Source organism: Leopardus geoffroyi, chromosome A3 (genome assembly GCF_018350155.1).
Source record: "Leopardus geoffroyi isolate Oge1 chromosome A3, O.geoffroyi_Oge1_pat1.0, whole genome shotgun sequence".
Lineage (NCBI taxonomy): Eukaryota > Metazoa > Chordata > Mammalia > Carnivora > Felidae > Leopardus > Leopardus geoffroyi.
In genome coordinates, this window is record NC_059336.1 from 56,601 (window position 1) to 198,661 (window position 142,061).

General features: G+C 53.1%; 2 protein-coding genes across 11 annotated transcripts; both read right to left on the minus strand.

The window, feature by feature from the left end:
• Positions 1 to 7,058: 7,058 nt before the first annotated feature.
• PCMTD2 (protein-L-isoaspartate (D-aspartate) O-methyltransferase domain containing 2) lies at positions 7,059 to 29,220 on the minus strand. Of its 4 annotated transcripts, none has more exons than XM_045443832.1 (7): positions 29,068 to 29,211; positions 24,568 to 24,656; positions 24,064 to 24,394; positions 20,045 to 20,147; positions 18,852 to 19,023; positions 13,106 to 13,229; positions 7,059 to 9,917 (listed from the first exon to the last, which is right to left on the minus strand). In XM_045443832.1, the coding sequence occupies exons 3-7, from the start codon at positions 24,368 to 24,370 to the stop codon at positions 9,538 to 9,540; spliced, it is 1,086 nt and encodes a 361-aa protein (XP_045299788.1). In that variant the 5' UTR covers positions 24,371 to 24,394; positions 24,568 to 24,656; positions 29,068 to 29,211; the 3' UTR covers positions 7,059 to 9,537. The 4 variants fall into 4 exon arrangements, 3 of the variants coding, with proteins under 3 accessions (XP_045299788.1, XP_045299787.1, XP_045299789.1); XR_006702973.1 differs by lacking the exon at positions 24,568 to 24,656 and adding an exon at positions 11,871 to 11,960 and having other exon boundaries at positions 9,806 to 9,917; positions 29,068 to 29,220; XM_045443831.1 differs by lacking the exon at positions 24,568 to 24,656 and having other exon boundaries at positions 29,068 to 29,220.
• Positions 29,221 to 39,633: 10,413 nt separating this feature from the next.
• On the minus strand, positions 39,634 to 110,091 carry MYT1 (myelin transcription factor 1). 7 transcript variants are annotated; one of them, XM_045443835.1, is made up of 23 exons: positions 110,018 to 110,091; positions 87,744 to 87,844; positions 79,238 to 79,292; positions 78,218 to 78,248; positions 71,957 to 72,019; positions 71,049 to 71,296; positions 68,805 to 69,737; positions 66,951 to 67,085; positions 66,318 to 66,408; positions 65,170 to 65,283; positions 62,093 to 62,307; positions 60,528 to 60,652; positions 59,731 to 60,000; positions 56,695 to 56,849; positions 55,602 to 55,664; positions 55,422 to 55,490; positions 50,623 to 50,685; positions 50,179 to 50,262; positions 46,032 to 46,253; positions 44,886 to 44,977; positions 44,147 to 44,250; positions 41,925 to 42,068; positions 39,634 to 41,566 (listed from the first exon to the last, which is right to left on the minus strand). In XM_045443835.1, exons 1-23 carry the CDS (start codon positions 110,040 to 110,042, stop codon positions 41,426 to 41,428), a joined length of 3,543 nt encoding a protein of 1,180 aa, XP_045299791.1. In that variant the 5' UTR covers positions 110,043 to 110,091; the 3' UTR covers positions 39,634 to 41,425. The 7 variants fall into 7 exon arrangements, with proteins under 7 accessions (XP_045299791.1, XP_045299790.1, XP_045299792.1 ...); XM_045443834.1 differs by having other exon boundaries at positions 60,528 to 60,715; positions 110,018 to 110,090; XM_045443836.1 differs by lacking the exon at positions 110,018 to 110,091 and adding an exon at positions 105,833 to 106,249 and having other exon boundaries at positions 60,528 to 60,715.
• Between the last annotated feature and the right edge of the window lie 31,970 nt (positions 110,092 to 142,061).

Below are 142,061 nucleotides of genomic sequence, written 5' to 3' on the forward strand. Positions count from 1 at the left end.
GAGGTGAGTGAGGTCCCATGGGCTGCCCTGGATGGGAAAGCCACCTGTCCCAGCCCCTTCAGGGAATAAGCTACACTGAGGCTCTGACCCCAAAGGGTCCCACCTAATAGATGTGAGGGAAGAATGAATTTGGGGCACATGACTGGCACAGAATTATTAAGCAAGGAACACAGAATATTGTCATGACATTTCTACAGCCAGGATGAAGTTGCACATGGGGATACTGAGCCAAAACCTAACCCTGGCCCACATCATCAGGAGGCCCCTGAGCCCAAATTCTAAGCCTGACATGCACCCTAACACTCAGCCCACTGGGCAGATCACTGCACTGCTGGTGGTTCAACCACTGCCACCTCCCTCAACCTAACCCTAACCCTAGTCGCAGCTTTGGCTTTAAGGCGGCCCACCTCTTAGGTCTGAGGAATAAACGATAGAGGGGACCATGTCCAGGGCAGAGGTATTAAGCTACCAACACAGAATTTCACTATGGTATTTCCATGGCCAATATGGAGCTGTAGATGGGGATCCTGAACGAAAACTGACCCTGGCGCAAACCAAAAGCTGTCCCCTGAGATTCAAGCCTAGGCCTGACCCACACCCGAACACATGCCCTCAAGTCAGCCCCCTGGATCATTGAACTGGCACCTGCCAAGACATAACCCTAACCCTAGCCATTGCCTGGGCTAAGGGGGGATTCCACCTCCTAGGTCTGAGATAAGAATGGATGTGGGGACCATGACCTGAACAGAATTATTCGGCGAAGAACACAGAAGTTTGACATGCCATTTTCATGGCTGGGATGGAGCTGCAGATGGGGATACCGAGCCAAAACCTAACCTTGGCCCAAACGATAGGTTTCCCCCTGAGCCCAAAGCCAAAGACTGACCCACACCCTAACACGTGCCCTCAACTCAGCTGTCTGAGGAGATCACTGAATGAGTGGTGGTTGGGCCCCTACTTCCTCTTGGGACCTAACCCTAACATTAGTCATGGCCTGGCCCCAAGGAGGTTCCACCTCCTAGGTCTGAGAAAAGAACTGATTTGGGGCCCATGACTGGCACAGCATCATTCAGCAAGGAACCCAGGAGTTTGCTATGAAATTTCCAGAGTCAGAATGGAGCTGCAGAAGGGGATCCTATGCCAAAACCTTATCCTGAACACACAAATAACTGATCCCTGATCCCAAACCCTAAGCCTGTCCCATACCCTAACAGGGACCCTCACCTCAACCCCCCAAGGAGATCACTAAACTGGTGTCAGTTCTGCCCCTGCCACCTCTCAGGACCTAACCCTACCCATAACCAAGGCTCTTGCCCTAAGGGGGCCCACCTTTTAGGTCTGAGGAAAGAGCAGATTTGGGGCCAATGACTGGAACAAAATATTGCAGTGAAGAATGCAGAATTTCACAGTAACATTTTCAAGGCCAGGATGGAGCTTAGATGGGGATGTGGAGCCAAAACCTAACCCAGGCCCACTCAGTCATCTGGTTCCTGAACCCAGTCCTAATCCTGACCCAAACCCTAACAGGTGCCCTCAACTCAGCCCTCCAGGGAGATCACTGCAGTGCTGTTGGTTGAGCCCCTGGTGGTCAGACTCTGAGGTCCTGGGACCTAACCCTAACACTAATCATGGCTCTGGACTTAAAGGGGCCCACCTCCTCGGTCACAGAAAAGAATGAACTTGGGGCCTATTATCCAAGAGGAATCCAGGCATTCACCATGACAATTCCAGGGTCAGAATGGAGCTGCACTAGGGGATTCTGTGCCAAAACCTGAACCTGGAATACACATACCATCAGCCATTCCCAGATCACAAACCCTAAGCCTGTCCAACACCCTAACTCACGCCCTCAACTTAGCCCTCCGTGGAGACCACTGAACTGGTGTCGGTTCTGCCCCTGCCACCTCCCAGGACCTCACCCTAACCCTAGCCATGGCTTGGCCCTAAAGGGGTTCCACCTCCTAGGTCTGAGGAAAGAACAGATTTAGGGACCATGACCAGCACAGAATATTTCAGAGACGAACCCAGAATTTTGCTATATCTCCAAGGCTGGGATGGAGGTGCAGGAGGGGATCCTGAGCCCAAACCTAACCCTGGTCCACCCCATCACCTGGCTCCTAAATGCAACCCCTAAGCCTGATGCACACCCTAACAACTGAACTCCACTCAACCCTCTGGGCAGATCACTGCACTGGCCGGCATTTTGGCCACTGCCACCCTGCTCGATTGATCCCTGATCCTAGCCATGGCTCTAGCTTGAAGAGGGCCCACTGCTTAGGTCTGAAGAATAAATGACATAGGGGCTCATGTCCAGTACAGAATTATTCAGCAACAAACCCAGAATTGCACCGTGACATTTCCACAGCCCGTATCCCCTAGAGCAGGTCCTCAGGAAACCCAGCTTCTGTCAGCATGGACAAGTCCCCACATTCTCCCCTCCCGAAACCCGCCCACCCACCCCGCAGCGGGTCCTGAGGAGGAGGAACACCAGTCTGCGCAGGGGGAAAGGTGGCCGGCTGGCGGCGCATGCGCCACTCAGGTCAGGGAGCTGAGCTCTGGCGCCCCCTGCAGGCAGTGAAGGCCGTGCAGGATTCACTGGGCTACCTCTAGTCTAGGTGAATCCGTTAACTTTTGGAAACTCAAACCGAAACGGAGCCCAATATCCCCCAACTTCTCCAGGAATACTTAAAGAACAACTAATTGGAAACAAAACACAATGAAACGAAACGAGGTGAAATGAAATGAAGAAATGAAATGAAATGAAATGAAATGAAATGAAATGAAATGAAATGAAATGAAATGAAATGAAACGAAACGAAACGAAACAAGACAAGGTGAAATGAAATATAAACACAAACTTCGCAACTTACACCATATTTCACTCAAAATTGCAGATCCATTTAAAGTGCAAAACTGTCAAGGCAGGTCGCTCAGTCATTTGAGTGTCCAACTTTGGCTCAGGTCATGATCTGGCAGTTCGTGACTTCCAGACCCACATGTGGCTCGCTGCTGTAGCCTGTCAGCACAGACCCCGCTTCAGATCTTCTGTCCCTCTCTCTCTCTCTGACCCTCCCCTGCTTGCGCTCTCTCAGAAATAAATATTTTTTAGAAGTGCAAAGCTATCAAAATATCAAAAAGAAAACATAAAACAAAACCTACATGACCTTGGGGTTTTAAGACACCAAAACCAATCCACAAAAGAAAAAAAACTGGTAATGTGAACTTTATAAAATTAAAACTTTTACTCCATGAAAGACCTTGTTCAGAGACCCAAAAGGCAAGCCTACAAACTGCAAGAAATATTTGCAAAACACACATCTGATAACAGATTTGTATTCAAAATACATTAAGAACTTTCAGAAAACTCTCAGAAGTCAACAATCAGAAAACACACAACCTAAATGAAAATGGGTAAGGATCTGAAGAGACACCTGGCCAAAGAAAATAGACGGATAGTAAATAAGCATACAAAAGTATCTCCACATCATCCACGTATCATTAGGAAATTCCAAATTGCTACACACCTATTAAAACTGATAAACTCCAAAAAAATTTTGACAATGCCAATTGTTAGAGAGTGCAGAATGAGAAGAACCCTCCTTCATTTGGGGAATGCATGTGCAGCCACTTTGGAAGTGAAAACTAGTAACAGGAAACCTCACTAAACTGAAGTCTAGGAAGGCTTGGCAGGAGAGACTCTCACACCTACCACTCTACATCAATTGCAGACCCAACAGGGCCCTTTTACTATCCTAGCAGGAGGAAGAAAGGTTTCCTCCTCCCCAGACAACAGCTCAGCCAATGACAGACTGTCACAGGTCAGCCAATGAGAAGCCACCACCCATCAAGCCCCCAGTTTACTCCAGTGAACTTTCTGTTTAGGACAGTGCCTCCCAACTTCCTCGGTTTCCTCTATAGAAGACTAATGCTCCTCTGCTTTGTTCCGTGTGCTTGCTTATGGTTTTGCCTAAGCTTGCTTGTCTTGGATTGAAATTCTCAACTATTCCCAGATAAACCCATTTTTGCTGGTAAAATAATTGGCGATTTCATTTTTAAGTTTAACAGAAAATAGTTTGGCATTTTCCCCAAAGTTAAACAAGTCTTGCCTTAAGAATCAACCATCATCACACTTCAGGTACTCACACAACTGCTTTGAAAAACTATTTCCAAACAAAAACTCACATGCAGCTATGCACAGCAGCTCTATTCGTAATGGCAAAAGTCTTCAAGAAATCAGGATGTCCTTCAAAACATGAATCCATAAGCAAACAGGTGCATCCATGTGAAGGAAGCAGAATATGCCACCATGCCCAAGATAAGTCTCTTGGGCACAAGTATTATTTGGGGCTAATTGATTTTAACAGACAGAAGACAGAGGAGAATCCCTGAAAACCGAATAAAAGTTGTCCTTTGGTGAGAAAAATTTACATTTACAAAGGAACCCTCCATTTGTAACAAAGTCTCTGGACTTAAACCTGATTAACAACCTTACCCCTCATATACTCTTGCTTGGTCTGATAGCCTCCCTTAATCGGCCTTCCGACTACTGAAACATTCCAAGTGATTACTTCAGCCATTTGGGGAAGTTAATCAGTTTTCCTGAGTATGCCCCACGTACACAGGATGTATACACGCAATTACACTTCTGTTTTTCTCCTGTTAATATTTTATCACAAGAAGTAGTCTCAGCCAAGAACCTAGAAAAGTAAAGAAAAATTATTTTTAGTCACCTATACATGCAATGCACTACTACTCAGCAGTAGAAACGAATGATCCATCACCCCTTACAAAGACATGGATGAATCTTACACACGTTTTGCGAAGTAAAAGAGTCCAGTCTGAAGAGGCTACGGACTGTATGGCCCCGTTTATAGGACATTCTGGAAACGGCAAAACTACAGAGATGATAAACAGATCATGCAGTTAGAGTTCAAGGTATTCCGTATATTTTAGTGATAGGTATGTGCCACTACGCATTTGGCAAAACTCACAGATGTTTCCAGCCCAAAGACTACATCATGATTATTCCAACTGAATTATTTAGGATGTGGGATTGTCACAAGATATAATACAGAATGTGATACATAATCTAACTGTACTAGAAATGTATGAAGAAACTCACTGTAGGTGCCGGGGCAGAAAGTGCTAACCTAAGCAGCTTTGGAAATGAATGAAATGTGTACTGAAAGCACATAAACAGTGGACTCTATAAAATTCTTCCCCATGATACATAAAAACTATCAACATAGGGGCCCCTGGGTGGCTCAGTCGGTTAAGCCTCCGACTTCGGCTCAGGTCACGATCTCACAGCTTGTGGGTTCAAGCCCTGCGTCGGGCTCTGTGCTGACAGCTCAGAGCCTGGAGCCTGCTTTAGATCCTGTGGCTCCCTCTCTCTCTGCCTCTCCCCGGCTCACACTCTATCCCTGTCTCTTTCAAAAATAAATAAACGTTAAAAATTTTTTTTTAACTGGGGCACCTGGGTGGCTCAGTTCGTTGAGCGTCCGACTTCGGCTCCGGTCATTACCTAGCGGTTTGTGAGTTCGAGTCCCCCATCAGCCTCCATGCTGACAGCTCAGAGCCTGGAGCCTGCTTCATATTCTGTGTTTCCCACTCTCTCTGTCCCTCCCCTGCTCACACACTGTCAATCTCTCAAAAATAAACAGACATTAAACATTTTTTTCTTAAAGTGCATTGGAGATGCCAACAGAAACCATCTCCTAGCCTTGTCCTCACTGCCCCAAATTGTCCCGAAGCTGCAGGAGCATCCTGCAGCCCATCATCCCCATCGAGATGTGGGTCTGACTCTGAGGCCAGGATACATTATGATCTCCTTCAGGTCAGAGAGCCAGGTTAGGGTGCCCCCTGCTGTCCGCTGGGCTGTGGCACAGGAACACCCGACTCACAGTTTAGCCCCTCGTGGCACATCCAGTTAATCTCTGAAATTCAGTGCCACGATTTGGAAATTCCAACTGAGATAGAGCCCATCATTCCGGTACCTTGACTGGGAAAAGAGGTGTTTTTTTTGTTTTGTTTTTTTTCTTTAAGTAAAGGTCAATTATAAAAAAAAAAAATTCCATCTATCTCTTACATCAGTGCTATGATCTGAATGTTTGTTTCCCCCCAAATTCATCTGTTGGAATCCTAATGCCTGATGTGATGATGTTAGAACAGGATGCCCTTGGGAGATGCCCTCCTACAAAGAGGAGAAGTGTGCCACTACAAACAGGGCCCTCACCTGACCATGCTGGTACCCTCATCTCAGACTTCCAGCCTCAACAACTGTAAGGCATCGGTTTCTACTGGTTATAAGCCACCAAAAATACCAAAATATGGTTCCATTTTAGCAGTCCAGATGGACTACAACGGTCAGCAGCCAGTCTGATCCTGAATACTAACCCCTAACCTTGTCCCTGAACGCTGGGCCCTTACTTCTGATCTCCGGCCCTCACCCTGACCCTAGACCCTGACACTAGGCCCCAACTCTAGCGCATGGCCCTGGCACCCCAACCCCAAACCTTAACTCTAAACCCGAAATTCTCACCATCACCCTAACCCTCACCCCTTGCTGCCATGGAAGATATGTGACCATTAACCCAATTATCTTTTAACATTTTCACAAAATAGGAAAACTGTGCCAAGAAACTAACCACCAACATGCTTCAGACACATACTCTCTCATGGAGTCGTAGCTGTCACTTTTCTGTTTTCACCATCCAAACTAGGTGTGTGTGTTGTTTTTTTTTTTTTTTTTTTTGAGAGAGAGAGAGAGAGAGAGAGAGAGAGAGAGAGAGAGAGAGAGAGAGAGAGCTGGAGAGGGGCACAGACAGAGGGAGACAGAATGCGAAGCAGGCTCCAGGCTCTGAGCCGTCGGCATAAAGCCCGACGCGGGGCTCGAACTGACAGACCATGAGATCATGAACTGAGCCGAAGTCGGACACCCAACCGACTGAGCCACGCAGGCGCCCCTAAGTGTGCTTCATTTAAAATCACGTCTTCCCCAAGTGTACTACCATGGTACAGAATGAAGCCATAACACAACAGTGAAAGAAAACACATGATTCTAATAAAGAAAAGGTTTATTTTTAAAGATTTTTGGAAAACATGTAGTCAAGAATTTCAATCCCACACGGGAAACACAAGCCATGCCAAGAAGGCTGAAGTGCCTGAACGAGGTTTATTGATAGCCTTTGTATTTACCCAATGTGCATCTACTCATTAAAATCTTGGTTTCAAACTTCTGGCATTAATTCCCTGAAAGGTCCAGACTGGCAAAAGCATTCTTACATACACAGTTGATTTTTACACTGCATCCTTGATATTAATAAATTTGACATTTGCTGTGTACGTGTCTGTGGCTTCACTACTTTCAAGACACAAATCACACACAGAAATACATACTCCTCAGAACATAAAAGTCCACAGCTGTCCAGAAAGTGGTTCACAATACAGAGGTTACAGGCCACACAGACGATACATAATCCATCTGTTGGGGAACAGACAGCAGCGCATCATCCTGGACTCTGGGGAGGGGCACTTCGGCCCGGGAAAACCCATTTACAATTCTTCTCTACGTGTATAAGATAAACACCACACTATTTCACATATATTACATCTATATATATTTTTGTAACCAAATTCTGGTTTAAGTATCGCAAACAGACAACATGTAAATACGAACACAAATGTTAGCAAAGGTCTAACCTATGTAGGGAAGAACATGTCTTATGCACGGTGAAGAGGCTTTACAGTCTAGCGTGAAGGCAAATGTGATTTAAAAAATAAATAAAACCCATGTACAATTATAGGAAAAGAACTTAGTCAAGCCACCCAGTGTGACAGATTTCACAAATATGTATTTGACCTTATGCTCCGAATGTCCATGGATCGCAGAGATCAGTACACTCCGGTCAGCGTGACGTCGGCACAGACGTGCGCACCACTAAGTGATCTCAAGTCCTCACGTAAACGTAAACTGGGCGCTTCTGAGACAGTGATGCCCAGCCTTCCGTTAGAAGCCAGGTTGAGAACAACTGTGAAGTAACTGTCTTTATAAAAAATGACATTTCCACATCTAGGGCAACAGACATATTTTCCCAGCTCTGCATGCACACAGTATCCTGTAGAAAATGATTAAATTACTTGAAAAAGAAGAGAAGTTTAAGAATAAATAAATAAATAAATAAATAAGCAGAACTCGGTTCAGCTGGTGAAACCACAAAGACACACTCAAGCTCAGCAACACCGGATAAAATCAGTCATAAAATCTGGATGATTGATCCCACAGCAGCACTCTGAGTTTGGGTCTACTGTTAACATTTGATACCACTGTTTTCTTCTTTGGGCACAAAAAGCAAGTTTGAAAAGAACCAATGTTTTGGAACTTGGTAAACACAGAAACCTGTCAACACAAAGGGCCTAGAGAAGGTAGAATCCACAAGTCCCTGGGGGTTAGACCGTTATTCTAATGCAATGGAACTACTAAAATACATACATTTGTTATTAAGAAAAATTAGAAAACTAACACATCTTCTTCTCCAGAATTATAAAAGATAAAAATCTATTAATCATTACTTTAATGTGATTACAGAAAAGTAGCCAACTGAAGGAAAAAAGAAAAAACAGCACAGGTTGTTGTGACATTGTCTCCAATGTATTTCCTGCAGTCTTAATACTTCCCACCTGTTTTGAGGACCGAGCACATCCATGCCCTAGACACCCATTAACATACTCCAGGTTGCGTCAACAGTCATCCCCACCGTTGGAGTAAAAGTAAGGCAGCTCACTGCGCACAACGCTCGCTTCATTCTTGCGTATTTTCTTTCAGGGATTATCTGACACTGGTTCTTCTAAAGGTAAGAAAAGGCGTCAGGAACACATTCCTTGAATTATTTTGGAATCCCAGAAAGACATCTGGCAGTTTGATACTTGTATTTCTCCTCCCCCATCACAAATTTCTCTCTTTTAAAATTACAATGGACAACCCACATACAATCTAATTACATTTATTTAAAATAAGGGAGAGCTTTTCAATAACGCTCCCCCCATCCAGAGACCTAAAAGGGCTAGGGGAGCTCAGCGCCAGTAATTACGAGGCTGACACCATAAAGTGCTAACTTGGACACAGGTGTGTCACACCCAGAAAAGATTTACACACTTGCAAACTTGCACTTTCACTTTTCCTAAGCAACACAGGTTCCTTTCAACTTCAGTCTTAGTAGGTTATCTTGAGTGGGAGCCGGTCACCAAAGCGGTCTCTGCAGGCAGACGTCAGCGTTTCATCAGAACCAAAAGCAAACACCCTTCTCAAGAGATGCTCTCCCTTCTGAGAAAACCTTCTCCTATGCACTTTATGTTTGTCAGATTATGTTTACTGAAATGATACCACTGAATGGAGATTCTACAGGAAAACCAAGAACGAACTAAAGACAGGAAGGTCGAGAGGAGAGCACTGTCCTTCCCCACAGCACGTGCCCGGGCGACCCCTCGGGGACAGCAGGCACAGCATCAGCTCTGCCTCGGGGCCCCGTTCCCACAGACTTACTTCTCCCTGTAATAGAGCAAGTAGTACTTCAGGGGGTCTGGCAGAGGGAGGCTCAGGACCTTCTCCCGCAGGAAGTTCACCGGTGGGGCTGGCTTGGCTTCGGGCGGGGGGGCTCTGTCCTCCTCCCGCGGCTCCTCTTCCAAGTCCTCGCAGCTGTTGTCGTCAGAGGGGCTGGAAATCCGACTGGCAAAAACCTCTTTGTCCAAAAAGACGATCGTTTCCATTCGACGGCGGCGCACTCTCCTTCGCTTCACCCCCGGAGTGCTCTTTAGTCCGTTTCCGCTGCTGCTCACCGTTTCCTGACGAATGACCTTTTTAATGGTGCCCCGGATGGCGATGCGAGCCAGGTCCTGGAGGCTTCGCACGGCCAGCGGCGCTGCGGAGCAAAGGAGGAGACAGTGTCAACCTTGTCTGAGAGTGACCTGGACAGCACAGAGCCCTAACCCTGGGAAGTCTTCACGTCACTGCCATTCACTGGCGTATCCACAGAACAGGCACGAGAGAGCGTTCCTGGCGAAGTCAATTAGTTAGTGCTCTAGTGCGCCTGCATGTGGTCCTTCTCGAAAGATATTTTCAAATACATCGACCCTGAACTTACATAAGCAAGATCGAGATTGTTTGGCTATTCAGTCAGAAGCAAGGGAAAACTCTGGGCTACGGCGTTTTGCTTCTTGGACAGCCAGGTTCATTATTCTATTTACGTATTCATTCGTGGGTTCTAGCTCACCCAGTGGAAACACAGAGGATGTAGGGCTCCAGAATTCTTTTGTCTATCTTAATATTTTCACAGTACTTTACAAATTGAGTATTAGTTCCTCTTTTTTGATTTAAGCAGAGAAGAGCAAATCCAAATGTTTTTAGTAAGTACAAAAACTCCAAAGCATACTGAGGAAAAACAGAATCTGGTGATTAACGCAGGCTCAATTTAAGGCTCAATTTAACGCAGGCAGTACGCACATGGCAACAGAAGAGCTTTTTTCTCAAAGGGAGAGGAATGAGGGGCTGTGTGTTTAAGTACATTATACTGAAAGGCAGCGTCACTTTTCTCCCTCCAGTACCTAGCTTCTGCCAAAAGAGATGGCCACCTACAATCCAGGGGGGCTCTTAGACTGTCTGTAACATTTATCACCCAAATCAGAGAGGCCTGCACACAATCCCGTGCGAGGCTCACTGTTCCACAGGAGCCCTGGAAAGTGCTCTTGCTGGAGGCTCTCAGCACCTTCTCCCCTTTGTCCACACCAGGCTTCCTCTCCTGCTCAACTGTCCCCTCTCTCGCCCGGGACAGGCTGCAGCACTTGCCCCACTCCGCGACACCGAAATCACGACTTTCCGTTCAGCGCGTCCTGCCTTTCCTTCCCTTCCCTTCCCTCTTCACCGGCTGTTGCCACTCAGTCTGCTGAACGGACTCCTTCACAGGTCACCAGACCTCCAGGACTCACATTCCGGCTTCCCTGGCTCCCCCCGAGGCGCCCACTTGCAGGGAACTAACTAGGCCCAAGCCTCTCCTGTGAGCTCCCTCCTCCACCCAGGCCAGTGGTGTTCCCTCACGTGCTGATTCCCACCACTTCCCCCTCTCTGTGTGCCTATAGATCTCTGTTTCGGCATCCATTCTGTGGCTTCGAGTAACAAAGACTGGGCAACGGTTCCTAGGGCTCTGCTCCAGTCCTGACTGGGGTCCCAAGCCTCCCACAGACCCACATCTCCAACAGATGCCGGACACCTCAGGCTCCACATCCTTCCTCAGAAAGGCCCTGTGTGCCTGCCCCCGAGTCCCTTCCACTCTAGAGGCCACTGTCTCCATCGACACAACTTTAGGAGTCCAGAAAACTCCAGCCCAGCAAGAAGCAGTTACAAACAACTGGACTGTTCGCTTCAGGAACCCTAAACATCACATGCTTATCCATCATCCAGCATTTGCTCTAAAGCGCTAGCCTCAAAGCTGGCATCTCAGGGTGCCCTCCATGTTGTCACAACTTTTTTTTTGAATTTTTTTAGTGTTTACTTATTTTGTGAGAGAGAGACAGACAGAATATGAGCAGGGGAGGGGCAGAGAGAGACACAGAATCCCAAGCAGGCTCCAGGCTCCGAGGTGTCAGCACAGAGCCCGACGCGGGGCTCGAACTCACGAACCGTCAGATCATGACTTGCGCCAAAGTCAAACACTTAGCCGACTGAGCCACCCAGGCGCCCCCGTGTCACCACAACTCTTACCCAGATCGGATCAAGCCCTCACACCAAGAGACTTGTCTTCAACACCCCGCCCCTGCCCCCCCCACCCCCCCCCACCCCCCCCGCCCAGGTCCCATAGATACTCCAACTATGCCCTCACCTCTGGTGCTACTCAGGTAGCATTCTGGAAGGGAGTGCTCCGGCCAACTGCGAGCAATGTTAGCTTATCCTGGTGGGATTTTCAGAGAGCCTGCATGTGACAAAATCACCCTGCAGCCGGCCACAAGGGTAATCAAGAAGGCAGATGCCCCACATCTTTTAGTTCTACTATCTGGTGGCTCTCCACAGCCTACATGATAAACTCAGGTCTAACCTACGTACTGGGCTGGCGTCTCCTGTACACCCTCACTCAGACCACACCGGGGAACGGGCATGTGGAAAGTCCACATCAGCCTCTGCTCATGCTTTTTCTCCCTTTCTTCTCTCTTCAGAGAATTCATTTTCACCCAGAAAGACCAAGCACAAAGAAAGGTCCCATCCTCTGCCTGGCCCCTCTCAGGCACTGTCTATATTCTACTGTTGTTTGTTACATTTCAAGGACCACATCTATGGCATGTGACCTCCACTTAGCAGAGACAAAGGCGGAGCATTACTATTCGATAAACAATTCCTCACAAATAAAAAATAAAAAATAAAATCCTGCAAGGAATTTGCCAACATATGTATTACCTTTGGGTGGTAAGATCATGGTTACTATTTTTCCTTTTTGTACATTTTCTGAATCTTCTAAATGATCAGAATGCAGAAACCATGCTGAAGAGTTTTATTTTAAATAAAGTCATTTGCAATTCTCACTGCTATGTAAATTTGTTTAAACTAGAAAACAGTATTTGGATGAATGCCAGCCCTGATGTTTGCTCCTTCTGGGTCTACCTCCTGAAGGAGTTGCAGGCACAGGCCTAGCCAAGTCAATGCTCCTCAGCAAGCTTCCCACCACACACCAGCCAGCCGGCTGAGACGTGTGCCCATGAGGTGACCCCAAGGAGAACAAGGTCCCACGACTCAGCAAGAGCCCTCTGGCTCGACGGTACTGGGAACACACTCTCTCTGGAAGAACTTTCCACGTAGCAGAATTAACTCCCTTTTGTGGGAGTCTTCTGCTTCCAATGGCATGACCAGAAATAACTCCTGTGGATTTAAAAGAAGGCCAAAATAACCTAAAATTGGCTAAAAACAGATCATGATTTTTACAATACGTAAAAAACCATTTGTAAAACTGTAAGGCTTCAGAATCCTCTTTAATATTAAAAGGCTCCTTAAAATTTTTCTTCCTCTTCAAATTCTAACGAGATTTTTTAAAAGATCTGAAAGGTAAGTGAAGATCTTTGTACTTACGTAACTGGACAAGTCTTGATTTTCCTGTCTCTGAATGACAGGGCTGGATCAGAGGAGCAAAAGAAACAGCCAGAATCTTTTTGGTTTCCCAAGCAGAAGGACCAGTTCGTGTTATCTTAGTCAACTATCCCAAAGAGAAAATGAGAATATTCAAAAGATTTGGCTACTGTTAGTTTATATTTAATCATTCCTACACGTGAACTAAAAAAACACAGATACGCTAACAATGAAAGAACCTGACATCAGGGGCCCCTAATGTGATGTGGCAGGAAGTACACAGTACTTATTAAAATCTTTGCAAATATGTTTCGCCTGAATATGTTCAAAGCTTCTAAACCGAATTTCTGTTTACAAGAAATACATACGTTAGAGAAAAGAAGTCAAAGGATAACAAGAAGAGACAATCAGATGAGATGACTTCCCAGGGCTGTCTGCAAGAGTCCCTGTTGGGGGCAAAAGTAGGGCGGAGGGGGGGTGGGGAACATCCTAAAGTCAAAGTCATTACAGACACTCATGACCACCTATAATGCTTCAGTTTAGACTGGATACCAGGCTGTCGTTTCCAGAACAGAAACAATAAAAAGACTTTCTTGCAACATGACCACACACAAAACAACAGCTACTGTTACAGTTTTGCCATGACTTCCTTGAAGGTGACGATGCCATCTTGGGTATGCCGGAGCTTCTCCTCACTACGGTGTTTGTGTGAATTTCTATGTGACATCACCACCAAAACACACAGATTTGCAGTGAATGGCAGTATTAGAAGCACAGGAAAAGCCTAATTAGACCACGTGGCCCTCCTGTGTGTTCTGTGTAACCAGTTTCTAACGACCCAAACAGGTGACGGTACTATTTTTGCCCAGCTTCGGCATGCTGAGAGTATATGCTCTCTTGTCTAAAAATATCTAAGCCAGCAAAGCTTCTGAAAACTAAGATTCCATGTCATGAATCTGGGAACTGAAAGCATTAAGTGGCCATGTACTGGGTAAACAGGTCGCTCACATTCCTGTACCCCAGCCATAAACTTCTTCTTCAAAAACTTTTTTTCAAGGAGAAATTCCGTTATGCTGAACACCAAACATTTAAATATGATCCGTCAATAATGTGGGAACCCTTCAGGAAAACTGTAAATCCATATTCTACATTCCAGACGAGGAGACAGATACTGAAAATATGTCCCTAACCCTCAAATTACTCAACATGTAACACAATTCCAATAAAAGGTCTGAAGTATTTGTGATGCAACAAAGATTTCTAAAATAATCTCAGTAAAGATGTACTTAAAACAATATTCTCAGAAAGAAGAGCACAAATGGGGACGTCCAGCCCTGCCACATCCAGCCATCCACTAGCAAGACAGCAGCAGCAGGTGGGACTGTTAGCAAGGGCATGGGTGGCTCCCCTCCTCTGCTGCTGACAGCGAAGCTGCTGGAAAGGCAGCTGGCCAGTCAAAACACAGAGTCTCCAATCAAGCACCCGGAAGAGGTCATGGGTACAGACAAAGACTAAGAACATCCACAAACATGCATATGCACAGCCTCGTCACAGCGGCACTGCTTGGAAACAGCAAGAAGCTAGAAAGAACCGAACTGGCCATCAAAAAACCACATTCTCATACATCACCAAGGAAGGTTTTTAAATAAACAAAATAAGGACAAAAAAGAATTTCCACTTATATTGAACACCAAATACCTAAAATGAACAATAAATGATGTATAAAACTTACAAACTATCAATTCCCATTTCATATGTCTGGATAGGTGCATGGGATGGAAAAAAAGTGTGCATATCTCCACGTATGAAAAATTGTGTTTGCTTATATAGTTTTTGCATACACACATAAACTAAAAAGAAACAAAATGGTTACCTACAGGTGAAGTAGAGGGAACACAGAGGGGAAAAAATTCTGTGAGTATTCATTACTTAAACTTTGGAATCTTATAAATGTTTTACCAAGTTACAAAACCTAAAACGGCAATCCCTAAAAATTGAAAACAAATGAGCTGTGAGTCAGGGTGATGGTACAACCTCCCAGGAAAGCATTATTTCCAGCGACTTTAAAACATGTTAATTTCTACATCCCTAGTGTAATATAAGGGCCAAAGAAGCTCCCCACCCCCCAAGCCCCCGCCCACATCTTGACCCAGTTTCAGAAATCAAATTCTTGGTGCCGATGCTGTGGATAAACAAGGAGCTGCGTAGTCGAGGACTGGGACTTTCAAGCATGGCAGACCGAAGAAGTCAGAAAAACCCTCTCGTCCTGACTTCACGATGGAAGTACCAGTATAAACCCATGGTGTATTTTATGTCCAAAAAAACCAAACCAACAAAAAGCATAAGATTGCGTGTGTGTGTGTGTGAATTTCCTAGCTCCAGAGTTCCACTGAAAAACTCACCCAGCATCCAAGATTCCCACAAAGGCCCCACCTGTGTTCTCTAAACACCAATTCCCACTGAACTTCAAATTAACAGAGATCCTCAGAAATGGCTAGCTCCAACTTTGTTGTAAAAAATATACATATGTATACAAAGTGGGTGTGGAACATCTTTTCTTACCAGAAAGTAACAAAACTATCACAGACTACTGAAATTGTATCCAAGCCCAAGAGCCAAGCTGGAGAGGTCCCCACCGGTCAAGACAGGACATGTTAAGCTTCATTAAGAATGGCGTCATGATTAAGATATTAAGTATGTTTATATCCATTAATTTACACCGACACTAAAAATCAAATAAAATCTTATTAGTCACCACCTTCAGCAGATGCTGGAGAACCAGATTATTGAGGAAACTAGTAAACAAAAGTTACGAATCAGAATGTATCCAGCCTCTCCTTCTACAGTGTGCCTAGGGTAACCAAATAAATGATGAGGGTGTTTCTCCTTAAGTATTCCAGGTACTATGAAGTTGCAGGATACAAAATCAATGTACAGAAATTCGCTGCATTTCTAAAAACTAATAACAATGAAGCAGAAAGAGAAATTAAGAAAATGACCCCATTTATAATTGCACCAAAAATAATGAAATATCTAGGAATAAACTTAACCAAGGTAGTGAAAGGCTTGTACTCTGAAAACTAAAAAACACTGATGAAAGTAACTGAAGGTGACACAAAGACACAAAATGGATTAAGGAGTTAAACATGAGACCTGAAACCATAAAAATCCTAGAAGAGAGCACAGATGGTAACGTCTCTGACGTCGGCCACAGCAACTTCTTTCTAGATACATCTCCTGAGACAAGGGAAACAAAAGCAAAAATAAACTGTTGGCACTACATCGAAACAAAAAGCTTCTGCACACCGAAGGAAACAACCAACAAAACTAAAAGACAACCTACTGAATGGGAGAAGATCGTATTTGCAAATGACATTACTCAACCATGAAGAAGAATGAAATCTGGCCAAGTCAGAGAAAGACAAGTACCATGATTTCGCTCATATCTGGAATTTAAGAAACGAAACAAATGAACAAGGAAGGGGGTGGGGAGGATATAAAACAGGCTCTTCGAGAACAAACTCATGGTCTCCAGAGGGGAAGTGGGTGGGGGACGGGGGAAACCGGTGAAAGGGATGAAGAGTACACTTATCTCCGGGAGCACTGGGTGACGTATGGAACCACTGAAACACTGTATCATACACCTGAAACTAATGTAACACTGTTACATTAACTATATTAGAATGAAAATTAAAAAGAAAAAAGTGGGGCGCCTGGGTGGCTCAGTCGGTCGAGTGTCCGACTTCGGCTCGGGTCATGATCTCACAGCTCGTGAGTTTGAGTCCCGCATTGGGCTCTGTGCTGAGAGCTCGGAGCCTGGAGCCCGTTCGGATTCTGTGTCTCCCTCTCTCTGCCCCTCCCCCGTTCACGCTCTATCTCAAAAATAAACAAACATTAAAAAAAATTTAAAAAAAAAAAGAAAGAAAAAAGTATTCGAGGTACTAAATGATGAGAAATGATGGAAGCAGAATTTACCATCCTGTATCCTTTAATGAAATAGTGGATCAGGACCACATTTGCACCGCTGGCATCGGGTATGATGTGAGTGTATATGGACATACACTGTAATACCTGGTAAGTATTCTCGCACCCTCCCTCCCCACCAAAAGTTGAGTCAAACTGCAAACTAAGCAAGTCTTTGGATCCAATTAGCAATTTACAGCAAAAACAGAGAACAGAAGAAATATGTAAGATACCACCACAGAGATATATAATCTCCAAATCCAGGCTGTAGGAAACTCTATAAGACAAATGCAAGGATAAAGTTTAAAAAAAAAAAAGTTATAGATAAGAAACACTTTAGACATATATCAACCAGGGGTGCCTGGCTGGCTCAGCCGGTGAAGCATGCGACTCTTGATCTCAGGGTTGTGAGTTCAAGCCCCACGTCGGGTGCAGAGATTACTTAAAACTAAAATCTTTAAAAAGGAGAGAGCAAGATATCAACCAAATGCAAGACACAAATCAAATGTTTCTCACAAATTCCATCAGCATTGTAAGTTGACTTTTGCCTCCAGAAAAGTTACTGATACCACAGGTCTGGGAACTCTGCTGTTTGAACTGCTCTGCGGGAGAACACAACGCTCTGTACGTGGCCCAAAGCTGATAAACGGATCTGGAGCACATTCAAGTATGTCTTACAAATGCACAGTATGAAAACACAATTGTCTTGTTGAATTATGACGCTGCACACGTGAAACTAATACATCAATTACATCTCAATAAAAAAAAGGAGGGCAAGAGGGAATTTGGGGGAGCAATAGAAAATGTTCTATATGTTGTTTGCGTTGTGTGCTACCTCTGTCGTCACTTGTCAAAATTCAACGGATTATACAGTTAAAATTGTTCAGTTTTATTCTATGTGAATTGTACCTTAATAAAACTGACAAAATTAAAAAAAAAGATATAATCAAATGAAACCCTATTCAAATAAACTATTCAAACAAATTCTGAGATAATCAGGAAAATCTGAACACCAGCTGACCATCTGAAAACACTAAGAATTACTTGATCGTAATTTCAGGAATTACTGAATCCTACACTAACAGCACTTGGGGTGGGATTGTAAGCAGTTTTTCTTAATTATCATATCTTCTGGATTTTCTACAATGAATGATTACTTTTTAAACAAAATAAATGCTAACATTTTAAAATTGCAGAAAATCACACAAAAATGCACGATCTCCCATTTTTATCATTTCCATTTTTCCTACTTCTTTGTGATGGAGACATTCTTCCTTAGGACCAACTCAAGTTTGATTAATCTTGCTCATTTCTTACAATTTGTTTGCCTCAGTGCAGCACAATATCCACAGCACACAGAAACATGACCAAATAGCAGACTTAGACAAGGTTCATACTAAGGAAGAGACTCCTGTAGAATGCTCACTGTCACAGAACCAAACAATCAGACTAACAATCAGAATTACGGAAGTAATTTTTATGTGTGAGCCTAACAACAGAATAAGCATACTAGAATAACTGTGGAGGAGGGAAGGGAGGTGGGAGAGAGGAAGGAAAACAGGAGGAGACAGAGGGATGTGAGCGCAGGGCTTACAGTGCAGGCTCCAGGGTGCCTTCCTGGGTCTGCCCTGGCCCCAGCTAGGCTGTCTTTATGCCCTGTCCCTGCCTGGGTCCTCATCTGTGAAATGGACGGAATTGTTGAGGGATACAAGGAAAAATGTATGTAAACTTCCCGGAACAGAACTTGGCCCATAGTTAAACACGTCAGTTAGGAAAGGGATCTGACCTTCTCCTCCAGCGGCATGACAAGGATGCCCCCTACTTTGAGAAGACTCTTCATGTATTCTTCATGCTCTTTCTGCACACCAGCCCCACAGTACACACGATCGTACTGAGAACAATCTGGAGAAATCTCCAGGCAATTGCCAATAACAAAGGAAGGTTCACAGAAGTCAAATCTAGAAGCAAAAAATGTTTTCCGTAACTGAACTGATCACATTACAAGTCTACAGAGTAAATCTATGTTAACCACGGATTAGTTTTTCATTGAACAGCCCTATAGTGAGGTAATGCAATTCACAGAGCCAGAAGCTAGAAGACAGACTTCCAAAAAGAATTATACTCTTAATTAACAGAGTCCAAGAAATTCCAAACAAAACATTATGGAAGTGAATGCCATAAGCACGATCCAAGCTTAAACCATCCGACCTCCATTCATCACAGTCTTTGTTCCGTTTTTAATGACTACCTTATTTAGATCTACTAAAAACGAGTAAAATGAAAGAAAAATACATTTGGTGTTTCTAAAAATGGTAAACTCTAAAATAAGAACTTTAATGCCTTATTTAAAAATGGCAAGAGGTAATTATATATACTACTTAAAGACAAATGCAACAATTCTGTTCTAGAAACTATTAGATGAAAACATGTTGTCTGTGTCAGAAACACGAAAATTGAGCAAAATGAATATTCTATTTCCTTTCTCTTATTATGTTGGTGAAAAATCAGTCTTGCCCTGGTATCATCGTTAAAAAAAAAAAAAAAAAAAAAAACCCTAAAGCCCTCAAAACCACAAAATATTTACAAAACAATTAGAACAGGGGGTGCCTGAGTGGCTCAGTCAGTTAAGAGCCGGACTTCGGCTCAGGTCATGATCTCACGGTTTGAGTCAAACCCCACGTCGGGTTCTGTGCTGACAGCTCAGAGCCTGGAGCCTGCTTCAGATTCTGTGTCTCCCTCTCCCTCTGCCCCTCCCCTGCTCACACTCTGTCTCTCAAAACTGAATAAACGTTAAAAGAAAAAAAATTTTTTTAAACAAAAAGTAATTAGAACAGCTATACATATACCCCTGATTCTCCTGCCAAAGTTGAATCATGTTTGCTGGTAGCCGAACACTAATCAACTCGTTTCTCTCAACTAATCAAAAGTTTAAATTGTCATTCACACACCAACCCAAGGCTAGTTAGGATCTGATCTTACTTGTCAAAGCTGTCACTGGTTCGAATGAAGAAGTCCAGCTTCTGCTTTGCATATTCTATTACATCTGAATGGAGTTCAACCCCGTGGTTCACACCAAAAGGACCTAAAAGGTTTCAGAATAAGAAAACTTTTAGAACTAGGGCAAAAATTCTTACTCTTTATTTCTATTTTTTCAATTGCAATGCACCAGATTCAGCACGTATAATTACATGAAGAAATTTGCAAGGTTTTGAGGTCTTGCCACATTATTGGACCTAAATCAAAAAGCTAATCTTTAAATATGCAGGGTAGACTATGCTTGCCACATTGTAAATACTCGTTTCTTTGACATTACTAACTCTACACCTTTCCAAAGCCTGGGCCTCCCTGCTCTCAATCATTTGAAGATGTAAAAAAAACAAAAACAAAAACAAAAAACAAGATCTGCAACCAGGAATTCAAGATCTCACTAATGAATTGAAGAAGAAAAATGTATTTCCAAATGATACTGGACACAGGCCTGTTTGCCATAAGAGGTCGCCCTACTCGGACGTGAAAATTTTAATAATCCTCACAAACAGGCTTTGATCATCATTAAAATAAAACTATAACCAAGTCACAATGAAACATTTTTTTTATACCAAAGGAAAATTGTAATTGGAAATAAAGCTGTAAGAAAAGGCGGACGCCCACTTAACGATAAAGTTTTTGCCTCCGTATAGAACTACTGCCTCCAGATGAAATCTACGGACACAGACAGCTAGGGGAGTCTCTGTTGTGGGAATCCGTTTATAGGAAGGTCAGCAACAGGCGACACTCATTTGCGATCACGGAGGGCCAAAGAGTGCTCTCCTTTCTGGAGGGGGAGGGGCAGCATGACAGCCACCGGGGTGCCGATTCTCTTCGGAACTTTGTGCTTGCAGGAACGTGAATACTTACGTACAGGTTCACCAAGCCCCGCACCTCACACCTGTTTGTGTACCAGAGGTAAGTCACACCGCCATTATTAAAAGCCTCCGTGTGAAAACCAACGGGGCATGTAATACCTTATTCACTAGACAGATAGACTGAAGTCACCGTGCAGCACCTAACACCACAATCCAACAGAAATACGGGAAAATCAGCAACCATCCGCACACCCGTACCGCTACATTTTGCCACCTGGGCTTCCCTGGTCCCCTGACGGCACCACAGCCATCCCAAGCCAAGGCTTCCCTCTCCTCCACACCTGGACAACTTCCCTGCGACTCTCTTCTCTCAACACCTGTCATACACACAGCTGCGGCCAAAACATTCTCTCATTAAAACACACCTTACTTGAGAAGTCGCATTTTCACTCTTTACAACATCAAATCCAAATTATCTAACTTCAAGACCCTCTGCCCAGTCGCTGACGTCCACCCCCACCGCTCTCAGGCTGGCAGCATTGTACCGGAACCCAAGAAAACCTTTCTCTACCTTCCCAGTCGTCATAGTGTCATCCGCCCCTCTGTCAACACCTATTAAGTAGTTCATTCTAACAACACATAGGGGACATAGTTCCCAAGAAGCTTAACACCAAACACAGTGTTAATCCATAGCTCCTGACCCACCCCAATAACAAGACGATTAAGAGGGGAGGGGGGGGACACAGAGCAACAGTCAGGACGAGACACCAAGAGCGTGGCACTACACCCAGACCACAAGGCCCCTGATGAGGGCACTGCACTCCCTAATCACACCGCACTTTCGGGTCAGTGGGACAGGAATGCGGCAGAAAGGGCAAAAAGCTCAGGGCCAGGTGGAAGGGCAGCTGAGGCCAAAAACGTCAGATGAAGGACTCCAGACCTCACCCCTGCAAGTACTGGGTGGCCAGCATGGCCTTCAGCTCTCGAGCGATGTGCCTGAAGCAACGCTAACGGCCGGACGAGCTGGAGAGAGGCCCAGGACACGTGCTGTCGGGACAGAGGGATGGGTCCAGTGCACGCAGCCTCCTCCCTGCAGATCCAAGATGTCTGTGCAGCAAAGGAAACTCTCCAGTCACCTCCTTCAGATACATCCAAGCAGCACACAGTGTCCTCTACAGCCCCCCAAAACGTCCCCTCCTTCAGGTCTCTCTCTCCCCACTGCAACATCTAGTTACATTCCCAGCAAACAGGAGACTCAGAGAACACAAGCCATTTCTTCATGACTTCTAGGGAACGTCCAGTACAACAGGTCACCTCAGGCTTACCATATGCCCTCTTTTCCTGAGGCTCTTAGTTATTTTCAATGGCGTTTCTAACCTAGTCAACATGATACCCCATCTCCCTCTCCGCCAAATATCGTATCATCCTTAGCTCCCCCATTTTCTGCTCCACTGAAGGGAACTGCCCTCCACTAATACCAGAATGACACATAACCTGGGGTCCTGTGCAAAGCAGTTTCAATCCAAGACAAAGCGCGTGCAAAAATCATTTAGCTTTAAAGAACAAAACAAAGATGGCTCGCTCAGTTAAGGGTCAGACTTGCTCAGGTCACGATCTCAAAGTTCACGACTTCGTGCTGTCAGCGCAGAGCACTTCACCACCGCCCGCCCCACTCACATGCTCTCTCAAAAATAAACCAGCATTAAAAAAGGAAAAAACAAAAACAAAAACAAAAAACCACATTTAAAAATTTGAAGATACCAATCTATAGCCTGAAGTCAAATGGTCAGTCTCAAAACATCACCAAATTCCCAAGCCTATAAACTTATAAAGATACCAAAAATCTTGGGGTGCCTGGGTGGCTCAGTTGGTTACACGTCTGAGTCCGGCTCAGGTCATGATCTCACAGTTTGTGAGTTCAAGCCCCACGTCGGACTCCACGATGACAGCAGAGTCTGCTTTGGATCCTCGGCTCCCCCCACTCCCGCTCTCAAAAATAAATAAACATTTAAAAAAAAAATTTAGGGGCGCCTGGGTGGCGCAGTCGGTTAAGCGTCCGACTTCGGCCAGGTCACGATCTCGCGGTCCGTGAGTTCGAGCCCCGCGTCAGGCTCTGGGCTGATGGCTCGGAGCCTGGAGCCTGTTTCCGATTCTGTGTCTCCCTCTCTCTCTGCCCCTCCCCCGTTCATGCTCTGTCTTTCTCTGTCCCAAAAATAAATAAACGTTGAAAAAAAAAAAATAATAAAATAAAATAAAATTTAATTCCATACCCATGAATACCAACTGTTACTCCTAAGAGTGTCTGTAACAACCGCAAAGAAACAATGTTGTGGCCTGCACAGCGATGGCTCTCGCCTGAAATCTCCAACTAAGAATCTCACCCTAGTTTGACCAAGAGGTGTGTGCGCACAGGCACGTTCCTGATATTCCTTAGCGGGTCTCGTCACGACGCCTGGCACCTGCGGCCTGTGGTCCAGATGCCACCCTCTCACACGGACCACTGCAGCAGCCCCAGCCCCTCTTGACAGCAATCTTTTAAAGCACAGGTTAGCTCCCGTTACTCATTCCACCTCACTCAGAGTAAAAACAGACACCTGAGCCCTCAATTATCAGACAGCCCTGTTGTTTCAACAACAAAAATGCCAATTCCCATGTGCAGTCTCACAACTTGTTTGGAGAAAGAGGCAAAATGTCTTCAGAGAAGATAACTTGTCCTTCCCACCCCTTTATTTACTTACATAGAATTTATTTACAAAGAAAAACCTACAGGTATTAACTCTTTTAGCATTAAAACAAAGCAAAGCAAGACTGCTTGGAACAATTTTAACTTCCAGGGAACTTTAAACTTAATTAGTCTCAGTTTACAGACAGAGAGACAAGGCGGGCTGTGTGACTGTGTTAATCAGGAAGTCACTGTAAGGTCCCACTGTAATTCTCTAGGTCCTGTGCTGTCCAGAAGGAGGGTGCGCTGAACGGACTGCGGCACTTCAGGTGGGAGGGGGTAGGAACAGGAGGGGTCCCCGCAGAAAACTCAAAGGCCTCCCTCCACCAGCCCAGCCAATGGCTGTGCGTAAACAGTCCCGGGGAGCAGCGGGGGAGTGCTCAGAAGGCCAAGTGCCGTGAGACAAGGCCCCACACTCTCTCCAGCTTTACCTAGAATGAGCCCCACCATGGAGCTGAGGTAGCCAGTGCCGCTGCCCAGGTTCAAGAAGGAGAGGCCTGGCTGCAGGTCCAGAGCTTCCATGACTTCCGAGTAGATGCACGGGGCTGAGAGGTGGATGTTTCCGTGCTTCCACGCCAGGTCTTTGTACGCATTTTCTTTAAATTCTTCCAGATAATAGTCTGCGCGGTCGACAGCTCGGAAAGCCTGCTCCACCAGCTCAGTCCGGATGTACTGTGCCTCTTTCAAATTGTCTATCAGTTCATCGTTGTCCTCACCAGCACTCACAGCACCTCCCATCGTCAAGACCACACTCAGGCAATACTGCAATGGAAAAAGTTTCCAAAGAGCTGTTTACGAACAGGTAAAAGCCCAACAGAGTTTCTAATAACACGCCAATTTCGAATTCTAAAATAATACCCGTGGAATGTATTTGGTCGGTACCCACCCACCACCCCACCCCAAGGATGCCAAAATTCAGGAGGTTAAAAACAAACCAAAAGTTACGTATGAAATTCCATTGTATCCATCCAGAAGTAAGTTTGTAGTTCATAATATCGAATGAATCCAAATGACCCTGAGGTACCTAAAACATATTTGACAACTGAAAAACATCATTTAAGTATGAATTCGATACTTCAGTACAAATTGTCAATCTACAAAGTCAGCTATTTAGGACTGAAATTATCTTGAATACAGATCTGCCCTAACAGGGACACAAGACAAAGTCACCGAATATAAACACAAAAAGAACACAGATATGTCTAAAAAAAAAAAATCATGCTAGTATCAGCTTCTCTTTGAATATTTCAAGTGTCGTAGATCACTTTTGGTAAATCATTCTTTAAAAGCAAAAAAGAATGAAATTAAGGTAAATAACAAATCCTACAGTTACTCGTTCTTATTTGAAATTAAAATTTAACTGGTGTCCTATTTTTATCTGACAACTCTACACCCCCACATACACATAAACATCAAGGCAAGCTCCATTCAGTCTGTTCTATCTGGATGTACAAATTTCAGGCAAAAACACCACTAACAAAACTCTCTCACCCAACTGGATGAATGGTGACGTTTTATCGTAACAAGTACAAAATCTGTTTCCAGGCTACAGCTGCTACTACAAGTCCTACACCCCCTCTGGCAGTGTATGCTCGGCAACCTCTCCACCTCTGACCAACAGAAGGTCCACTGCTTACTTTCTTCCCAGCTGCCTTCAAGACAAAAGCGTGACCCCCTCTGAGCCAACTGCTAACATACAATGTTCCTCCATCTAATTCAGGGATAACATTCTCCCAGCTGAGGAGGTCTTACTTTTCCTAAACCACAAAAAATATCTTCTCCAATTTTATACTTACTCCACATAACTATTTTGAAAAGAATGACTTTACGTCACATAAAATGGTAACGTTTTACAAAACATCTGACATAAAACTGTTGGGAAAAACAGAAACCACCAGACTTCGCGAAGACTGACACATTCTCCGAATCAGGACAACTTCCTATATCATAATTTATGGTCACAAGGTTTATCCTCACCTACCCCCCCCCCCCCCCCCCACCCAGTCGTCTGCATTTCTAACAGCAGAACGAGAACCATCAGCAGTAGAGACTCCATACACACGCACACCGCTGGCGACGGCACCGGGAGAGGTTTTCCAGGAATAAAAACAAGTGACCACACGATGAATCGTCCGCTTCTCACAACAAACACAAAATATGTAAAACATGGGGCTTAGCACAAATGCTCTTCCATTTATGGTTGGGTTCATTTCACCTTCATCAAGATTTTAGAGCTGAAGGTCATACTTTCCAAAGCCCTGGGGTGGTCCAATTACTAGACTTTCACCCCATTTCAACTCGTTTCAGAGCCACTGTTAGGGTTAGGGTCCACGGCCAGCAAAGTTAGCTGCAGGGAGAGTGCTAATGAGGTCATGCTTAATCTTGGATAAGCCACTTAGTGCTGAGGCGACAGTCTACACCTCTAGTCTGGGGCAGTCATCTGAAAATTTAGGTCACTGCTTAAAAGTGGAGTTGCATTTGCTGCTTAAAGGTCTATTTAGGAAAAGGCCTGGAAACCACATATACTCCACGGTGGCTCTAACCCTGCATACAATGTTCTATCATTCTACCTCAGTATCATCATTCTATCTCCAGAAAGCAAAAACTATATATTGGGTATATTTTATTTTCCACTAAGTAATCTATCATTTATTTTCAACTTCTCCTCACTTTGAAAGTATGCAAAAGCTAGCCTTTTACGAAAAAGAGCTACAACTTTTTACAGGTACCACCTGCCAGCCACTGGAGCTCCTTTTCGTTTCACGACATGACGAGGCAAATTGAGCAGCTACTTTGCTCATGATCACACACCAGTGTGTGAGAAGAAGGCCAGAATTCAAACTCAGGACTGTCTAGCCAAAGGCCTACGTTCGTTACCCCACACCAAAAGCAGCTTTTAAAAATTCTCAAGGGAGAAACATTCTTTAACACAAAACACATTGGTGATCTTTGCCCCAGATGACAGACTAAAAACTATGGGGCAACCCTACCTGTTGTCACCGGTGGGATGCATGGGACCATCTATATAGGGTTCGATATTGCTAACCTGCCTCCCTCACACTGGATACAATCGATGCTTATTACTGACCACCGATGTGACTTGCAGTTCTCAACGTAATTCACTACTCTGGGGTAAATGGCCAACAGGACAACCTTACTCTCAGAGTGCTCCTTCCAAAATCAACTGCCTGTGGACAGCGAGGAAGACGGTTCAAGCAGCAGCAGGCATGGGAAGATCTCGTGATTGACAACCAAGGAGGCTATAGCTGGGTCAACACAGCTGCACAGCTGTGACAACAGGGGGCTCAGGATTCCAGTCACACTGGGTTTGTCAGACTACACATGGAGAGTCGTGTTCCAACCTGAATATCCCTTCTTAAGGGAAATATGGACAAGGTAACGTCATACGCAAAATGAGCGAAGGAAAAGGACCCTGCAGTGTAAGCCGTGAGAGGTTTTTCTTGTCTGTAATGCCAGTGGCTAAGTTTAGACTGGTGAGGAATAAACATTTTGCCTCCTGCCACTCAATGAGGTAGAACCAGGACACCTCCCCCCAGAGTATCCTCTATTTGAGATCGGCTCTTAGTTGATTTTGATAAGAGGCCTTTTGGGCCACTTATCTTTTCTCTTCCCAGGCTTTCAGTTTGGTTGTCAACTCCCCAATAAAGATCAAGCCTCAGAAACCCCTAGGCCCTCACCCTCGACTCCAATAAAAGCAGAACCCAGGCCTGCGCTCCCTCAATCTCTCTCTTCACAGCCTCCCACTTCACTGTATGGCCCCAGGTATGCTATAAAATTTCCAGGCTCTGTAAGTAATAAACCTTTGTTTTTTTCAAAGTTTCCTGATGGTTATTACTGAAAGGTGTCTTACAATCATAATAACCACAAGGGCCAGTCCAACCGCGTTGGTTATTAATAGGCTGAGACCAGCAGAAAACAGACCTAAAACCACACCTCCTGTCGGCAGAATAATGAAAGAAACACAGATTTCTCATCTTGAAAACTAAAACTCTCGAAAGGAATTCATACAGAGGGATTTTCTTCAAATGCTTGAAAGGCTGCCACATATACAATATTCATGGACCGATCAAAACTGGGGCAGAACACATCAGATGGAGATCGTTTCTACTAAACACACAGAAAAGCTTGCTAACAACTAGATTCCAAGTACTGCACTGTTCTCAGAACCTGGAGAGCCTCTCACCCCCAGAGACATCCCAGGCTGGGTACAGCTGAGGTGGGTCCAAGAGGTCAAGGCGCTGACCCCATCACCTCAGAGGTCCCCTCTCATTCCACCTGCAAGGCTCTACGTCACCCAAGCAGAGCCACAAGTTGGGAGCTGTTTATAGGAACCTGACTTCACTAGTTCCTGAAGGACAGTCTACTCAACACCCAAAACAGAGTTGTTGACTTCAGCCACTCCTCTGCCAAAAAAGAAAGAAGAAAACCATCACAGGTTTGTGACGAACAAAGGGGAAAGACAGAGATGTAGATGGCCTTTTTGAGGACAACACTCGAGCAAACGTCCACCTGAGAGGCACATCCCATGGAAGAAAACAAAACTCGGGCACCCCGAGCAAGTTCTCCTTCCCCAGCTACAGACCTTCTTCAGATGCCTTGAAGTCCCAGGGCTCTGTGCCAATTCTAGTATCCCCAAGGCTTGGAAAGGCCAACCAACCACGTCACAGACTATCACCTCCTTTTTTTTCTTTTTAAAGATTTAATTTCAAGTAATCTCTACACCCATGCTCAACTGACTGAGCCAGCCAGACGCCCCTAGACTATCACCTTCTGAAAAGCTCCAAGGTAGAATCTGTTTTAAACCCTGATAAACCTTGACTTGCCTTAGAACTACAAGCGCTTCCTACTTAGGAACTAGGGACAGATTAGATTGCACGTCTGTAGAGTCAAGCAAATCCAAGCGCGCAGGCAACGGGCACTGGGAGACCTCCGGGAAGCCCTGGAACGCTGGAGGGCGAACCGCAAGGCTCACCCCGAGACAACCCACCCCCCCCCCCCCACCCGCCCACCCGCCCGGGCAGCGGAGCAGGGGAATGAAGGGACCCGGGCTCCTTGGAGGGGAGGTGCCGGGTCGGGTTGGGGGATGGAGGAAGAGATGTGGGAGGGGGAACCCCGGGGAGGGGAACGCCGGTTGGGGGGAGGAGGAGACGCCCCGCGGAGGGGGGAGGGGGGAGTCGCCGGAGGAGCGGGGAGAGGGGAGACAGGAAGGGAAGACGGCCGCGGAGGCGGGGAGGCGGGGAGAGGATAGGAGAACGCCGGAGCGGAGAGGGACGCCACCCGGAGGAGGGGTCCAGGCGCTCGGGGCCGGGAGCCAGGAGGGGAGACAGAGAGGAGGGAGGGGCCGGGGGGAGACGCCGCCGCCCGCCGCAGGCCGCAGGCCGGGCCAAGGGCGGCGGCGGTGGCGGCGGCTCTACCTCCGGGCTCGGCCGGCCCGCGAGATCAGGCCGCCTGGGCCGCGACCAGCAGCTCCTCGGGCGCCCCTTGCCCGTCCGCGGCCCGGCTGCGCCGCCCCGACCTCCGCCGCCGTAAACATCAGCCGCCCCACTGCGCCTGTGCGCGCAACGGCCCGACTGCGCGTGCGCCCCCGCCTGGCGCTTAAAGGGGCGACGGCGAGGCTGGTGGGCCCGGGCACGGTCCCCGCCGGACGACTTTCCGACCGACCGCAGACTGACCTCGAGGCGCGTGCGAGGCAGGAGAGAGACGCAGGGCCTGAAGATATTGGGGAGGGGTTGGTCAAAGGACAGCTGCAGGTGAGGACAAAGGACAGTGCAGGCCCGCGCTCCACCAGGCAGGGACCCAGCAAGGAAGGGCTAACCGGTGAAGAAGAAATGAAAACGCTGTGTGATGGACAGTAACTCGAGGCGGTGACTACTTTCGCTTGGGCGACACGGAAGGGACATTGGAGCAAAGGTCTGCAGGACAAGAAGGATCCAGCTGTGCCAACAGAGGGGCCGATGGCTGCAGGTCGGGGAAAGCAGACGTGGACAGGAGCCACCTGCCGTGCCCACACCTGAGAGGAGGCCACAGCAGGCCCCCGGCCCACCCACCCCTACTCCTCTCGAGTAGGCTGCCAACTCCCACACCTGCACCTGGGCAAACCCTTCCCCTCTTTTCTGGGCCTCCGCAGAGAAACGCAGCGTGGGAACAGACCCCGTGTAAGTTCAGTGCCACAAAGTGAACCGTGAACCCGTACATTCTCACGTTGTGGAGCTGGTTTCCATAGCAGTCTCCATAACAGACAACTGAAGACGTCCCAAATGACACAAAGACCCAGCACAGTAGCTTCTCAAGAAATGAAAGTTACTGTCATAAGGTTTTCATTCCTAGAGGATGATGGAGTTTGGGCAAGGGGGCAAACTGGTCAAATTTCTTTGGGTCCTTCGAGGCAAAGAGAACTGTTTTTGAGTAATATGAATAGGAGTGATATAAAAGGGAACATTATGCCAATATGAACTTCCCACTGCACTGGAGGAAGGAGGAGGAAGCTGCCCCTAGGAAAGCATGCTGGGCGGGCCATGCGCTGGATGACAGGAGAGTGTGGCTGCAGACCCTGCAGGCCTGGAGGAGTCAGGGTGTGTGTGCACCCACATGTGCGTCCCACACAGAAAGCGCAGAGTAAGGGTGCGTCTCCTTTGTCTCAAGGTGAGTCAAGGTGGTCCTCGTGAACCTAAGCTTTGGGGCCCGTGGGACACCACGTAGGCGGCCAAGCCACTGAGGGTTGAAGGTGGACGTGATCTCGGAGCAGGGAAGTTGTGCTCAACGGCATCATGCTTTAGATGTTGTTGACCAGGGACACGGACCCTGCACAGGCTGCCTGATAAGCCCTCCACGTGAGAATAGCCGGAGATACCTTCGCCGGACACGAGTCAAGACCGTTCCGCATCTCGAAAGGGACCTCGTGGCTCTGTGTTCAGATCCACTGGCAGTACTTTCTTTAACGCTGCCTCCCCTCACCAGCCCCAGCCACCCTGGGGCCTGTCCTCTTCTGCCACCTCGATGCCACGTGTCCCTTTGTGAGCCACCTGCAGAGCTACCCAGTAAGCTTTGCGACACTCCTCCCACTCTTCCTCTCACTTCAGCCCGACCTCACGTGTGCCTTTCCAAATGAGCTTTGAGCAGCAGACCCTTCCTCTGAACCTAGCCTTGCAAGCCACCCCGTTTATGTAACGACTACAAGCATCGCTGCCATGGAGGAGAGGGCTTGCCACCAGCCTCACAACCTTGACCCTGGCTTCAAATTACAGACGTCCCACCGCTCTCCTTGACCCTCTCCCCACTGTCAGGGGTCACACCTTCCATAGACTCCACCCTGTCTTGTCCCCTGTATGTCTCACCTGTCACCAGGATGATGTCTTAACTGGCCTCCTGCCTGCTTTCTCACCACCCCTCCCTGTTCTCTCCAAGTGGTCTTCCTAAAGCACAGTCTGATCACGTGAGCCCTCTGTTTTTCTACCTAGCCACAAGACCCGTCTGCTTGGCTCTCCAGGATCATTCCCTGCCCGTTCCATGTCAACTCCACTATCCATATACCATCAGGATTAATCTTCACAGTTGTCACGCTAAGCACTTTATGTGGATTATTTCCGTGAGGTAGACACTAGTGTGATCTCTGAGAATGACGAGAGCAGCCCCTGACACTGGAAGCCCACCTGGCGCTCACAGCAAGGCCGTGTGTTCTCCCGTTGGACCCAGACAACCTTGCAGAGCAGCTCCATTATGAGACAGTGAGACAAAACGTCGTAACTGTGCCCAAGCACAGACCGAAACAAGGCCCCTGTGTCACCCACAGAATCTCAACTATATTCTGTCCCAACCAATACCAGTGACCCCTGCTCCTTCATCACTTACAGATGAGCCTCCCCCTGCCCTGCCCTCCTAACACATCTCTCTGAGATGCCTCTGCTTCCTGACAGCATCCAATCCACTCACAGTTTCCCCCTTCTGTAAAATGGAGGTGCCAGCGCCTTGCAAAGGCCACCGGACCAACCTACAGTTGGATGAGCTTGTCTTTCTTCTTCCAGTGTGCAGGATGTTACCATGGGGAGCTGTGGGGTGTCCCTGACAGGTGTTGGGAAGGCTTACTGAAGGGTATGCACTTGGGATGGGTGATTTGTGGGCCACTCGTGCTTAGCATACCTACAGGAGGAGTCCCCTGGCACAGGGAAGGTCACGGAGAGGCCCGAGGCAGGGGTGAACCTGGGTACTTGTGGCTGGAGCCACAGGCAGTGGGTTGTGTTGTTATCTTCAAAGTGCAGTACTAATACTTCCTTTGGCTGAGGTAGCTTTAAAAATGTTTTTATTGCGGTGATATAGAGAGAGCATAACATTTATCATTCGAGCCACTTTTAAGCGCCCAGTTCAGTGGCATTAAGTGCATTTTGAGGCTTGTGCAACCATCACCACTATCCATCTCCAGAATTTTTTCATCATCCCTCACTGAAATGTGCCAAGAAACTCTGAAACTCTGACCAAGATGGACTGGACTGGCCCTCGTGCCTGAAACAACCAAGAAATGGACAAATATGTGTAGCAACAGTTCTCAGAACCTGGACGTTGTGCAACAAACCTCAGTGACTCCTGAGAGACGAGAAACCAAAGGGCTGAGCCCTTACAATTGCCCCATCTCACCACTGTGAGAGTCTTCAGCCCGCAGTGGCAGGGAGGAGGGGATCCCAAGCGGAGCCGGGAGGACTCCCTGAGCTGAGGAGACGAAACTGAGAATGCAGGGAGACCAAGGTAACTAGAGGTCCCAGGGCAGACTACAGGTGGGGAGAAAGATACATAGAGGACTTGGGGACCTGCAGCAGGTCCCCATCAAGTGTTCAGTTAGAGAACTAATCAGCACACGTGTGTGCAGAAACAACCCAAGGCCAGGGAAGGAACTGTCCAAAAGGGTTCGAGGTGACACTGCCCACAGTTGAGCGGGGCAGAAAGTAACGTCAGTCACCAGCGGCCACACTGGAAAACCTCTTGGTCTCTGGAACAGTGAGAAGAGGACACAGGAGGATCTTGCCTCAGGAGTGAGTCAGAGCTCCCCGCAGACCCGTCGCTGATCAGACCCCTCCTAACATATCAGAGAAAGATCTGAAAGATCTAAATGTGTCCTGGCCACTGTGTCCAGGAGCAAAGCTCAAGAATATTCACGAGAAACAAAACGTCCAACACTCAACAAGATAAAATTCACAATGTCTGGTATCCACTCTGGAATTGTGAGGAATGTAAATTTAATTTTTTAATGTTGACTTAATTTTGAGTGGAATAGGAGCAGAGGGAGGGAGACACAGAATCCGAAGCAGCCTCCAGGCTCCGTCCGAGCTGTCAGCACAGAGCCCAACGCGGGGCTCGAACTCATGAACCACGAGATCACAACCTGAACAGAAGCCAGAAACTTAACCGACTGAACCACCCAGGCACTCCTAGAATTGTCAGGAATATAAAGACGAGGCATAATGAGGAGTTAAGTGCAGACACAGAGCTTACCTAAAAAGACCCAAATATAACCTCTAGGAATAAAAATTACAATGTCTGAGTTGAGAAAATACAGTGGATGGTATTAGCAGCAGACTGGATGTTGCTAAAGAAAGGATTGAAGACACAGCAATAAGAACTCTCCCAAATAAAAAGTGAAAAGAGAATAGACGAACAGCACCAATGGCAATTGTGGGGTGACCTCGTGTGTCCTGAAATACATGTAATTAGTGTCCCAGAAAGAAGGAAAGACACGATGGGACAGGAAAAAATAGCTTAGAAAGGAAAGGCTGAAAATTTTCCAAATCTGCTGACAACTATACACCTCAATGAACCCCAAGCACAGGAGCCTGAAGGAAACTAGCAAGGCACAGTATAATCAAATTGCTCAAAACCGATGATGAAGAGAAAAAAAATTTTAAACACCCAGATAACAAAGACACGTTATAAACAAAGAAGTACAGACGAGGATGATGGCAGGTCACAAGATGCCACAAGGCGTCGCCCCTGCACAGCTGTTGTGTTGAAAGCATCCACACTCTCCTCCAAAAAGGGCAAAAACCATCTTTCCTCACAGTGAGCCATTTGTGGCCAGCAAGTGGAATTAACCAGTTTCAGACACACCTTACGGCCTCTCTGCTACTTGTGCTGTGCAGGTGAGTGCCCTTTGAGGCTATCTGAAAGTGCTGGTGAACTCCAATGTATTCATAGATGTAAAATGATTGAGAAGGGGGTCTAAAAATAATTTGTCATCTTAAAACAAACCACCTCAATAAAAAATTAGTAATGTGTGGGCACAAGGAAGAGGTCTGATGAAGAACGATGCTGAAGTTTATGTACCTGCTTGGCTAGGATGTGGTGCCCAGATGTTTGGGTAAAGAGTCTAGATGCCTGACAGGATGTTTTAGATGTGATTAACATTTAGATCAGGGGGGCCCAGGTGGCTCAGTTGGTTTAACGTCCAACTCTTGATTTCAGCTCAGGTGTCGGTCTCTAGGAGGACAGTGCAGAGCCTGCTTGAGATTCTGTCTCTCCCTCTCTCTCTGCCCTTCCCCCGCTTGTGCTCATGCGCTCTGCGCTCTGCGCTCTCTCTCTCTCTCTCTCTCTCTCTCTCAAATAAATATAAACCTTAAAAAATTAAAAAAAAAACATTTAAATCAACAAACATTGAGTAAAGCAAACTACCTCCATAATGTGGGGTGGGTCTTATCCAAGCACTTGAGGCCCTAAGAGCAAAGACTGGGATTCCCCAGGGAAGAAGGAATTCTGCCTCCAGATGGCCTTTGGACACCAAACTACAGCATGAACTCTTCCTGGTCTCCAGTCAGCCACCTGTCCTGCAGATTTCAGACTTAGCCACTGCAATTGAGTGAGCAGATTCCATAAAATAAATCCCCTCCCCACCCCAGTTCCAGATAGATAGATAGATAGATAGATGATAGATACATACGTACATGCATACATACATAGATGATAGATGATAGATAACATGAGGAAGCAGTGTCAGCCCAGGGTCCAGAGCCCTGCCTCCAGGGCACCTGGGGTGGAAGCTTCCCGAGGAGCGGACAGCCACATTTCCTAAGCTAGGAGTCCTAGGGTTCAAGGGTCGCCTCCCCCTTTGCCAGCCCCTCTGACTCTCCTCCCTGGCTCCTGTGACTTGCGAGAGGAAAGGCATCAGGGGAAAGCATGGGTGGGCAGCAGCCTTGGAGAAGGAAGGCCAGTCTGGAAAGACCAAACTTCAGAACTTCTGAATGCAGCTGTTGGCAGGCCAGACCAGTTGCTAACAGCGGTGACAGCAGCAGATATATTCAATCCTCGGGCACCGGGTGAGAGGTACCTAGACTTGGAGGGCCCTGGGGGGTGGCTGGCACCTAACAGAGGCAGATCTTGGAGCTGGGAGTGATGACTGGTATAAATGGGGAGAGGCAAGGAAGGGGAGGTGGGTTCAAGGGTGTCCTCAGAGTGTCAGGGGATAGTGCATGACCTGTGGCCTGGGCTAACCCTTTGCACCTTCCTCCTCCCCTCCTTCAGTAGCATGTGCTGTGGACCCCTTTACAGAGAAGAAAACCAAAGCACAGAAGCGGCATGCTCAAGGTTCCCAGGTGTGAGATGGCCTCTGACTCAAAGCTGCTGCCAGTGCTACTGTGTCAGAAACCGGGAGCCCCCACAAAGGGGACTTGCCCAGCACCTCTAACTGTCGTCCACGCAGTTGCCTTTTGCAGACATGCTTCCTGCCCACCCCCCACCCAACAGAGCACACATCCTGTATTTGGCCCTTTCTCCCCACTTAGTCTCCTAGGCTCTGTACTTGGCTGGTGAGGGAGGTAGCTAGAGACCCTCTGATGGGACATCTGGTTGAACCTACCTCAGGGAGCTGGACATCTCCCTCAGGCCACACCAGTTCTGACCCTCAACCTTGGCCAGAATAGCACAGGGACTCTGTGTGACATTCCATCTAAACAGTTTACATGCTTGAACAATGTTCGGAGATCACCAGTCCTGACCCAGGGTTTCAAAATGCAGAGTGGTGACAGCAGCCCCTCCCCCCATACCAGTAGCCACCCAGGGGTGCCCTAGGACCGTTGAAAGCTTCCCCAGGACACTTTGAGCACGGTAGGGTGGCAAATGGATGGTGTCTGGATCAGAATTCTGTGGGCATGGAGTGAGCCTTGAGGCCTGAAGCAGACCACCATCATCATGAGCCCCTGCCACTGATACCTCTGACACAGCTTTCCAGGGACCCTGAGCTGGCGGGGAGCGGGGGCATTCAAATGCTTCAGCTGTTTCAGAATGACCAGGTCCCCACTGTGGTGAATGCACATGTCTCAAGTCTTCATATGCCCCTCCTTCTGTGCTTACTAGGAAACTGTAGCACAGAGAGTCAACTTGTCAGGGGCTACTCAATGCGAGATGTGGTCCCTAACCTATGGCCACCGGAGTATCATATCCATAGGACACTTTGGGACCGTGAGCTGAGAAGTCTCCCCACTGCTCAAGAGTGTGGGAGGGCTGTGGTTCAGGAGAAAGATCCCCCACCAATCCCGTCACCGCACATGCACACATCATTTCTCAAACAATGTCAAGGGGTTCCAAACTCCAAAAAGACCCCCACAGATTCAGCTCTACAAGAAGGAAATGTGCTTGGGGGTCTCTCCCCGTGATCCCAGACCTGCTTCCAGGGCCCCCCTCAGACCTGAGCTCAGCAGAAATCACACAGAGGGCCAGCACATGGGATGGGGTCAGGCAGCTAGCTGACATACCCTCTGGGAACAACATGAGGGTAAGAGGTCCTCCAGGGAGGGTACAAGCGTGGTGATGGCTAGGGAATGATCAGGAATATTCTGGAGATTGTGGTCCCAGTACAAGGACCACACCTTAGTTCTTTCTGCTGTGGACTGAAAATGTATACAGGGGAAGAAACTGCCTTTAGGAGTGTAGGAAACAGATCTTGGATAAGCCTAACTGCCCTGTGGGAAAGCACTGGCTGGCACAGTGACAGTGAATCATCCAGGCAGGCCAGCCCAGGCTGATGGGGGCAAGGAGAGGTCCCCTCAGGGACAGGGTATACCTCGCTCAGCAGCCCCATAGGCAGGAGGAGCCATCGGAGTGCTGGAGAACCCCCTCCACCTCAAGGAGGCTTCAGAGTCTCTGTCCAGTCCCAGCTACCTTAGGGAATGGTCAGAGCATCCTGGGAGGCAACGGTATCTGTCAATACGACTCTCCCGAGGCTGGGGTACCTATCTGTCCATGCTGCGCCTGGACAGATGCTTCCTGGTGGCTCCTTCTCTGTCCACTGGCCTGGGGATCATAGTAGCTCCTTCTCCTGTGGCTCCTCTGTGCCCACTGGGTCTGACTGCTCCATGGGGTTCAGCTGAGCTGGCACCTCTTCCTCTTCTTGAAGAGGACAGACCCCAGAGACCAGAGGGCTGGTGTAAATCCTGGCAACGTAGCCAGTCCTCTGTGTGACCCTGAGCGGCTGCGTGGGCCTCAGCCTCCCGGTGTATGTGACAGGGACAATCCTAGTGCCTGCACCACAGTCGTTGACAAGAGGTGGGTTTGTCATTACTTCTCTCCTGTACCTGCTCAGGGCTGATCCAGGTAGGGTTTTACGCGGGGTGACTCAGCCGTGACTGAGCCCTTCTATGTTTGGTGCCTGATGGTGTCTTGGGTTATCGCGCTCTGTGTGGGGATGCAAGCAGTGGCCCTGGGAGGCGTGTTGGAGGACTTACGAGCTCTTCCGCTTGTTCACAATGCGGCAGGTGAGCCTTGGGTGGACTCCTTGCCCTCTTTAGTCATAAACAGCACCCGGTTTCTCCTTTGCTGTTTCGACAACTGCCACAGAGAGAGCCATGACAGAACTAAACACAAGGAAAACATTTTTGACAGTGTGTGAAAGCCACGGGCAGAAATGTGTCCAACTTGGCAGAAGGCACCCGGTGAGCAGAGATGGGTGGATCCAACGAGGGGGTCCGTTGGCCCGGTGCTGGGGAGGGAGCTGCACCTGCGTCCTCCACATCCACTCCCAGGATCCTGTGTGAGAAGCAGGGTTGCTCTGTGGGCTCCCCGCCCCTCCCCCTCGGCCCCTCATCCTGGAAGCGGGAGGCTTGGGGACGGCCCCACAGGGCTGAGACTGCACCAGCTCCTCTGATTCTTTGGGGCTCCAGGTGTGCCCCTCAGACCTGTACTGGCTCAAGAAGCTGCTGGGGGTGTGAGCAACCCTCAGAGCCAGAGCCAGCCCAAATAGATACCTGAGTGGGAGGACCTCCCTTGGAGTTCAGTAGTCACTGAGTCCACCCCGTCCCCTGTGGTAGGCAGGGCACGGCTGATGCCACCATACGTGCATCCCCGCACAGCCGGACGTAGCCCTAATACTCGCCTGTTTTTCCTCAAGTCATACGTTGGCCTCATTAGGGCAGCACCCCTGGGTGGCCCCGTCTGGGGGGCACACACGACCCGACTGGTGCTCCATGGTAACATCCACATCCATGTGGCACCACAGACACTGTGGCCCCTCTTGGTAGCTGCCATGTGGCCACGATCTCTTCAGCTGGATGAATCAGGACAGGCAGCCAATGAGGATTGGCATCTTGCTGGGCCCAGGGAGGGTCAGGCTAGGAGCAGCAGATGGGCTGTTGTGGTCACTTGGGTACATGTCCTGTGGCCTGTGGAACATCCAAGTGGAGACCCAGAAGGTTCTAGAACTGGGAAAAGCAGACTTGGAAAGCAGTGTGGGAGTAGTCTGCACACGGCAGACGTGAGCGGTAGGGATGTTGATTCGGGGAAGGAGAGAGGCCGGGATGCGGACCGGGGCAGCCTCTGTGGAGCACACAGGAGGACAGCACACAGCAGACGCAGGGTGGGGCAGAAACCAAGAACAGGCTAGGGGAGAGGCCCCGTGGCCAAAGGCAGATGAGAAGAGGGACCAGTGGAGGACGGGAGGAGGGAGCCATAGACGCTGCCCAAAGAAAAGAGGCCAGGCCTCAGAGGCCTGCATGCTGTAGACACTGAAAGGAAAGAGAGAAAGACAAGGACAGTGTGGAGTGGGGTGGGAAGGGGGGTTGGGGGTACAGCGAAGGCCCAGGCGCAGCTGCCCTCCAAACACACCAAATGCCCCCAGGCGTCCTGGACCCTGTCTGATTCAGACAGTGGTTGGAAATGAGGCTCAGAATTTCTAAGAATTTTCCTTCATCATGTCAGGTGGGAGCTCCAGGTTGGCCTTCAAGGCCAGATTCCCAAGGAGGTCAAAATGTGTGGACAGTTCAGGCTGAAACTCCAAACCTAAGTCTCACCCTGTGAGAGCTAGAGCTCCACCCGACATCAAAGTGTGAAAATGGTGAGGCGCCACCGCAAGGCCAAAAAGCCAAGCGCAAGAGCTGAAGCAAAGAAGAAGGAGGAAGAGGAGGAGGAGGGAGAAGAAGGAAAAGAGCAGAGAAGGAGAAAGAGGAGGAGGAAGGAGGGGAGGAAGGAGAAGGAGGAAAGAGAAGGAGAAGAGTTCGTTCCCTGCATAACTGGGAAATGCGAGGATGGGCAACCTTCAGGTACGGCTGGACCAGGAGCTCTGAAAAGATTGGAGAGTTCTCTCATCCCCTCCCTTCCACCTCCACCTTTCTCTTTCCATTTCTCGACTCTACCTCCCTCCAGAATGTCCAGACTCTCTCCTGCTGCAGCTGGCTTCCTCCTCGTGGCCAGGAGAGGTGGTCTGTGGCAACCCCTATTCCACCTCCCAGCCCCGCCACCCCTGCCACCCCACCCTGTCTGACAAGCCCAACAGGAAGACTTCTGTCCAAGCCCAAGAGAAAGTTCTGCTCTGCACACACCCAGTCATGTGGGAAGAGGCAGAGCCCAGTGACTCAGACCTCCTAGAACCGCCCCTCAGGGGAAGGATGTTGGTTCCACATTAGGGTCCCAAGAAGAGACCACAGGTGGAAGAGGCCACCCAGCCGCTCCCCGGGAAGGCGACTCATTAGGGCTCTCAGGGACGCAGACCGCCGGCACAGTACAGACCGCTCCCACACAGTCAGAGTGGACTTTTATTAGGAAATCACCCTGCAAACACACCGAGAAGTGCTGTGCTGTGGGTTCCACGCATTTCCTGAGGAGGGGGTCACAGTTTCGGAGCTGTCGGAGGAGCAGGGAGCCTGTGGGCGGGGACCGCTCGGTGCTGCCTGTGGCCAGCACTCCTTCACAGCAGCACGACTCAGCCATCAAGAACCAGCACACAGACGCAACGCAAGAAACACGCCAGAGCGCACACATCTGCGCTACACTTAACTAAATAATGAGTACAGAATTCCACTTGCTGTTGTCCGTGCCTGAAACAAAAGGAACCGAAGGCATGAAGAAAACCAAAAAGCCTTTCTTTCCATTGGACCAGGGGGAAAACATCCCCAAATTATCAAAATTCCTCAGTTACAAAATACTCTTTAAAAAATTCCATTATTAAAAGAATAAATAACAAAATATATAAAAAATAACTCGGTTGCATCAAAATTATAAGAAGACTTCCATATATAGAAGTTACAGCAAGATTTTTTTGTGGCCTATCTCTTGTCAAATAGTCAATTTTGCTTTGATTTCATCTGTTTCCCTCTCATGGTGTCCTGGTGTGGGGTCTAGTTGAAACAGTACAAAATTAATAAATAAAAATGTTAAATAAATAGCAAATGTTAACACAAGAGGTTGTGAATATAAATACTTACATCTTGACAAAATTAAATAATGTACAGAATAATTAAACTAACTACTTTTTTTTTCTTCCAGGAAGTGCAATTTCTCTACTTTTAAATACTAACTTGGAATTGCAGTCACAACCGATTTGGACTCTATTTACACGTTAGGAACATTGTGTTTAACACATTATATTAAAATTCTTTTTCGCGTCTTGAATGGATCTAAAAAGAAGTGAAACCTTGGTGGTCTCCTAATTAGGGATTTATCCCCTGACCTTGCTGATGCCACCTCCACCAGTGGGCCAGTCAAGCTCGGCCACGACCCAGGTAAAGCGGCAGTGACGGGTCACAGGCATGAGTGGACGCACAGACAGCCGGAGACCCTGGCCCTGACCCGGACCTGGGTCTGAAGGCGGCAGCCCCGAGGGGGAGCGTGACCCGAAGCCTGCACGTGTCTGTGCGGGCTTGGGGTGCCAGCTGCCCCTGGAAGTGAGGTGCTTTAATGTGGAACTTCCAGGGGTGCCCCGGTTAGAGTCCTCAAGTTGGCCGTGGGCTGCAGGTCCGTTTCTCACCCTCCGGAACAGTGCTTTAGTCCATCCTTAAGACAAAACTGAGTTAAATGAAAACAGAAAACACACTTGCCACATTGACCTCGCTGAGCAGACGTGTGCCCAGGGGCACATGCTCCAGGCTGACACTGTCACACGCACCACCCGCCCCGTGCCCACGGCTACCCTCCCGGCCTCGACAGACAAAGGAATACTGTGGTTGCAAACTCCAAAACTTCCCTGAGAACCTTGTCCATGAGCTTTCACTGGAGACTTTGAGCTGCTCTTCAGATTTCTTTCAAAAAACAAAAATAAATCACTTTGTAATACTTCATGCCCTGCCCTGCATTCGTGTGGGGAGGTCAAGGCCTCCAGCCTGGCAAGTGCAACGAGAAAGACACTGATTTCCAGGCACCCCTGGGATCCCTGTGGATGAGCCCAACTGAGGCCTCCCTGGGCTGCCAACTGGAAGCCACTGTGAGTTGGGACTCCCCACTGCGGGGGCAGGGCAAGGGAGGTAAGCGCGGGAGCCAAGTTGGGCTGCCCCGGATGTCCCGATTGGCGGGGTGGCTCTGGAGTGATGGGGTCTAGACCTGGATGCCCCTCACAGCCCGTTTGATGCTCTCCAGGAGGTCCTTGTTCTCGGGGTTCTGGTAGCACTCCTGGTTGGAGTACATGTCAGTGAGGGTGCTCACGTAGGCATCGAAATTCTGCTCACATATTGGCTCCTGGAGAACAGAACCAGGTTAGCAAGCTCCACCCACACGGTGTGTCCCGTGATTTTCAGAAGCCACAGGAGTCTGTGGCAGGACATCAAACCCATCTCCTCACACCTACTAGGGCCACCACTGGCACCCTTGGGCTGAAACAACCATGAGCATCCTGCTGTGGGTTCATAAGCTCTTCAGGACAGCTGGAACCACCGTGGCCAGGAGCCTGTCGGGCAGAGCACCTGCCCTTCTGGCAGGACCCCAGAGGTAGAGGTGTGCCCCGCCCTCCTTGCCCTCCCCAGTAGTCCTGGCGGGGGGCGGGGGGACAGTCAGCCACAAGCTCACTGGTGTGCCTGCAGGGCCACATACTGCTTACCATGTGCGGAAGGCGGATGTTGGCGAGACTTTGGATGAGGGCCTGGCTCAGGCCCGACAGCTCCAGAAACAGGGCTTCATTCTGCTCCTCAATGAGCTTGTTCTCCTCTTCGATATTCTTCAGGCTCTTCTCCATGGAGGAGATCTGCACCAGACCAAGGTGGGAAATGCCTCCTGTCATGGGGGCCCCATGGACCGTATCATGTCCTCCTGGGACACACCCAGCATGCTAACTGTGCCACATCTGCTATCTTTCTGGGAGAAGGCAAAGACGTAGGGACTCTGGTCCCTGGATGGAGGAGGGGACACAGTGACTCAGCCAGGAGTGGTGTGGGACCGTGGGTTTCTATGCCACATCTGTCCTACGGGGGCAGAGAGGAACGCGGACTCTGAGCACCCTGGGCTCAAATCCCAGCCCACCACGAGCCGTGCAGTTGACTTCACCGTGTTTCTTCCTCCTTGTCTGGAACGGGAATACTGCATGCACTCTGTGGGGTGTCTGGCTGCCTTTGGGTTTTCTCCCCACCAGAAAGGCCAACAAAGTGCCTTAATAAAGCTGTGGAAGACAGCCACTCCTAGCTGAGCGGAGCCAGTCAATGACTCCTCCAGCACACCCTGAGAGTGACAGTGACAGCAGGGCTACGGGTCATGGGCAGTCCGGCCTACCCCGAGCAGCTCAAGCGATCAGGTGAGTCTCAGGGTCCGCATAACCCTATGCAGACATTCACAGCCAGCATGGGGAAGGTGGGAAACCTTCCCTGGGGCCTGATCTGGAGAAGACTTGCTTGGGAGGGCAGCCCCCAACCTGACCTCGTCTTAAGGAGGCCTCAGGGCAGAGGCAAGTTCACATGACATGTGTGACACATGAAGCTGTCCCCAGATAGAGACAGGGAAGCTGCTTTTTAGAAAGCTATGGATCAGGTAGAGTGCTTTCCTCCAACCACGTGGCTGGGAAACACCATGCTTCGTCACCTGGTGACAAATCTTTGGCTTAAAACACTTGGGAGTAGGAGTTAGGGGCCTGCCTTCTCTCTGCCTGAGCCTTCGGCAGAGCACATGACTCAAAACTCCCTCTAGAGGAAAGGGGGCTCTCGGTCCTTCCAAACGGATGCGGATAAATAAAAAGGTGGAAATCAGCAAAAAGGGAGAAATCAGAGGTGCCGCCCCAAGGGTACACTCTGAGAAGGGAGGGAGCAGTGAGGGACAGAGGGTGGCAGTCACACAGTGATATGTCTCGGCACCCAGAGACGCCCCACACTCCTCTGCTTCTACTGCCCGGGAACCTGGGGAAAGCGCTGCAGAATGAAAATCCTTCCTCATCTCCATGGGCTGATGCTCTGTTTACACAGGAGGTCAGCGTGAAAGCCTGTTTTCCAGTGGAGGAAGGAACAGAGGAACGAGACGTGTAGAGCTCCAATGTGTCACACTGCAGCCTCTGGGAAGGAGCCTCACCACCTTCCCATCTGCCCTTCCTGCCCTCAGATCCTGCAGGGCCCAGGACCTCCTGGTCCCTCTGCGCCTCAAGCCATAGGGGACACAGCTATGTGTGGCCACTCCTTCTGTGCTCCAGGTCCTGCTCCAGCCCCCTACTCAACAGCTAAGGACAGGGCACTGTCTTCTTTTCGGAATAAGGCTTTCGCTGCATTTTTTCCTGATGACAAATGTTCATTTTGGGGAAATCCGAGAGATGACAAATACCCTTAAAGAAATGTGTAACTCTATCACATGGCAACAGTGGCTCTTTCTGGGTCAGGCTCCTCCTCATACAAATGTCTTTACCTCACGACAGCCTCACAGAGTTGACTCCTATTTTTCTCTTCACTCCACCAGCAGGGACGTCAAGATGCAGATTGTCAACAGGTTTTCCAGGTCACTCGGCTGGCGTATGGCAGGACTGTAGTAGAGGCAGGCTCCAGCCAGACCCCCAGAACCCACCTGGTGGTGCTACTCCTACAGGGCCAGCAGCCAACTCTGATGGCACCAGTAACCCTGATGGGACCCCCAGCAGGGCCACCTGAAGACCCCTTACCGCTGGAAGAACAGCCAGTGCGGGCGGGTGTGGCATGTTCTGAGTCTCGCTGAGCGCTACGCCCATCAGCTCAGCTTGGCAGCAAGTTTGATAAGGGGCTCAGTTTTCCTGCCTCACTGAAGCGCAGGCTGAGGACCAGGACCTCTCCGGTGGGGAGGGAGAGGGCGTACGTGCAGGTGGGCAGCACCACCCACCTGGGACTGCAGCTGTACCATGGCAGCCTCCATCTCCGAGTTGGACTCGTTCAGGTCGCGAATCTCCTGGTTCAGCTGCTTGATCTCTTCATCGTTCTCCAGAACTGCCCCAGAGAGAAACCTTGGTTGTGGCCCTCAGCTTTGTGCCCAGGCCAGCAGGTGGGAGTGCAGTGGAGGCCTGTTTTCTAGGGGGGACTAGGGAGCCCGTCCAAGCAGAGGCAACCTGCCTGGCTCGGTGGGCAGCTCGTATCCCACTTTTGTGCTGGAAAAGTCGATCTTGGAGACTAGCAGCCGTGTGTCTACGTTTTTCCCCCTGACCCTGGGGCATGGATAGGAGAGTATAAATCTTTGGCCAGTGTTAATTGCCAAGATAAAGACGGAAGTTTTCCAGGTGGTGCTGAATTTCCTCAGCTTCCCTCTTCGTTGACACTAACTGAGTTCACGAATCCACAAACCCTGAGAGCGTGGCTTCTGATGCCGCCATCAGGGTTCTCTGATGCCACCACTTGTCAATACCCAGGTTAGAGCAAGCATGGCCACTTGAGGGCCAGGATCCCAGACTTGAGGCGACCAGGGGTCCAGAGCTAGGTTGGGAGGCCCATCAACTCAAGTAAGCGGTCTGTCTCCACCGTGACTCACTCTAGGAGGGGCCTTGTCTCCCTACCCCCTCCCGCCAGTACCTGCTCACTCACCCATGTCACAGACATCGCTCGGAGGAACTGCAGGAGGGACACCTTACCATCACTCGTCTTGAACTTCGTGCTGAGAACCTCATCCCCTGAGACTTTTCCCTTCTTTCCAGCAAAGGTTGCTCTGGGACAGCCAGATAAGCTGGAAGCAAAGGTCACACCAAAAACCAGTCCAAGGTCACATACCAAGGGCCAGTCTGTGACGACACATCACAATGAAAGCCAAGTCCTCATTGGCTGGCAGCCTGGTAGGACCCTGGTTGGAACTTTCTCATTCGTCTCCTCTTGCCACCTGCTCCCCGGCTCCAGCCGCCAAGCTTCCACACCCCTTAGTCAGTAGCCCAGGCCTTTCCCAGCTTAGGCCCTAAAGGCTCATCCCCAGATTGCCTGGGCCAAGCTCATCACCCCCTTCTCAGAGAGGCCTCCCTCCCTCCTCCCTGCCACTATCCTCCCCCACAGCATCTATCCTCTTGGCCACACTGCAATATCTTACTCATTTGTTTGGTTATAGTCTGTCCCTCACTTGGCCCAAATCAACTCCTGTTCTCTGCTCTCCTGAGCCTGGTATTTGGTGGACTCTAAGTCAAAGCTTGTGGAACGAATGAGTTCATTAATCTTTAGGTGGAGAGACAGGGACGGAACAAAAGAAAGAGAAGGTTTCTGATGAACAGTGTAGTGACCCCTGCACCTTGGCCAATACCTCAGCTGCCTGGCACACAGAGGAATAGAATGGGGGAGGCAAGCCGTCCCCAGGCCTGGGACAGGTGTTGGGGGCAAATGAGAGCCCAGGCAAGGAGGGGTCTTGTCGCCATGTCCCTTCCACAGCAGGCAGACGTGGGCCCAAAGTTCAAAGAAGAGACCCCAGCAGGAGGGGCCAGCATTTCATGAGAAGCCGGCAGCCTGTGTCGAGAATGCACACACGAGACTCAGGGCTCCACTCACTCTTGCTGGAGGGACTCCACGCGCTCCACGTGGAGCAGCCACATGGAGTGCCACATGTCACAAACACCATGATCTGATACTAACAGATTTTCTACGGCTTCCTCCAGTCGGCTACCAATCCGGGCCTTGCTTTTTCCCTGGAGAAACTAGAGGCCACCACTGAGCCCTTCCTGAGTCTGGTCCTTCCTGAAGAACCTTGCCCACATGCCCAAGGCCAGGATCCCTATGAAATGCGAGCCGTGCAGGGCAGTTACCTCCGGTGGGTGAGGAAGCTACCGTTGGCATGACCGGAGCCATCACAGCCTGGAGTGGGGCAGGTGGGCCCTTCGTTCTTCAGTGACTTCCAGGAGAACGGTGAGCCATTAAGAGAACCCTCTTTCTGCCTCCGAGCGGCCAGCGGGCAGCCAGATGCACTTCTGTGTGAAGCATATTTGCCGCTGATGTGACCGAGCCCCACACAGCCTGGCACAGGGCACCTGGCACAAAGAGGTCAGAGGTGAGCACTGAGCACTAGATGGGGGAGGTGAAGCCCAGAGACTCTCCCATGCCAGACACTGAGACTGCTGGGGGCTCCTGGATGAACTACCACGTTTGGAGTGATTCCTGAAGCCACAAGTCAGAACCTGGGCCTTCCCAACCAGATGTGAAGGCAACGGGGATCACGTTCCCTCTCCAGCCTCACCCTCACGCCTCCTGCATAGTTGGAAGGTCAGCAGCTCCCTTCTCTGGAAGGAGAAGCTCCCTTCTCTGGAAGCAGCTACCTTCTCTGGAAGGAGCCATGATGCCCCTGTGCCCTGGGATGTCTCTCAGGGGCCTCTGGGTCCACACCTAGACCTCTTGCTGCCACATCACTTCTATATCACCCCAGCCATGTGTAGTGAAGTGAAGGTGTCAGATGAAACCATCCAGAGGCCACTCCCTGGGAGATTGCACCAAGCACAGAGCCTGGGGGCCTGGGCGGTCACAGAAGTCCCAAGAGTGCCCTGAACCAGGCAGCGCGGGGACAGCAGGGGCTCCATCACCCCACAGCATCCCACAATGAGACTGTCATGCCATGATGTCCATGGATGTCCCCACATCCGAAATGTGTGTTCTGGAAGGAAGAACACAGGCCACAGTGCTCATTCAAGAAAGACTCAGTTCAGACATTCCATAATGACTCCTGCCAAGCTGTTGCAGAACAGGGAGAGAATCCTCTTGGGAAATAGCAAATGCCCCAGGAATGGTTGAAGTAACTTGAGAAAAGGTTCAGAGCAAATCCCCCTCATGCTGCCATTGGAATGAGTGCACCACAGAACACTGGCTGGAGCAGGGGGCTCTGGGCATCCACTCTCATGGGATCCAGGCGGGACCTGGGCCAGGAGCTCCCTGCGATGCCTTCTGAGCACCGACATTTCAGAATCATGGTATCTGAGCTCAGGACCACCTAGGAACCAACAACTGACTGGGGACAACATCCTCCGCCTATAAGTTCTGTTTTCTCCCCTGCGACAAGTGAGACTCCTGTAATTTCCCATTTGTTACCCACTTTTTATAAGCCACAGACCTGGCAAACACACAGGGCCCGGAAAGGGGACACGTGGCCCCAGTTTACAGAGGTGGGGTTCCTTGGGGCGGGGAAGTCAGAGGCACAAAGCCTTCAGGAGGGCAAGGGTCGTTCCGGGGCTCCTGCTCCAGCAGGTGAGGGGACGGGGCCTCGTTGCCCAGAAGTTGTCCCCATACTCGGGCGTCACTTCCGAGGTGGCCACTGCAGACATTTTCCCAGCCTCCTTTGCCTGGATCCAGCCCCACTTGTCTCCTCTCCTGGTGCCCATCCCTCTCTTCCTCATCCCAGCCACGTGGGCCTCAGACATGTGGAATGGCCACTGATCCGGTCCAAGGTCATCTCAGCCATCAGTCCAGAGTGGAGACACTGCCAAGGGCCTTGGAAGGACCCCGGGGACGTTCCATTCTTCTATGTCTGCCCCTCGCACCTGGACACCTCTCTGCTGCGGGGTCCCAGGGACACCGGGGCCAGGTGCTCTGAAAGTGCCTGTGAGCACCTGCCATCACAAGAGCAAAGGCCAAATGAGAGGCAGCCCTTCACAGTTACAACACACAGTTGAATCTAAATTCCTTTTTCCAACTTTGTTTGCAAGACTCTAACCCTCCTCGTCACAAATGACCCCCTGGAATTTATTCGTAGTGAGTATTTCGGACACGCGGGTGGTAACACCACTTCTCTGTCCCTCCACAACCAGTGTCCAAATCTTCGGAGCTGTCGGGTGACCTCACATTAAGGTGTGTGTGGAGTGCCAAGTCAGGCAGCTTCTGTACTTGCCAGGTAGGCCGGTGGTAGGGCACAGGAGCTCTGTGCCACCAGGGTCCCAGGGTCAGAGGCACATCTCTTTTGTCAGATGTCAGTGTGGCTGGGGATAGCGCAGGGGTGGGGTGGGGGAGGGGGCACGGCAGGGGCGGGGAGGGCTCTCCACAGGCCATAGGCGTTGAGCTCCTAACCCTACACTGGAACACCCACAGACTTTTACGGCCAGTTATTTCGTTTTGGCAAAGGGATTTAGCAGAATGTGCTGACATGACTTAATCTCAAACGGTGCAGACACAAGATGTCATAAAGGGAACTCTTCCTCCAGCAGCCTCCATAATCCCATCTAGCACGCGCTCACGAAATCCCGTCACGCAGCGGGACCTGATGCCCCGGTTAAAGTTTCTGCTGCAGTCTGCATTTGTTTAAAGATGATAGCCAATTATAAATACAGTTAAAGTTTATGGCTGGGGAGGAGGCCCTATAAAACGGAGGTGCTGAATAGGCGCCCCTCCCCCCCACCGCCTTGCCATGAAGCCATTAGGAACTTCAGCCACCCTGGAAATGCTGACCTGCTTCTAAGTCATATTCTCCACTTGGCTGAAAAAATCTTGTTTTTTAAAAAGCAAAGTTGACAGCACATTAGGAGGAGGAAAACCATTTTTCCCAGTTAATTTGAAAAATGCTGAGCTTGATTTTAATCATTTGCAAATGCAGCACAATTCACTTATCATATCCTTACAGCAGGATCCTTGCTAAATCCATGGCAGCTTGCATTTATATGATCGCAGGCAAATTCCTGGCTTCTCAGAAAGATAAATACTCTCTATCCCGCCTGGCATTTAGTAGGCTGCATTCAGGACACCAATATCCACAAATGTTGTGTTTTTGATTTAGCATTCATTATAGTTTCATTGTAAAAACTAAATTAAATAAACCAGCCACAGCCTTTTACCACCGAACAGCTGGTGGAGCCAGCCCCTTTGAAGGATGTGACGCTGGTCAGTCAGACTTCTCCTCCTGTGGCCAAGCAGATGTTTGGGCGCAGCTGGGGTGAGCTACGAGCTGAAGCTCCAAGGAGGAGCAACCTGTCCAGGTTGCTTCCCTCTGTAGGGGCGAGCATCCAGCTGCTCTTGGCCCAAAGGTAACACGCAATCAGGACAGACCCGCTTTCTGTGGACCTGCCTGGCTACGCCCTGACCAAGCCAGCTCCAAGGCCCTGTGCCACAACACAGCCAGAACCATTCCCTTCTACTCCTCAACTGGCAAGGGGACCCACTGCCTGCTTCGTCCAGTTTTGGCTCTGAAAGTCCTGGGCAAATCGAATGGTGGGTCAGTCTGTTAGCCATACCTGCAAGTGGGGGGCTTGGGGGCAAGTTTCTTTCTGGAAAGATAAGCTTGCAACGATACAGGCCCCTACCAAGTGGGGCACTCACAGGTTCAGAGTTCACACACAATCCCCCTGATGACACGTTAGGTACCCCCAGTGGGACAGTCTGGAGAGGGCTTCAGGGACTTCAGTCACGTAAGGCCCGGGATGTCCCCTTTCCTCCCCCACAGCAGTGTCGAGGTTCCAGTTCGGGGCAACCCTCCTGGGCTCCCTCTTTCCACACCAGCTCCCTGCAAAGGCACGTGAGTGTGCAGACACACACGATTTGAAGACTGGTCATCTTCCTCACCCTCCTCTCCTCCTCCTGCACCTGACCTTTCCCATCGGACCACATTTGTGCAGGTTGCAATACCCACACGCGCCCTGTGGGGCTGCCCCGTGCCCTGAGCCTACACCCGGGTGCCCCCCCCCCCCCACCACGGTGCATGGGCAGCAGGGCCCTCTGCCTCTCCTGGCCCCATCAAACACCCCCAGAACTGAGAAGCCCACACAGGAGGCCACTGTGTGTGCCCTCAATACAACACACGTGGCTCACAGCCTCGTAGGTGTCCACACGCACAGTAGGAGGACTTCTGTAAAAATGGGCATTGTCATTGACCAGCTGTATTAATTGAAAAAGGAGTCTAGAAGCAGGTTTTCAGGATCATAACACACAGGAAAATCCCAATTCTGCAAAGCAACCAAGGGCGTCAGCAAGATCCCAACTTACTTCATCAGCTCAGGATCTTCCTTGTCATCCTTTGTGGGCGTCACCCTGGCTCCACTTTTCTTGGCACGAGGGCAGCCTGACAAGCTAGTTGTGAAAGAGGAACATAAGCCGTGGTCATTCCAGAACAGCAGCTTCTCACACCCATCTGCCCCTCCCCACCCCTCCAGCTCTGTGATCAGCAGCCCCAGAGGATCCCAAGGAAACTTCTGTCATCGAGCACTCTACTGGACAGTAGGGCTACGTCAGGAAGTGGCACCATGAGCCCTCTCGTTCTGGCTGCTAATAGCAACACGATCAGGCCGTGGGCACGGCAATTCAGATTACGGCGAGGAAACAGGCTGTGGTTGCCGCAACATTAATGTCTTATCGGCACTGCAACTGCGTCTGAGGAGGAGACCCACCCCACCCCATCCAGCCCGGCACCCCAGGCCGCGGCAGCCTCACCTCCGGTGTGATGCGTAGTTCCCCGTTATGTGGCCAGAGCCGTCACAGCCGGGTGTGGGGCACCTGTGGAGGACAGCGGAGCTGGAACCAGAGCCAGTGAAGACACTTGGCCACAAAAGGACCCCCTCCGTGCTCAGCCCCGATGCAGGCCCACCCGCCTCCCTGGCACTGGTCTCACAAACAGTGTGTGCGTCCTGGCTAGCCTGCTGCCGAGACGTCCGGCCTTCAGAACTTTGCCACCCCATTTCCCCAAGGGTTCCAGGAAGGCCAAGATGAGAGCACATCTCCACTGCAGGAATGATAGGCTCCCATTTCGGCTTTCTGCAGGGTTCTAGGCTGGGCTAAAAGGTTCCAGGACACACATGGGCCTTTGAACAGTGTTCAGGAAGGCAAACCTAACACTTAAGACGGGTTCATCTTCCTTGACGTGGTTAGGAGGAAGAAGGGTTGTTTTCGGGGAGGATTACCACCATCTGAGCAAAGGAATAGATATTTACTGAGCACCCATGACCCACCATCCACAGCACTGGTCACCTAGAGGTGTGATTCTCAGTGAGTGCAGAATTTGCACAACCAGAGGCTTTTCAGGGGTGGCAGGCACTGGCCAAGGGTAAGGAGGTGGGGGGGGGGGGGCGGCACAAGACACAAAAGCCCAACTGTATGCATCCAAAATGTTTGACAAACATACCACATAGAAAGTAAAAATTCCACTTTAATGTACAAGTATGGGTTTTCTCAAATTGTTTTTCCCTGCATGTCCGTGGAGGCAGAATGTCAGAGTGGGGAGGCATGCCTGACTCTGCAGGGGAGTCCACCAGAACCTTCTGGAGCAGGAGCAGGTCTTCCGCTCTGCACCTGGGTCCGTGTGAGGGTGCAGCTCTGACCCCGTGGGACTTGGAAGGATCTGGGGGCTTGCATCTGGAAAGCCTGTTATTCACAGAATACTCATCTACCGTTTCTGGTTTCAGCCTCGCACACAGAAAAAACCATGGGTGCCGAGGCTCTTTCTCAATACACAAGTGGCCCCAAAAGGGTTCTGGAGACTTGCATCGGCTGGAACAGGACATAGGTCTCTGCCTCTCAATCAGCAGAGTTCTCTGAGGCACTCAGGCCCCTGTGCTGCGCCCAAGGCTTTGTCGGCACCCTCTTCCACTGGCAAATGCAGCATCTGACATTTGGAGTGAGACAGAGGAAGCCAGCACAGCCAAAGGACTCCCCCACAGCTTTGGGCTGCCTCCCAGACCTCAGCAGGCCAACACCGCCTGTTCCGCATCAGAGGACGCTCAAAGCTGGCATGGCAACACGGAGGAGTTCAATGCCCATCTGACCCGCTCCTTCTCCAGTCCCTTGGACTTTCTCGAGGCACTCTCCTCGTCCCTGCCCTATGAGCCACACATGAGATGCCTCCCTGGCCTGCTGGCAGGCCAACCGGTCAGATCACCATTTTGTCGGATTTAGGGGTAACTCAAACCCCTTGAGGTTATGATGGCTCCTGCTCCGGGCACGTGTGGTCACATACCAACACACACACATCTAGGGCCAGGAGGTTTTTGCATTTTTATAGAAATCACACACCACCTCCATCTAGGTGGGCTTCACCCTCTCAAACAAATCCCGAGCGGGTGCACCACTCCTGCTGGGATGCTCTGTGTCTCTGCATCATCCGAGGTCCCAGGGTGCAAGCTGCCGGGGTCGGCCCCCGGCTGTGGGCACCAAGTCCTTCAGGCATGTCAGGGTATGCCTCACATGACTCTCTGCTGAGGCCGAGGCCCCGTTGATGCCCTGCTGCCCCCTTCTCAGCTCAGAGTGCCCTGCTGAGCGCTCTCCTGGCCTGCCGAAGCTAGAGCCCTTCTCCTGCTCTCTGGAAGGCCAAGTGCAGAGATTGAGGGCGGTGCTTCTCCTGAGTCTGTAGCAGCTCAGGTGGCTGCCTGGGCTCTGCTTCCTCTCGGCTTCAGGGAAACGTGGCAGGACTCAGGCTCCGTGCTACGGGTGGTGGCCAGGGCAGCATGGCCCCGCAGCAGCCCGGGGCCTCGATGCCCAGAAGTACGGGTCCATACTGTGGTGCGACCCCCAGTGGCACCTGTGAGTGAGGCTGGCAGGGGAGAGCATGCACGTGGGGGTGGACCCTGCCAGGCCCCAGCACACGTGGGCCTGGCGTCCCCGGGGGTCCCACTGAGGCACGCCGTCTGCAGACAGGTGGGGCACCTGCTCTCCTTGCTGAGGCCTGGCTCAATGGCTTTTCCCCACAGCTGTATCCAGCAGAGGGTGAGGTTCATTTGCCTGGAGAAGCAGATAACCCATGCTGGGCGCTGGCAGTGTCAGCCACTCTTGCGCCCCTGAGGACCCACAGGGTCAGTGGCAGGAACCCTCCCAAACATTTGCTTCTGGGTGCATCGTCTGGGTAAGAGGAAGAGTCCTGCGTCTCTGGGACTCACTACAGCTTGGCGACGCACACCAGGTGTGGCCTCTGAGCCCCCTCCCTGACCCACAGTGGCGGGGGGGGGGGGGGGCTGTCCCCCACCTGGTCACACACCTTACAGGGTATGTGGCTGCACCCCAACTCCCCGCACACAGAGTGGGCTGAGGGGCCCGGGGCAGCTGTGTGCCCCGCCCCCGACCACACTGGGCACACGAGAAAGACGAGTAAATGCCCCTGAGACTGGATTAAAACACGGAAAACACATCACCCGAGACTGTCGCTGCACCCGGTTACTGACAGGGAGGCCTTGCTTGCAAGGCAGTGACGTAGACGTCTGTGCCCCTCTGGGGTCAGGTCACCATCACGCACCACTGCCACAAGGCTGGTCAGGAGCAGCCTCTCCAAGATGCCCACGGGACAAGAGAAGGGAGGAGGGAGCAGAAGCACCAGCACGCCGGGAACACAGCGGAGCCCCGCCACGTCCGCCCAAAGCCCACGCTGTGGCCTGAGAGGGCAAAGAGTGGACTCCCACACGGAGACCTCCGGGGCCAGAGAAGAGCTTGGGAGGAGTCGGGTACCTCGGCCACCTTCCCAGACCTTGCTGACCCTTGCTGAGACTGATGCAGGACTTGTTTTCACGTGGGGAAGGCTTCCTGTTGCTATTTCTAAACAGGTTCAGGTTAACGTTCCCCACAGCCTCTTAGTCTCAGAAGAGTGCCAACCCTCCCAGACGGCCAGGTTTCCAGGCCCAGACCAGGCCCACGTTGTCCTTCCAGCAGCCCCGAGCACCCGCTCTGCAGGGAGAAAGGTCCACCGCGCACACATGTGTTCACACCTAGAGCTCTAAAATCATTCAGACCCTCGAACTGGAAAACCACGAAAACTAATCATAGTTAAAAAGCAAGTCGAATTGGAAAAGGAAACAGGAAAAAGGGAACGTGGGAAAGACGGTAAGAGAAGGCAGGGAGGAAAGGAGGAGGGGAGCTGGGGGAAGAGGGTCCTGAGCCTGCAGGACTGATAGACTTCTGGGGCTGGACCTGGTGAATGGATGAGTAACTATGCAAATCAGCCATGATGAGCTGAGCCTCAGAAAATGTTTACATTCAAGCTGTCAACACTTAGAAGGACAGTTCTGGCGGTGAACCCTGCTCAGAGCAGAAAGCCCCACGGGTAACAATGAGCAATGACGCGCCATGGCTGCCGGGACCAGATAGGCCTCCCCAGAGTGACAAAGAGGAGACTGGCAGGATGGGGACCTTCCAGAGATCTACAGCCTTCTGCCCTGTTTCTAAATCAGCTCAAGCCCCTTGGACGCCTTTGGCAATAACAGCTCCTCATCTTACAGTCTCTAGGGCCCTGGCTCCTGTCTGGTCCCAGAGCAGGATGAGCCTGGATTCAGGGCCCCTCAATATGGAGAGGATGAACACCCTGGAAGAGGGAGTGACCCTCGAGGAGAAGAGTAGGGCCTCCTTCCTGAGCCTTTGCTCAGCCTGAGAGCCCAGGGTCAGCACTGCAGGGCTCAGGGTCACAGCGGCTGCAATGTCGCAGCTCAACCAAATGCATGAAAATCAAAGGCAGTGACGGTCCCCAACTCCAGCCCCAAGAGGACACTGATACCTGGGAAACCTCTGGGTGCTTGCATCGCATTCGAGCGGGGCTATCAGGCAGGCCAGATGCCCGTGTGTTAGGGGCAGGGAGGAGAAGCAGAGAGGGGGGGTGCTCAGCAAAAAGAAGGGATGAGCGTGGGAGGATCCCCAGGGGCCAAGACAGAAGCAGCTGCAGGGGCAGTAGGAGAAGGAAGGGCAAAGAGTTTTCTCTTTCATCATCGGCACCCAGTTCCTTCAGTAAGAGCTGCACAGCCTAAAGCCCGCTGAGCCACAGCAAGACTTAGAAGCCAAGGCCAGCTCTGGGCTTCTCCCAGATCTCAAGGGCGGTGAGAAAAGCAGGCCCAGACAACCCCGTACAGGGTCCTCGGGAGAGGGAGAGACGGGCTGGGCCACCAGCAGCCAGAGGCGGGTCCTGCTCCCCTCAAGGCCCTCCAGCCCTCGGTCCTCAGAGCAGCTAGCAGACCCGAGGGCAGCACAGGAGCCTGCGGCAAGGGACAGGCGGAGGGCAGCACAGGAGCCTGCGGCAAGGGACAGGCGGATAGCAGCACGCAGAGCGAAGAGACACAGGCAGCGGCAGCAGCAGCAGCAGCAGCAGGAGCCCCAGGCAAGCAAGTCGGCCCCTCCATGGCCTCTCTCTCTGCCCCATCCCGCCGGGAGGGGCTCCCCTGGGGCCGGAGCCCTGGAGAAGGCCGACTTTGGCTGGAGTCTCACGGAAGGAGAGAGCAGAGCAAGGGAGCCGCCCAAGAGATGGGTGGCCAGGAGGGCAGACATACTTGAGGTCAGCAGAATGGGCAGCCATGAGGTTTCTGAGGCTCTTGTCAGCAAGAGGGCAACCAGAGAGGCTGAAAGAGAAGAGATGGGACATCGGGGTGAGCCAGAGGGGGAGCAGAGGAGGAGAGGGGAAGACCCACCACGCAGCACCCAGGCCAGGCTGGACCCGAGCAGGGACAAACCTGCGGTGAGAGGCATAGTTCCCGGTGATGTGGCCGCTGCCGTCACAGCCAGGGGTGGGGCAGCTGAACAAAGGAAACAGAGCGTCAGAACAGAGAGCAAGGCACACCTGCCAGGCCAGCCCCCCGGGGCGGAGCCTACGCAGCAGAGCAGCTAACACTTGCTCTCCACTCACCCCCTCGGTCCTCAGAGCACGGCCCTCACCGCTCAGACTGCAACTCTCTCCCACACAACTTAACTCGAGGAGGAAAAAGGAACCAAATGAAAGCTCAGCTCGAAGCTAGGGTGTCCCTGGAGCACATGCGCTCTGCACGTGCACACGTGTGCACCCGTGAACGCGTAGGCAGGGAGTTCCTTCCCTGAGGACAAGGCCAGAGAGCAGAGCCTGGGGAGAGCCAGCAGCAGGGTAGGAGGAAGCTGGTTGGGTTCCTCGCAAGGAGAACAGGAACCCCAGAAACAAACTGAGCACGGGTGAGGTTCCACCTGTGGTGCAGGTGCCAGGTCCCACGCCCCACAGTCCTCGAAGGAGAAGCAGTTCTCAGTGGGGGTGACCGGAAGGCTGTGGGGTGGCATCCGACCAGGGGATGACTCACACCTACCAGCAGCGGCCCCATTCTGTAACAATGTCTGCTTGCACCCTGCGGGGACAAACTCAAAGGGGCCGCTGGCTGGGCTGCCAGAGCTGAGGGCACCGTGCCTCAGAGCAGAGTACAAGTCAGGCCTGGGCTCCGTGAGCCAGGGCAGAGAGCTGGGGCTCGGGAGAGGGTTGGCTTCCCTCAGCCCTCCCGCTCCGTGGGCCAGAACAGGGGCCCTTCCTTGCTCTGAATCTCTTCAGAGGGCTGTGTGAGATTCCAGCGCGGTGCCGAGATGACAGGAAAGCTGTCACCCATCGCCTGGCTCAAGAGCGTTGCAGTGCAGGGTACCCAACCTCTGCCCAGCAAGATGGTCCGGCCAGGAGGGCGGTCAGAGCTAGTCCAGGGCAGGGACAGGTCCAGGACTGAGCAGACCTGGTCACTCAGGGCTCAGACTAAGACATGCTTTTTTCCGGACCAGACAGGTCCTCAAGGAGCCCTCTTGGCCCAGGCGGGGACTTACGTGAGCAGCTCCTTCTTTATGTCCTTGGAGAGAAACTTCATCTTAAAGTTGGCCAGGGTGACTTCCCCAGGGTACTTGCGCTCCTCAAAACTCTCTTCCGACACTTCCTGGTCATCTGCTTCAGAAGAAGCAAAAGAATGGGCTGCTGGCTCTGACTGCAAAAAACCAGCAGGGAGACGTTTTAACCGGCTGGCGGGGGGCCGGGTGCCCGAGACGGGGGCTGAGGGAGAGGGGCCTTCAGAACAGTGTTCACAGAGACATTTTCCGGTTTCTCCTGCCTTCTGGATGGGGGAGGAAGACTTGCCCCCAAGAACACAGGAGACAGCACCCCTGAGGGGCTAGAGTGTCCCCCCCCCCAAGAGCTCCTGAGCCGCCCCAGGAATGAGGAGCCCTGCCTACTGCCCGGAGCGGTGGGCTCTGACACCTTCCCGTGGACTCAGGCCTGTGGGTCACCTCCACCTCACTGCCACTGGGTCACCTTCTAGACACAAGAACCTATGCCAAGTGCAGCTCTTTCAGTGCTCAGTAGACAGTAGGCACTCAACAAGTGCTTGTTGAAACGCTGTCACGATGAGATGGCACAAGGAGAACAATAACACAAAAATGTGATAAAAATACTCAGTGACCTTGTGACCCCATGGCCCTATGCCTCCCCACCCAGCACGACACCCTGACCACAAAGGCAGTTCATCAGCTCGAGTTCTGTGTCTGCAGTTGTTCGGGCAGGGTACTACGGACACAGGGTGGACAAGGACAGTCCCTGTCCACGAGAGTGGGAAAGCTCAACGCCCGGCAAGCGGGTCTACATCAGAGGCAGTTAACCAGTGTGACAGTTCGTGGTCCACATCCCAGTGCTGGCACTTGTGTGTCCCAGGCGAGTTGTTCAACCTCTTGGGGCCCAGATGCTACACTTTAATTTTTTTTTTTTTTTTAAGTTTACGTATTTATTTTTAGAGAAAAAGAGAGAGAGAGAGAGAGAAAGTACAAGCGGGTGAGGGGCAGAGAGGAGAGACAGAACCCCAAGCAGGCATCAGCACAGAGCCCGACACGGGGCTCAAACCCATAAAACGCGAGGCCACGACCTGAGCCAAGACCAAGAGTCAGCTGCCCAACCGACCGAGCCACCCAGGCGCTCCTAGAGGCTACACTTTTAAACTTGAGAGAACAGCAGCCCCTCACGGGATTTCTGTGGAGTGGAGCCCAACGTAGCGAAGGCTCTGAGTCACTGACAGTGAATCTTGTCAATGTGGCGGGTGTTGCTATTACTGCCACAAATACGATTATTGGACAAGGTGCAGACCAAGTGGCTCATTCCCTCGAGCAAGTTCGACTTAAGGTGGGTCTTCGGAAAAAATGGCAACTTCCCGGAAGCCCCAGGGAGGAGGTTGTCCCAGAGCAGGGAGAGCATCCCAGGGGCCCGTGGATACTGTCCTGGCTGCTGCCCAGTGCAGTGGGCTCCTTCCCATGGCTTCAGGAGTGTGGGTCACCTCCACCTGGAGTGGGAAGTGAGACTGAGAATAGAGATGCAGCCTCACATAGGACGGACCAAGGAACCTTAGGCAGAGCTGGAAGGAGAGTCTGAGTCGGGAGCCCAGGGCCATGACAAAGGGACTAGGAAGGCCTGATACGGAAGGCCTTTCTGGGGATGACCCTCCTGTGCCCAGGAGGAGAGGAAGGGCCTGGGAGTGAGCCGAGGCTCTGGGACAGAGAGTGACTGTGGGGTGGAGTGTGGGGACCGACTTGACTGGGCGGGGACCTCAGGGCCCCTGAGACTGATGACATGGATCCTGGGGTGCTCAGAGGGTGTGTGAAGGGAGGAGGGGAGGGGCAAGGCAGCCAAGGATGTAGCCTGAGCTGGGGATCACGGACAGGTGCAGGGAGGGGTCAAGGGAGGGACTGTGGTCACCAGGAAGGGCAGGGAGCAGCTTAGACCTGGGGGCAAGACTGGAACAAGAGAAGAGCAGACTCTCCTGGTGGCCTCTGAATAGGAGGGCCCCCTCTGGCCTCACACTGGGCTCCCAACCACCACAGAGAAGACCACCCACACAGTTCAGCCCCCTCCACTCAGGGCTCAGTCTGAGAGGTACCCCTCTTCTGCGGCCTGACACCAAGTTGTAGCCACATGACTGAGCCGAGTGGCCTCAGCCTGGGACCCAGTCTACTCTGCAAAGTAGGGGTACACGTGAAGTGTGTAGAGGGAGCCTGGCTCACTGGGGAGACTGAACTGCAAGGGCGGTGGGTTCCCGGAGAGGAATCCTAGTCACCCCACCTCCTCCTCCGCAGGGACCTGCCCCCCTGCCCCTCTAGGGTTGGCGGGGAGCTGGCGGGGATGGGGAGGGAGAGCGGAGGGGACCTGCAGGCCTGCCCATACCGTGCGGAGGCCGCCTGAAGTCTGCAGCATCCTCGCGGCTGGGCTTTGCTACTCAGGATGCACGCCTCTTTGAGGAAGAGCCTTCAAACGGCCCCACTCTCGGAGGGTAGAATGATTGGAAAAGGGTGTTTCACTGTCCCCAGACTGCAGCTCCAACACAGACGCCTGGCTTCTTGCTCTTTACCAGGTGGTGCTGGTCTTGGGGCTCGGGCCACTGACCACCACGGGGGCCCCCAGGGCCAGGAGCTTTCTCCTGCCTCTGTCCAAGGAGCCAGGTGGCCAGAGTGTCCTGTGGATGGTGAGGAAGGACTGCTGCCGGAATTCAGGGTGTCCCTATCGGGACAGCGGGTTGGGGGGAGGCCACAGAACCCAGGAATTTGGGGCCACTCGCAAATGTCTCCGATGAGATATGAAACAGGCCCTTCTCCTCCCCATGCTTCCCCCGAGCCCACGACGGTGCCGATCACCGTGTCCACGGAAGTGAGAAGACCACTTCTCTCTTGGATGGGACAAGATACAGCACAGCCCGAGGGTGAAAAATTCCCCAGAACGGCGGGCCGAGTCCTAGCTTCCTAGAGGCGGCAGGCGCGGTGTGGACAGGGCTCGGGAGCTCCTGCTGGAGAAGCAGGCACGGCTTTACGTCAGCCCTCGGGTCCCACACCCACCTCCTCAGGCTCCTCCTCTCGCTGGCGGCTGGGCTTCGTATAGTCCAGAGGTCGATCCCACTCGTCCTGGCGGGAAGCCTGGCTGGACGGGGGCGAGGTCATGGAGCCGCTTGGGGCACTGGTGCTGCTGTGGCGCTGGGAAGCATCAGGGGACTTCACGCCAGGGCTGCTGCCGCCGCTGCCGCCGCTGGGGAAGGCGCTGTCCCGCTTGCGGTGTTTGCGCATGCTCAGGTCCAGGGTTCCGTTTTCATCCACCTCGATGTCCGCAGCCTGCAATTGTGAGGGTGGGTCTGTGCTTCCCACGTGTGCCTTCTGGCACTTTAAGTCGGCGTTACAGAACGCCCGGCACAGGCTTTCCCTTGGAAGGAAGCAGAGCCACGCAAGAACAGAAGAACCTCTGGGAAGCAAGAATCGTGACTTGCCCCTCCCTGCACCGCACACGGAGGAGCCTCCACTGCCTCTCAGGTCTTGCTAACACCACAAACCCAGACGCCTGAGACACGGTGAGCATGATCACACACGGGCAGGCGCTCGACATCCAGGCGCGGGGGCCACGCGAGGAAACGTGCGTGTGCAGAGCCCTTTGGTCCTCCTCAGGCACGGCACCCAGAGCTCCCAGAGGGAACCCATCTAACCCCCTCTGGTCACCAGGAGCCACGACCGGGAGGAAGACGAGTTTCTCGGGCGGACACCGGGTGTCCCTGAGCACCTTGTGTGTGTAGGCTCATGGTCCTGACCGTGAATCCCACCGGCCCACCGCTGTCTCAGACAGAGCTCCTTGTGGGGGACACACCCACCTTGCCGGGCAAGTCCTGTGGCTTCGTGCTGAGATTCTCGGGCATTTCCCAGCAGCGCGTGGAGAGGTTCAGGATGGCTGTGGCGGCCATGTGTGCAGCCTCAGCATCATGCGTGTAGTCGAAGCCTGCAGAAGAGGATGAAGTGCTGGGGCTGTGCCTGGGGGAGGAGGCCTTTGGGAAAGGTCTGGCTGCAAAAAGGGAACAACACCAGGCTGATATAGAACTCGAATGCATGGTGGCCGCACAGACACGGGTGGGGCGGGGGGGTTGGGGGGAGGGCGTCTTCGGGATGGCTGGGGGAGCACAGGGCACAGCTACGCGGAGGGGCTTGGGGCAGGGTCTTTGTCCCAGTCACACGTGCCCACAACACACTCCTACTCGTCCTCCCATAGGGTACTGAGGACGCTGTTTCTGGCTCATCTAAAATTTGGGCAGGAAGAACAAAACCTTCCAAAGACATTCCAGCATCCCTCTTATTTCAAACAAATACAAGTCGTCTATTGGCGAATGCTTCCTGAGACCGGAAAGAATTCTATAAGAGGAGGAGTGTATGGGACTATCGCTCAAGTAGAAAAATTTTTGTCACAACATCTCAAAAGGCTGATTTTGGTGTCCCCATGATACCACTTCAATAAAGTAACATTACTGTTCAAATAAACGTGACAAATGAGGACATAAAATGTTATCTCTTCCAGAAATTGTACGGTAGTCATAAAGTGACTCTCAAGCATGACATTTCTGATATCACAATATCACCGGTAAGTTTCCAGATATACGGAAAGCTCCTCGTGAGTGTTTGTTGGTGCCTGTACGTGGTGGCAGGAAACCCCTGGCCCTAACAAGGGAAAGAGGTGTCCACACTGTAGCTGGCAGCTGCATCAGTTAGGATTTTCATATTAACATGACAAAAACTCCTCACTGCTGCATTTCAGGGCCAAATACCCACTCCGAGATGCCAGTTCCAATCTCATGGGCACACTTCCATTTCATATGTGTTTCCAGGGCTAAGGGGCTTGCAACCCACAGATTAGTACACTGAGTCACCAAAACAGTAAGGCAGGATTTTTCTCAAAAGTTTGTAGGAATGCATTTTGTTAGTTACAAGTATCCAGAACACTTGTGGCTAACACAACACACCGTATCCAGCAAGATGGTCCACATGCAGGAAAGCGAATAGCTCCTGTCAGGCACCCAGGCTCAGCCCAGTCTGGCTGAGTTGTCTGAGCCCCTGCAGAGTGGACTGTATCAGGGAAGTTATTCTCAAGCCTTTGGACATGCACACCATAAAGGACTTGGGTTGTTTTGTTTTTTATTTTTTGTTTTTTATTTGGGGGGGGGGTTGTTTGTTTTTTTCACAAATAGTGAAGAGATACATCAAGCTTGATGGGGAACGTGGTGGCAGAAACATGGGGGAAATATAGACCCTGGGAAAGCCACCTCAGTGGACACTGGGACAGCCAGGGCCCCCTAGGGGAGAGATTCCCTACATGCTCCTGGCGAAGGGGGTCCCTCCTCCCCCATCTCTCAAACCCTGCGTCTCCCAGGAGCAGATCTCCCCTACTTACATTTAAAGGCTTTAGGTGAGGTTTCGCTGGTCTGAATCTTTGGGGCAAGCATGCGTTTGCCAAAAACCTGAGCGTCAAAACTTGCGTAGTCAAAGGTGACCTTGGAGAACTTCTCCAGCTCCTTGGCCAGGTTGGCCCTGGGTGTAGCAGGGGCCACACTGGGCCGGTAGCTTCCATACGGAGGGACTTCAAGCTGCTTCACGAAGCACATGGGCCTGAGGTGCGGATAGAGGTGCAGAACCATGAGGACAGGGCTCAGGGACCCCATGCCCCATCCCACAGCCTGGGCAGGAACCCTTCAGAACCCTTTGTGCACAGAGACCCTCCGCCACGTCCCTCTACTAAACGGTGCCTGGGGCCTGATCTATATGAAGAACTGGAAGCTTGGAGAAAAAATGCCACGTGCCCTTGCAGACGGCATTAGCCAGAGAGGGAGGGCCCCAGACTTTGCTCCAGAACTTAGGAGAGCAGGTTTCAAACTGCTCTGCTACAAGAGGTATGAGTCCTTAGCAGGCAACCCTGCAGGGGCATCCCTAGGACGGCGGCTAGCCACACCTAGACAGAATTCTCCTGGTGGGATAACAGAGCTCCCCAGTGAGGAGGGAGTCAGGGCATCTAGAGGGGACAGGGGTGTGTTTCTGAGAATCAGGCTCAGGGAGGGCCCAGCTCAGCTTTAGCCCTCACTACCCTTGGCTCGAAGGCAGTTGAGAAGAGCTCTGGTGGGGCTGAAAGAGTTAAGGACAGGAACGAAAAGGCCACTGCAGGCATTCAGTTCATCATCTCTGAAGCCCTTGGAAGAGCTCAGAGTTTTGAATGCACAAGAGCCAGCATGAAGACACCAGCCCAGACAGCACAGGATCCAGGGCAGGAAGAGCAGCCAGGTGGAGAATGGCAACCGCACGAGGTGCGGACAGGCTTCTGCGCTACCAGCTCAGAGAGAAGGAAAAGAGGAAAGGAGGCCTGGGAGACCCGTCTGCACGCCCACTCTCCCTTTGCTCCTGAGTCTGAACCAAGAAATGACTTCAGTCTGAAAAGAGTGGATCGCAAGAATTAAGAAGGGGTCGATGGTGAGGTCTTCAAGGGGCTGAGTACTACAAGAACTTGCATGTGGCCCCAAAACAGGAGCCCGGTGACAGAAAGACCTGCAACCATGAAGAGACCAGCTCTGAGTCTGGACCTGGGAAAAGCAGATACCCCCAAGCATGGGCACGCTCTCCTTCCCCAAGGAGGGTGGAAGGGCCTGGTAGCATCCGAAGAAGTTACTGGAGTGTGCTCAGGCACCTCCCAGGAGAAAAGAGAATCCTAAATTTAACATTGGTACCATGGCTTCCTGGGCCAGGGCTCCATCCCACAGCAAAGACTCAGTGTCTGTGACACTAGCAGAGATTTGCAAAGGCTCTCCCCACACCCCAGGGCGTGACACCCAGAAACATGGCCACGCAGAATGAACAGAACCTGAACAGAAGGCTTCTGCATCCTGGTCACCGTCACGACCATTGGAGAGGTTCCTCACCACGGCCCGGGGAAGCAAAACATCACTATCTTGTTCAAGCCTCATGAAATCCTTTCGAAGCCCACAAGAAAACATTGTTGCCCACTTTTACAGGCAAACAAATGGAGGTCAGACTTCCTGGGGGCACAGCCACCATGACTGGAGCCTCCTTGCCCCCCACCCTGGGCTCACTGGGCCTCACCTGCCTGCTGGTTTGGCATGTTACCAGTGACTTAGATTGAGGCAGGGAAAGAATCGAGATAGTAAATGGCAGGAAGCTGGAAAGAGCAGTTACAGGACGAAGGTAAGAAGCCGCTTCCAACCATCCTAAGAGCCAACAGGTGGACGGAAGCCAACTGGATGTGCAGGGCCAAAGACACGCATAGACGGAAGCACAGGAAGCTGAGGCCCCGACCCCGGCCCTGGCCCCGCCCAGAGACTCCACACATGGGACCCACAGAGCAGGTCAAGGCGGGCAGCCAAGTTCCTCTGGTTGAGATTTGCCAGGCACACACCAGGGTTGGACGGGCCCTGAAAGGAGGCGGGCCCCTCTCCAGACCAGGGTTCATGCTATTGCCCACGTCTGTGACTTCCAGGTGTTAGGCCTTTTCAGGGTACAGCGGCCCTCATCTCCCACATTCTCCTTTGGGAGGCAGACATGGAACTGTGGTCTGGAAAACTGAGGAAGGGGAAGAATGTATGAATCCTAGTCCCTCAGAGAAACAGGAAGCAGCGTGTCCGCCGAGGGAGGACAGTGAGGGGTGGGGTAAGGGAATCACCCAACGGGTAGAGAACTACGTTGAAGAACAAGACCCTGAAGCCAAGCTGGCCAGGGGCCAGTGCCAACTCCCCCAGGCAGTAAGTGTTACCTTGGGCAAGTTCCCGAGACTCTGGCCTTACCTGTGGTACCCACTTCACAGGGTCACGTGGATGGCAGGAATGCTAAGCAAATGCATTCGGAGTGCTCTTTCAGGAGCCCCCTTATGGCTGACACATGTCTACATGCACGCACACGTGTGCACACGTGAACACATGCATACGCGCACACACACAGGCCCACTGCTGCCTCAGAACCTCTGGGGCCAATGCTCTGAAGGGTAGCACGTGCACCCACTTCTCTCCCTTGGTTTATGGTCTTTCCTTGGAGTGAGACAGCCAGAAGGAGCAGTTCCGGTGCTTCTGGACAGCAGTGGCCCTCGGCTGGTGTGGTCTGCCCTCTGGAGACAGGACCAGCGTCTCCACAGACAAATCCCTGAGTAATCTCAAGCGGTGAGATCAGACGCCTTTGGGGAGAGCAAGGCAGGGGCAGCCTCGTGGGTGTTTGTGCCACAGCCGAAGCACCGGTGAGGGGGGCAGATGTCAGACGCTGTCCTGTGTGTGCCCAGAAACTGTCCTCTGGGAGGGTCCGAGGGCAGCTGAGCGCATCAGCACACACATGCACGTGCACATGTACACGCATGCAAGCATAAACGCCCACACACGCACACATACACACACATGTACATGCAGCCCCAGAGACACTGGGAAGCCCCCTCTAACCATTTCGGGAGGCAGCCCCTTCAGTTGTGTGGCTCAATTCACTCACCTGAGGATCCGATCTGAATTGGAGCTATTCTTGGAAGGATCTCCCCCTTGCGGCTGTTGCTTCTCATGAGATTTGGCTAATTTTTCAGCAGCAGCAATGGGGCATCCGGACAAACTAGAGAAAAGGCAAGGAGGGCAGCTGAGCATTCTCCTTCAGATCCTGCCTGTCCAAGCCCAGAAGCCCACAGACACCAGCAGGAGCCCAGAGAAGGCTCCCGTCTCTCCAGCCCTGTCCTCAAGCCCTCAAGGTAGCAGCTGCACAGTCACTTTCTGCTTTGGGAAATTCTAAGCAGTGATGCACACAGACAAAGTACATCCTAAAAGCCTTCAGGGCTCTGGGCAAAGGCACCTCCTCTAGGCGGGTCTGGGCAATGGGCCTGCCTCTCACCTCCCTGCTCTCCCCCGACATGCCAACACGTCTCTGGCTCAACTCAGGGAAGCCCAGGGCCCCATGGGCCACACAACCTGGGTGCTAACCCTAGAGGTTACAGACTGTACCAGGGCCACAGCAAGAGGCCCCAGCCCTTCCTAGGGAAGCACCCAACCTGGGACCTCAGGGAAGCAACTTCATCTGTCAGGACAGAGCTGACCATGGCTGCTGGAGAGGTGACTAGTCACAAAAGGGCTCAGGAATTTAGCCTCTTCTCAATGAAGTGACCTCAAAAGCTCTGGCCTCCTTTGTGAGAGCACATCCCATCACAGCCCTGCTGCCCAAGGTGCTCCAGGCAAGGGTAGGGGGTGTGGTCACCTCTCACTGTGGAAGACAGCAGATGGCTAAACCCTGAGTGTATCATGGGAGTCTCGCTTCTACCTGAGTCTCAGAAGCCACAGTGTAGCCCAGAGCTCGGTCCTGGCCAGCCAAGACCCACCACGAGCAAAAGCTAGAGTGCAGAAGCTTCCCAAACGTCTCACAGCCTCCACCTGGCTTTCCCGACAGGCAGTAGGCCTCTCTGAAGAGCACATACCCATCCCTGCAGCCGCCCTCCGGCCTCTCAGGACCCCACCACAGCGACCATGCCTCTGGGTGCCACGCTGACTCCCCACCAAGAGGCCTGCTCCAACCTTGCACCCGTCCCAGGCCAGGGCTCAGCCCACGGCCCCGCCCACCCCACCACACAGCCCTCGCCACTCCCAGCGCAGCCCGAGTACCTTCTGTGCGTGTTGCGGTTACTGTTCACGTGGCCTTGACCTGTACAACCAGGAGTGGGGCACTTGAGCACATTCTCGTGCATAGCCAAGACTGGAAGAGAACCAGGGAGAGGGAGATGGTGAGCCCCACCAAGGAACATCTGAGGTCTCCGACTCTGCAGGGCGGCAACTTAGAGCAGCAACCCAGAGTGGCTCCCAAGCCTCAGCCCAGTCGAGGCACACTCCCTCCCGCTGTGGCCCCTGCTTCCCTCGCCTTCAAACCCCCTGGTTGTTCTGTGAGTCACCCTTTGAAATGAATGTTCACAATTACTGCCTCTAGCTTAGGAGGGAAAAAGCTTAGGCTTTCTCCTCGTGGCCCTCAGAGCACAGATGGCTGGCTCTTCCCTGGCTTGCTGGCTCCTCCTCCCTCCCGAGTACCTGCGTTTGTGGCAGGCCCTCCTGGGGGCCCTGACCCTGGCTGCCGTCTCAAGGTAGGTAAATGGGCACACTCCATATCCCCGGCCATGTAGGACTCAAGTTTGGGCACCTGGACAGTGCCAATCCAAAGGGGACAGGGCCCTGGGATGGGGGTGGGGGTGGGGGGCTACATCATCCAAACACCAGAGATGGCTTGAGCTGTGCATAGCTACTCACTCTCCGGGGGAATCCTGTCCTTGTGGGGGCAACCAGATAGGCTGCGGTGGTGAGGGTACAACCCTGTCACATGGCCAGTGCCATCACAGCCTGGTGTTGGACACTTGATCTCGCGCTTCTCAGCTCTGGAGGGATCTAAACACACAAGAGGCATCGGTTAGAGGGTAGCCAGAAAGCCAAGTGGGGAGGAGGACAGAACAGCCATGACTCTTCATTCTGGCTGTCCAGAGAGGAGAGTGGCCAGACTGCCCGAGAGCCTGAGAGGGACCAGGGGATGGCCAGCTAGTTCTGAAGAAACTGGTCCACATCAACTGTCCTCATGGAAAAGCCCAGAAGCTGCCCAAACTGTAAGTTTGTAAACTGCCCAAACGTGTAGTAAGTTGTGCAGCATTTTAAAGAGGACAACCCAGGTAGCAGCTGGTGCCCTTTCCCTGCTCCTACTGACTTGTGTGAGTCCTGCTCAGGGTGGGGCCGTGCCTCCAAGAGCCCCCATGCCTTGAGGTCCAGCCTCTGCACAGAGAGGTGAAAGATGTGACGAGGTCCCTGCCAGGATATGTCCTTTGGATTTGACAAAGCGACGAGGACAAAGAAGTTAACTTGCCCAAAGCCACAGGACTAATATAAATGCCTGGGCAGAAACTTAAACTCAAAGCTCAGGTGCTGACCTCACCTAGGCTCTGCAAGCCCAGAGAGGTCACTGTTGAGTGTGGGGGCCAGAAGGGAACACCTGCCAGGACACAGATGATCCCCAGAGCACAGCCAGTGTCCCAGAGAAGTTCCTAGATGGAGCGGTTCCCCTGGGGAGAACACAGAACTCACACAACCACACTCAGAATGCCCACCCCGGCTGAGGCAGAAACCCGAGCGGGTTCTAAAGTGCCGGACCCCTGGCTCTTCCTCTTCTCATTCAAACAGGCAGGAAGCAGGACCTTCACCAACCTAGCGGGCAGGGTCATCACAAATGATCCCCGGAGCCTGCCTCCTGAGCTGCTACCGCTGCCACACGGGCTCTAGCCGGGCTCGCGCTGTGGCGGTGCCTCGACGTCAGTCGCATCTCGCCCACTGCCAGGTGCTTCCAGCGCCGCTGTTTGCCTCACCCTGAGGCTCTGTCCCCTGGGCCCGCGCCCTCAACTCTACCCCTGAAGGCAAGGCACCCTGTGTCTGGGTCCCCCCAATGTCCCACAGGCCTGCGTCACCCAGACACCTGCACCCGGGCTGTCACTCTGCCTGTGTCCCCCGGCCATGCCACTCCCCAATAGTGTCCCACCAATATCCGCCCTGATCTGTGGTCCCCAAGCCCACCACCCTCAGGCTGATACCCTACACAGGCCTCAACACCCTGTCCCTAAATGTGTATCACATTTACCTAGGTCTCCTTGTGTCTGTGTTCCCTCAAGACTTGTGCTGGCCTGAATCTGGGCTCCCAAGCAGCTGTCCCCCACACCTGTGCCACTCTGAAGGATGTCCCCTTGAGAGCTGTGTCCCTCAGTATCTGCCCCAGGCCTGTCTCACGTGAGGATTCCCAGAAAATCTGGGCCCTGTGTCCCCACCTGTCTTCCCGCTGGGGCTCCCCAGGGCTCACTCGAGTCTCTTCATGACCCAGGTGTGTCCCCCCCAGGGTCTGCCTGTGCCTCTCCATGACCCAGCTGGGCCCCCCGGGCTGTGCCTGAGGTGCTGGGGCCAGCTCACTGTCCCTCCCACGCTCCTCCTCCCACCTGGAGCCCTGTGTCTGTCTCTGGATCGCCCTCTGTGAGAAGTGTGAGCACGCCTCTCAGCCCGCATCCAGGCCTGCTGGGGACCACCCTGGACGGAGGCGTTAAGGGCGGGTGTGCAGGCCCGGGCCTCCAGCCCTACCTTTGCTGCAGTAGTTCTTCCGTGCGGCATCCAGAGGCCTCACCACCTTGCCCGGTTCACCAGGGCCCGGCTGGCCCTGCTCGGTGGGTGGGCAGCCTGGCTCGCAGACGGCTTGCACCTGCTCGGCCTTCAGGGCAATGGCCTGCTCCAGGAGGCCCAGGTTCCCACGTGTCATCATGTCATACATCTCTGACTCATCAGTGACTGCAGACTTCTGGGAGCGCGAGTCTTCGTCCTTGCCATCATCAGAGCGCACCTCCACGATGACAGAGTACTCGGGCTTGGGGCTGGGAGATGCTGGTTGCCGGGGTTCCGGGGCCTTCTGGGTGGGGGCACGGGGGGCATCCTCCTGACAGATCACATCGGGAGCGGCTACTTCCTCCTCCTCTTCCTCCTCCTCTTCCTCCTCCTCCTCCTCTTCCTCCTCCTCCTCCTCTTCCTCCTCCTCCTCTTCTTCCTCTTCCTCCTCTTCCTCCTCCTCCTCTTCCTCCTCCTCCTCCTCTTCCTCCTCCTCTTCCTCCTCCTCCTCCTCCTCTTCCTCCTCCTCCTCCTCCTCATTACCCAGGTTGACTTTCATCTTGCTTGACTCCTCGCTGACCATGCCCTCCCCAGACTGGGGACCCAGCTCCTGGGAGCGTTCCCTGGTGACCTCCATGACTTCCTCTGTATCCTCTGGCCGGATGAACACGTCCTTCTCCCCCTCATCACTGGTGGCCCCTTCTTCGGCCTCCTCCTGCACCAGGTGCACAACACCAGGGCCCGGCTTGGCCACCTGACCCAAATCCTCCCCAACGAGCGTCTCTACGGCAATCTGGCCCAAATTTAGGAGAGAAGTGGCGATGATCTCCTGATAACTGCTGTAGCTGCCCTTGGTGGGGCCCGTGGGGCTGCTGATGGGGTTGGATCCGAAGTGGGGCTTGACAGGGCTCCTTCCTGCACAAAATCGGAAACAAGTGTAAAGAGCACAAGAGGCAGGCTGTCCCAGCACAGCCTGGGGCTGTGGTCATTTCTGCCAGCCCCTCTGCCTGGACCTGGAGACACGGTGAACTTATTTTCAGTCCTAGATGGAGTAGTCACTGCTGTCTTTGAAGCTGAGGAATACTCCGATATGTTTTACTAATGGTCCTCCCCTCGATGTTTACTTTCTCGAATCAAGCAAACCTGCATCTCATAAGATGGAGCCTAAAGCACCATCGGGTTTTTTTAATTGCTCCATAATTAACAAGCACTAAATGAATTTATGTTTTCAAAAGGGTCAAAGTTGAGCCTCTTAACTTCCATGGCTATGATGTAGCAGGTGTTCGCCACACACAGGCCCTGGAGGACAGTCGGCAGGAGTGTCCAGGCCAGTCGGCAGGCCGTCTGACCATTCCCAGAGGAGCCCAGCCAGGGCCGGTGCCCAGACCCCAAACCCACTCCTCGGTAAGAAAGCAGGCAAGCTAGTCCTTTCTACCTAGAGCCCTTGGGGCCACACACCGCTTGAGACACGACCGAAGACTCGGGAGGCAGGTGGGTGTAAGGACTCTCCCTGAATTGGCTCCAAAACAAAATAAAGCTCCCTCTCAGACCCTGCAGGTTCAGAAGACACAGGCAGCTTTGGGGCGGGGGGGGGGGCTGGGGGATTTGGACCTCAGGTCTCAGCCCTACCCCCAGGGCTCTGTAGTCTGCCAGCGTCCTCGGGGGACAGGGACACCTTTACACCGGCCTTTGCCAAAGTCTGGGTGCCCCAACGAGGCTGGTGCTGCTGAGCCCCACGGGGAAGAAAGTGAAACAAGGAATCCCTTCATTTCCCCCTGCCACTCCAGGCTTCCCTGGGCGCCCCCACAGAGTCTCATCTGATGCCAAGCAGACCCCTCACTCCCACCCCCAGGCTATTCTTTCCCAGCGCCAAGTGGAGTGGGGTCTATCCCCCTCTGCTGTACATGAGACCCTCCCCCAAGCACAGACGCACAGCCCATGTCCATCTGTCCGTCCATCTCTCGTATGCACATAGGCACACATCCACAATCATGCACACAGTGTTCGCACAGAGATGCGCCCACAGACCCCCCAAGCACCCTGTACCAGCCCCTCTCCAGGAAGCCCCAACAAATGTCAGGACAAGACCTCGCTTGTTCTCAGGAATGGCTTCCTCGGCAGCCCTTTCACTGACTCAGAGTGGGCCCCCTCCCCACTCACAGGCTGTGATTCTCCAGGGCCACACTAAGCGCCCTTTATTTCTGGGGAGAAAGAGCCACAAAGCACCTTCAGCTGGTTCAGGACGATGAATCTCCTCCTGTCCTGACATTTCAGCCTCGTCCTCCTCCAGAGTTCCTTCCGATTCATCCGAAACAGAGGCGTCCTTCACCTCGGCATCCTCACTGCCGTCGGTGTCCACACTGTAGCCCTCGTCCAGAGCCAGCTTCAGGGGGTGGGACTTCCGCTTGGACACCAGGTGCTCTGGCTGGGCACCCTCCAGCTTCCTCTTCTTGGCCAGAGGGCAGCTCTGCAAACTGGGAGGAAGGAGACCAGGCCAGGGGCCACCTTGTCAACACCCCCTGGGGGGTCCTCCCTCCGGCTCCTCCCCTCACCCTCCGCAGCCCCCTTCCCTGTTGTGAAAGTTTGTCTTTCCGACTCATCACCAACCCAAGCCAGAAGCCCCACATTCAAGACTGGCAGGCTGATGTGTTTAAAATTTTACATTAACTGTCCGCATTAAAAGCTTAGATTATTTCCTGCTTCTCTCATGAGACCTAACCTCAGCAGTCCCATCCCAACGGCACCCCCTGTTGGGAGGGGGAGGGGACTGGCCCCAGGCAGCTCTGCCTTCCTCCCACCAAGCAGGTCAGCAGGGTCCCCGGGGCCCTTCCTTCTCCACCTCCAGACCCTGCACACCCTCACCCACTGAAGTCAGGCTGACACCCCAGGATGACAACAGTGACAACCAGGTCATTTGGGTCACCAGTGTGTACGAGGTCTGCTCTGAGCTCTCCCCCATGGACTCATCCAGCCTTACAGCCCCCAACAGGGAGACTGCGGCATGACATGCCATGACCACACCGGCCTCAGCAGCCGCAGGTGGAAATGGAAGGTTCTAGATCTACAAAGGGCCAGGAGTGGGGTTCCAGCTCCCCAGCAGCCCAACATCTCTCCCAGGAACCCCCTTACCTTACCTGCGGTGCCTGGAGTACTTGCCCCGGATGTGTCCTGAGCCGGTGCACCCTGGGGTGGGGCAGCTGGGGGGAGACAAGCAGGACTGGTCACTCAGTGGAAGGACCCGCCCACCCCAGGCCCTCACCCTGAGGAGCAGAAGATTGTCTCCAAACAGTGCGTCTCAGAATGGCTGCTTGCAGTTTGCTAAAAATTAATGAAATAACTCACCCCATTTAAATAAACGAATGGTTCATTACAATTTTATGAGTGTGTTTAATTAAAGATCTGTATGTACGAGACCAAGACTTCCAACATCGGCACCTCCTAGATGGCTTCTTTTTTCTGTGGACAAGTCTTTCCCACTGCAGGCGAACTGCAGGCTTCCAAGCAGCTGGGACACAGGACCCTCTGTGGAGCCCCCAGAACCAGCACCTGAGGCTGGCCCAAGGGCAGAGCAGAAACACTGGGCTTCTCCGTGGCCATCGCTGGTGCTGTGAGGCCTGCAGCCCCTGCCAGGCATGCCCTTGGCCTGGCAAAGTAAGCAAGTACCTCCAGGCAGGAACGGCTCTATGTAAATATCCAGGCCCGGCCCAAGCGACAGGCCCCCAGCTGCGACCCTCCTCCAGAACCTGCAGCCTGGTGCAGGAAGGTGAGTCCAGGAAGGCTGATGACCCAGAGACTGCCATCAGATGTGGGTGGGGGTGCTGCTGGGCCTCGTGCTTCCCCCCCCCCCCCGGGGGCCAGGAAATGCGGTTAAAGGTGCGGCCCCCAGGAGTTCCCCACTCTCCACTGTCATCTGTCTCCCCACTGAACCAAACCACAGAAAGCTCTGGAAACTTCTGATCGTGGGCACAGGGTACGCCACCCAACCCACTTCTAGAGTCAGCTCCATGCGAGGCCACGGTCCTGTGGGCTGCTGAGCACATCCACAAGCCACAGACTGCAAGAAGCTGCCATCACCTCATTGTCCGGAATGGCAAATTGATGCCCAGAGAAACAGAGACAGCATGGGAGATCACCCAGAGGAGGGGCACCTGAGCTCCTCCTGGGAGGGGCCGTCCCCAGGTGCCCAAGACAGGAAGACCTCGCTTTTAGGTTTTAGATCTAGGGTTGGCATCACGGGGTCAGAGCTCCCCACCGCAGATCAGGCTTTCCCAGATCCTGCGAGGGAAGGACGGGGTGGGCCCCAGAAGGGGCATGGCCCTCGACTTCTGTCTAGGCACACCTGATAGTTTCTAGTTTGATTGATCACGGACCTGACTGCAGAGCACTGTGGGCCCAAGTAGCCACGCAGGCCACACTTATCAACCGGTCGGGGAGAAACAGAACAGTCTGTGGAGACAGAGCCCCACCCACCCTGAGCTCACAACAGCCCTCGGGGTAGCAAGGGGAAGCAACAGTGTCCCTGAGGCCCTCCCTGCAGCCCATGGCCACCATGGCTGATCTCAGTGCTGGTTTTCATGCGTTTAAAAGTTAGAAAGGAAAGGAGAAAGGGAAGAAGGGGAAAGGAGGAAAGGGAGGAAGTGGGGAGAGAATGGGAGACAGGGAGGGAAGACGTGCCACATTTCGTTGTGGGTTTCCTTTCCAGACAGACAGGACTTAGCGCTGCCCCCAGCCTGTCTATTCTAAAATCTATGCCCCACGCTTGCTTTCACTCTCTCAAGAGCTAGCTTTGAGACTTTTCACAAAAGGTCCTTGTTATTGGGGATTTGAAGCTGAGGTCCCAATTAGCCGATTAATCACTGAGTTAATCAGGCAATTATGTGACAGCTGCCGTGGAGGCCTGCAGGCCACTGGCACTGCCCCCAAACACGTCACCAGCTCCAAGCCACACCTCCACCCGCCAGTTCAGAAGAGTCCTGGCCTCCAGCCTAAATGGAGCAGGATAGGCTGGGAACCCACGTGTGTGGAGCAGGTGAGGGCCACTCTGGGAGGAGAGGCTGGAACCCCCACGCTCCTGCCCCCCACGCAGCAGCCAAGGGAACGTCCAACAAGGGCAACGTGAGACCTGACCAAAGCCCAGGGGCTGCGATGCCAGCAGCCTGTGCCTCCCAGTTCACACAGCTTCCCCTGCAAGCTTCCCCAGCGTGGCGTCGCTGAGGCCCAGAGGGTGCTCAGGGCCAGAGTGTGGAAGCAGCACCAGCTCCAGGCATCTGGAGCCTCTTCCCAGCATGTGGGATGAGGAAGACCCAGCCAAACCCTGTCCCTGAACCCCCCAGGCTCCCTGAGTGTGGCAGAGACGGAGAGATGGTCAGGAAGGCTCACGGACTGCCTCCTCACAGTCAGCACTGAGCAGGGTCCGGGCCACCGCTCTGAGGTGTCTGAACATAGACAACAGGTGTCAAGGGAAGTTGAGGCCGAGGCCGAGGCCAGGAGGAGCCAGATCCCAGCTGGAGCCCCACACTCAGCTCCCGTTCCTCCAAGGGACTGGCCTCCCTCCAGCCCCCTGGAGACAGGTGGAGAACTCCGCCCCCACTCCCATCTGTCCCATAGGCAGGAGCTGACCACTGGCTCACAGGAGGCCCTCAGCTGAGGTCAGGCGGGCTGGGCAGGAACCAGGGTGCAGTGGTGACAGATGGGCAACTCTCCTGGAACCTGGAGGCGGCTCCAGAAGGGGCCCAACCGCTTCCGTCTGCAGAGGAGTTGGGTGCCCCAACTTCACACTAGCCGTCGCCTCTAGCAGAGTCACTCTGAGGTTGTGTGACGGCAGAGGGGCCCAGACCAAGACACAGATGAAGTGTCTATTGGTTCTTCACTAACGCGAAGGGGAAAAACACCAGATCCATTTGCTCTCTCTCGGGCGCTCGGTATTAACTTCAGGGCACGGAGCCGCAAAGTGGGCTCCAGAGGCAGGAGAAGGCGATGAGAGCCTCCCCCACTCCTGGCCAACCTTCTGCTCTGCTCTCATCACAACAGCCGCCGTGCCACTGCCCCGACAACAAGCAGCTTCCTGGGAGCTCTGCGTGAGCTGGGGAAGAGACAGACCGGAGCCGGGGATGGCAGCAAGTTCTGGGAGGCATCATTCCCTCATCCGCGTGGCGAGGCCCCCGAGTGGAGCTTCATCCTAACGCAGCCCCCCTTCCAGTGATGCTGCATGACTTCATCTAACATCACAACGTTTCTCTTCCAGGTCCCAGCGAGTTCTCTCCCTGTGCTGGCGTCTTTCGTGTACACCTCACCAGGACGGGGGTCTCTTCTGCTTGTGCAGCACAGCCGCTGCCGTGCCAGAGGGGGAAGAAGTCCTGGCTTGCAGCGTTTGCCCATTCTTGTGGCGCGAAGGTGCCTAGGGCGGCTGACGTGCAAATAAAGGGGTGGGAGCAGCGAGGGCGCCACAGATCACAACCCCACGTGTAGCTCACAGCCAGTGCACGGTTGTGAACACAGGAGTGACTGGCACCTTCCCGGCAGGACATGGGCAGTTTTTTGGCATAGACCCCTCCATTTCACTCCAAGCAGCCGTTCCCCAAAACCGGAAGAATTGCCGAAGACCTTGCTGCTAGCAGACATCAATGTGTTTGTCCCTAGTTTCCCCACTAAAAAATATAAGGGTCTCACTATCACCAAGTAAATAGGTTGAGACCACATAAAAAATGAAGGTGCTCACGCAACCCTCTCCCATGCACTGGCTGGGTCCTCTCTGAGAATATTTCAAAACAAATCTATTTTCAGAGTCATTTTTGGTTCTGCTATTGCAGAATGATGAGAGAATACCTAGCCCTTTGGATCTGCCTTTCCAACTGCCGCCATAACTTCATCTCTTGCCAGAATTAACTGCTATTACCAAACCCCAGAGCTTCCTCAGGTGCCATGCCCAGCCTCCTCCCCTTCGCCGTCCTGAAGATGTCCCCACTGAATGCCACACGGCCCAGGGGAAGTGGTACCTCCTCCTGGAAACCAGCTCTCACCCTGTGCCCCTGCCCCTTTGAGCATCCATCCACTGGTCCGCCCATCAGAGAGGGCACCTCCCCTCCAGCGAGCTAACCCTGTGCTCAGGGAAAGCGTGTTCTGTGCAGCTTCCATCAGCCTGGTCTGGCTGCCTTTCCACCCTCACCCTCCCACCCTGTGACCGAGGCTAGGGCTTTGAGCAGTGGAGTGTGTGATTCGGCTCTTGTGGTTGGACAAACTTTAGCCCTCTGAGCCTCGGTTTCCCCACTTCACAAACAGGACAATAATAGCCCTGGGAACCGTGTCCTAAGAGCAACACTATGCTGTGCAGCTATAGCAGAGATCGCCACACACCTGGGCTCTGAGTATGTGGCCTCCCTTTGTGCCCCTTCCTTTCTGTTACCAACTTACAGCCTCAACAGTTAGAGGGATGCTGGGACACTCTGGGGTCCTCTCCTTTCCCTGGCTGGCAAAAGCCACTCATCAACAGGTCTGGTGAAGAATAAGACAGTCCTGGGGTGCCTGGGTGGCTCAGTAAGTTGAGCGTCTGACTTTGGCTCAGGTCACGATCTCACAGTCCATGAGTTTGAGCCCCGCGTCGGGCCCTGTGCTGACAGCTCAGAGCCTGGAGCCTGCTTCGGATTCTGTGTCTCCCTCTCTCTCTGCCCCTCCGCCTCTCACGCTCTGTCTGTCTCTCTCTCGAAAATAAATAAACATTAAGAAGAAGGAGGAGGAGGAGGAAGAGGAGGAGAAGACGGGGCACCTAGCTGGCTCAGTCGGTTAAGTGTCTGACTTCGGCTCAGATCACGATCTCACAGTTGGTGAGTTCATTCGAGCCCCCCAGTCGGGATCTGTGCTGACAGCTCAGAGCCTGGAGCTTGCTTCGGATTCTGTGTCTCCCTCTGTCTCCTCCCCTCCCCTGCTCATGCTCTGTCTCTCTCTGTCTCTCAAAAATAAATAAGCGTTGAAGCAAAATTTTTTAATAAAAATAAATTTAGAAGAAGAAATAGAAGAAGAAGACGACGACGATGACAGTCCTGGCCCCAGGCTTGTTCAGTGTAGTGAGAATCTTTCCCCCTAAGAACTGAGAAGCGCTGATGCCCTGGATTGATGCAGTTACATAGGAAAACTGTTCCAGGCCGGTGGCAGAGAGAGCAGGGAAGGAACATCACTGACCCTCAGAAACTAGACTGTTCTGTTTGTCCCCAGCTGGGAGTCTGGAAGATCACAGAAACCCCCCCTGGGGTGTGGTTGTCACCCGTGGCCCTTGAGCATGACAGAGCACCAAGCCCATACAGTCCTTGCCCACTGTCTCAGGGTGCGGGGGGCACTGGGGGCTCTGTGGTGTGCCCGGCACCAGAGCTGCTATTGGAAAGAGGGTGGGCTTGGAGCCCTTCCTTCCTCCAAGGATGAGCCTCTGGCAGGTGACCTCAGCCGCAGTCCAAGTCTGGCTTCGTCTCACAGGAAATTTGTGAAAATTAAATGGGGCCCCTGGTGCCCACCTGACACACTGGGACCCTCAACAACATCCCTTCCCTTTCTTCTCTCGTGTTTGAGCCAGAACACACTGGCACTACCCCTCCTCAGAAAAGGTGGGGAGAACTAGGGGCTGATTTTCTTGGTTGGTGGCAGGACGTCATCAGCGCCGTCTGAGCAAAACAGCACTGAGGGCTGGCACCAGAGGAGCCCAGGCCCACGGAGTCGCGAGTCCAAAGGATGTGTGGGCGGTGCTGGGGGAGCAGTCCTTACACACAAGCCCTGGGGTGGCTTTCTCTCTGGCCTCCCCCACCCCCACCCCCCACAGCCCCAGGAGCCGAGCCCAGGACAGAAGCAAGCAGGTGAGGGCAAGTCGACCTCTGGGGAGGAGAGCCTGGCCCCTCTGCCCTGACCCAGCAAATCTCCGCAGTAGGCTGTCCTCCCTTCCTCCTCAGGGTGCTCATGCCTTGTGAGACGTGACCTAGAACCTGGAAAGTCACAGGGCTAAGCCATTACAAGATCAGCAACACACAGAAACACTGTCTGCATCTAGAGTCAGCGGAAAACTTGGGACCTGGACAGCCAGCTTCCGCAACTCTGGCCAAACCACCAGACACAGAAGCGTTTGTGAGAGCCCACCAACACAGCACCTTGTTGCTGGCTGGGGACGTGGGGACTACCAGGGCCTGGTGGTGACCAGAGGCGAGCGTATCTGTGCCCGTGTCGAGGCTGGCTGCGTGGTAGGGCCAGGACAGAGGTGGAGGGAGGGCCGAGAAGGGTGAAGATAGCCGGACTCGTGGCGAGGAGAGAGGGGCTCAGGGGTGCGCTTGGTCAGTCCGAAGTGCCCAGTGTGGGACGTTTTGGGTGTTCGGGGTCACAGGCATGCGCAATGCTGGGAGCTAGCAGAAAGCCTTTCTTACCTGAGGTCGGCACCTGTGGGCTCGGGGGGCACTGGGTGAGAGAAAGAGAGAAACAGGGAAACACATGTGGGAGTCCGAATTGAAAAGGCACATCGCCCTCATGGCACAAATGGAATAAAAAGCGGAGGCAATCCCGGTGAGAATGGAACCCCGTCCTTTCCTGACCTCCTGGTATGTCCTGCAGGGTCCAGTGGAGCGAGCTGCCACCTCTAACCTGATGCTGTGCCAGACTCTCCCCACGAGAGGCTGGTAGTTTTGCAGACTGGGTCAGACGCCCCACCTAATACAGGCTCTCTGGGCCCTCGGGGCCAGGATGGTTTCCCTTTCTCTAATTGCAGCTAGAAGTCAGCTTCCAGCAGGAAACTTGACCCAGCAGATAAAGCCGGACAGAGAGAACAGATGGGCCGAGCGGCTGGTCCCTCAGTGATGTAGGCCACCGGGGGCAACATGCACCAGGGTCCAACTGGGCAGCTCACCTGAGAAGCTCGGTGTTCTAGCCCCTCCGTGAAGGCCACCCACGCACGGGGACACGCAGCCCTGGCCCGTGTGTGCTCATGGAGTCAGGGAGGTGAGGCTGGCCAAGGGTTCAGCAGGGCCTTGGCTCCCTGTCTCCCCACCCCGCTGCCAGTTAAATCTGACAACTGCCCATGGCCATCCAGCACCAAGACCGATGTCCTGGGAGGCAAGGAGGCTGGTGACGGGAGCCTGGCAGCATCTCAGTTCCAAACAGAAAGGTCTGCTGGGCGAGCTCTGCTTTCCCCACTCTGTGGGACTGCCTGCCTCCTCACCTCCACCCCAGGCAGCTTTGTCTGGGCCCCCCAGCAGCCCTCCTAGGCACCTTGAGGCTGAAGAGGCCTGAAGCCACCAGACACCATGGACCCCAACTGCCCAGCATAAGGGGAGGAGCATCCCAGGGCCTGGTCATCACTGTGGGGTTCTGTTTTCCTGAGGAAAGTGACATTTACTGCTTTAGGGCCTGGGACTCACAGCCAGACCCAGCTGGGAGGGGACGGCACTCACCTCGGAGGGCCTTGGATCGCGTACGAGCCCGCTTATCCTCATGTTCTAAGCTCATCTGCAAGCAAAAACAACTGTGATGTTAACCGAAACCCAGCACAGAACCACCCCTCGAGGGCCACACTGGACCTCCAGCCGTTTTCTGGCTCAAGTTTTACTGGTGAAGGTGAATCTGTGACACAGAAAGACAAGGAGTGGGCTCCGAGGAGGGGGAGGCCTGAGACCAGGAGCAACAGTACAGGGGAGGTGCTTCAGGACAGAGACCACCAGTCAAGGGGGGGGGGGGGGGCGTCCCTTGCCTCCTGCTCCCAGCCCTCCCACTGCCCCACATACACCCGAGCAGGAACCTCAGGCAGGAGCCCTACCCCACCCACCAGCTCTTCATAAATGTTAGGGTCTCATAGAATATGGCCTCCTGGCAAGGCTGAGGGTTCCACCCAGCACTCACTGGGGGTGGCAGGTGCTAAGGCACCATGGCAGGTCACCCACTGGGCCCCTGAGCCCGGCTTCCCACAGGAGTGAGTGCCTTACCACACTGGGATCATCCTCTTAGAAACAGGTGGCTGGGACTAGAACAGGCCTCCACAAAGTGTCCAGAAATGAATGACTTCAATTTTTACTGTGCCGTCCCAGGGAGAGCCCAAGGACAGGCGGCCTGAGCAGACCTTCCCTAATGTGAGACGGGACGCTCAATGAGTGTGTGCTCCTATGCTCGATGAGTGTGTGCTCTGAGAGGTACAGGGGCCGCCAAGGCACCACCACCCTGGGGAAACGAAATGCAAGTTATGACACCACTGTAAATGTTCTAATAGTCATGTTATAAATGTAAAAGGAAACGTGAAGCAGATTTTAATAGTAAACTTTACTTAGCCTAACCTATCCAAAACATCATTTCAACAGTAATCAGTATAGAAAAATATGAATTGGATTCTGTTTTGTGCTAACTCTGAGAAACCCAGCACGTCTCCTGGATTCACAGCACATCTCAGGGTCACCGGCCACATGCTAAGTGCCCGTGGCCACTGTACCATATAGCCCAGCTTTAGAGGTGGGAAGCAGTCTCAGGTGAAAGCCGGTTAAAAACAGGAATGCAGGCCAAGGGGCCATCTGGACAGGACCCACAGTCCACCCTCCCAGGGATGTCCCTTCTCCCAGGAGAGGGTGAGTAGAGCTTCCCAAGGGGGATGGGGCAGCCCACACAGTGGAGAACCCCTCATATCCTCTGGCCACCCCACCCGAGCCCATCAGCATACCCCACATTCCCTGCCCCCTGCTAACTTCCAAGGGGAATACTGCCTGTGTGGTCCCATGAGGGAGTCGAGGGAGAGCCTGCAGGAGGGTGAAGCCTGGGGACGAAGGTCACAGAGAGGCTTGAGGTGGGGGACGCCCCCAGGGGCTACAGGTCATCACCTAGGATCTTGGACCTACGTCACCCAGACAAATCTGGGCAGATATGTAATGAAGAGGCAGGAGATGGGTGGACCCCTGAAACATTCCTTGTCTCCAAGGGAGGGAGGCCCGGTGGGGAGGGACCTCTGCCTGGCAGGATGAACCCCAGGCACCCCAGGGGCCCCAGAAGGCTCCAGGAGAGCCAGGGCCCACAGGGCTCACCACCTGTCCCAGGCCGTAGCCGAGGTCGTCAAAGGAAAGCCAGACAGTGGGAAGAGAAGCAGGAGAAAGCAAGGAAGGGCTACAAAAGTGGGGCTGTAGGGCCTCAAGGCCTGCGAGAGACAAGTGCTGAGGTACCACCCTCCAAGAAAGAGAAGGAATCCCCCCAAGAGGTAAGACAAAATTCGCAAAGTGAACCTCCCCCCCCACCCCGGGTGGCACTAACATGCAGTGATTTATGTGATTTGTTAAGGAAGAAAAATCAAAACCTGGGGTAATTTACGCAACCTGTCGACCCCAGGCTGCAGAGCCACGGTGCCATGAGCTCTGCGTTTATTACAGCCTTCCAAAAGCTTGGAAGACAATTACTATAATCTCTATTTTTAAAGCAGAGGTTCCCCATGGACCAATGACTCATATTTAAAGTGAAGAGAGGAGCAGGTGTCAAAGGGACTTCATTACATTTATGAGCCTTCAAATGTCATCTGCACTGAGCCCGAGCGCAATGCCTTCCGATGTAGGCCGCACAATGGAGCTAATGCGTCTGATTGCTGGGCGCCTGCTTTCAGCTGAAATGCAATCTACAGCTCTTTTTTTTTTTTTTTTTTTTGTCAGTTTTCCCAAGGAAATTGGCAATCATTCTGCTAGGTTAAAGCGTGCCTTGGCAATTTGGATTTCCTGCAGATAAATTATTCAAAGAGCAGAGAATAGAGAGAGTTGCAGGGATGCGTAATGGGCGCTGCTTGCAAACTGCGAGCTCCCATTGATGAAGCTAACAGCTGTGGCATTCATTTTGCTGAGCACCTTTCCATTTGCAATTTATCTGCATCAAACGGTCAATAAGTGAGAAGTTCTCTTCGGTGCATGTAGCTTTGATTTTAAAAGGGGGAAAAAAACTCAACCACAGGAAGAAAAATGGGTTAGCTCTTTAATATGAGGATGAATCTGTGAGACCCGATGACGTGGGACATCAACAACGAAGCAGGGAGACTTTGATTTCTGAGCCGTTTGAAACTAGCAGTGGTGGCTGCCTCGGAAGCATCCGGGCAAAGCTGTGATAAAACCAGCTCCACTTGATTTACGATTTACGTTGTTTTCCTTCCTGGAGAACTGAAAGCACTTCAGAGGTGGGTTCTCCTCTAGCCTCACGCCCTGTGTTGTAGACGGAGAACTGATGCCCATACAGCCCAGCACCGTCGAGGCTTGTGCTGCTTGGCTTACTGGCAGCCCCCCAGGGCCCTCTGTCCCTCGTCACACAAAGACAGGCCACTCACTGGTGCAAAGACAATGAGACACTTCCCAGTGGTTCACTGATTTATTTTTAAAAACCATTTGTTCCAAGCACAAGCCAATCAAGTCCCTATTTTTGTACAGCCCAGAAATAACTGAATGGCCTCTCACCTGGAGGGTGAGAAGGTCCCCTTGTCACAGCCAAGCCAACCTCAACCCCCACTCTCACTGTGGGGCAGTGATCTCTCTCAAGAACATTGTCTGCGCTGTTTCCATAAGCCAACTTCATTCTGCCACCAGGAGCATGTCTAACAGCTTCCCTGTGCCCCTTAAACCATCACTCCACTCTAATAAATATTTCAGTAGCTCCATCTTCAATAGGAAAACTATGGGAGGAGAATAATTTACAAATGCAAATACATCCTGTTTTGCCACATCCATTAACCAAAGAGAATTGTCTCTTCACCCTTCCTTTTAACTTGCTTTGTTAGTACCATATAATGGGTCTCATTCAAGAAGGTGTTACTATTTTGTTCTGTAATGTATTTTTTTGTAAAGTCAAGATTAATCAGGTATGCTCTTTTTAAATACCGACGGTTCTCACAACACCATGCTACAAAGACCAGCCCCTTTTAAGACCTATCTGCATAGCACCCTTGCCAAAACTGAGTTCCTTAAGTTGGACATTTATAAACTTGGGAACCAAAAAAGCAAATGCAGTAATTATGCAGCCTTGAAACCCATGGGTTTGTCTGGATTCTTAGGCTGTGGTTGTCAGAAATGCACTCAGAACCCAGACACACAGCCAGTCACAAAGCAGAGAGAGCAGACTCTCAATGTCCGAGAACATCCAGTCATAGATTGTTCATGAGGTGTGCAATGATGCTTAACAGACTTCGTGCCGATCTTCTCCTTTACCCTCAGAGATCAGGTCTGCCCCACCCTCACCCCCACATTCAGGAGCATCCGTGGTGGTCTTGAAGGGGTGCCCCTCCCTCTTCTCTCTCTTACATCCTTCCTCTCCCTCTCTTCTTCTCTTTCTCTCTCTCTCAGTTCTTCTTGGCTCTTCCCAGGCATTCACAACTCCAGCTTCCTTCCTCTCCACCCTATGCCGTATCCCTGCCTTTCTGCATGGATGGCTAAGGGCCAAAGAACAGAATTCATGCTGAAGCTTTCCTGCCACACCGCCCCCCCCCCCCCAGCCCCTGTAGGAGGAGAGCCAGCCTCAGCACCCAGGTGGCAGGGTAGAGCTCAAGAGGGAGGGAACTGCTTAGACTTGGGAGCCTGGGTGGGAGTGAGGAGGTTCAATGAATCAGTGAAGACCTGAGGGTCTTAGGGATGATAGCTTCAGGGTAGGAGGTACTCCAGTCTTGGGAAGCAGGAAGCATCCCTGGGTGGCCTCTTAACAGTCAGGCCTGCACCTCCATTTTCCCACCCTTTCCCCCTCACTCTCCATTCTGTGCCTTGTCGTTTCCCTCATGGCCCTCACTTCAGTCTGAAATAAGCTCATTCATTCATGCTTTCAAGGCCATTGCCTCTCCTATACAGAGCCAGGTACCATGGCTTCATTCACTGTTCAGCACATATTATGTAAGGACAGACAGACAGGTGAAAAGATGAATGACAATAGTTGGAAACATGTCTGAGATCCCGGAACTGCAAAATGTGGCCAGGAGCAGTTGGAAGGGGCTGAATAGGGACCAGACCCTGAAGCTGGGTGGGGTCCAGACCCCCTGAGACCACTGGGGACATTCATCCCACCCCTGGCCTGGAGGGAGAGACAGGTTAGTGTTCATTTTGTTTAGAATGTGTTCCAACAGCTAGCAAAGCTGGAAAATTAGACTGGACTTGGGACAATTTTTTAAATCCACAAGATTATATGGATTATAGTGTCTCTGTGGGAGATTTTTTGGTGTTTTCCTTGCTGGAAGACCTAGACAAAGAGAGGGGAGCACTCACTGACTCCCAGGAGACCACAGGCAAACCTGTCTGGAAGGAAGGGGTGACATGGGATGCGGAGGGCGGAGGGACATAACAGGGGCGTGGCAGGGAACTGGCTGTCACCTACCACATTGGCTCCAACAGCATCTGCCAGTGTCCCCTTTCTCCAGGGGAGGGAAGGGGGGGCAATATGGGCTGTTTTATTCTCTCAATTGTGCACAGCCAAGGGCAATGCCAACCCAACTCACACATCACCACTATGAAGCCCTTCCAGCAGACCCATGTACCTAACACTGAGATGAAGCTTCACTGAAGGATTTGGGAGCAGCATTAAAGCGTCTTCCTTGCTCCTTCTCCCCATCAAGCTTTCCAATAGAATCCTCCAGAACCCCCAGTGCCAGTCCCATATGCTGCTGCCTACCTGCACAATCTTCCTGGCTTCCTGTTCTTTCGAGCACATACCTGTATGACAGATCAAGAGTCAGCCCGAAGAGCAGCTTTCTTCTTCAAAGGCGTACAGGTTCTACTACCTCAGGAACCCTCTGCACACATTCTGCTTTCCATTCTCTGATATGTGAGGCTAAATCACATGCCCACACCCCTGCTCCCCACCATGGCTACCACAGCACCCTTGGTTCCTTGAAATTATAGTTCTGTCGCCTCTTTGGGGGTGTCCAAATGCATGTCTGAAATTCTCCTGACACCCACCCATTGTTCGACCTACTGGCAGCTGAATAGAGCAGACTTTGCCTTGGTTTGTAGAAAGGATAACCCATGGAGCATTATCTAGCACATGTCTTGGGAGGGGTTCTCCTAACATCTCTGGGCAGGGAATTGTGGCTCACTCCAACCCCAAATTAAAAATTGTATGCAAACAGGGGTGCCTGAGTGGTTCACTTGGTTAAGCATCCTACTTCAACTCAGGTCATGATCTCATGGTTCATGAGTTCAAGCCCCTTGTCGGGATCTGTGCTGACAGCTCAGAGCCTGAACCCTGCTTCGGATTCTGAGTCCTCCTCTCTCTCTGCCCCTCCCCCGCTTGTACCCTGTCTCTCTCTGTCTCTCAAAAATAAATAAGCATTTAAAAATTTGTTAATTATATGCAGACAAAGAAACAAAAAATAGACTCTTAACTATGGAGAACAAACTGGTAGTTACCAAAGGGGAGGTGCATTGGGGGGAGGGGGGAGGATGGGTGAAATAGGTGAAGAAGATTAAAAGTACACTTATCGTGATGAGCACTGAGTACCGCATAGAATTGTTGAATCACTGCATTGTACACCTTAAATATAACACCGCATGTTAACTGTACTGGAAATTAAAAATAACTAAATAAATTTTTAGAAAATTATAGTTATATAGTAGACACTCTGATAAAGCAGCCATGTCTGGGTCCATCTGTTTAAAACTCCAACATAGGGGCCTCTAGGTGGCTCAGCTGGTTAAGCGTCCAATTTCTGCTCAGGTTGTGATCTCGCAGTTTGTGGGTTCGAGCCCTGTGTTGGAGTCTGTGCTGACAGCTCAGAGCTCGGAGCCTGCTTTGGATTCTCTGTCTCCCTCTCTTTGCCCCACCCCTGCTTGTGCTCTCTTCCTCTTTCTCTCTCTCAAATATAAATAAGTAAACATTAAAAAAAAGAAAAAGCTCCAACATAAATGGAATATCCCAAGTGTAGGAATCTAGTAACATCCAGTGAAGCAGGCCAGAAAGGCCATGCCCAGTGGCACCTCCCTCCCTTGTCAGGAGGAAGGGCTGCTAAGCGTCCATGCAATCAACCTTCTCCTGGATTCATACCTGGAGTCCTCCATTCAATATTATGTGATTGGGGCCCAAATATTATGTGATTGGGGCCCAAATGTTTCATTCTTGAAGGTCAGGAGGAAGTTTAAGTACCTACCATCAACACCTATTCCTTTTCTCCTTAAGTTAAAAAATAAAAATAAAGAGCTCAACGCCCAGCACCTTCCCCAAACCCACAACCACCTAATCTTTTCTAACAGCCCCTTCACAGCCCATCTCTGAGCTGTCCACATGCCTGGTGCTGAAGCCAGGGGCACACAGCAAACCAAGTCATGAGTACCCACCCACTCACACGGGACTCCTCTGCTCCCACCACCCTCCAGGAACTGAGGCTCCACCACCCCACCCCCACCATGTAAAGCCATGTAAAGCCAGTCCCCACTTGCTGTGTGGCACTCTGCTCTCCCATGGCCTCCACTGCTCCCATGCTTTGGCCTCCCCAGCCTCCTCAGTCAGCACATACCACCCTACAGTCCTTCTGGAAATCCGCTCTGTCAAAGGAACATCCTCCCTCCTTGTCCGGCATCTTAGCTTCTCTGCTCAGAACAGTCACTCAGGCCCAAACTAGAAGTAAGACTCTCTAATGGGGCAGTTGTGAAACAGCCAGTGTTGCCAGGAAAGCCTGAGCAGGGGCCACCAGGCTGCTCACAGCAGGTCCTAACACCCTCTGCGCTTGTCAGCTGGAGCCACAGGGGGACAGCAACCTTCCTATCTGTCCCTTACACAGATCCCACAATTGTAGATACATGTTATCCAGAGCCCCTGGCCTCACATCAAATAACTTTGTCAGTCACAATATCTCTGTTTGAATGCTCAGCGCTGGAAAGGGGCAAATGAAGAAGGCAAATTTAAGGTGGAAAAAAAAAAAAAACAAGATAAATAACAGTTTAATGCGATACTTTAAAACATCAAAACATCAAAATACATGATGTACAAAATACTAAAAATGTAAAGAAAGATAGGATCAGCATTTACTGACTTTTCCTTTTGCCTCAGGCTCCAACATGGCTCAGCATAGCAGTGATAACCCTACAGGAATAATAGTGGGAGTGGACGTACTTAACAGGGTGCTACAAGAGACCCATTAGAACATATATTCTAGTCACCACATTCAAAGGAAAAGTGTTGGGTTTTAAGAGCAAACTACAAGCACCCTCAAGTGAAGCAGCCACCTAAAACTTTGTAGCCCTTCCAGACTACTCCCTGGGCCATCACATCTGGGTGGCCATGGCCTGCATCATGGCTTGGATCTTTGTTGGGGACCATCTCCATGTCAGGAAAATCAGAGACCAGAATCTGAGGCCTGGAAAGGAATGCCCACAAGCCTGTTGTCACTTTTACTTGCATCTCTGAGGGTCACCAGATCTTGGAAATCCAGCTTCATCCAGAGTATGTCATGGGAAGTTCTGGAATTGGAGGCTTGGTGTGGCTGTAGGCATATGGGATACCCTGGGTTGGGAGCATCCCTGGGGAGGCAGGGACCCTGAGTCACCTCCATCACTGAGTTCTAGTGGTGGCAGGTATGAGAAGGGCATGTACCATTTACCTCCACTTGGGAAGATGGAAATAAACATGATCAACATACCAAGGAGAAAGTCTACCAAGGATTCTCAGCCTACCTGGACAACAGCTATGGATGCAGCCCAGGTATGACCAGATCCAGAGCAGGGACCTGGCCAGAGGTGACAGTCTGTTGTCATATTTTAGTTTTACTCTGTTCAGAGTCATTTTTCTTCCTTTAATTTTACAGTGACCAGATCACTGATGGTCCTAGCCCCCACTTACCCTCTCTCTAGACTGATGTGACCAGACTGAAAGTCACTTCCATGCCCATGCCTGGAAATGAGAAGGACCCCTGCCCAGACCTGGGGGGGGGGGGGGGGAGGGGCGGGGAGGTGTGGCAGGGCAGGGGCTGCCCTCCAGGTGCCTCACCTTGCTGCGTCTGCCCAGGAGGAGCCTCGAGGTCTTGCAGTTGCTGGCTTTGTCTCCTTGTGTCCACCTCTGACTCAGCAGCTCACCCCGGAACTCATTTTCTGAGGGTCAGAAAAAGAAAACCTAATGAAGGCAGCTGTGCCAGCTCAAGGGGAGAAAAGGGGAAATCTGGACTACTCTTTTCCAAAGCATTAACGTAAACCTTCTTTTCTGGAATCCATCAGAAAGACACACAATGTCACGGCCCCGTGGCTGTTCCAGGGACAAGGGACAGGAGCTCTCTGAAGAAAACTGGCCTATGACTGGGATGCTCAGAGGCTCCTAGCACCCTACATTCCTGCACCATCTTCCTGGAACCTGCCTCCAGTGGGTGTGGTTTCCATGAGCAGCCACTCCAACCAGGGGGCTGGTGCAAGTCCAACACTTTGCCTGCTTTGCCTTCCCTCTGCCCTGGTCCTCGCCATCTTTCCTCTCCTTTCCGCCTCCCTCCAGGGCAATGTCTCCAGTCGACATTTAATTTCTCACATAAATTCATGTGTCTAAGCAGAGGCTGAAGGCATCAGCTGGACATGACAAAGAAATGCCTATTCCCTGCATGGCACTCCCTGTTTCCATGACAACTAGCTTTCTACAACTGCAGCTTTTCAAAGGAAGGTCATTAAGTAACCAACAATAAAAACAGGAAATGAGTATTTCTGCATTCTGCTCTCTGCTTCTCTCTAGAAGTAAGTTTGGATTCTGCTGAAGGTAGGTCAGCACAGTGCTGTCATGCCCGTTATCTTTTCTCCCCTCACGAGCGCACTCCAAATGCTGTTTTTCTAAAATTCCACCACTCCTGCCCCAGACAGCCGGGTGGCTCCAGCCAGAGCATCCTCTTGTCTGAAAATGTCTCCATCCCATTAAAGGGCCTCCTGTGACCTCAAGGAGCACAGACACAGAGGGAAGCAGATTGGTTGTCAAGGAGACAGCCTAATGCAAGGTCTTCAAAGGAATGAGTAAAACCACCAGGATTTGACTCCTACTGTGTGCACCTACTGTGTGCCTGCCCCTCACTAAGCTTTGAGTCACCTGCAGGGGACCCTGCGAGGACTGGCCTTGACCAGGGAAGTGTGAGCAGTAAGGCTCTTCCTGGGGCCAGGAGGGTGCCCAGCAGTCATGAACACACTCTGAAGTGGGGCCAGGCCACCCGCGGGGTATTCACATTCCCAAACCTATGCTGGGAGTGTGGGGGATTGCCCTGAACTCACAAAGAGGATGCCGCAAACAAACAGGTGAGGGTGGAGGAGGAAGCATCCCCAGGGGGTGGAAGAGAGGAAATTTAGGAGGCAATCAAGAATCACCTGTCACACTTTAGTTGCATCTGTGGTGGCAGTGGAAGCTGGAAGACCCCAGGTCGCAAAGTAGGTGGGGTTCACTTTATACACATACCTCCCAGGAGAGAAGACACTGCAGAACCCTGCACACGGGGCTGATCTGCAAGGCTCAAGTGGAATTTCTTGTCACGATAACATATGTAAAAATATGAGGTAACTGGGGCACGTCTCACTGACAGCTGGAGGAAAGGACATAAGATCCTAAGATCTTGGCAGAAGCAGGATTGTTCTCTGCTCCTCATATCCCAGCAGGGTACCTGAGAAGCTGAGCAGGGCCAAGCTCTTTCTGCCCTACGTCTCTCCTGCTTCCCAGGGAAGCCCAGCCAAGATGAACTGCAAGTCTCTGTGAAGGGGCCTCTAGTTTTCTCTGTGATACTCTCACCTGCCCCTGGGGGTCTGGAAGTAGAGACCCATGGAATTCTCTGCAGCCACGCATCAGCTCAGGCAAAGTACTAGGGGTCTTCAGAACATCTGCTCCAGCATCACCACCTCTAAACATCCACTCCTGCCTCCTCTGGGCAAGAGAGCCAAACAGCATCCTAGTGATGCATTTAGCCCACACTCACAGGACGCAAGACGTACACACCCCAAGGTCAGAACTTCATTTACCAGGACCCACCTTTACCTTGACGCAATTCCTTCCTTTTCCTGGGGAATTTTTGGCAGCAAACTATTGTCACTATTAGAAGCCCCATAAAGTATGGCAGTGCTTCTCCTTTGCTGGGCAACGGCCACAGGCCCTCTTTGTCCCCTTTGCCCCCTGCTGGGGGCTGTGTGTATTTGGGCCCTACCACAGACAAGACCCTTCCCGTCTGGACACACTGAACAACCAGCTCCCCAGCTTGCACAGAAGCAGCACATGGAACCCCCCACACGAGACAACTGCAGAGTCTCCAAGCCAGAGGAAGGCCCTGCACAGAGACACAGGGGTCCCATCAGGATGCCCCTTCTAGAAGTCATGCTGCCAGTGGACACTCAGAAGGCGGCAGGGATGGACGGGGACCTGCTCCACACCTGACCTGCAAGCCACCTTCTTCACCTGCACATGAAGCAGAGGGAAGAAGCGTTAGGGGACTTAGAGCATGTGCAGAAAGTGGCCCCTCGGCATCTGGCACGTAGTGAATGCATGAGAATATCACCTCCTTTATTACCAGGAACTGCAAGTGAGGAAGACATTCTCCTCAAGACGGGTGCTTTCTTTGGGTTCTTGGGTCTCTAATGAGGTCTTCTGAAACCTTACTCATAGACACAGATGTCAAACAAGCCGATTAGGAGCAGGTGGCAAGGACAGTGTCACTGGCCAGGACCCATCTTTGGGACCTGGCACTGTGCTCCCTGCCCGCTCTGTATTGCCCCAACATCTGTCTCTACAGAGTCCCCAAACTCACTTTTATGGGACTCTGGCAGACAGATAAGCTCAGGAAAGTAACACGGCCTGTTAGCAGATACATCTGGGTCCTCAGGGAAGAAAATCTCTTGACCCATCAGTTGTCGTCTCCTTCTACTAGGCTAGAGCCATGACCCAGGCGACAGCCAGGTCTATCCCTCTACTAATGACACCCACCCACCCCAACTGAGAACACTGCAGACCTGCAGCCAGCCCAGCCAGGCCCCTGAAAAGGCAGCAGGAAACCTTAGAGCCAGAGCACATTCTCCTTCCCACAGCTGGGGACACCCCCAGGTGGCCCATCTAGGAACCCACAGATGGCATCCACTTCTCCTTCCAGACGCTGGTGTTCTGTGCCCACTTCCAACCCCACAGACTCCTGGAGGGAGGATATGTCCTCCTAGAGGCTTCCTGGACTACTCTTCCTCTAGCCCTGCCAAACCACTGACAGCCTGACACCTTCCTCAGTTCAAACCCTCCCTCACCCACCCCAAAATAAGAACAGATGACAAGAAGCCTGAGCAAAGGGTCAAGTGGTAATTGCAAAAAGCCTAGATGTGTTCAGAGTCTTCACATTAGGTTTTGTGTCTGGTAAACCACAGGCAGCCTTTGGAGCCAGAAGCTGTTCCTACCTGCCCCTCACCCAGCATGTAAAGAGGGAAGTGTCTTCACATGGAGACAACCCACATCTGGCCTCTCCCATGTCCCCCCACCCCCACGGACACAAACTCATCAGAGATTCTCACTGTTTAATGGGACATGTCAGCCCCTCATGACAGCCCTTCTCTGTCCCCTGTCCATCCCCAACATAGGAAGGGAGGCCTTGCATCCCAGCTGAGCCAATCTCTCCATCTGGGCTTGATATCTTCTCCTTCCCATTACTGATTAAAGGTTCCCTAGAGTATCAACCATGTCCCATATTCCTCTTGAATATTTGATCACTCCCTCTAACCTGGACCCTTCCTGGGCCTTTTCAACCTTTCAGAAGCTTGAGGCATCCATGTTTAAAGAACATAATCTGTCTGGACTCCACACCCCAGCCCCACTACCTCTGCATCCCCACCCCCTTCACAACCACATTTCTTAAGGAACTCAAATTTGCTGACTTTATTCCCCACTCTCCACTCCAATTGTCCTCCACCTACAGCAAGTGGAGGGTCACCACTAATGTCTATGCCACATCCCCATTGTCCTGCACATCCCTCCCTCCTTGACCCATGAGTGCTCCCCACTTTGCCCTGTATCCCAAGCTTCTATTCCATCACCGTAAAGGTTTTTGCTGCTCCACTCACTGGCCCATCTGCCATGCCATGGACTCCTCTTCCAACTCCATCCCTGCTCATAACACCTTCTCACAGGACTCAAGCTTTTCCTTCCCCAGTCTCAGTAATCAGCTCCTTGAGCACAATCACTGGGGATCATCTTGGGTCCCAAATCCTGCCACTGCTATTTACTGAATCTTGCCAGAATCTGACCATTTTTCACCTCTCCAGCTGTTTTGTTTTGGTGGCAAATACTGACAAACTGATTGAAAATTCATATGGCAATTCAAGGAACATAGAATAACCAAAACAATGAAATTGAACCCCTCTCACACCATACACAAAAATTAACACACAATGAGTCACAGATCTAGATCTAAATGTAAAAGCTAAAACTCTTGCCTAACATTATAGTAAATCTTCCTGACTTTGGGTTCGGCAGTGGCTTCTCAGATGCAACACAAAAGCATGCAATAAAAGAAAAGATGGGTAAGTCATGCTTCATCAAAGTTTAAACTTTTGCATGTCAAACAATACCATCAATAAGGTGAGAAGACAACCCATAGACTCTATAATCATATATCTGATAAGAGACTTCATTCAGAATACATAAAGAGCTCTTAAATTTTCATAATAAGACAAATAACACACTTTAAAAATGGGCAAATTATCTGAATAGACATTTTTCCAAAAACAACATATAAATGGCCAATATGCACATGAAAAGATCCTCAGTAGCTACTCATTAGAGAAATGCTAATCAAACCCACAATGAGATACCACTTCACACCCACTAAAATGGCTATAATTAAAAAAAAAAAAGACCATAACAAGTACTGGAGATAATATGGAGAAACTGAAATCCTCATACATTGCCAATGGAAACACAAAATGGCACAATTACTTTGGAAAACAGTCTGACAAATCTTCAAAATATTAACCGGAGTTACCATATGACCTAACAATTCCACTCCAAGAAACAGATCCAGGAGAAATGAAAACATACATCCACACAAAGTTTTGTACACAACTATTGATCACAGCTTTATTCATACTAACCCAAAAATGGAAACAACCCGAGTGTGTCCATCAACTGCTGAACAGAATGCCCCTTATTAGTATTTGGCAACAAAAAGGGTTAAGGTGTTCCTCTGTGGTACAATGTGGTGAACCTCAAAATCAGACACAAAGACCACATGTTGTGCAGTCCCATATTTATGGAACAAAATCTGCAGAATTCCCAGTAATGGGAAGTCCACAGAGACAGAAAGCAGGTCAGGAGATTAGGAGATTGTACCTTTCCAAGGGTACAAATGGGGAGCGGCTGTTAATGGGAACAGGGTTTCATTCTGGGCTGACAAAAGTGTTCTGAAATTAAATGTGGATAGAGGCATGGCTATCACTATGCTAAGACCACTGAACCGTATTCTTCTAATGAGTGAATTATATGACATGTAAATTATATTGCAAGAGTGCTGTTTTTTTAACAGTTCCTGGCATACACACACAGGAAGGAGCCTAAGTGTGAATTTCATGACACACTGGAGCTCTCACTCACCAGAGCTTACCAGCGGGACTAGAACGACCAGCTCTAAGAAGGGGAGAGGCCCGCACATGTCAGACGGCCTCTGCAATGTCCTGCTTAGCCCAGGGAGTGAACCTTGAGGACATCAAGGGAGAGCAAGTCCTCCTGCAGAACACCAGGTCACAGAAGAAACTGGGTGCGGGGTGAGTGAGGGCTGCCTCACACATCAGGGGCCATCCACAAAGGATTCAGTGTGTTCCGCATAGCTTTAGGAGGACCACCAAGTGGATGTTCACAACAATAAGACAACAAGCGCTGCCTTACAAGAGATAGATTGCCTCCCGCTATGATGTGTGACCCCTGGCCGGGAGGCATATGGCTGGTCACTGGAGCCACCTCTAGAGACTCTTGCAAAGGGCAGGGGTCTGAGGGAGTTGCCTTTGGTTCTCCCAGCCTGGGTTCTGCGAGCCCATGTTCTGGTCTGGCCTGGACTCCCCCCACCCACTCCCTATCTTGGAGACCATGGAGGGCAGGGGGATGCATCAGAGACCCCACCCCAGCAGCTTAGTGAACACTGACAACCAGGAGGCATCATGAGCCAGGTCAGCATGAGTGCAGCACAGACACCCCTCTGCCATCAGAATGTGTCGGCAGCTTTATCGCTCAGCCAATCTCTCACCCACCCCAGCCTGTAACTAAACAAACACAGGGACCCCTGTCCTGCCCGTGCCTGTGCTTGCTGGGCATGCTCCAGCTGCCCCTGCCTGGGGTGCTGCTGCCCTGGACAGGGCAGGCCCCCTCAGCCTTCCTGGCTTCTTATGCAGGGTGAAACTTTGGCAGTGTGCATTCCTCCTCCCCTCTACCTCACATCACTTCAAAGACATGAACTGAATATATCCATTGAAAACCTGGGCCCTGGAATTGAGTGTAAACAAATCTTGCCATTTAAACATTCTTTTCTGTTTTTCATCTCAATCTTCATCCATCTCCTCAGCTCCAAGGCCTCCTTGCCTGCCACTCAGACATAAGGCAAAGCCCAGAAAGGCAGGGAGAAAAAGGTTAGGATAAAATTGTAGAAATAACTTAAGGCCCACACAAAACTGACCACATGTCACTGTAGACATTTGGGGGGAGCACAGCCCAGAATTCCACCCTCTAGACCCAGAGAATCTCTGAACCCAAAGCCCTGAGGTCCAAACCATGCCTCCGGAGGCAGGTAGGCAAGGCCCTTAAAGGGCACAAAGGCCCCTGTCACACAGCTCCCAGTGGCTGCAGAAGGCAATCTAGCACCTCTCCAAGTTCAAATTAAGACCCCAATCCCAGACCCTTGTTCCTAGGACCTTTCCCACATCTATGGGCCAGAACCTTGGTGGGTGCAGTGCATCTAGGAACCTGTGCTGGATGAACAGGCCCATGTCTTAGAAGGCTCCCTCCTCCACAGCATGGACAGCAGAGCAGGAACTAGAACAGAGCCCAGGACAGCTGGACAGAGTAGACGTGGCCTGGCCCAGCCAGTGGCAGAAGCTGGAGACTGGTATGGGAGTTATTTGGGAAGGCTCCCCAGCACCATGTCTGTCTTTCCAAATTTGGAAATAAAATGTAAACCCAACATGAAGAATCCAGTACAAGACCTAGCCAGTAGAAGTGAAGATGTATACTAGAAAAGTAAATAAGGAGACAGGAATAAGGAGGGAAACTAGGTGAGACCTCCCACCCGACTCCAGAGGTCCAGAAAAAAGAGAACCAAAAAAATGGGAGAGAAAAGTATGAACTAAGTAATAAAAAATAATTTCCCAGAACTAAAGGAAATTATATTTTTAGACTGGAAGACCCATTAAGTACCCAGCAGTTAGTGAACACACACCTGCTCCAACCAAGCTGACCCACAGTAAAATTCTAAACTACCAGGAGTACCGAGAGGGCCCTACAAGCTTCCACAGGGGAAAGGTCACAGACGAAAGATATTGTCAAAATGGAATCGGGTTTCTCAGTGAGGAAGCAAGAACTTCAAAACTGTAAGGTTGAAAATCAACCCGTATGCTGTCTATGCCCAGACAATATATCAATCAAGGGAAATAGTAGAATAAAAATACTTCCAGAGACACATAAGTCCCCAAAGCATGCCACCCACTGGACACTAAGTAAGCCAGGGGGAGAGGGGTGGGGATGATTATCTACAAGAAAAAGAAAAACAAAAACTTGTATGAGAAATAATCCTGGTATATATTACTTGGCCCAACAGTGAAAATAAATGGATAAAAAAAAAAGATGCTGCTCAATGTAAGAAAGTTGCTCGAAGGGAAGGTAGCAGAAGAATCCAGCCCTGAAGCTATATATACGTTACACTGGGTTTCTCCTGCAGCACAGCCCATGAACCCACAGTCCTGGGCAGACTAGGCCCTTGAGTCCCCCTAGTGTCAGACTCCAAGCAGGAGGAGAAAGCATCCCCTAGAAGGTCTGGCCTGAAGTGGAGTACAGGGCTGTCCCATGAACTGTGGATGAGGAGGGGGCTTTGGCATAGTGGGCAGCACCCAAGAGGAGGGAAGGGGTGTTGATCAAATAAGTATATATATTCAGGACAATGGAAACAGCCAAGTTATGGACAGAGCCCAAATGTCCATCAACTGACTAATGGATAAAGAAGATGTGGTTTATATATACAATGGAATACTACTTGGCAGTGAGAAAGAATGAAATCCTGCCATTTGCAGCAAAATGGATGGAACTGGGGGATATTGTGATGAGTGAAATAAGTCAGTCAGAAAAGGAAAGAGCATATGTTTTCACTCATATGTGGAACTTGAGAAACTTAACAGAAGACCATGGGGGAAGGGAAGGGGGGGGGTGGGGAAAGTAGATACAAACAGAGAGGGAGGGAGGCAAACCACAAGAGACTCTTAAATACAGAGAACAACCTGAGGGTTGATGGGGTGGGGGAGAGGGGAAAGTGGGTGATGAGCATTGAGGAGGGCACTTGTTGGGATGAGCACTGGGTGTTATATGTAAGCCAATTTTACAATAAATTGTGTTCATTTAAAAAAAAGGATAATGGAAACCAGGTTTCTTGCTGTTGGGGCAAGAAGTTACACAGAAAGGCAGAAACCTAGAATATACCCTGTGGGGGAATTCATACTGGAGGGCATCGGTGTGAACTTGTGCTTTTTGACATATAGAGAAAATAGAGAAGTAAGTCCAGATGTAGGTGCAAGTATGCACACGTGTAACTGTGTGTACGTGCACACACACGTCCACTGAAAGGCTGGGAGCACACCCGGCACCAAGCCCTCCCCCGAAAAGGTGCTGAGGGGTGGGTTCTAAGCTGTGGACAGGAAAGCACAACAGAAGCCTGGGGTGAGCAAGGATGCATTCAGAAAGCAATGGGGAAGCATCAGGACTTGAAGCCACTTTGGGTGGTCTCACTGGCCCACAAGGAGAAGCATCGAAATAACAATTATAGCCCATTGGACAAAATAAGTAATGAGTCAATACAGGGATCAATAAAAATAAATAAACTGGTAGTTTGATGATGAGTGAGGTATTTCTATAGTTTCCAAGTACCTTCCCAAATACCTAGGAATTGTAAAGGGAAAAAAGTGTCATTGCAGCAGCAAAGGGTGGAATGGTGCCATCTAACCCGGTGACCAAAGTAGCAGCATCAAGGTGCATGGAGAAGAGCCTTACACCTGGGTGTTTCCACATAAGCCAAGTCCAGTCATGGGAGCAGCCAACAAACCCAAATTGAGAGGCATTCTACAAAAAACTGACAAGCATTCTTCCGAAGGGTAAAAGTCATGACGAAGACTGAACACATAGCATGATTCTCAGCCCATCCTTTGAGGCATCTGGAGGAGTTTGGACACTGTCTGAGGACCAGATGCCCATACAGGTGACCATGATTCTGCAGGAGAAATTCTTCTTTGTTGGAAACACCCAAACAAGTGGGTCATGGACATAGACTTGGCAAATATACTCTCAAGTGCCTCAGGAAAAACGGGTTTTATCCTGCATTTGAAACGTTTCCATGAGCTTGAGCTTGTTTCAAAATATATTTTAAAAATGTGGGGTGTGGGGTGTGATTTCGCCAACAGGTGGTCAGGGGAGGCCTCTTTGAGGAGGGGTTGAAGCCAGAGCTCGGGAGAGGGGCCCTCAGGCCCCTCTAGCTTCATGTCTCCACCTTCTGGTCTCCAGTACTGCTCCTTAAAGCCTACAATGGCCAAAACATCCTGGGCCAAGAACAGCTCCAACTGTTTCAGCCTGCCCACTTCCCAGGACAGCGGGGCAGGGCGGGGCAGGCCCTCAGGAGAGTCTAACAACCCTGAAAACCCTAAAGGAAGGGGCACCTTGTGCCCTGAACATTTCAGGTAGGGGCTGAAGGAAAGGTGGGGCACCCTCGAGACCCCTCACCCCCCCCCCAGATATTCCTGCAGCCCCCAGAAGTTCCCAGACCTGAGCAACCTGTCCTCAGCCCCCACTTCTCAGGGGTCCTTCTCTGCTCCAGGCCCTGGAAGGGCCAGCTCTGCTGCAGTGGGGTCTCTGTCCTGAGTTTGGGAGGTCTTGAGGCTGTGTTGGCATCCCACCCACTAGACCACCTTTTGGCAGGAAACACAATCAGGGCCAAGGGGAAAATGAGGGCAAGGTTTGCTCTTTTTTTTTTTTTTTTTTTTAAGCTGGAATTCAGAGAGAAGTAAAATGGAGACTTGCTGAGTGGAGCAAAGCAGACCTGCTTTTGCTGAGTTTAGGTGAAAATGAGGGAAGAGAGAGGTGGGGGCAGGGGAGTTGGCAGTTCTATAGCTTTGCACATTTCTCTCATTATTTTGCTTCTAAATCAGCCTCGCTGGTACTTTCTCTATTCTATAAAAGCCAAATCCAAGCCATGTCCCTTAATCTCTCCAACAGCAGCTCACTGCTGGGAAAATAATACAGATGTAACTTCCAGCTTCATACACTTTCTTTTCCATTTATATGCAAATAGTGACCTTTCACCCAAGCTGTCTCAAAGAAGTGTTTCCTTAAAAATGCAAATAGCATGTTGCAGGCAGTTACTGTGGCTGAGTCTTTCCTATATTATTATTATTATTGCTTTTAACCTTACCAGTGCTGTAAAAACAACAGCTAAACTGCTCGGCATAATAATGACTTTCCAAAAGAAATCACAGGACAGCTCTCCAGGAGGCCTGTCAGTGAGCCCGCCAGCAGGGGAGGGAGGGTCTCAGGATCGAGGGGAGAGTGCTCAGCCCCAGGGTGCCCAAGTGTCCCAGGAGGGGCACAACAGTGGTGACCTGCTTCTACCTCAGAGTCACTTGGGCCGGGCCTCCAACACCCAAGCAGGTGCCAGGAATGACGGCGACAGGAGCAGACCACTCAGCACAACTGGGTCCTCCATGCAGGTCCACACGAATTTCAAGAACCTTTCCACCCCAAGTGGGGTTCAATGGTGACCCCGGTCACCACCTCCACCCGGGCTGGTGAGTCAGCCAGCAAACTCACATGCGCTCTGCCCCCACATGAGGAGCCAGGTGGCTTCCAAAAGCCCTTGCGTTCCCACATCCCAGACCCCTCCAGGCCAACAGGAAAAACAGAGAACAGGAGGCTAGGAGAATCAAGGAAGGAGCCCAAGGGAAATGGATGCAGCTAGTGTGTCTGCGAAGGCGTTGGGGTGGGGACCTCCGTCCCACTCCTCCTGACCAACCCCACTGACCAAGCCTGGCTGCAGGCCAGAGGAGGAGCTAGGGAAGGGGTCCACTTTATCACTGAAACCCACTCACAGCCTCCAGGACCCCACCACCCGTTGCTGTGTCCGTGGCTGCTGCTCTCCAAGGCCCAGAGCATGGGACATGCCAGGTGCTCAGAAAGGAGGGTGTGGAAGGCTAGGCTGACCCCTGGGCCTGCCTCACTGAGCCGAGATCAGAGACACCGGCTACATCTAGAGTGACCTGCCTCAATCCTGGAGAGCACACGGGGAAACAAAGGCTGTGAGAAGGGAACAGGACGGCTCTGGCCTCATCCACCAGGTTGAGAACCAAGAGGGCTAGTTTCTGGGCACCCCCCCTGTAGGTCTCTGGGGTCTTCAGAGCACACACTGGCCTTCCAGGGTCGGGAGAGGCCTTCTCTGGAATTCTGCTCCTGTGCCTCCTGTCCATGAGTCCCAGAAACGCCTTTCTAATCAGAACGGTCCAGCCCAGGGAGAGGAAGGATGGTCACTTCCGTCCTCATTGAAAACGCACTTTATTTAGGGTTTGAAGGTGACCCGACTAGAATGGGCTCTCTCTCGTACAAGCAGTAAAAGTAAGCTGCTTGAAGCTTCCTTTAGGGTCTGTCTGCACCCTGGCTTGTGTCCCCCTCAGTCAGAAGGCTCTCAGGCGGCTGACCTGAAAATCCAGGCCGGAAGAGCATTCTGCAGGCAGGCACAGGCAGCTGGGGGGGGGGGGGGGGCCTCAAAGCCCCCGGGGTGGGGGAGGCAGTTTGGACAACTGTGCCCTTTTCCTTCTCCCACCCCCAGTCCCTCTAACTGCAGGACATGGAAGCATTCCTGTTTCGGGAGAGAAGGGTGAGCCCCCAGGCGGCTGACATGATGCAGCTCTTCCCTGGTGAGTTTAATTGCAGCCTCAGCTCCAGGGCTGAGAGTCACCCCCAATTTTCAGGCGGAGGGGGGGACCCACCTGTCATCCTCCTAGCACTGCCCAGCAACAGCCCACCTGGCTGCCTTTTAGGCTTAGAAATATTGGGGAGTGCACATGCTAATTTCCCAATCTGAGTGTTCAGTGCTCAGCACCCAGAGAACCAGCACTCAATAGAAATTGGAGAAAACAAAAACACTTCACACAGACCATAAGCCACTGGCCTGGGAGTGACTCTGGGCAGGAAGGGGGCCCTCACTGGGAGGGTGCAAAGCAGGACAGGGCTGGGAGAACCTCCCACCCTGTGCTAACACACGTGCTCATCAGAGTGCTCTCTCTAGGAACGCATCCTGCATCACAAGAATGGGCTCTAACTCATTACCAGAGTCCATTTGGGCCTCTAGATGCCAGAGATGCAGCCCGCAAGCTGAGCGAGAGAGCCCAGATGCTGGGGCATGAAGGGAGCTCCACACCCAGCTACAGGTTCAGAACTTAGAAGCCGAACGTGTGTGTTTGGCAGCCAGACAAGCAAAGCCGGGGCCCAGCAGCCGACAGCTGATCCCTCATGACCTGCTCCAGCCTTCCAGGGGGCTACAAAGCTTCGCCGGATGAAGTTCTAATAACAAATCTACCTTTCTTCTCCCTGTGGGCTGATGCACCGAGGACTCAGACCCCCAACTTCAGTACTTCAGGGCCTCTGTGGGCTTTTCTGACTGCTTCAGTGGCCTCTCTAGGAAGCATCAGAACCACTAGATGAGAGAAGGCTTTAGGCCCTTCACAGATGGTGGAAACTGCTGGCTTGTGTGTGTTGCAGGGAGGAGAACCCTCCCAGCTAATCTGCTTTGGTGCAAAATGAGGCCTCGAGAAGCACTCGCAGCTGGGATCAGGCTCCTGGGATTGGGGCCTCGGCTTTGTGGAAACGAAACAGATCACACAAAAATCTAAACCATCTCTCCAAAACAAAGTCAGACCATTAAAAAGTACTAACAAGAGGCACTCTCTACTTTGGATGCCAGACTCTGACTTTGCACAGTTCCATGTGCAAAACGGTGATCAACAAACCAATTAATTGTTCAGTTAGCAGCCCTGTGACTGAGCAGGCTGCTTTGAACCACCTAGTCTAGGGGACCCTAGGACGGTCACTGCCCCAGAAAAACCAGCACTGAGAAGACCCCTGTCCCTAGGCTCCTTATTCGCATCCCAGGAGAAGCTCTGAGTCTACGAAAGGCCTTTCGGAGAACAGCCTGCCCTTCCAGTTAGGAACCGCCCGGATGTACACAGGTTGGCTGCTGATGCCGATTCGTGTCAGGATTCAACAAGTCCCGTAAAGACTGAAGGGCTTCGAAATCAGCGATGCGCCTCAGGGATCCTCAGAACTACGGGTCTGGTGCACCGCGACCCAGGGCATCACTCCCGAGGCATTTGCTGCTGTCAGTTTGAGGTCTGGGAGCGCCACAGTCCTTCTAGGACCTTCTAAAGCAGGCACCAGAGCCTGGTGGGGCGCTAAGGTCCTGCCCAGCAGAGAGAACCTAAGACCCTCTCCCTCCAGGGCAGAGGCAGAGCAGCCCTGGGGCTCCAGGGACCCTCTCCCTTGTGCTACTCCTCTCACGTGTCGTTTTTAGGCAACGAGGTGGGGAGAAGGGAGAGGACCCAGATGGCTTTTGCCGGCACCCTCAGACTGATGTCGAGCACGATCAAGGTGTGAAGCCAGGCGTGAGGGTGAGAGGTGGACGCCCGGCAGGCTAATCTGTCAGCAACTCAGACCATATGGCGCGTCCGCTTTTCCTCACAACATCCAAATCACACACACTCACTCGCACCTTGCCCACCACCCTGAGCAATGCAGGGAGACCGAGCCAGCCCGTCCTTCAAGGGCCTGCCACACGCACCCTCCGTGCAGGCCACAACCCCCTGGCGTACCGAATCCGAGCGATTCCGGGGCAAACCGCCCCTTCCGGTCCCCAGGGCTGGCCGGAAGGTGGCCACAAGGCCCTGGACACTCGTCAGTGCTTGACAACCTCTCCAACCGCTGGACTAATCCCCACAGAGGCAGGTATATATTCACAGCTTGGCTGGGGCACATTGGAACTGTCCTCTGAGTTACTTGCACGTCATTTGATCGAAATAACATTGCGTTTTTTAAGTACACATTGTAAAAGGCAGGAAGGAAGAAACAATGGGAAAAGCCCCTGTTCTCATAAGTAAAGCATCTTTGTTCCTAACCGCATAAGCCAAGCAAGGGGAAACGTGCGAAACCAACACAGGGTCGGCTTCAGTAATGCTGAAGATGAAGAGGACACCAATTGTAAGTATTCAGTAATCTATCTTCTGTGAAGCAAGCTTGATGGAAGTCTGAGAGCAAAAGCATTTCAAGTCAGGTGAAAAACGTCTATCCCGTTTTGTTTTGAGGATTTTCTTTAGGCGACATTTGGGGAAATTCAGCTGTTCATAAAAGAGAAAATTTGTGGAGAACCTCAAGACATTCCACTCCAGCAAGCACTCTAGGCTGGGTAGCAGGCTATCCCTATAGAGGGGCTTCTAAGAAAGAACAGGTCCTGGGGTCTTGAGGCAGCACAGAGCTGGGCAGGGGGGGCAGTCTTCAGGGAGCACAGAGCCACCCTGGAGGGGGTGGTATTCAGGGAGCACAGAGCCATCCTGGGGGGGGGGGGTCTTCAGGGAGCACAGAGCCATCCTGGGGGGTGGGGTGGTCTTCAAGTAGCATAGAGCCACCCTGGGGGCACCACCAGTGGCAGCTGTTCTCATTCCTTCTGGGAAACACAGCATTTTGGGGGCTGATAATCTTGAAATGTTGCTGGCTCCCGAAGACCATTTTTGTGTATAAGTCACACCACAAAATTCCCATTAAAATTACGTCTGTAGACAACTAAATTCTGGCTTATTCCTGAGTGAGTTCACAAGGAAAGAGCAGAGGGGGAGAATCTAGAAGCTGAGGGGAGTAGAGGGAGGGTACCCCCAGCCAGGCCCCCTCTGGGCTGTCCTGTCCAGTACTCTACAAGATAAAAGCCAACAAAAGGGAGATCTGGAACGGGTCTTCCAGGGCCAGGACAGGCACAGGGTTTATCTTTCCAATATGCCTGAGTAATGTGCAAGTCTGGCTGCCCAGTGCCCTGTCTGCCCCAGGATCAGGTGACTACTGGCTGTCCCCTCCTGCCCAACAGACACACCTCGGTCCTGCCGGCCAGGCCAGCTTCCTGCCTCCTGGTCTGCTCCAGGACAAGAGCTGACCAAGGTGTTCTGGTCGACTCTGGTCTCACCATCCCCAGCCCAGGCAGGGTTTAGCAGCACCATGACCTGCTCACTCTTCACCCAGAGGACATGCCTCTTGAGTGGAGTCCATCAGGGAGGAGCTCGGCCCCACCAGCCTGCCCACTGCCATCAGGGTGGCTGTGGGAGGCCCAGGGGTACTTGTCTGGTACATTTGCAGTCTGCAGGAAGCTTGCCCTGCTGTCTCTGCCCAGTGCTGGTCCACACAAACTTTTGCCCAAGGGTGGGAGCCCCCAGGACAGCTATCGGCCCAGCTCTGTGCCGCACACACTCCCAACTCCACCAACCAGAGTTAGCACAGACCCTCCCTGCCCCACCACACATGCTCACTCAGAGCCACCCATGTCCTCATGGACACATTTGGTGACCCCAGGCCAGAGGAGGACAAGGGGGCCCAGAGAGGAGGGGCTGGGCTCTGGGCGGCACCAAGGAAGAGTGCCCCCCACAGCTAGGGCCAGGGGATAGGTCAGCTGCCTGGGGCGCGTCTGAGTGCCCAGTGAGGGCTCCCATGGCAACACTCTCTGCCAGCCTCTCCCTGATGCCTCTGGGCATTGACGGGGCTTTCCAGTAAAAGCTGCTGAGACCCCTGCCCCAGCTCCAGGACAGAGCAACTTTGTAGCACCAAAGGCTCTGCCCACAGATTCTCCCCCTCTGGCACCAGGAGGACTCAGGGCAATGGGTGACAGCTGCCTTTACCAGAATCTTCCAGGAGCGCCCAGAGCATTGGCTCTGAATATTTGGGGCTGCCTCCAGACCTGCGGACAATGCCTGAGGGTCACACAGGCCCCCTGGGTTACACTTTACACAGAAGCAGCTCCCCTGCCCTGGAGAGCTCCCAGGCCCACATCTGGGCCCTGTGGTCCAAGGAAGTTAGAGCCCAGGTGGTTCCAGGATGGAAAGACCTCCACGTCAAATTCTCACACATGTCAAGCTCTCCACGGCCCCTGCTCAGGTCCCTGGATCCTTAAACATCCTGTGAGATCAGGTGGTGCCGGGGGTGGAGAGGGAACTTATAGGGGCCTCCAGTCTCCAGGTCCAGGAACACAACGGGTCATGAAACTGCCACCTCGTCTTTGCAAACAAACTGCTCTCTAAACCCCGATCAGCCTCCTCTGCACAGTGAACAACTCTGGGGAGACAGGCAGAGTCCTGCCCTGTTGGTGACACCCTCCCTGCTGGCACCACAAAACTCCAATCTCTGCTCTCCTACTATTTTGTTTACCATTAATTAACAGGGCCATATGGAAGGAGGTGATAATCACAGCCAAGGACCAATGGGAAGGAAGCCCTGGTGGTGAGGATCCTGGGCCTCTCCCCGTCTTCCACCCAGCCCCAGGCAAGGACACCCCCCACACACACCGGGCTGGAGTGAGGGCAGGGTGGGCTCTGCCAGCATCTCAAGAGTCAGAGTCCGAGCATAGCCGCTCGCCAAGACTGAGGCTCACCTCCTCGAGGTTTGTCCCACCACTGTTCCTGCCTTTTGTTCGCTCAGCCACCAGCCTCAGAGATGCCCTCAGGTTCCTCTAACCTCAAGGTTTGTTTTTTAGACCACTGGGGCAAAATTCCTCACCTCCCTCTCCCAAAAGGATAATAGTAATAATCACTATCATTATCACCACTATAGTGACACAGCCTGACGGCCCACTACCAGACACACCTCTCAGATGTTTTGTTTCAGAAATTACATGCCCAACTTGACCAGCCAATGATGTCCACTGATGCGAAGGAGGCACTGAGACCAGAAAAGCCCTCTGTGACTCAGAAACAGTAAGTAGGACCCTCGTGGTGAGGACCCGCTACCACAACACTAGGGCCACCATGGGCTTGTTTATTTCCTGATTCACAAAGAAGGAAATGAATCCAACGGACAAAACAAAGTCCCTCGCCCCAGAACATATTATCCCACGGGCAACAGCATTATGTTGTTCAAAGCTCACACCATCTTTCCTGGCCAGCCCTGATTTTCAGTTTTAAACACACAAATTCAGTTACACTAATATTATAAGCAACCACACTCATGACCCCCCTCACGGCAGGAAACGGAGCTGAGAAGGACGGCCAGTATTGAGTTCTGTGCGCCTACCCCACAAACACATGCACCCTAGACGCTGCTCCTTAAGTTTAGAAATACATGACACGCAAAGACAAAATGCTCACATGACCATCTCTCCTCGGTGTCTTGGGTGGGGGCTCACAAGAGGTACCAACTCTGAGATCCCCACTTCAGAGAAGTCTTCTGTTTAACAAGGCAGCATTTCCCCCCACCACATAGCTGCTGGGTTCCTCTTCCAGAAATGCACATAAAGTTTCTTGCCTTGGTACACGATACCCCCAATGTCTTTTCTGTCAGACGCACTACGTGTCCACTAGACTCTCAGAGAGGCCGAGCGCGTGAACAAGCCAGGGAGAGACAGAAAAAGAGAAGGAAAACAGCCACGGGCAGACCCGGTAGGAGAAGAAAGCCTCAGTCCAACAGAGCAGCTTTAAAAAGCCATCCCCAGACCTGCTTTTCCTGCAAAGAAAGCCTTCATCTTAGAAATTAACTCTGCTCGCGCGCCCTCTCCCTGTCTCGGTCCAAGGGGAAAAGCCAAGCGCTTGGATATCTGCCTTTGTCAGCGAAAGAGCATAACATGGACTTACCTTTCCCCACAGCTATTGTCTGTCCTCCTTCAAAATGACATCACGGAAAGCAATCATGAAATTTACATGGGGGGTGCAGGGTGGACGGGGGAGGAGAGGGGAGGCAGCTGCCTCCCTTACAGCGGTCACATGTGGGGAAGCCTGTGTGCGGGTTTCAATTAAATATCTTCTCCCCTTAGTGTGCGACTCCTAAGCCAGCTAAAGGCGACGTCTCATTTACTTAATGACCGCTCTCATTAGCAGCGGTGGCACGGGCTGGCGGAGAGGCTCCTTTGTAAATACGCTACCCATGAACCCTTGGGGCTCCAATATATCTGTTTACTCTCCGAGGTGAAATAAATTTACAGTATAGCATCAGAAAGATGGGTCTGCTGACTTGGGGAGTGAGAGGTGCCCAGGCCGGCAGAGCCCCTGTCTCCTGCTCCAAGCATCAGCCAACAGAAGGTGCCTGTGTTTGCCCACACTGAATCATAATTAATATGCAGCATGATTGGGGGTTTTTTATGCAAAACACACAAAAGGGCAGAGAGCGTCACAGCCGCCATACTCACCCCCCTGTGCTGTTTCCAGCAGTGGTTCAGTCCAATAATTCCTAATAGCAGCAACCAGAATGACAGATGCCCTGGGTTAGCACGGCTGCAGCGAAAGTACTTTACAATATTTATTGGTGGTTAGGAATATGACCTACCATCATAAAGAATGGACTGCAGAATTTATTACTCAGATGAACCAGGAGGGTTACATAGTGGTTCATCTGCATGTTCAAGTATCAGTGACTTACAAGGGTATGTTTTTTTTTTTTTTTTTTTTTTTTGAAGTTCGTAAAAGGTACCTATGACCACAGACACAAAAATAAAGGCATACACACAAAGAATAGATCAGGAAAAGATATTTTTTCTTTTATCACACATTCCGTTTTTGGTTTAAGTTTCAAAATAATAAAATCCTCTTAATGAGATCTTGGGCACAAGTACTCTATGCCCTAAAGTCACTAAGCTTATCCCAACCAGAGGGAAACACACAGCTCAAGTTCTCTGCTCTTTTTGAGTCTTTTTCAACTGCCTGAAAGGAGCTATCCAATGAAAATCGAGAGGAGGAAAAGGCATCACACACATAATGGAACTGCCCACCTACTCCTCAAACAGCCGAATTGTTTTCCACTTTCAAGGATAAATGCAGGAACTACCTCAGTGAGAGCCAGGGTATTCTTGCTTACTATCCAACCTTCCTTCCAAACTTGCCTGATAAATCAGGCAAACAAACGTTCATCATCATAATCAGTTTGTTAGAAACTGTACCGTGAGACAGGACACAAGCTGGGTTTTAGATGCCTGTGAAGAGCGGCTGCCTCAGACCAGTGCAAAAGCAGGCCAGCCCTTGGCTCTGAAGTGCAGGGCAGAGATTTCAACGTAGTAAATATCATTTCCTGGTTCGTTATGCAGGAACACAACCCCCACCCCCACCCCCACCCCCACCCCGGCAACTTAATCAGCATTAAAAAGCTCAGGCTACCAAAAGCATGAATTAGAGAGAAAACAGCTTCCTCAGAGAGAGCATGTTCTAAAAATCAGCTGAAACTCTTCCGCAAGCGATTATTTTTAACACGCAGTGTTGTTGCCACATTACACGTAAACCAAGGAGCTTCATACTAAAAGCAAGTATGTTCAGTTCTTATATACACACACATTATTCTCAACAAACAAAATGCATAATGTACTCGGGGCAATCTTTCAAACTGAGTAAAAGGAAATAAACGCAAGCGTTCACTGGTAAAACTGAGGATGAAATATTAATTAGCCAAATGAGAACAGTTTGAGGCTCCTACAATGACTGCCTACCATTGTTTTTATTCTTTTGTGAGCTCACATCCATTAGCATAGAAGGACATATTCAGTTGAGAGCTCTCCTGAAAAGCCATTTTCTGTCTCCTCTGGACACGCTGTGAGTGCTGGGATATTTTACATCCCAAACCTTTGGCATTCAGAAATTCTATTAAACTCTTATCGGCAGGCTGCAGGCTCGGGCAGCCCTGCACGCCATTGTTCCGCGAGGAAGATAGAATCAAAGGGAGGGCCGGTGCTGAATCAGCCGTATTCCCCAACAATACCCAGTGTTTCATGAAAGTATTTAATTCAGATATGTGACAGTCAAACTTAGAGAACAACAACAAACAGAATCAACAACAGGGAGAGAGCAGTATGTGCAACCAAAGGCCCCGGTGCAGCATAACTCTTTTCCAGGTAACATAAATTGTACTTGTGCAAACCTCTGCCTTTCAGCATTTCACACCTCCCCCATTGAGCAACCACGGCTTCCTGAGGTGTGTAGCTCCGGTGGCCGGGAATGGACCCTTCGGACTCCACCTGAGGCTGCTCGGGTGAGCATTTCTGAATGTGCTTGGAAATTTCAAATCGCTGCCTGTTCCAAGAACCTGGAGAGAAGCCCCGGGAGGTTACAGTTGAATGAGCCGTTTCAGAAGATGGGTTTTGATGAGGAAAGGTTCAAAATCTTTAGCCGACTCCATCTAGAGAACAAAGAGGGGTTACAGGCAAGGAGCAGGGAAGGGACTGTGCCGGCAACTTGCTAAGGTTTGGCTTCTTCCTTCAGCCCGAGCGGTGGGTGCAGACGCGCCTGCGGTCTGATCAGCACTTTGGACAGCGCTCCCGCCCCTGGAGCCAGGCCCTTTGTTCTCAGCACACTGAAGTCTTGTCAGGACTCCGGGCTGGGAGAAGCAAGTCTAACCCAAGTCCCCCGGCCCTGCTTGCAAGGGACAACAGCAAGGCATAACTGAAAACTTTCTTATACAGGGTGGAAAACTGCCAGGACTCTTTTAATCATAACATATTTTCTTTTCCATAACTAAGAATGGAGTATATTGTTCTTTAAGCTTTATTTGGTAAAAATCTGTCGGCAAGTTGCGTAGGACTTTTAAGTTTGGGAGATCCACAGGGAACAACATCCGTCCGACTGGAGGGTCCTCCTAACTCCACACAGGGAAAAAACGGGGGAGATTTGCAAAACCAAACTTGTGACTGCTTGCTAAGGAAGTGCTTTGTGGGAGGTGGGGGAAGCAGGCTTAATGATTGCTTAGCTGGTAAGATCATTTCAAATAAAATGTAATTACTTGTGCAAATCTGCACACAGACATTCCAAGTGTCAGTTCATTTGCTTCATAAAAACTCTTTCAAGTAATTTTGGTCTAAACTTTCTGCATCTGTAATTGGCACCTTCTCCGGTGACCAGCTGGGGGTGAGAGTTTTCTTGTTTCCTTCTGAAAGCTTCCCTGCAGATGGGCGCCCGCCTTAAAGCTGCAGACGACAATTAGGGCCGTTGTGTGTGGAGCCGAGATGGTCAGCATTAATATTGTATAGGAACAGCTGAGGGCGAGGGGGCCGCTGCCCCAGGCAGGCTCTGGCAGATGGAGCAAACAAAACCGAGAGCCTCTCTTACCAACACCCTGGGCTGACTCTGCCTGTCTCACACTTGCTGGGTTGTGAGCCTTTCACACACACACACACACTCTCTCTCTCTCTCTCTCTCTCTCTCTGGCTCATATTGTGAGATGGTTTTATGCTGGAACATCAAACACACGAACCTTTTGACGCTGTGTGAACATACATACTAAGAAGACATACAAATTTGGGAGGATATTGTGGGGCTCACACACTAATTCTTGCTCTAACACTGTGTTAATGTTTCACACACACATGCACACACACACACACACACACACAGGACAACTCTGCACATGCTAGGAACACAAACAGCAGCAGTCCCAGCCAAAGCCCCTTTACTACAGTTAGTCTCAGGTGCATATTTGTCAGTATACACACATGCCTTCTTTCCACCCCACCTTCTCCCAGAGTCTCATGGTCCCTACACCTGCACACATACACCTGCCCCCACCCACTGTCCTTCTCACCTTCAACCTTTGAAGGCAAGCCCACAAACAGGGCAGCCTTAACAGGGGTGTCTGCAAGCCACGCAATCAGCTGAAAGGAGAGGCATCAGGCCAAGGACCCTGGCCTCGCTCAGGAACAAGCGTATGTCTATCACCTCCTCAGCTGCCCAGAAAAGAGCACAGAGTGCTGACGGACACACAGCTAATTAGTCCCTTTGGCAGCCAGGCAGAAATGTGTGAACAGGCCCAGGGAGGGGTGCGCAGGGCTGGAGAAAGGTACGCACCCAGGAAGGTCCCACAGAGCATCATCCTGGCTGGGCGGGCACACCTCCACTCGGAAGCTTGGACACACGGTCACATCATGCTGGAAAAAGTTGCTACACAAACTTCTGTGTCACAGGGCCCTGGGGAGTCTCCTTCTCATGCAGCCAATCAGGGCCAGGGAGCAGATAATCACAAATTGATGCCCTGCCAATGAGGCTCCCTTCCCCACACAATGGGCTGGAGACCCCAGACAATGAGCCCCGCCTGCAGGTGGGGGAAAGCAAAGAGGAAGCCCCCTCACGCCAGGGGACAAACAAATGAGGGAGGGGAGGGGCTCTTCCCGCTTTCCCTCTCCCCACACTCTTTCTCCACTCCTTCTCCCCTCCCCTTCCTCCTCTTACTTTCCCTTTCTCTTTGCTGCACCCCAGGCTGGAGTCAGCCCAGAAACCTGGTGGAAGACCAGGCTGGATGGGTGGGGTGGGATCAGGTCCAGACTCCCCAGAGTCCTAGCCTCCCCCTAACACAATGGGAGCCAAGGGGACAGGCCCCTGGACCCCTGAACTACGGACTACTTACCACCCACGTGGAAAGGCTTGTGGGGAGCGGTGAAGGAAGGTGAATGGGAGGGCCAGGAACCAACTCCCTCAGAGATGTAAAGTTAGGAGGTGTGGAACTTGCAGGGACAAGGGGAGGAACTTGGGTTGGGACCTTCAACTGCTCCCCAGACCAAGAGTGCGGATGATGGGGGAGTGGAGGTGGAGGGTGGGAGTGGAGGAGGCCTTTCTGGCATGGCCCCTCTTGCCTCCTTCCATGTCCATGACCCGTCACTGCCTACCAGTACCCTTTGGCACAATGATCGGACCTGGCTGGACAGTACCAACTCAGAGCCTGGCCATCCCCTCTGCTAGATTTCCCTGATGCTGGGAGGAAGCTCCCACTTACCCCTGAGGCAACTCAGATGTCACCTCCTTAGGAAGCCCCATCCCATCCTCAGCTCTAGGTACTGGCCTGCTTGTGTGCAGGTGTCTACCTCCCACAGGCGGAGGCCTGGGTGCCGTGTGTGGAGGCTGAGGCCCATAACAGGAGTCCTACATTCACCGACTCCGGAGCAGGCCTGAAGATAGGACTGGGTGGGGCTCTCCAGGCTATGAAGGGCCCCAGGCATGGACCCCTGCAAGGTAAGAGGGGTACATGAAGCCCCATGTCTTCCAGAGCATTCCTCTAGAGCAGAAGCCCTCAAAAGTGGCCTCTCACGTGATATGGCTGAGAAAAGGAACTCCCAGTCTCTGTCTTCATAGACTCACCCTTAAATAAAGCCTGTTGGTGATGAAAACCATCTGCTCAGGCCAGCAAGGGTGCCGGGCACTCCAAGGCTGTCTTGCAAGCTGGAGGAATAGGTGTTGGGGGGTCAGGCTTCACTATCCTGGAGCCAGGGGGAGGCAGATCTGGCAGATCCCCTATCCCCTCACAGCCCTGTGGCTGGTTGAATGTCTCCACACCTGCAGTGAGGGCTCCAGTGAGGTCAACTGGCAGGAAATAGACAGGCAGGTGGTCCAAGGGCAAGAGTACCCCAGGTCAGGCTGCTGAAGGTCTAGATGTGAGGTGGGACTCCAGGCTGTAGCCCGAGCCATTGGGTGGGGGCAAAGCTGACCTACTAAGAAGGGGAGCTGTGGCAGGGGGAGCAGGTTTATGGGAATTGGCAGCTCTGTTGGCCCCAGGATGTGGGCTCTAGTCTGAGGCTCGGGGCGAAGATCAGTCTGGAAATGAAAGATGAGTCATCTGGTTAGAGGTGGAACTGAGAGAGCCTGGTGAAGGTGTGGGGAGGCAGGGAGAACAACGGCAGGTGGGGGAAACGGGCAGGTGGGAGGCAGAGCAGAGGCAAGTGGGAGTGGAGGCTACCGAAGTGGCTGCAGAGGCTGTAGGGCAGGGTGGGCAGTCCCTCCAGGTTGGTCACTGTCTCTCATCTGCAGTGATGATACGCTTGCAGAGAAGTGACCTCTTATCAAACCCTTCCGTGACTCAGTTTACTCATCTGCAAAGCCAGAGCAATTGGGACACCTTCCCTGCGGGTCCTCAGGTGGGGCCCATACGTGTCGGCTCACACCCCCTGGCCTCTCAACCTTGGAGACCCCTTCCCTGAAAGTCTGAAAGGCTCCTTCCTGGCACAACAGATACCATCTGATTAGGACTCCCTAACTTTGGGAAAATGCATCCTTTGGATGTAATTAATTAAGAATGGTTATTTAAAGTCACAAAGGGGGGAGTCTGGGAACACTGGTGCTGTTTTCTTTACTAAAACCAAACAGCTTCATAATCCATCACGTGGCAAAACCACTTGGACAAGCTCAGAGTCAGGTGAGACAAAGAATGTATTCTCTGAAGGCCTGAGGGGCTGCAGGGAGTGGTCCTCAAAGTTCCTCCACCCTCTACGCACCATCCACCACCTGCCCCACCCTATCCCTGCTTAAAGTGTGCTCAGGGACCAGCACAAGAGCCTGTGTGACCTACAGGCCCCCAGGGAGAGCTCTGTCTGTATGATACTTCTCCAGTTGTGCATGCAGCCACCACCCCAGGCTCTCCCAGGGGCTTTGTGCAGTCGCGGTAGCTCCATTCCTTTGAGCAGAAGCCAGGACAGCATTGGGCACAATCACCCTGACCCCTAGAAGGCCCAGCCACAGGTATATTCCTAGCTGAGACTTAAACAGGTCCCAGTGTTCAGCACTACATGATTGAAGAATAGGGAGAGTAGGGCCTTCCCTGTTGGGCCTGTTATGGTCTCCAAGGACCACAGATGCCCAGGCTGGGAAAGCATTTCATTTTTCTTCTTTTTTTGTTTTTAAGTAGGCCCCACGCCCAGCATGGGGCTCGAACTCATGACCCTGGAATCAAGAGTCACATGCTCCACCGACTGAGTCAGCCAGGTGCCCTGGAAGGCATTTCAGATCATGGCCATTGGAAGTTCAGGCTTGCACCTGGAGGTTCAGGCTTCCAGTGGGCTCCAACAGAGCCCTGCCCAATACATGTGCCCAAGAAGCCCCCCAGGTCTACCCCTTTGGTTCCCCTGTCTGCTTGTCTATGGGCAGCTCTCAGCAGATTTACCAAGTGCTCAGCCCCAGAAGGGAAGGTCACTGCACTGCCACAGCACCAGCACTCAGGTCAGACCTCAGAAAGAACTGGGGTGGTCCCAGAGAGGCTGAGTACCGCATGCCCAGACAGCGAAGGGTCATAGAGGAAGCTACGGGCAGACTACCCCAGGGCATGGGGAACCCAGGAAGCTGAGAGCAGTGTCTGATAGCCCCCGACCTCTGACCATCCTGGGGCAGAGCAGGGGAGGAAAGGGAGAGCAGAAGTGTCCAGACCTGGGGAATGAGCAAGCAGCTGGCTCTGCCTGACTGTTCTGGGCACACCCAGGACCAGGAACAGGACCAGAAGCCTCGTGAGGACAGAGAAGGCAAGAGGAAGAGATCAGCTGGACTGGTGGGAGAGGGACAGAGAACAGCCCCAGAGGCAAGGGGCTGGACACCAGGTCGAGGAGATGGGACACAGAGACGGATATAGACGAGCAAAATAGGAGACTGCTGTGGGGACGAAGGAGAGACAAAGGCAGAGAGGTGAGGCAGAAATCAGATGGACTCGGATGCACAGACAGAGAGGTAAGGAAAGGAGAGAAAGGAGAGAGGTGAGGAAAGGAGACAGGCCACCAGGGCCCAGGAGCAAGTGAGGGCCGGGTGGAAGCCTGCCTGGATTCTATCTTTGCCTCTCTGCGAGACTCGTGCCTCATTTGCGTGTGCGTGCGTGTGCATGCATGTGGTGTGAGTGTGTGTGGTTGCGTTCTCGAGTGTGTGCACAGGCGTGTGTTTTCTCGCATGTGCACACACGTGGGAGGGTGGAGGGCTCCACTCCTTGCCCTGATCCAGGCTCTGTTTAAATGGCTCTGGAATTCTGCTCTCAGAACAGATGGCCTCAGAGATAAAGCTGCCCAGAGCCTGGACAGAGAGGGAGGCTGCGGGCGGTTGCCATGGCAGGCTGGGTTGGTGGCGCCCGCCTATTAGCGGCCACGGGAGCACAGCCCACAATGTCAAGATGGGTTCATGGGGAGGGGAGCTCCCCAGCAGAGCCCTGGGAGAGAAACATCCTTGCCTGAATGTCCAACCCCCACAGAAGCAGGAACGGATTTTGGAGCCAGTGAGTACTGGTTGGCCACAGGCTGAGGTCTGAGAACAACAGCCTAGTCACCTCAGGAGAAGTACTCCCTCCCAAGACTCAGCCGTGAGAAACCCAAGCTGGAGCCCAGGACATGCTGACCCTGGGGTGGTTCCAGCCACACCCAGCATTGGAGAGCAAGAGCCTGGGGCCAATGCCACACTCTGGGTGTAACAGGAACAGATTCCTGGGTGAGTAAAGGGACAGAACTGTCAGTCCCCAGCCACACATACAGTGCCCTGGGGTGAGGGCCGGAGGTGACTAGGGCCTCCCATCCCAGCCGGGGCCCCAGATCCCAGAAGAGGGAAAGGGCAGCTGGGGCTCTCCGTGGAGCTAGGAGTGGGAGACAGAGCCTGGTGCACGCTGTCTTGTCATCCCAACAAACACACTAGCCCCACCAAGGGAGCTAAGCAGGGTGTGCTTACTGGTTACCTGATCCACAGGTCTAGCCCCTGAGGAGGAAGAACAAGAGACATCCTATCTATGCTAGGTGTCACGCAGCTGCGTGCATGGACCCCCTACAAGGCCAACATTGTTGTTCTTGACTTGTAGATGTGGCCCCGAAGGGCTGGGGCTTCGGTACCACAAAGAGAGGCTTCAGTGGTGCCTTCCTCAAGTGGGAGCTGAGAAAGGGTTCTTAGTGAAAGCCTCTGGGTGAGGAAGGGCCCCACCATAGGATGAAAGGTAGAATGGGGGTGGGAGGGATGATGAGACTCAGCTGCTAGTCCCAGTCCTGGAGTGAGCAGGAGGCATCTGATGAGAACATGAACAAAGCCAGAAGGGCAGGGGGGAGCAGGAAGGATGGCTGAAGGGGCAGATGCCTGAAGGATACATCCACAAGGACAACCACAGAGAACAGAGGCCTCAGGGCTTTGTGCCTGGTCAGCCCAGGACTGCCCATGTGACCTAGCAGACCTAGCAGCTCTGCCCAGGGTCCCAAGGCTTCACCTTTCCCTGGACCCCAACCCAATTCAAGCTCTAGATATTCTAGCCTTCATGGGTAAGAGCAGCTTGGAACCTTCCAAACTCTGTGCAGCCCTCCCACCCAACCACACATACCAGAGCCCTGAGCCTCCTGAATAAGGTTACAATGAGCCCATCAATAGCCCTGACTCCTCTGCACCCCAGCTCTTCCATCCATGAGTAGCTGGATGGATGGGAGGCTGGGTGGATACATGGACGGGTGAGTGGAGGATGGGTGGATGGATGGGTGGGTGAGGGATGGTTAGGTGGGCAGACAGATGGGTGGGCGGGTAGGTGAGTGGATAGGTGGGTGGCCGGTTGGATGGATGGGTGAGTGCACAGGTGGGGGGGAGGGGATCAGTGGGTGGATGGATGGATGGATGGCTGTCTGGTTGGATGTCTGGCTGGTTGGATGGATAGATGGCTGGGGGGATGGGTTTGTGAATAAAGGATAGAAGATTGGTGCATCATCAGGTTTGCTGGTGAAGATCAGTACATGTGGGAAGGGCTACAACCAGGTTTGGACACAGGGAACATGCCCCATTGAGGCCATGAGGAAAATAATCCACAATGCTCCTGGAGCCCAGAACCCTGTGTCCCCCTACCTACCTGACCCTACCACACACACACACACACACACACACACACACACGCACACACACACACGCGCACACACACCTGAATACATCCAGGCAAGGCAACCCCATGTGCAACCAGAGACCTGAATAACAACATTGACCCCAACACAAATGTCAGAATCCCTGAGTCTGGAAGGAAAGAGGGACAGGCCTACAGAACATGGCCACCCTAGCCCCAGGAGCATAGGCCTGGGGGAAGGAGATATGGAAGAGGCTGCTGGAAGGGGGCCCAGAGCTGGCCCAAAAGAGGGTACTGTGAAACTGGAAGCTTCCCCAACCTTCACCAAGGTGGCAACCGGTTCCTGATGAGACCAGGAGAGTGAGACATTTCGGATCGATGAGGCTCCCAGGGTGGCAGAAGGCCAAGAATGCCAAAGCAGTATCACAAAAATTGGGATGTGGGTCCAACATTTACATTTTAAAATTCAACCCTTTTTACATTTGGACTACTCACTAGATAATTGCTAGACTAATTTAAAAAAACAAAAAAACAATGCTTCAGACACACAGTGACATCAAGGTCTGTTGATGGACCTTCCAAGCCCCACCATTCTGGCTGAGCACCACCCCACTTGGAGGGAGCCCTGAAAGTCTTCATGGGAGTCCTTTGTGAAAGTCATATCTGGGCCACAGGGTACTCCTCACACATCCTTTGTAGGCCGTTCCCCATGCCCCCCATCAACCCAATTACAGACAAGGAACTGAGCTCAGACAGTCACTAAGCAGGACAAGGCTCCCGGGGGAGCTAATGGCAGAACAAGGGCTCCCCAGAGGCTCCAGACACAAGAGCCTGCCTCCCCAACCAGCCCGGGAGTGAGGCCACAGCTCTGAGGAGGCAGCAGGGGGATAAACCCACTTTGCTAGTGGCCATTGTCTCACCACCTGTGCTCCCTTGCTGCGGCCCTCCCCGCGTGGGCTACTGAGCCCCGCCCCCACCCCTTCAGCTGCACCAGACAGGCGCACCTGTATGCAAATCCCGCGGTGGGGGGGGGGGCGCACAAGGGGAGGGAGGGTGGAGAGGACCAGATAGAGGCAGGGTGCTGGAGAGGAGGGCAGGGGAGGAGGGCAGCCTCAAGGGAACCCGCTGACCTTGTGGAGACATCCATGTGCTTGGGGTGGCTGTAGGCTCGCACTCTGGAAGGAATAAGCAGGATCATGGGAGGAGGGGCTGTGAGCCCCCACCCTGAGCCTGGGAGCCCTGTGCCTGAGGAACAGGACACTCGGAGCATGGCCCTGCAGCCGACCCTGCATGTCAGTCATTGTGTGAACTTGAGGCTACGGCCTGTCCATTCAGGCAGCTGTGGAATCTCCTTGGAGACACTGCAGGCTTGAGTTTGCGTAGAACAATAATGAAGATCAGGACAGTGGCAGGAGGAAGAGAAGTGACCATTCAGTGAGCCCCTAGAAGGCACCACTTACACAGTTATTGTAGTGAATCATCCCTGCGTTTCAGGTAAGTGATTCTACCTGTTTTATAGACTCAGAAAGTTTGAATAAAGTGCTTCTTTGGGGTCCGCAGAATCAGGCCACAAGGGAGGCCTGGGGATGGCACCCCACCCTCCGTGAGCCAGGATAGACTTGGAAGCTGGGAAACTCACTGATGTTCCACAAACGTCACATGAAGCAGACAGCACAAGAGCAGGGGACAGACCCTCGTGTGCATGTTGTGTACCCACAGGGCATTGGTGGGGGGGTGGGGGGTGGCGGATAGACACAGAATCCTGCCGCCATGCAGAGCCCTGGGGTCAGACCCAGTTTGAAGCAGCTGAGACGGCTGGACGCCTACCTGCCCCCATACAGTCTGGGTGCTGGGGGCATGACCCTCCAGCACCTTCACTGCTGGCTTGTCCTGGGCTCTCCCCAACCAACCTGGCCCTGACTCATATATCCTGACACTTGCTTCTCAACCCAAGAAAGAAGACTCTGGACACCACATCAGGCTCCAAATTGACAAGGCAGCCTGCAAACACCTACCACTCCTGCCATCTCCCTTTGTGTGACTGATCATTCATCATCGACGTTTGCAAAAAGCTGACTTCTCCAGTGTCGGGCAGGAGCCAATGCAAATGGAAAACCAGCAGGAGACTTATGTGTGACTGGTGCTTTCGGGTCATAACCGCCGCCTCTATCTCCAACTTCGTCCTGGAGGGACAATGGGTTGGAAGCCCCCGGCAGCCCTCCAGCATCCTGTGGACAGAGGGGCCAGGACTGGATGGCACAGCAGCCGAGCTCAGAGCTGCACCTCCTCCAGGGGAGAGGCTGCCGTGTCCTCTTCTCAGCTCAGCGCCAAAGCCAACTCCAGGACTGTCCTCAGCCCAGGCCCAGTCACCTGTGGGGCTCGCCCACCCCAGGAGCCACACCAGCCCCCCGCCTGCACATTCCTGTGCTCCAACCATCCAGCAAGGCCGGTTCTGGCCAACCCAAGTTGCCTCGGATGCCCCAACCCTACGGCTCCTACACGTACCACCCCTGACCACGGAATAAACCTGGGAGGTTTACGTGTAGGGCTGTCTCACCCACTGAGACTTGAGCTCCACGAGAGCACGTTTAGTGCTCCTGGAACCTCAGAGTGCTCTCGATCAAACATTGAGCAGCCCAACTGGTCTCCTCCCAGGGCAGGGCACATCACGTCCTGCTCAGGCCCTCCAGTGGCTACCCACAGAGACCCTCACCCCTCACTCCAGCCATGGAGGTTCCAGTGACCTGCCCCGGTTCCGGTGACCTTGGATGTGTGTCTCAGCCTACTCATTCTCCATGGCACTTCCTCCTCCCACAACAAAGTGGGGCCCGCCCTTCCTCCAACACCCCTAGGGAAGGGCCTGCCCACTCCCCACACAGCACCCTGACACTTAAAGCAGTGCTCAGCCGTCCTCCACATCTGGGCACTTTGTGTTTCCTGAATGGATCACAAGGACAAGAATAAGAGCAGTACAAAGCTCACCTGCTTCCAGCTCTCTGGGGGCCACCCGGGTCTACGCCCTTCGCGGAGCTGAGGACGGGGATGAAGAAGCCATAACAGAAAACTAGAAGCTCTGTAGCCCCAAACCAAGTGGCCCCTTCACAACCTGTTCCCAACTTCCCTGGAGGTCTGCAGACAAACGCTCGGGGTCACCCACATCTCAGCAGGCTAGTTCATACCCAGAGTGGCAGGAAAAGCTGAAACCATGTTCCTGTGGTCGCAAATGGGAGCACTGCTGTGGGTACCCCCCCCCCCGCCAAAGCACCCCACGTCAGTAAGTCCCACCCACTGTGAGCCCCTGGGTCGCGGAGTAGTCAGGCCAAGCCAGGCCAGGGTGTGGACAGCTGCCTCGCTGCTGTGCATGGGGCTGCTGGACCCAGCAGGCTGGGTGGGAACACCAGCTGCCAGGTCAGCCGTGGGAGGAGGCAGGATCCTCCAGCACTGATTGCTGCCCTGACACCATGGTGGCATCACGCAGGCCACCCTGTAGGGGCAAGAGGACAGGCCATCAACTGCAGTGAATCAGTCATCTCAGGGGCTTCATGGGTAGGCTCCCAGAGCCCACCTAAGAGTGGTGGAGCCCCCAACCCCAGTCAGATCTCCATGGGTCAGTAGATTTTGTCCTTGAACCAGGATTCAGAGCTAAAAGTTTTCAGCTCACTGGGACCACCTGATCCCACCCTGCCATTCACTTGGCCTTTTGACCAGAAGTTCTCCAAAAGTCCCTCAGAATGTGTAGGGTCTATAGCGGGTTGGCCCAACAGGGGTCTGGCTTCAAGGAGGACAGCATAGGAGGGGCCATAGGTGTCACACTCCGGGTGAGGATGAACCCGGTACGACCAACCCACTGCAGGGAAGTGACACCTGGCATCCCATGAACCCCAACCACTCCCATAAACAGAGCCCCTCCTCTTCTTTAGGAGCCTACCCACCCGACTCCTGGTCCCAGAGCACAGACACCAGAGTGGCACTGGTCTTACAAGAGGACTTAATATCACTGATGGCCCACCACCAGCCCCTGGGCCATGCTAGCACACCAAATCCCTCCAGCAACCTGTGCATGAGATGCCAGTGTGCCCAGTCCACAGACAGGAAAACTAAGGCTCAGAGAAGAGAGTCAAAATTCAAACCCAGGCCTCCGGAGAGTACATTCTCATCCATGAGCTCTGCTGTCTCAAAGTGAGAACCCACAGATGGGAGAAGTGACAGCTGGCAGCAGAAGCAGGGCTGCTCAGAGGGGCTGCTGTGTGTGTGTGTTCTGTGTACGTGTGCGTGTACATGTATGTACTACGAGCACATCTGTGGTTACAAGTCAGTGTGTGCACATCTTGGAGAAGTGTACATGCACATGCATGTGTGCTTGTGTGCGCACCTGTCTTTTGCATGGGTCTACATGTCCATATTTGGGTGTGTCTGTACGTATACCTGTACATGTGTGCATGTGCATGCCTACATGCTTGCACATATGTGCATCTGTGTGCGCGCGTGCATGTCTATGAGTCCATCTGTGTGTAGACACCATTCCTGCCCCTACAGAGGGGATGGGAGCTGGAGAAAGCATCAGAGCTACAGGCCCAACCCCTCACCCGCCAGAGGACCCTGCAGGGACCAACCCCCCTCCAGCAGCTGCCGTCTAATTGGGTGTGCTCCAGACATGGCCAGGGCGTAGCCCTCCCTACCCATCCTCACTGCGGTCTACCTCCCTCCCAACCCAGAGCCCCTCATGTTGCCTTACATCCCTCTCCTCAGACTCGGAGGCCTTCCTTGAGGTTGGCAGTGTGCGTCCTGCCGATCGAGGCCCCTTGGGTCTCCCACTCCCACAGGCCTTTCTACGTGCTGGCCACAGCAAGGACATTCTCCAATTGCCCATCATCGAAGGAAGAGGCTACATCTCAGGGACCCGCTCAAGCAACCTTCCTCCAGAGGCTTGCCCTGTACCACACCCCCTTGGGGTCCCCCCACCCCACCCTCTCCCTGTGCCCCATCTGTGGGCGCTCCCATCGGGCAAGGGGCCTTGTGAGCCAGGCACCCGGTCTGGAGAGAGTACCTGTCAGTGCCTCCTGGGACCCTCCTTCAAGCCCGAGCCTGCGGTGGGTCCACAGATCACAACCACGAGCTGCCTGCAGCATCCAAAGTGCCTTTATCTCCTTGCTCCTGAGGCCGTTTTTCACATTTATCCTGCAATGTGGGGCCGTTATGCTGTAAATTGCTTCAGGAAGTGAAAACTTGTAATGGGAACAGTGAGCACCAGGGAGACAGTCCTGGCCATTAAGCATCACTTGAGACCCCTCCGCCTTCCTCTGGTCTCATCCTGTGTCTGTGCAGAAGCCCTCAGTGTAGTGGGGGCTGGGAGGCCCGCAACCCCACGAACGAGCACACACGGTCAGAAAGGAGACTCCGATGAAGCAAAATGTCTCTAACTTAAAGAGTTACCCTGGATTTGAAATGATGCCCTTTCAGGTAGGGGGCATCGAAAACATTTCCTGTTTTGAACCGATGGTGACACGAGTTCATGGTTCACAGCAGCTCTCTGGGTGGTCCCACCATTTCCAATGGAATTTTCCTGGACATCTGCAAGTATGGAGCCCACCCCCTAGAACGCCTCAGTATCCCTTCCTTGGGGGTCTTCCCCCGTATACTCACCTGTTCGGTGGCACCTGTGGGGACAGGGAGCACGGATACCTGAATGTGCTGGGGCCAAGGGTGACAAGGCCCACTGAAGGCCACCAGCAGGCGTGGCCTCGGGCAGCCAGAACCAGACAGCGGTGACTGGACTCAGGTGTCGGTCTAACGAGCAGAGGCAGGCTGGATCCCTTCACCTCCTCCCATCAAGGGGCAAACCCCCCCCCAGAGCCCTCCCCAGACCAGTTCGGCTATCTGCAGGGAGCTGTGTGGGCCTGCCTAGTCTGGCCCTATGACACGTGAGAGTACGACAGTCCCGAGTCAGGCATGCCCTTTCCCAGGCTGGAGAACAGATGGGGCCTGCACTCACTCACCCTGGTATTTGGAGTGCAGCCATCACCACCACACCTGGCAGCTCCCTGCACCTACCTGACCCACCGCCCAATCCTGTGCCCCGCCCCTTCGGGCCTCCACCTGCCAGCCAGACCCCCTTCAGGCCTCAGGCCTCGCTCACCTGAGCTCAGCCACATTCGGGTTTGCCCCCTCCCACCTCCCAGGATTTACCACACCCACCTCCTTCCCCAGATCCTCAGGCTAAGCCCTCCCTGGGAAGCTTCCAGTCTGGGTCCGGGTGTCCTTGGAGCTCTCCTGGCCCCTGGCCCTCCTCCCAGCAGCCTTATCAGATGGAATTGCACAGTAATTGTATCATCATCTGCCCAGCACCCAACTCCTCTGGGAGAGGCTGAGAGACAGCGTAGGTCTGCCTTACCCAGCACTCGGCTCAGGGCCTGCTCAGAGTTTCAGATCAGTGTGGATGGGTAAAGGAAGGAAGGGCACTGCCGAGGCCCACACACATCTCTGGGAGGCTGGGCTGGTGGGAGGGGTCTCCCAGAGGAGGCTCAGAGAACAGGCCTTCTTTGAGAGGCTGGGGGAGTGGGGAGGGGCAGGGCCGGAAGGCTTGGGGAGGGGTAGGTGGGTCCCCATACAAAGGGTTCTGTCTGCAAAGTCAGGCCTGCACCTGCCCCGCTCCCCCTCCATCCATCCTTCTGGAAGAGGGGCCCAGGCCTCCGACCAGGGTTCTGCAGCACAGAAGAGCCACCTCCTCCATGCAGCTCAGGAGCTAACTCAGAATGCGCTTGCCACCTGCAGGGGCACAGGGCTGGGCACTCGCTCACCCTGGTATTCGGAGTGCAGAGGCCAGAGCCGCAGACAGAGGCTTCCTTCTGAGACATAACTCCCTACCTGGCCAAGGGGTGCAAGGGGTACCGGGCTGGGGCCCCTGGAAGACAGAGAGTGGAGGCCGAGCTGGCATGTTCCTCCTCCCCAGAAAACTGGTGCAGACTCCTTTCCTCCTCTGAGGCCACAAAAGTGGCGGCAGCAGCAGCTGTGTGAGCAGAAAAGCCACAAACACCCAGTGCCCTCAACACCCTGAGGGCAAGGATTTTGTCCTCCTCCCCCACCCCCACCACCCCACAAGAGAGGTCAAGGAGGTCAGTGAGGGGGAGGAAGGGAGGGGAGGAAGGAGGAGGGAGGAGGAAGAGGTGGAGAGAGGTGGGGGAGGGAAGGGAGGTGCAGAGGGGAGGGGCTGGCTCTGGTCAGGGCTTTGAATTTGCACCCAGCACCCTCACTCAGGGGTTGAGCTTCTAACCAGCGTTCTCTATCTTCTCTGAGAGCGACCCCATCGGGTTTCCCTTCCTCGTCACCCTACTTCCCCGCTTCATTCTAGTCTCAGAGCCTGTGTCTCTGGGTGTCTCCCCTGGGCTGCCCCCCCTCCCCACCACAGACCTTCTAGAGAAGGTGGGGCGCTGTCAGGCTGGTGCAGGTGCTCTAGGAGAGCCCGGGAGGTGGGGGCCAGGAGTACATACAGCAGCCTGGCTGTTAATTCTCTCTCATTGCTTTAAAGTTGTACTAATTGAACTGATTGAAAACAGAGTCTGGGGGTGGGGGGTATGAAGGAAGGAGAGGATGCTGTCCAAGAAGTCACCAGCCCATCCCCCAGCCCGTGCTGAAGCCCCTCAGCTGCCCAGGGCCTCAGCCAGGGCAGCTCTTTGTCTCCTGACCACAGGCCTAGCCTGAGTCCCCTGCCAGGTTTGAAGTTGGGCTGGTGGGCACAGGAAGGAGGGGCCAGACTTAGAGCCAAGGAGTGTCCAACCCCAAGACAGGACAGGGCCCAGAGTCTCCCTGACACGCACAGATCCCACAAGTGGGTCCAAGGCTCCCTGCCAGGCCCCTGGGCTGTGTAAAGCCCAACCTGCTGGTCTGGTGATATACTTGACAAATATCAGTCCCTGCATATCAGGCCCAGGCCTGAGCACAAGGGGTCCTGGGGCCCACCTGTCGCATATTGACGTGGCTGTGATAGATCTGTTCTCCCACCTGACCAGATCTGAAAGGCAGGCCTGGGCCGGATACTCCCCTGGATCCCAAGAGAAGGGGCTGTGAAACACTCGGGAAGGTGAGTGGGTATAAATAGCCCTTTACCGGCTCAAGATACAAGGTTTTTGTTTCTCTGGTTGGTGTGCTAAATGCATCCAGACCCTCCAAGCACAAAATCTGTGATTTCCTTCTTAAGCCTCTTCCACCAACATGTATACTCAGTTGAAACCACTGAGGACTTACCCAGTCCAAAGAGGGACCTGTTCCCGCCCTGCCCCCGGTAGAGACTCAGTCCTACTACTGAGCGGGCTGTGTTGCTCCAGTCATGGCCACAAGGTGTCGCTGTGGACCAGGTGTCCTGCACAGCCCCTGCAGCCTGGCTCACATTGGAGGAGGGGGTGGCTTGGGAAGGAGCCCCGGGGCACCTGGGGCCCTGCCTGCTGGCTGTCATCATTTTTCTTGCAGAGCAGAGCATGCACCAAGGAGCAAGCCCTGACTGGTTCAAAATGATCTGAGACAGGATGGTCACCAAATCTGATCTTCCCCGACTTTTCCCCTCCTGCCCAGAGGTAGAGACTTAGCATGCAAATGAAACCCACCATGTATGAAGAAGTGTGTTCTGTCCACTGTGCCTGCACCCCACTTTCCTGAGGCCTCCCACCCCCATGCCCTCCCACCTTGGCTAGCTTGGGGAGCCAGTCTGTCAACTTCATCTCCCTGCAGCTGCAGCTGTTGCCCTAGTAAAACTTTGCCTGTGCCTTTAAATTTGGGGTCCAGGGGCGCCTGGGTGGCTCAGTCGGTTGGGCGTCCGACTTCAGCTCAGGTCACGATCTCGCGGTCCGCGAGTTCGAGCCCCGCGTCGGGCTCTGGGCTGATGGCTCAGAGCCTGGAGCCTGCTTCCGATTCTGTGCCTCCCTCTCTCTCTGCCCCTCCCCCGTTCATGCCCTGTCTCTCTCTGTCTCAAAAATAAATAAACGTTAAAAAAAATAATAAACAAATAAATTTGGGGTCCAGACTCATTTCTACTGTCACTGGGTCCAGGACCCTAGTTGGGTAACACTGTGGCCTCTGCTGCAGCTCCCTGCAGGCTGCCGGGGTGGGGAGGGAAGGGAGCCTGACTCTGATGAGCCCGGGGCTCCCCGCATTATCCCACATGCTCTGCCCACAGTGTCCAGGTTCTCGTGTGGAATCTGGACTTGCCCCTCCCCCTTGGAGTGAGCCCCTGCGGGGAGGGGCCCTGGTACCCTTTTCTGCCAGCAGGCTTTCGTCTGGACACTCAAACCCATCAGAGGGGTTCTAATAATGTTTGATCTAAGAAAGGAAGGGGCTGGTGGAATGGGGTAGTCTCTCTCCCTTTCCTCCCAAGAGGCTCCAGTACAAATATGTCCTCCTTCCGAGCTGGGCCATGTGACGTGGCTGGACTGCCAGCAGGGAGGGGAAGCCCTCAGAAGAACATTTTGGGGGGCTCTGACTACAAGAAGTGCTCAGCCAGCTTCTCTGTACTGAGACGCTTGGAGAGGACTCCGCAAATGCCACCCAGAAGATCAATCTGTCACTCTCACAAAGGTCAGAAAGCAAGGCTCCAGGTCTGCTGCCTGGTGGGGCAGGTGTCACGGGGTCCAAGTGCTGGGCAGGAGGTCTCTTCCAGCCAAAGGATCCACCAGCTCGGGCTCCACTGTGCTTCAGCCCGATATGGGCTCACTCTGGGGCCAGCCTGCAGAGGGGACATGGGAAGGAGGGGATAAGGACCTCTGAGACTCCGTGGGAGTCACCCACCCATACACAAGAAGCAGTCAAGGTTCAGTGAATGAATGCACGAAGGTATGAACACATGTGAGAGGAACCTCAACACTCTATGAGGCACCTCCTGGGAGATGAAGCTATGCTGGGTTACCGACGCCACCCACAGGAGCTGAGTGTTAGGGACATGGCCTGCTTAAGGACAGGAATGAGCCTCAGGCTCCCAAGTTTCGGTTTTATGTAACTCCCAGTCTTGTAGAGAGATGCCCAGAGACGTCCCAACAAGCTGAGGGGCTGTGACAAAGGTGAGGAGAGAGAGACAAGGCGAGGTCTGCCCTGGGGGGCTGCAAGGTTCAGGAGCCAGGAAAGGAGGAGAAGGCAGGACAGGTCAGCAGTGCCGTCTGCAGGCAGGACGGGTCATGGGGCACACAGCCTCTTCTAGAGCAGGGGAGCGGGACAGAGCAGGGCCGGCTGGAGAGGAGGGGTGACCCCGCCAGGAGTGGGCGGGCACGACTTGGAGCCCGGGGGGCAGGGGAGGGTGCTGGAGGACGGCTGCAGGGGCAAGCATGGCAAACAGCAGGATTTGGGAAGCATCAGGAGCACGAGAAAGGTGGCTGGATAATGAGCCGATTGGCAAATGAGTAAACAGCAATTGCTTGATGAAAAATGTTTATGATGCAATTAGCAGCTGTGCCATAAATAAAAGTTTAACTGTGTTTATTATAAACTTGTTGAGCCACAGGAAACAGCTCCGTGATTGAGCCAGCCTTTAATGCTCTGTTTACTGCACGAAACGTTCTCTGTATGAGGCGTAATTAAGTGCGCTCTTAGCCTCAGCGCAAGAGGCTCGTTCTTTCAACCTGCAGCCCTCTCTCTTCCATACCCACGAGCTCAGCTCTATCCTGACCCCATACCTGACCCCTGAAGCCTGGACGGAGAGAGACTGGCCCCTCCCTGAGCCACACGTTGCCTCTACTGCCCAGATTCTGCGGTGTGATGCCGGTGCACAGCCCTACCCGCTCCCCGGGTCCCCGCAAGTGTCATTCTGACTCTGCGGGACCTGCTTGGCATCGGCCTGCCTTGAGGCCAGAAACTGAGCACCTGCCTCACCCTTGGCCCGCCCAACCTTCCCCAGACCCCTTTGTCCTGGACTCCTCCTCTTCTCTTCCGCTCTTCCTGCTACAAAATTCTGCCCGGGGCCCTCAAAGTCCTCCCTCTGTCCAGACCCAACACCGCCTGCTCCTTCCTCCACCACCTGGGGGTAAACTCCCTTCGGCGTGCTGTCTTTTCATCTCATTTCCCATTAATCGGTTTGGTTTGGCTTGGTTTTTAAGCATGAAAGTGTTCAAAAACAGGGACGATGAGAAATACTCGGGCCTTCACCACCCTCCCTAGAGAGCATCTCTGAAATGGGTCTGTGTCATCTCTGCACATTTTCAGAGTCTTACCATTTGCAAACACACCCAAGAGCAACGCACTTGTATTCTGTGCAGATGGCATCAACGTGATCGCAAACAACAAAACCCTTTGCAGCTCCGTCTCAGGGCTCAGCGCGTTTCTGATGCGCATCAGAGCTGGCCCTGCTGATTCTAACCCCGTGTAACGCTGTGATGAGCAGAGAAACAGCACCTGTGTATTTTCCTGCTGAGGGGTCTGCAGGCCCGCTATTTTGTCACGAGAAGCACATTTTCAATGCCCCTGTCTCCTCGCTGCCAGGTGCCCCAGATGACCCAGGGTGCCTTGATGAGCACAGGTTGCTGTGGGTGACCCGATGCCTCGGATAAGTTTCCCCAGGGCTCGCGCTGGTCGCTCTCTTGCCGCAGCATGAAGTTCACCGCTTCGCATCTATTCGCCTGCCCTTACGGTACCTGAGTTTTGGGTATTGCTAACCTCTTACGTTTTCTTGGTGGCTAGTGAGATTGGGTGTCCTTCCATACAATTTGGGGCTGTAGAGACAGCCTCGTGGACAGGCAGGACGTACCACACACTCGGGTTCCCAATTCGGTAGCCAATGACCCAGAAACTCAGGATTGTCACAAGGGCAGGTGAGGCTTCTCCCGGGTCTTGCTCCCGCAGAACCTCTGGGCCTGGAACATTCTCCATGCAAGACAGCCATGCATCACACCCTTTACCCTCAGGAAATTGGCTGTCTGCTGCCCCGCCCCCGCCCCCTGCCCCAGGACAGGGCTGTGAGTATCCTGGTGTCCTGCTTCTCATAGGCAGCTCAGGACCCACAAGGCCACTTCTTTGTCTGGGGAGAGAGGAAGGCGGCACTCAGGGTCCTCAAAACCATTTATCCACCCCCACTCCTGCACACCGCCTGTTGCCCTTTGTTTCTGTTGGTTGTGATTTTCTTATTGATTTGTAAACATTTCCATGTTTCCGGGAGTAACCCTTGCTCATTGCGTATGTTACAAATGTCGACATCCAGCCGGGGCTCCTCTCTTTCCTTCGGTGATGACCCTTGTCACCTGAACCCCTGTATCTGCACAGCTCGCTGCCCTCACCTGCTCCCACGGTTCCCTCGCCCACGACAGGGGATCCTGGGCCTCGCTCTAGGAGCCAGCACCCCTCCATGTAGCAGCGTCGCTTCGCAGTACTTTGCTGCTACATACTTTAAACATGCGTTGTGTATTTTTTAATTGTTTTTAATGTTTATTTCTGAGACAGAGAGAGACAGAGCATGAGAGGGGGAGGGGCAGAGAGAGAGGGAGACACAGAATCTGAAGCAGGCCCCAGGCTCTGAGCTGTCAGCACAGAGCCCGACGTGGGGCTCGAACTCACGAACCCACAAACCGTGAGATCGTGACCTGAGCCAAAGTCGGTCGCTCAACCGACTGAGCCACCCAGGCGCCCCACGTTGTGCATTTTTTAGAACCCCTTCTCATCACAGAAGGAATGGGATGATGTTACCAACCTGAAAAATAGGAAAGATAAGCACCTTTTTGGTATCCTAAGTGTGATTTCACATGGCTGTATCTATGCACACCCCACATAAAGCAGCTGAGCAAGCTCTTTGTGTTTGTACCTGTCTCTTCCGCGAGGCAGTGGTGCCTCATGGAGGGTGGAGAGACGAGGAGGAGCTAGAAAAAGACTCAGAGCAGCAGCCTCTCCAGGGCGGTGAAGAGAAGGAGGTGGAGAGAGGCCTTGGGTTTGCTTCTTAGTGACAGACTGCTGAGCGTGTTTGAGGTCCACGGGGCAGGACTCAGATGCCCAAAGAGGAAGGGAGGAATCCTGCCAGGAGGGCATCTCCTCCCCAGCCCTTCCACACACCCCCATACCTGCTCTCCCTTTCCTTTCTAGGCCACTGACGCCTCTTCCAGACACGTCTGTCCGCCCGGAGTGTGGGCTCTGAACACAAAAACTGCACTTGCTTGGGCCACCTGGGTGGCTCAGTGGGTTGAGTATCCGATTTTAGCTCAGGTCATGATCTCACGGCTCGTGTGTTCGAGCCCCACGTCGGGCCCTGTGCTGACAGCTCGGAGCCTAGAGCCTGCTTCCGACTCTGTGTCTCCCTCTCTCTCTGCCCCTCCCCTGCTCACATTCTGTCTCTCTCTCTCTCTCTCTCTCTCTCTGTCTCATATAAATAAACATTTTTTAAAAAATTAAAACAAGAAAACATTTGCTTGTAGGTAAATACATTTATCTCCAGTCCCGAGCGGCTACCCAGCCCACGGTTGCACCTGCCTTCCCTCCACATGGCGTCCTCTGTGGGGCCTGGGGTGGGGACGGGGGGACGGTCTTGGGTGTAGGGACAGCTGCTGCCTCCGTGCCATCCCATGCCTCACCCGGCCCAAGGGTCAGAGGAAGGCCCCCAGCACCCAGTCAGAGGGCCACCAAGCAAAATCACCCACTGAGCCTGGGAATGATCACAAAAAGGTGAACTGTCCCTTTAATTTCTTCCCAGGCAAAGCCTTGAAGACTCCAAAAACAACATTTTAATTTAAATTCCGATTCCACATTCATTCACGGAGCACCTCTGAGCAGGGATTTCATTAAAGGCTTTAATAGATTTTATAGGACTTGTCACATCCGGAAAGGTGATGGAGCAAATGCATTTTCTCTGCCCCCAGAATTTCAACAACGGCTTGGAAAACAAATTTACCATGAAAATGCAGAGCAGTCCAGCCTTGCACAGACAAGGAGAAATGACCTCACTCCAGGTAAACAGAGCCATGACAACCCTCGCTTTCTTCCCCCACACAATGGGGCCACTGCCACCAAGGAAATCGAAGGATGGTCAAGACTCAGGGTGCACCGAGGATTTTGCCAGGAACAGGGGAACCAGGGGTCTCGGGTGGCCCGAGTCCCAGCAGCACCCTGCAGGACCAGGCTGGACACCTCATTTGTGCACTGGTGGGTGTGGCACATAAGCAGTGTGGCCAACTGACCAGCGTTTTCCCAGGCCATCCTGATTTTAAAACGGAGAGTCCTGGAAACCCCCCCATTCAAGCAAGCCAGGATGGTGGGCTACAGGGTCAGACAAGCAACAGATCAGCCCCCCTGCCCCCTGCCAGCCCATTCCACACTGCACCTGCCTGGGCCTCTATGGGTTCCCCAAATTCAACTGCCCTTAGCAGAGCCAATCAGACCTTGGATCCCCCTTCCCAGAGTGCTGGCAGCCTGCAGGGCAGGGTGTCCTGTGGGTCCTCCTCTGAGAGGAGGCTGGGGACCCTGCACACACCAGTGGCCTCCCTCACACTGCCCACCCCCGCAGACCCTGCTCCATGCACGGCCTAGCATCATCCCCCCCGCGCCCCACCCCCACCCCACTGCCCCAGAGAGGTCCCAAGAGCTCAGCAGAGACAGCCCAGGGCTGGAAAGGCAGATCGTGGTTTTGTCCTGAGGGCCACCAGCTCATGGTCGGCTCACCCCACACAGGTCTTTCTCCTTGGCCTCCAGAGCCTCCAGACTCCCAACCTCATCTCGCAGCTTAGGGGCTCTGCCCAACTCCCCCAGGGAGCTCCTCAAAGAGCCCCTTCCCAAGTCCCACACTGCTTCTATAACTGGTTCACCACCTCGTACTGGACGTGCCCGGCATCAGCCCAGCCCCCACTCCTCCTCTGTCCCCCTGCCCAGAGCCACAGGGCGCCTGCTGGCCTCCTGCCCTTGGCTGCTGCCTGAGGACCCTCACAGGAGATTGGAGCCCAGGCTCTTACTCCCACCCACAGGGCTCAGCTCCTGTAAGGCAGCCTTCTCTAGGTGCTGTCAGGTCTAGGGGTGGGCTCCACCTTACCCAGGGCACTCCTCCTGCCTACACCTTGGTCCCCTTTTTCAGCTCTCCTCAGCTTCCCAACTGGAGCGTGGGTCTCCTAGCTGGACCCTAACTGACACAGATCTCTAATTTGGATTGTATACCAAAATAAATCCGAAATGGACCAAAGAGGCAAACATTTAAATATAACAATAGAAGTACTAGAAGAAAGTATAGGGACAATATTATGAGCTCACAAAGCACAAACTATAAAAAGAATTTCACCTCACATAGTAAAAACATTTCTACAAGGCAAAACTACCTTAAACAAAGATAAAAGTCAAATAACAAATGAAGAAAAATATTTGCAGGTGTTTGAGGATAAAGCCTTACCACATAAAAAGGCCGTACAAATCAGTAAGACAAAGTCCAACAACCCAATAGAAAATGGGTCAAGGACATAAATAATTTATAGAACAAGGAGAAGTTACAAACTTTCAAACACATAGAAAGCTGTTCAACTTAGCTCCCGGTAGGAGAAATGCAATCTCAAACCGTGTCGACCCTCTTAGGTTAGCAAAGATCCAAAAGTTTCTTGGCACAGACGCGTTGGGAGAATGGGGACGACACCTCACCCACTGCCGCGGGGCGGGGGCAGGCTCTGTGGGGGGCAACGAGACAACAGACCTTCCAAAGTTAAAACTGCCCCGTATTTCTAGGGATCTACCCTGAGACAAGCTCACTATCGGGAAAGGCACACGTTCACTGCATCACTGTCCGTGACGGAAAAGTGAAAAACAGCCTGAATGTCCATCAACAATGGCTAGTGAGCACCGTGGGCCACACGGGGACTCTCACAGACACAGAGCCACGTGGACGGGGCTGCCCTGGAGGCCCCGTGAGAGACGGATGGCAGAACAGATGCCTCTCTGTGGCTGAGAAGGCAGGAGAGGCTCCCTCCTTAGGGTGACCCTCTCTTGTGCCTTTTCCTTTTTGAATCATCTGCGTGTATAACCTATTCCCCCTCCTCCAAAAAGGAAAAATAAAATGTATTAAAATATTTATATATACATTTTTGAATTCCCAATCCTGTAGCCAGCCCCACAGGCTCTGACCCTGGGGACGGGATCGGGGGCCTCCCCATGTGATTTGATGTGTTGGCAGGCTTCCTTTTGGATGCTGGCCCCTCTGAGAGTCTAATGGGAGCTTCCGCTGGCTCCCAGCACCCCACAGACGGGCCCCTCCCCCCGGCGCCCCGGAAGCTGTCCCTGCGGGCACATGTGAGGGAACTCTGCCACCGTCTGGCAGATGAGAGAGGAGACACAGTCTGGGGACCCAGGTGGGTCCCCAGGACCCTGTTAAGCCCCGGGGTGTTGCTCTGGGGCCACATTCTGTGTGATCCAGGGCTCTCTGTGAGGGTCCACGGGGACACACACTGGGTCTGAATCAATGTGTGTTTGTCATACTTCAATTACAAGTAAAGAAACAAAACCCAGGTGCCCGGCTCACCCTGACCTGCCTTGGCAGTGGGGTGGGGTCCTAAAGTTAATACGATCCCCAGAAGCTACTGAAGCAAGTGTTGGGGCCCTTTCCGACATGACTGTGGACAAGACCAATGACCCCAGAGAGAAATGTGGCCTGACAATGCCCCCCCGCCCCCAGAAGCCCCCAGGAATCCACTGGGACAGACAGAACTCAGGCTGGGGGGCCATGAGGACAGGTAGTGACAGGGGTCCCCACGGGATGTGAGAGACGACACAACCCCCCCTAGGGCACCCCCACCTGGGTTTAGGGCTGAGTTTCAGCCCCCATCTGATGGGCTGCCCGGCCACTCTCGGCCCACAGCCCCAGCAGCGATCCTCACCCTGCCTCCTGTGTGCCCAGGGGACAGGCCCAGCCAGGCGCCTTGGAACAGGGCATGCACAGACGGCCCACACTGTCCACTCTCTACCACAGGACCTACACTGCAGGGCATCTATACCGCAGCCAGCACGTCTACACTGCAGAGGGTCCTCCCTGCACCACACCCTGTACATCCACCTTGCGGGATGCAGAGCGGAGCATAGCCACCCCTGATGTGTCTACACTGCAGAGAATCTGCACTGCGCCCTCCAGGGCACGGGTCCCAGGGTGTATCCGCCTCGTGATCTGTGCGTGTTGTGACGCGTCTACAAACACATGTGCGCACATACACGCACACGTCTGGAGCAGGACTGCCAGAGCCGCCCTACTGCCATTTGTGGACTGAATGACGAAGCGTCGACAATCCAAGACAAACGTGCGAACGCTCCACCTTCGATACCCAACAGTTTCCCACATGACCCCTGCCTGCCCCTGGGCTGACCTCCGCCAGGACCATCTGCAGAAGTGACCGTGGCTGCAGGGCCTCGAACCCTGTTCTCAGCCCCAGGAGTTAGAACTAATGAGAGGAAAGTGAAATCTTTGACGTGCGCATCATGATTTTACCTTTCAAAGTTCATTCTTTAACGTTTCGGGAATGATTTGTTTTCTGTCTTCTGCATTTTTTTTTCTCAAAAGCTTCCCACTGCCTTTAGGAAAAGGTACAAAAGTCTCCATGACCCACCCCTCCTCCGGCTCTCTCGTTTCCCGTAGGCCTGACCCCTCTATTTGGGGCTCCCCGCGAGCATAAAAGCACTGAATGCGTTTCCTGCCACGGATGGGGTGACTTAAAACAGCACAACTTCACTCTCTCACAGTTCCGGAAGGCAGCCCTCCAAAGCCAAGGTGTCGGCAGAGCCACGCTCTCTCCCGACGTCTAGCTGGGCTTCCTCTCTCGCCCCTTCCAGATCCTGCTGGTCCCCCGTGTCCCAGTCTCCGCCTCCCTCGCACACCGCCCAGCGCTCGGCCTGGATCCTCTGTGTCTGTATGCAAATTTTCCTCTTCTGGTGAGGATTTCACTCCCGTCCCTACGCCCTCATCTTAACGAATCACATCTGCAAATACCTACTTCCAAATAAGGTCACATTCGCAGGTGCTGGGGTGAGGACTTCAACAGGTCTTTTTAAGGACCTGACTCAACCCACAACGCTCATTGATGAAGACACCGGTAAAACGTTACGACCCAGTTCAAAGTGAAATCCAAACCACAGACATAAACATAGGCGACCGAGAACCCTGAAATGAATCTGCAAGTACGTGGCGACTGGTCACCACTCAGAGAGCAACCCTCAGGTGCTTTCCACCGACGGAACTAATTTGCACCTCGGCGAAAAAGGACCGTCTGCCCTACCGTCAGTTTTCTGGGATTACAGAGCTACGAAATAGCTCAAAGATCACGAAAGACAGAAAATCTGCAAGGTAGAGCCAACAGGACACCCAAGAACTTTTGATGACATTTCAAAGTCTTTTGGCTTACGAATCATCCCGACGACGCCGCACGCGCACACGGGAGTGGGGAGAACACAGGACTACCGTGCCTCCCACCACACTCTGTCAAAGATCCGCTCTGGGGGCGCCTGGGTGGCGCAGTCGGTTAAGCGCCCGACTTCAGCCAGGTCACGATCTCGCGGTCCGTGAGTTCGAGCCCCGCGTCGGGCTCTGGGCTGATGGCTCGGAGCCTGGAGCCTGTTTCCGATTCTGTGTCTCCCTCTCTCTCTGCCCCTCCCCCGTTCACGCTCTGTCTCTCTCTGTCCCAAAAATAAATAAATGTTGAAAAAAAAAAAAATTAAAAAAAAAAAAAAAAAGATCCGCTCTGTCCACATTCCCAGGGCTATCTTCGGGCAAATCCCAGACACGATCTCATCTTTCATTCATAAATACTTAATGAGTCGTTTTCAAAGGATTTTAAAGACAAAAACGACACGATCCTACTGGATTTTAGAAAAGTCACTCTGGTTGCCAAGTAGAGAAAGACTGAAGAAAATAGCAGAGGCAGAAAGGAGAACTCCCAGACACCCGGCACGTGTGAGCGCACAACACCCAGTCCGCACAACACACACGCACACTCGACACGCAGCGTACACGCCGCACGCACGGACACGCGACACACAGTGTGTGCACGTGCACACCTCTTGCCCATCACACGAGCTCCTCGCCAACGCAGGGACGACGCTTTCACACAGATCACGCGGAAACGTCAAGTCCCCAAAGCCCCGCCGGACACCTCTGGAGCCTTTCAAGCTGCTAGGCCCCTGCTCAGGCCCCGCCCCGGCGCCTGCCTCATCTGTCGTCCCCCCGGGCTCCAGGGAGCCTCCCGCTGCCCAGACACCTTCCCGCCCTCAGAAGACCCCTGGACCCTCTTCTCTGCTACCTTGGGATGTGAGATTTGGCCACCAGTGTTGCCCTGGGAGATCTGCACTGCCCCCGCCCCGCTGGGAAGAAAGCAGGCTGAAGCATCAGGCAGGGACTTAGCTCAGGCCTCTCCAGGCACTTGAGGCCTGTTAAGCCCCTCCCCGTGGAGCCCTCTGCACCTGTCCTGTCATTGGGCAGCTAGCAACCGAGACTCCAGCCCCCGGTCTCCCAACATCAGGTGTGCCCACCTCTCTGTCTTCAAGGGTGCTGGTACCCAGAACTCCCCTCCCAATCGGCCTGTCCCCAGGACCCACCTGCCAGTGTCCCCCTCCCCCACCAGACTGGGATCTCAGAGGCTCCAGTTCCCACTGGCCACCTTTTGCCAGCTCCAACCCTCCTGTCCACCTTCCATCCAGCAGCCAGAATGATTGTTTTGAAACACAAACGCGGCCACATCGCCCCTCTGCCTAAAACTGTCTGCAGCCCGCACTGCCCCCAGATAGAGACCCATTAAGGTCTCTTCTCACTGTGGCCCTGCCCGCCCTCCAGCCTCACCCCTTCCCGCCTCTGTCCTTGCTTGCTCCCTCTCATGCTCCGACACCCTCCCCAGGCAACCCTACTCACCCCTGGAAGCTAAGAGGCCACCTCTCTAGGAAGCCTGCCATGACTCGATCAGTGTCACCAAAGAAAGACAAGCCTCTAGCATGATGAACATCAACCCCACAATGGAACTACTTGAAGGTCAGCCACACGTGTCCCTGAATCCTCAGGAACACGCCCCCCCCCCCCCACGCAACTGCCACAGAAGTTCACAAATGTGTTGAATGAGCCACGTGCAGTTCTGTCACAAAGCCTGGGGTCCCACCACTGGGGCCTCCTTTCGGCGTGTCCAGGTTACTCTTTAGGCAATTTCCAAGGGGCCTGGGCTGGAGGGCCACCTCCCCCGCCCCCCCCCCCCCCCCAGCAGTCCTGTCCTCCCTGCAGCAGTGCTCATAACTGGCCACTAGGTGTCAGGGTCGGGCTGCATTGATCAGAACTCACCGGGCCTGGGAGACAGAGGGGAGCCTGCTCACACACCCCAACCCTAAGGACAATGACTGCCTTGGTTGGACAAAACTAGTCTGGGAGAGCCTCTTGGAAGACGGGGGATTCGAGGTGCTTTGGGCCAGTGGCTAACCTGGTTTCTCAGTTCCCTGCACAACCTGATGATCCCCACCACACACCACCTCCGGGAACCCCTGTCCCCCCTGCACCCTGCAGTTCACAGCCCCTTCCAGCCTCCTGTCCCACTTACAGCTGATGTGAGGCCAGTATGGACTCCAAGGGTCCATCTGAGCCGCCCAAGCCCCAGGCTGAGACCCCAGACCAGGCCCAGAGCAGCGTGGACAGGTAGGACGGCAGATTCATTCCAGCGTCCACAGGCAGTGGGCCCAGCTCGCGCAGGCAATGAGCAGAGCAAGGCTCACACAGCAAGGACGGACCCAGCTCTAGACCAGCACTCCAGACCATCCTGTGGGGATATGGACAGAGACCTCAGGCAGGACCCACCTCCGCGGCAAGAGCCACCAGCTCTGAGGGTCTCTCAGCGAGAGCGTGAACTCTGCTCACGGCCACGCTCCTTGATCCCCGGGAAGGACGCAGGGGCTCCGGGTTCCCAGCTGCTCTGGAACCTGCCTGCAGAGGGCCAGGTTCTTGAGGGAGCGGCAGGTAGCCGATACGAGGGCCAGCCCCTGAGTGTCCTCCCGTGGATGATGCTGACGGCAGCACTCCATCGGAAGCCAAGCGTGTCCGGTTGCTCTGGCATCACAAGCTCGTGCCGGAGAAGCCCCGTCGGAGCCTGCTGTTTTCACCTACAAAGTAAGGCAAGAGTGGTGCCGCCTCCTGGGTCCTCACGGGCAGAAAAAACACGAAGGCTGATAGGTCTGGCAGCACCCGGCCCATAGTGGCCACTCGGATAAAGCAGAAGGAGACAGGTCAAGAGAATTGGGAAAGGGGCCAAGACGTCGTCTTCAGGCAGAGTCCAGGCCTTATGGGCTACAGCAGGCAGCCTTCCCTCTGGGGGAAGTGCCCTCCCACATGCACCCCGGCAGGGCCCATGGATAAATGGTTTGTCCAGAGCCAAGGCGTTTCCTGGAGTTCAGATGTTCGGCACTAAGACCCAGAGAGGCCCGGGTGCACCAGGATGGTCCCTCCCACCAAGGGGGTGTCAGAGGCTGCAGGGTCACAGACGGGGAGGTGGGGGGCTCTTGAGAGGGTACAGTCAAGGTGGACACCCAGGTATGACCTGTTTGGACAGGACTGTCATGGAGACTAGAGAGTCTACACGTGAGTGGGAGCTGGGCCCTTGCTGACTCACCCAGGGCGGGTGTGGGGCCCAGAATCTCCTTCAGGACCTGGAGCTTCAAGAAGAGGCCTGGGGAGGAAGGACACCCAGGTCCTGGGCTCTAGACACAGCCTTGAGGACACACGGACCACACCACAGTCCTCAAGTCCACTGAGAAGACAGAGAAGGAGCCCCAGTGAAGCACTTGGCGGGGCTCTGGGTACGAGAAGGCAATGCTGATCAGGGCAGGAGGCCACCATTAAGCCGAGACCTGGAGCCTTTGCTATGAAACCGGGCCCCCCTGCCCCTCACCTCCTCCAACCCCCATCCCCAGGCTGGCCTGCCCCTTCCATTCCAAGATGGAAGCCGTGAACTCTGCGCCCACACACCCCGTTGACTCTGATCTTCCTCCCAGACCGCTCAGACCGCCAAACCACGTCAGCCCTTCCCAAGGTGCCCTCGCCTAGCCTGGCACCTGACCTCCTCCACGAACACGGCGTCACCCTTGCCAACTCCACCCACTGCAGCACGGAGGAACTCCGGCACAGGCAACGTACTGTGCGCACACACGGCCTCCTCGCCTTCTCCGTCCCCAGCTGATGGCACAGCTTGCTGGTCACCTGAGACAGAAATCACGGTGGGCAAGGGGTGGGGGGGACTTCCAGTCTGGATTCAAACCTCTGTCCTCCCCTGGGAAACCACAACCACGGTGGCCACGGGCCCCGTGAAACTAGACTCTCCCCACGGATTGTTGCAGGACCCAGCAGGCCAGGCCAAGCAGGTCAGCGCAGGGCTCTCCGTCCCACCCACTTGCAGGGCTATGTTTCGGTGCTGGACGGGGGCAGAGGTCCCAGGCAAGGAACTCTGAGCCCTGACCAAGCCACACGCCTGACCCGTAGCAAGCCCGCCTGTGCCACAGCACCAGCCCAGAGTGGTCCGCATGCCCTTGCACACACACCCAGCTCACGTACGTGGACACCACGGCCACACCTGCACGGACAGCCTGCTCTGCCGTGACACACTCCCACCAGGTCTGGCTCGCAGCGGAAAACTGCCTCCACCTGCTGTCTCTCTCCCTCCCTGGAACCCTGGGCTGAGCGCACTCTGGTGGGGACAGAATGGTCGCAGACCCAGCCCAGGGCTCCACGAGGAGTCAGGCAGGGAGGAGAGACGCGTATCCTGCAGGACACGGGACCAGAAGAGCCAGGACAAGTGGCTCCTTAGACATGAAGCATCGCTCGCGGGTCTGTCTAGTTCAGTCTCTCAGACAGAAGCCCTCACCCCAGACTCTGGGAGCAGAGGCCACCCCTGCCCTACCCCAAGGCTCCAGGCCGGGTAGAGGAGCCATTCTGAGCTGGGTTGGTCCCAGCCTCAGCCCCTTATCCTGACCACTGCCAGAGTGGCAGCAAGAGGCACCTCCTATAATCGCTGGACAGAGGTGCTACCACAATCCTGCCAGGTCCCAGCCCAGCCCAGCCCCGTCCCTAGCACTATTTCTAGGGCCTGGTGCACACACAGTAGGCCAACATCAGTGTCTGCTGCAGGGACCAGCAGAGGTTCAAGTGAGCCAAAGGGTGAGTGGAGTCCAGGGCAGCCCCATCGGCAGGAAGCCCAGTGTGGGGCATGCCTGTGGGTCCTGGGCTGGGCTGCCTCCCTCTACTCCTGGAGGCACCCTTTGTTCAGCAGCCATCGCTGGCTTGTGGAGCAAAAGGCCAGGCCCTGCACGGAGGACGGGGACCTGGAGGGAGAGGCCAGAGCCAGCCCCGATGCCCCCCAGCTAAGCCCTGCTTCCTTCCCCACACTCCCCCGGCCCCAGGCACGGACCCTCCCCAACCCCCACAGAGCACCCAAAATCCCTCCCTGCGTCAGAGCCGTGCAGACACCAGGCCCGCCGGTCCCCACCACAGCAGGACCCTGGTCACCGACCACAGAGGCCAGAGAGAAGGTGCTCCAGGTGAAGGTGTCCGGGATGCGTAGACGAGACTCGAAAGCAGGAACGGGCGCTGGTGCCACGTGCAGCCCCGAGGCAGAGCCAGTCATGTGCACGCACGTGTCACCCAAGGGTGAGCGAGTACCACGGGGCGTGTCAGCATGACACGTGCGAGCAAGATGCTGCCCACACGGGGCATGAAAACACGTGTGCTCACCAGCACCTGGATATGGAGCAGCGAGCACCTGACCTGGGGGCTCCACGCCGGCCCTGGCTGCCCTTCCCCCATCACCGATACCCCTGCAGCCAAGAGAGGGCCCCTCGCCAGTGCCCGGTCTCAGTGGTCATCCCAGACAGCCCCACGCCACCATCTGGATCTAAGAATGGCAAGAGGGGTCTGGAATTGAGCAGGAGTTTCTGCAAATGTGGGGGAGGAGGACGTGTGTGCTGAGATCTGTGTGCAGTGCGGAAGGTGTGCGTGCTATACTTGGTACAGGGCCCTGGGGTCGCCAAAGCTCGTGCAGCAGGCCAGGCTCCCTCCTCTGTCCTTGGGGTCGGTGCCAGGCAGGTGGGGAAGGGAATAAGCAACCTTGCCCGGCAGGACCCGTCACTCTGGCCCTACTTGCTGCCAGCTCGGCCTGTCCTCCCCTGCCCAGGAGCCCCAAGGGCGACCTCATCCTGGCCTTACTCCACCAACTGTCCCACCCCTGCCTCATCTGCCCGCAGTCTGAGAGCCGGGTCCGAGGTGAACAGGTCTGGCCTCTGGAGCATCCTATTCCCGGCTGCACCTGCGGAAAAGGCCGGCTGCCCACATTCCCCGGGACCAGAAACAAGCTGAACTGTGTGGCATGAGCCCTGCACAGAAGGACAAGCACCACCCAGCTCCAGAACCACCTCCTGGCCCGGCCTTCTGGTCTGAGCCATGGCTCTGCAGGAGTTCATTCGAGAATGAATCAGCCTTGCCCGTCTACTGAGCTTCGGCAGGAATTCGTGGACTGACAAGGAGGCCAGGCTCATGGATGGCTCCTTTCTGGGGCCACTCCAGGCGTAGGGGGAGGGCGTCCAGGTACATCCACAATCTCCCACCACCCGCGTGCCTTGTTACGTACACAGATGTGCCTGTGACCCCTCCCACCTGAGACACACCCTCCCTCCCTGCCCTGCCCACGCTTTCCGAGTGACCACAGGAGCTCTGCTGGAGACAAGAGGAGACCCCCCTCCACCCCTCTCACTCCAAGTGCACCAGGACCACCCGGGCAGACGTGCCCCCCAACTCGGGACAGGGACACGTGCTTGGTGAAGCCCCCCTTCCCACCCAGTAGGGCCCGCTTCTGGTTGTTGCAGCCCGAGCAGGAAGGAGGGGAGCCGCCACTACAAAGTCGCCCACACCTGCCACCCCATTTCCATTTCAGCCTCCAAGCCCTCCTCATCCGAGTTTCTGGGGGACAGGAAGGGGTAAGCCGTCTGGTGATACAGCCAAATGACCCTCCGCTGCTGAGAAGGGCCTGGCTTGCCTCGGGGAGGCCTCGTGCCTCATTCCTGCCTGGGTTTAAGTCACCTAGACGCTTCTCAGCTGGTGTCTGGAGAGGGAAGAGGGAGTGCGTGTGGGCAGGGCAGGGGCCATACGCAGGGCAGGCAGGCTGTGCAAACAGCCCAGGCCCTGGCCCAGGTCGCCCCAAACCCTGCCTCCCAAAGACCTCAGGTGGGGCTGGTGCCGTCCACAGCCAACTGGACTCTGGACAATACGCCGCCTTCCAACCTGGCTGCCCCTACGGACCCCCGGCGGGGCTCCTGCACCAACCCCTCCCTCGTCCCCCTCAGCCCCCTCCACCCCCTCACCCCACAGACCCTCTCCACCTGAGGACCTGGCAGGACCATCCTCCCCTCCTCGAAGTTTCCACACAGACAAGAGCCAGTACCCCCGTCCAGGCAGCCAAAGGCCCTGGTCCCTCCCTCCCCGAGACCCCTCCCTCCCCCTGTCCTCTGTCCTTGGCACACACACTTGCAAGGCTCTGCCACCTCCTTGGACTCTTGCGGCTCCAGCCTTCTCAGCAGGGCCACCCTCTCAAAGACGGACGGGGCGCCAGCATTGCCGGCAGGCCCCTCTGCGTTGCTCCCCCGTAGCACACCTCGTCTTGGACCACACCTCACGCCGCACTCGATGTTTCCCTGCTACGGCATCAGCCCTGTGAGAGCGGGAAGACTTTCCTCTTTGCTCACTGCTGTATTCCTGGTCAAATGCTCGTGGAGCAAACTAATGACCCTGGGCCTAGAGTTGGGGTGTTTGAAAGTCGACTAAGCCGGAGCCCCTGTGGGACCCCAGTCTGGCTGCCCCCGGTTTCTCCCACCTGCCCTGAGCCAGAGGCCTCCCTCAGCACCTGGCACAAGAACCCCCAGGCCGTGACCTCCCCCTGGGGACAGCTCAGCGCTCACTGGGTGTTAAAGGACGGGGAGACAGCTGGGTGCCCAGTGGCAGGGAGGGGAGAGTCCCGTCCCCTCAGGCTTACACGTAGAGGGCTCTCTCTGCCTCCTGGAGAAGTGTGAGGACCTGGTTCCCATCCTAGGAAGACGGGCCGTGTCTTTTTCCAGGGAACTCAGCTTCTCAATTGCCTTCTTAGAGGCAGCTGGGGCCCAGGCACCTCCTCACCTGGTGAGCCGGTGAAGGAGAGAGCGGGAGAGCAGGCAGGCCTGGACCCCAACCTGCAGGGCAGAGTGCCTGTCGTCCCCACCAGGCCTGCCTGGGTGGAGCTGAGATTGCCGAAACACAGGCGAGCCCACGGGTGCTCGGTGCACACATGCGCACAGGCGTGTGTGTGCATAAGTGTGCGTCTATACGTCTCCACGTGTCTCTACGTGTCTGCGTAT

What these genes read in the sequence shown, in the direction of transcription:
- PCMTD2 (XM_045443831.1), bottom strand. Translation starts at nt 24,370, where the DNA reads ATGGGAGGTGCTGTGAGTGCTGGTGAGGACAACGATGAACTGATAGAC. An exon ending in CATGGTGGGGCTCATTCTAG is followed by an intron (nt 20,148 to 24,063) that starts GTAAAGCTGGAG and finishes GAAACCTTTTAG; the next exon opens with GTCCTTTTGGTGTGAACCAC. An exon ending in TCATGCCGCTGGAGGAGAAG is followed by an intron (nt 13,230 to 18,851) that starts GTCAGATCCCTT and finishes TCTTTGGGATAG; the next exon opens with TTGACTAAGATAACACGAAC.
- MYT1 (XM_045443834.1), bottom strand. Translation starts at nt 110,042, where the DNA reads ATGATGCTCTGTGGGACCTTCCTGG. An exon ending in GCTCTGTGGGACCTTCCTGG is followed by an intron (nt 87,845 to 110,017) that starts GTGCGTACCTTT and finishes TCTGACCCTCAG; the next exon opens with AAAATGAGTTCCGGGGTGAG. An exon ending in GAAGAACTACTGCAGCAAAG is followed by an intron (nt 67,086 to 68,804) that starts GTAGGGCTGGAG and finishes TTGTGTGTTTAG; the next exon opens with ATCCCTCCAGAGCTGAGAAG.